The sequence below is a fragment of the Salmo salar genome, chromosome 23 (assembly GCF_965601325.2).
Source record: "Salmo salar chromosome 23, fSalSal1, whole genome shotgun sequence".
Classification (NCBI taxonomy): domain Eukaryota; kingdom Metazoa; phylum Chordata; class Actinopteri; order Salmoniformes; family Salmonidae; genus Salmo; species Salmo salar.
In genome coordinates this window covers 48,760,983-48,866,503 of record NC_138313.1, presented here as the reverse complement: position 1 = coordinate 48,866,503, position 105,521 = coordinate 48,760,983, and the positions used below count along the sequence as shown (strand labels likewise).

The 105,521-nt window shown below is 43.0% G+C and overlaps 2 protein-coding genes and 1 long non-coding RNA gene across 3 annotated transcripts; 1 reads left to right on the top strand and 2 right to left on the bottom strand.

Moving 5' to 3' along the window:
* Positions 1-14,214: 14,214 nt before the first annotated feature.
* Positions 14,215-34,138, bottom strand: LOC106561473 (tripartite motif-containing protein 16). The gene is made up of 6 exons (XM_082968300.1): positions 33,717-34,138; positions 32,512-32,607; positions 23,242-23,475; positions 16,246-16,405; positions 16,061-16,120; positions 14,215-15,829 (listed from the first exon to the last, which is right to left on the bottom strand). The coding sequence occupies exons 1-6, from the start codon at positions 34,098-34,100 to the stop codon at positions 15,315-15,317; spliced, it is 1,449 nt and encodes a 482-aa protein (XP_082824426.1). The 5' UTR covers positions 34,101-34,138; the 3' UTR covers positions 14,215-15,314.
* On the top strand, positions 16,102-32,171 carry LOC145863069 (uncharacterized). The gene is made up of 2 exons (XR_014382400.1): positions 16,102-16,362; positions 31,516-32,171. It is a non-coding gene; the product is annotated as an uncharacterized LOC145863069 (long non-coding RNA).
* A 26,016-nt stretch (positions 34,139-60,154) lies between the features above and the next one.
* Positions 60,155-67,214, bottom strand: LOC123732513 (tripartite motif-containing protein 16). Its single transcript, XM_082968296.1, has 6 exons — positions 66,582-67,214; positions 66,064-66,159; positions 61,810-62,043; positions 61,446-61,605; positions 61,261-61,320; positions 60,155-61,024 (listed from the first exon to the last, which is right to left on the bottom strand). Exons 1-6 carry the CDS (start codon positions 67,161-67,163, stop codon positions 60,513-60,515), a joined length of 1,644 nt encoding a protein of 547 aa, XP_082824422.1. The 5' UTR covers positions 67,164-67,214; the 3' UTR covers positions 60,155-60,512.
* Positions 67,215-105,521: the final 38,307 nt, after the last annotated feature.

The following is a 105,521-nucleotide window of genomic DNA, read 5'->3' as shown; positions in this document are numbered from 1 at the left end:
TGGCAGTAACTACAGGACTTATTTCTAAAATGGGGTTTGGTCTAAAACAATTACAGGTGTACCTTACTATCTAATACGCTCATCAACTCATCCGTGACCGCTGGCTACGTGCCTTCCGTCTTCAAGAGAGCGAGAGTTGCACCCCTTCTGAAAAAACCTACACTAGATCCCTCCGATGTCAACAACTACAGACCAGTATCCCTTCTTTCTTTTCTCTCCAAAACTCTTGAACGTGCCGTCCTTGGCCAGCTCTCTTGCTATCTCTCTCAGAATGACCTTCTTGATCCTAATCAGTCAGGTTTCAAGACTGGGCATTCAACTGAGACTGCTCTTCTCTGTGTCACGGAGGCTCTCCCCACTGCTAAAGCTAACTCTCTCTCCTCTGCTCTCATCCTTCTAGACCTATCTGCTGCCTTTGATACTGTGAACCATCAGATCCTCCTCTCCACCCTCTCCGAGCTGGGCATCTCCGGCGCGACCCACGCTTGGATTGCGTCCTACCTGACAGGTCGCTCCTACCAGGTGGCGTGGCGAGAATCTGTCTCCGCACCACGTGCTCTCACCACTGGTGTCCCCCAGGGCTCTGTTCTAGGCCCTCTCCTATTCTCGCTATACACCAAGTCTCTTGGCTCTGTCATATCCTCACATGGTCTCTCCTATCATTGCTTTTCAGACGACACACAATTAATCTTCTCCTTTCCCCCTTCTGACAACCAGGTGGGCGAATCGCATCTCTGCATGTCTGGCAGACATATCAGTGTGGATGACGGATCACCACCTCAAGCTGAACCTCGGCAAGACGGAGCTGCTCTTCCTCCCGGGGAAGGACTGCCCGTACCATGATCTCGCCATCACGGTTGACAACTCCCTTGTGTCCTCCTCCCAGAGTGCTAAGAACCTTGGAGTGACCCTGGACAACACCCTGTCGTTCTCAACTAACATCAAGGCGGTGACCCGATCCTGTAGGTTCATGCTCTACAACATTCGCAGAGTACGACCCTGCCTCACACAGGAAGCGGCGCAGGTCCTAATCCAGGCACTTGTCATCTCCCGCCTGGATTACTGCAACTCGCTGTTGGCTGGGCTCCCTGCCTGTGCCATTAAACCCCTACAACTCATCCAGAACGCCGCAGCCCGTCTGGTGTTCAACCTTCCCAAGTTCTCTCACGTCACCCCGCTCCTCCGCTCTCTCCACTGGCTTCCAGTTGAAGCTCGCATCCGCTACAAGACCATGGTGCTTGCCTACGGAGCTGTGAGGGGAACGGCACCTCCGTACCTTCAGGCTCTGATCAGGCCCTACACCCAAACAAGGGCACTGCGTTCATCCACCTCTGGCCTGCTCGCCTCCCTACCTCTGAGGAAGCACAGTTCCCGCTCAGCCCAGTCAAAACTGTTCGCTGCTCTGGCACCCCAATGGTGGAACAAGCTCCCTCACGACGCCAGGACAGCGGAGTCAATCACCACCTTCCGGAGACACCTGAAACCCCACCTCTTCAAGGAATACCTGGGATAGGATAAAGTTATCCTTCTAACCCCCCCCCCCCCCCACCCCCCCTTAAAAGATTTAGATGCACTATTGTAAGTGGTTGTTCCACTGGATATTATAAGGTGAATGCACCAATTTGTAAGTCGCTCTGGATAAGAGCGTCTGCTAAATGACTTAAATGTAAATGTTAAATGTAATACTATATCATTATAATGCATTCTCTAATGCATTCTCTAATATTTCTACAGTGCTTTTTTGGAGTCCACACAGGGTTTTTGACCCACACAGGGTTTTTGACCCACACAGGGTTTTTGCTTTAAAGTCTTAACTTGTCCACACAGGTTTGGAAGGTCATCCATCAACGAAGGATCTAGCTATACATCCGGTACACACAGATTTGGATGCTCCCATTCTTTTGATCATAACAAGTTCCCACAAGTTTAGATAACATAAGCCACTTTGGGTTCATCCTGTGGACATCTGCCTCTGGTGTTATTTCCCAGTTGCAAGGATGAGAACAAACAATTAAATGTTTATTATATTCTTTCAGGCTATCTCCCTCTCTCGAGTCACACACACACAATCTTATCTATGAATGCAGGCTCAGTCAGACCGGACACATATGTCTCACATGCACCATTAATCATAGAATGGAATGTGGCTGTTTGGTTTTTATCAGCAAGCCATCTCTTAAACAGTTGCCAGCCAAAACTGTAGAACCCAGTTCCTACATTTGAATATAAAAATGTATTTTATCAAACAAACTATGCTACATTTTATCTCCGGGACCCTCGGGATGAGAAATCAGAGCAAGATTACTGAACGTAAGAACATTATTTACCTTCTGAGGTGAATGTATCAAACCAGTTGCCGTGATAAAAGTGTTTTGTTATGTGCACTCTCATCAAACAATAGCATGGTATTATTCCACTGTAATAGCTACTGTTAATTGGACAGTCAAGTTAGATTAACAAGAATTTAAGCTTTCTGTCCATATAAGACATGTCTGTGTCCAGTAAAGTTTGCTGTTACTTACAATGTCATGCCAGTCACATTAGCAACAACCATCCCGGTATAGGGACACCGATCCTGTAGAGATCCTTAAGAGGATTTATTGATGTACTGTGTGTCTGTACTACAACCCACCTGAGACGTGGAAGCAGCAGAATGACTATAGGGTTACCACCACACAGTCCTGTATATATTAATGTACTGTGTGTCTGTACTACAACCCACCAGAGAGGTAGAGACAGCAGGATGACTACAGGGTTACCACCACACAGTCCTGTATATATTAATGTACTGTGTGTCTGTACTACAACCCACCAGAGACGTAGAGGCAGCAGGATGACTATTGTCTTGGAAATTGTAACCAAAAGGAAGAGAGACTGTAGATTCTTCAAACAGCAACTTTATTATCAGATTTGAACATCTGGATCAGTTGACAATCACTCAATAGTCCAGAGTCTAAAGCCAAACAAACAGGGTGGGGTCTCAGCTTTTATAGAAAAGTACAACCTCTTTGTCTATGTGTCTGTTAACAGCTGTGTGAAGACGTTGGTGGAGGCATAGAGTGCAGACAGTGATAACCACCAGTTTCATTACTCTTTTCTGCTGATATTTAGGTGCTGCTGCTCCAGCTAGTTTCTGTTCTCTGGTATGTCTCCACCCAGCTGTGTCCATTGCAGATACGAACAAACAGGATATGTCACTTACTGTGGTCTCACCCAAACTGCTCTTAGCCGCATTACTAAGTTACACAAAGACAGTTTGCATCAGTAGAAAAATACAAGTTCATAACAGTAGATAATTCTTTAAATAGAAAACAGATTGACAGAGGGGATGTACAGGTAGTGGGTGAGCCACACCGAAGACCATGAGTGACAAGGAGTTGGCATGATGACACAAATAGACTGTTACTCAGGCTAAGGTCTGCAGCAGTGAGGAATGTGCGTGAGAATGTGAAAGAGCATGTTGTGGTGAGAACAGAACAGTGGAAGACATCTCTCCTCTTATCTGTGTTACATACCTTCTTGCCCCTCAGGGGAAATATTTCAGGTAAATAATCTCTACTCCCCCTCAGTCACATCAGTGATTTATCTGACTAACCTAACCTCTACTATAAATCAGCCCACAAGGTGAAAAATCTGCCTGTGTGCCCTTGAACAAGGAACTTATCCCTAATTGCTCCTGTAAGTCTCTGGATAAGAGCGTCTGCTAAATGACTACAATGTAAATGTAAATCCCAGTCAGGATGGAAGGAAGAAGATATGACTGTCTTATGGTAGCTGTAGACTGATAGTCAACTTCAAACATGTTCTCAAAAGGGAGTCTGATCAAATACCTAAAATTTCATTTCCCATGGAGCCTTGCGTTAGTAAGTAAAGTATGTGTATGTATGTGTGTTTGGTTAGGGGTTGGTAATTTAAGCCTGCTTGTTGTAGTACAATACTGTACCACGTCTGTGTGTGTGTATCTCCCTGTGTGTCGTCTCCCCTCATCCATTCCTCACCTGTTTCTGGGTCTGTTGCCATTGCTGAGGCTGCCTCCTACCAGTGTCTCTAGGGAGGGCAGAGCAGAGCGGCTCAGCTGCTATCTACTCTGCCCTCTCCAGCCCCCAGGCATGGCCTGGCACGGGCACCACCTCCACTGCAGGCTCCTTCTGCCTCTGCCTCTCCAGCTATACCAGCACCCAGAGACCACCACCCCCTCCCTGCCCGGCCCAACACAGTCAGGACCCTGGGGGAAATAAGAGCAGAGGACAACATGGTCAATACAACAAGAACATCAACAGACCACTGGGGGGAATAAGAACAGAGGACAACATGGTCAATACAACAAGAACAACAACAGACCACTGGGGGAAATAAGAACAGGGGACAACATGGTCAATACAACAATAATAACAACAGGCCACTACATAGACGGACAGAGAAGAAGTCAATTAAGGACAGGGTCATGTTTAGAAGCACAACACAGAAGAAAACACAGTGAAACAGGAGCAAGAAACTATTTGCCCGTCTGTCTACAGGACTGAGAAAACTCTCTGAATTTGTGTAATATCAAATGCTTGTTAAGTTTTGCAACACATCTTGTTATGGTGTGTGCTCAAATGAACACAACCCAGCTTCAATAGAGAACATCAATAGAGGACAGCATCAACAGGGTTGAGTTCAGGTGGATGACAATGTAGACATTGAAGATAGTAGTAGGCCTAACGTAATGAGTAGAGATGATATGATTTATTGATAGACCTACTTGGCAGAGAGAAACATTAAGTGGATAGCAGAAAACATGCCTACTGTTTACCCCTACTTCTAGGACAGACCAGAAACTGTGATTGGTCTCCGCAGTTTTAGAAACTGTTCTTCATCCTGTAAGCATTTGCAGGAATTCTGATAGCACACAGGGCTGTAGGCCAAAAAGTTGAGGGTTGTCAGACCACCATGTACAAGAATAGGGGTGGAAATATCTTCTATATGATAAAAGCATTGCTTGAGTCGATCATTGTATTTGCATATCTGAGAAGGAATGGCCTTTTATGAGCATTTTATGGAATTGTATGTCATTTTACATGACTAGAGACCATAGCATATTATTTTTTAATACCACAGAAATTACCGAAATTCCAGGCAAAGAATGGACAGAGAGAAACAGTGGTTCTTCCTTTAAAAGTTGTGTCGTACTGCAACACAGCTTGCAGGCTGCCGCAGAATTCTATGGCACGTTATTTAAGTGTCAGCCATTGGTGCCATTAATGCTAGTTAGTGCTAGTTTGACCACCAGAGGGCATCTTTGAGAAGCATTTGACTGTTTTTAATATTGGCTGTACTTGAAAATATATTTTTTTAAATGTGTATGAACATAATATATGGGATTAATTTGAAGATATGTAGCTTAATTAATTTGATTAATATTATGGTGTTTCTATTCCAAGAAAAGCAAAAAACAAAACCCTCAGGTTTTCCGTTAGGAAAATATGGCGCTGTACAACATGACCGGTCAGGAGTAGGCTACTAAGTGACTGCGAGTGAAGAGCAAAATAATCCTAACATTTCCATATGCTAATTGTAGCCTAACCAATAACCAAACGGAGATTCAGTGAAAATAAAAATGTAATTTATTTATCAAGACCAGTCCCCATGCTTGTCTTACAGCAGCGTGAAACGATGCTGAAATAGTTGGCCACAGGCTTCAAATCCTATTATAACAATTGGTTGACTTTGGGTGTTCCTGTAAGTATTCTTAACCTGTTGGGGCTAGGGGGCAGTATTTCCACGGCTGGATAAAAAACGTACCGATTTAATCTGGTTACTACTCCTGCCCAGTAACTAGAATATGCATATAATTAGTAGATTTGGATAGAAAACACTCAAAAGTTTCTAGAAGATTCCATGCAGGAAGTGGAAATCTGTTTTGTGGAATCACCTTCAACACTTTGCCTATGAAACACACCGTGAGTTAGGATTAATTTAGCATTTCCTAAGGCTTCCACTAGATGTCAACAGTCTTTACAAAGTGGTTTGAGTATTCTCCGGTAAAAACTGACCGAACGAGAGGCCTGGAAAGTTGGTCATAGGGGGAGGGCCATTACTACTATGAAGCGAATGAGGGTACCCTCTCATTCCGAAACGTTTAGTAAGACAATGCAATCGTCCGCCTTGAATATTATTGAAGCTCTGATTGAAAAAGGTCCTAAAGATTTATGTTATATAACGATTGACATGTTTGAACGAACGTAAATATATATTTTTTGCACATTCGTGACGACAAGTCCCGCGCGCTTCAGTACATTATGAGTAGCTTTCGGAACGTGCTAACAAGAAGGAGCTATTGGGACATAAATTATTAACTTTTTCGAACAAAACTACATTTGTTGTGGACCTGGGATTCCTGGAAGTGCATTCTGATGAAGATAATCAAAGGTAAGGGAATATTTACAATAGTATATTTGATTTTAGATGGTTCCAAGATGGCGCTAACCTGTATCGCCTAGCCTATTTTTCTGAGCATAGCACCTCATTTATTGCAAACTGTGATTTCCCAGTAAAGTTATTTTTAAATCTGGCAATGCGGTTGCATTCACGAGATGTTAATCTATAATTCTTTGAATGACAATATTACATTTTAACCTCTATGGGCTAGGTTGGACGTTTGCGTCCCACCTACCTAACAGCCACTGGCAGCCTGTGGCGCGATTTTCAAAACTTTAAAATCCTATTACTTCAATTTCTCAAACATATGACTATTTTACAGCTATTTAAAGACAAGACTCTCGTTAACCTCTCTAGGCTAGGCGGGACGAATTCGTCCCACCTACGTAACAGCCACTGCTATCCTGTGGCGCGATTTTCAAAACCTTAAAAATCCTATTACTTCAATTTCTCAAACATATGACTATTTTACAGCCATTTAAAGACAAGACTCTCGTTAATCTAACCACACTGTCCGATTTCAAAAAGGCTTTACAACGAAAGCAAAACATTAGATTATGTCAGCAGAGTACCAAGCCAGAAATAATCAGACACCCATTTTTCAAGCCAGCATATAATGTCACCAAAACCCAGAAGACAGCTAAATGCAGCACTCACCTTTGATGATCTTCATCAGATGACAACCCTAGGACATTATGTTATACAATACATGCATGTTTTGTTCAATGAAGTTCATATTTATATCAAAAACCAGCTTTTTACATTAGCATGTGACGTTCAGAACTAGCATACCCCCCGCAAACTTCCGGGGAATTCGCTAACATTTTACTAAATTACTCACGATAAACGTTCACAAAAAGCATAACAATTATTTTAAGAATTATAGATACAGACCTCCTCTATGCACTCGATATGTCCGATTTTAAAATAGCTTTTTGGTGAAAGCACATTTTGCAATATTCTAAGTACATAGCCCAGGCATCACGGGCTCGCTATTTAGACACCCGGCAAGTTTAGCACTCACCATAATCATATTTACTATTATAAAAGTTTGATTACCTTTTGTTGTCTTCGTCAGAATGCACACCCAGGACTGCTACTTCAATAACAAATGTTGGTTTGGTCCAAAATAATCCATCGTTATATCCGAATAGCGGCGTTTTGTTCGTGCGTTCCAAACACTATCCGAAATAGTAAAGAAGTGTCGCGCGCATGGCGCAATTCGTGACAATAAAATTCTAAATATTCCATTACCGTACTTCGAAGCATGTCAACCGCTGTTTAAAATCAATTTTTACGCCATTTTTCTCGTAGAAAAGCGATAATATTCCGACAGGGAATCTCCTTTTCGGCAAACAGAGGAAAAAATCCCAAAGGCGGGGGCGGTCGGGTCACGTGCCTAAGCCCAGTGTCCCTTGATCGGCCACTTGAGAAAGGCGATAATGTGTTTCAGCCTGGGGCTGGAATGACGACGTTCTGTTTTTTCCCGGGCTCTGAGCGCCTATGGACGACGTGGGAAGTGTCACGTTAGAGCAGAGATCCTTTGTAAATGATAGAGATGGAAAAGAAGTTCAAGAAATGGTCAGACAGGCCACTTCCTGTAAAGGAATCTCTCAGGTTTTGACCTGCCATTTGAGTTCTGTTATACTCACAGACACCATTCAAACAGTTTTAGAAAATGTAGGGTGTTTTCTATCCATATGTAATAAGTATATGCATATTCTAGTTACTGGGTAGGAGTGGTAACCAGATTAAATCGGGTATGTTTTTTATCCAGCCGTGTCAATACTGCCCCCTAGCCCTAACAGGTTAATGACTCCAACCTAAGTGTATGTATACTTCCGACTTCAACTGTATGTACATGTAAACTCAGCAAAAAAAGAAACAGACCTTTTTTCAGGACCCTGTCTTTCAACGATCATTTGTAAAAATCAAAATAACTTCACAGATCTTCATTGTAAAGGGTTTAAACACTGTTTCCCATGCTGGTTCAATGAACCATAAACAATTAATGACCATGCACCTGTGGAACGGTTGTTAAGACACTAACAGCTTACAGACGGTAGGCAATTAAGGTCACAGTTATGAAAACTTAGGACACTAAGGAGGCCTTTCTACTGACTCTGAAACACACCAAAATAAAGATGCCCAGGGTCCCTGCTCATCTGCGTGAACTTGCCTTAGGCATGCTGCAAGGAGGCATGAGGACTGCAGATGTGGCCAGGGCAATACATTGCAATGTCCGTACTGTGAGATGCCTAAGACAGCGCTACAGGGAGACAGGACAGACAGCTGATCATCCTCGCAGTGGCAGACCACGTGTAACAACACCTGCACAGGATCAGTACATCTGAACATCACACCTGCAGGACAGGTACAGGATGGCAACAACAACTGCCCGAGTTACACCAGGAACGCACAATCCCTCCATCAGTGCTCAGACTGTCCGCAATAGGCTGAGATAAGCAGGACTGAGGCTTGTAAGCCTTTTGTAAGGCAGGTCCTCAACAGACATCACAGGCAACAATGTCGCCTATGGGCACAAACCCACCGTCGCTGGACCAGACAGGACTGGCAAAAAGTGCTCTTCACTGACGAGTCGTGGTTTTGTCTCACCAGGGGGGATGGTCGGATTCGCGTTTATCGTCGAAGGAATGAGCGTTACACCGAGGCCTGTACTCTGGAGCGGGATCGATTTGGAGGGTCCGTCATGGTCTGGGGCGGTGTGTCACAGCATCATCGGACTGAGCTTGTTGTCATTGCAGGTAATCTCAACGCTGTGCGTTACAGGGAAGACATTCTCCTCCCTCATGTGGTACCCTTCCTGCAGTCTCATCCTGACATGACCCTCCAGCCTGACAATGCCACCAGTCATACTGCTCGTTCTGTGCGTGATTTCCTGCAAGACAGGAATGTCAGTGTTCTGCCATGGCCAGCGAAAAGCCCGGATCTCAATCCAATTGAGCACGTCTGGGACCTGTTGGATCAGAGGGTGAGGGCTAAGGCCATTCCCCCCAGAAATGTCCAGGAACTTGCAGGTGCCTTGGTGGAAGAGTGGGTTAACATCTCACAGCAAGAACTGGCAAATCTGGTGCAGTCCATGAGGAGATGCACTGCAGTACTTAATGCAGTGGCCACACCAGATACTGACTGTTACTTTTGATTTTGACCCCCCCTTTGTTCAGGGACACATTATTCCATTTCTGTTAGTCTGTGGAACTTGTTCAGTTTATGTCTCAGTTGTTGAATCTTGTTATATTCATACAAATATTTACACATGTTACGTTTGCTGAAAAAAAACGCAGTTGACAGTGAGAGGACGTTTCATTTTTTGCTGAGTTTAGTTAGAAGACCAAAGCTACAGTAACGTGAAGTTGGGAGGAACACAAGTGATGCTTCATGATGATCATAGATAAATGTCATGTGACCATTTCTAATAAATAAACATTTGACTCTCATGAACACCTGGTTTTGTTGAGGCATTTTAGTTTGTTTGACAAAAAATATATAGTGAAAAATAATTCAACTCTGTTTCCAACTACAGCTCATAATTTACCAGATTAAACTCCACTCCATGGTGAAGGAGGTTTCTCATCAAAATCACATCAAATTGTATTGGTCACATACACATGGTTAACAGATGTTAATGCGAGTGTAGCGAAATGCTTGTGCTTCTAGTTCCGACAGTGCAGTAACATCTAACAAGTAATCTAACAAATTCACAATGACTACCTAATACAGACAAATCTAAAGGGATGAATTTGAATATGTACACATAAATATATGGACGAGCCATGGCCGTGCAGCATAGGCAAGATGCAGTAGATCGTATAGAATACAGTATATACATATGATTCCAACTACAACTCATAACTTACCAGATGAAACTCCACTCCATGGTGAAGAAGGTTTCTGATGCAGTTCATTAGAAAATGACTTCTCCATTGAGTGGAGTTTAATCCTCTACTCACAACTCTGTCTGAAAACACCCTAAGAGATCCAGATCAGTGATTCTGCACCTTGCCTTGCTCAATCTGACCCCCTTAAACAAACTGATGTCTGTTTCTCACTATAGAGCAGAGTCAAGCCAAGCAGGGCCAAACTGGCCTGGTTACACATCCACCATAGTTTCTGGAACTAAAATATAAAATATCAGAGCCAGTACAGTTGGGGCCCTATTGTGTGAATCAGGATTGATTGTTGTTGTCCCCTGCAGGTGATGAGAACAGCAGAACCCTGAGGTCTCTGTATTACCCCCCGGTGAGGAGTGACAGGGTGAAGGAGGGCAAGGAGAACACTGACTACAGCAGCATCACCCTGGTCTTTCAGAGCCAAGAGGGTGTCCTGCAGGTAAACAAGACACCACTGAATCCTCTGGTCTTCTAGAACCAAGAGGGTGGCCTGCAGGTAAACAAGACACCACTGAATCCTCTGGTCTTCTAGAACCAAGAGGGTTGCCTGCAGGTAAACAAGACACCACTGAATCCTCTGGTCTTCTAGAACCAAGAGGGTGGCCTGCAGGTAAACAAGACACCACTGAATCCTCTGGTCTTCTAGAACCAAGAGGGTGGCCTGCAGGTAAACAAGACACCACTGAATCCTCTGGTCTTCTAGAACCAAGAGGGTGGCCTGCAGGTAAACAAGACACCACTGAATCCTCTGGTCTTCTAGAACCAAGAGGGTGGCCTGCAGGTAAACAAGACACCACTGAATCCTCTGGTCTTCTAGAACCAAGAGGGTGGCCTGCAGGTAAACAAGACACCACTGAATCCTCTGGTCTTCTAGAACCAAGAGGGTGGCCTGCAGGTAAACAAGACACCACTGAATCCTCTGGTCTTCTAGAACCAAGAGGGTGTCCTGCAGGTAAACAAGACACCACTGAATCCTCTTGTCTTCTATTATGGCCAGGAGTTTTCCAGGCTACGTCTCCTGGCAGGAAAGACTTTGTCTCTAGTTATATTATTGTTCACAGTGAGTCCATGTAACGTATTATGTGACTTGTTAAGTACATTTTTTCTGGACTATGTATGTTAACAGGATGTGTTCACCCCAATAGCAAAGTTTGTCAACAAAGATCTCCATTTCTCTAAATACCATCTTATTAGATGGAGCCATTTCCCCCCATTAGTTTGGGATTCAGACCTGCAGTCATCTTGATTTCAGACCACTTTGGAGAAGTGTTCCACAGGCAGTAAATCTATTGTAGAATAAATGGGACCTGGATCCATTTCATTCTATTAACATGGTTTATGTGGGTTATGGCAGTAATGGGTTAAACTGATATTAAAATGACAACTCCATAGGTGGTACCAGGTCAGGGGAGTTCATCTCTGCTCCCAGCATCCCTGGGACAGTACTGATCAACATAGCTGACCTGATGCAGAGGTGGACCAGTGATGTTTTCCTCTCTATGGTGAGACTTGCCTTTCCATTTGAAACACCTTTAATTGATAAGATCATACAAGATGTTACAGGCTTATTGTATGTGGAAACAGACCTGTGTTCAAATACTATTTCAAATAATGTTGAATACTTAATTAGCAGTGATTGATTCAGTTTGTTGTAATGGTATCAATAGAAACATCCTAAAAGTACAAACATCAAAAGCATTTCTTGCTCAGTTAGTCCCTCCCTGTTTCAGTTAATTTTCTTCATTTTGGTGCCCAGTGAATATGACTCAGGTCTCCGTGGAAACATCAATGTAAATTCACCTTTGATTTTTACTCCTCACTTTCCCTTTCAGGTCCATAGGGTTTTACTGCCCCCTGCTGGAGACTGGAGCACACTGCAGTCCCTGGATTTCTTTGTGCAGCTGGAGGATGAGGCCCTCATCACCTGTTGTGATGGGTCCAACAAATATCCCCTGTGAAGGCAGGGTCCCATCTCATCCAACACTTCAATTACTCTTATAGGAGGGAGGGAGAATTTCCCATGTTAAGCTATGGAACTATACATTTTATGGTGAATTTTAATACAGATTTACTTTAATACAATAATAATTCCTTGAATGTAATTAGTATGTTTATTGTAATTATGTTGGTGAGACAGAATAAGTCAGTAATGAGAGAATAAATAAGTCCAGTCCAACCATTACCTCTCTCCTCTTTCACATCCCTCTATCATCTCTCCATGGGGGAGTACAACCATTACCTCTCTCCTCTTTCACATCCCTCTATCATCTCTCCATGGGGGAGTACAACCATTACCTCTCCTCTTTCACATCCCTCTATCATCTCTCCATGGGGGAGTACAACCATTATCTCTCTCCTCTTTCACATCCCTCTATCATCTCTCAATGGGGGAGTCCAACCATTACCTCTCTCCTCTTTCACGTCCCTCTATCATCTCTCCATGGGGGAGTACAACCATTACCTCTCTCCTCTTTCACATCCCTCTATCATCTCTCCATGGGGGAGTACAACCATTACCTCTCTCCTCTTTCACATCCCTCTATCATCTCTCCATGGGGGAATACAACTATTACCTCTCTCCTCTTTCACATCCCTCTATCATCTCTCCATGGGGGAGTACAACCATTACCTCTCTCCTCTTTCACATCCCTCTATCATCTCTCCATGGGGGAGTATAACCATTACCTCTCTCCTCTTTCACATCCCTCTATCATCTCTCCATGGGGGAGTACAACCATTCCCTCTCCTCTTTCACATCCCTCTATCATCTCTCCATGGGGGAGTACAACCATTACCTCTCTCCTCTTTCACATCCCTCTATCATCTCTCCATGGGGGAGTACAACCATTACCTCTCTCCTCTTTCACATCCCTCTATCATCTCTCCATGGGGGAGTACAACCATTACCTCTCTCCTCTTTCACATCCCTCTATCATCTCTCCATGGGGGCGTCCCAATAATCAATCCTTCCTCCTGAAGTGTAGCTTTCCTTCTCTACTTCTCACAAATGTAAAAGCATTGGATTGGTGTTGACATGGGGTAGAGGGAGTTTACATATACCAGTCATTTCCTTTTAAATCCATGAAGGGAAGTGGGAGAGAGAGAGAATCAGATAAAGTTGTTGGAGATAAAGGAATATGTGAGCAGAAACCCTCCAGGTACAGATACTGTATGTAGAACCATAGTAAAGCCCAGTATGGACTATCAATACAGATACTGTATGTAGAACCATAGTAAAGCCCAGTATGGACTATCAATACAGATACTGTATGTAGAACCATAGTAAAGTCCAGTATGGACTATCAATACAGATACTGTATGTAGAACCATAGTAAAGTCCAGTATGGACTATCAATAGAGATACTGTATGTAGAACCATAGTAAAGTCCAGTATGGACTATCAATACAGATACTGTATATAGAACCATAGTAAAGCCCAGTATGGACTATCAATACAAAGTGACCATTTAGAACGAGGCCCAGTTCAATGAGAGGAAGTCTTAACAGAACTGGGGGATGACAGACATGAAGTGGGAGGGTGGAGATCTAATATTTTTTGGTGCCAAACACTAAAGCATGATATTGTAATAAATCTACACCATATTCCCTATGTAGAACACTACTTTAGACCTGGTTAGAAGCACCGTAGTGCACTACGTAGGGAATAGGGAACCATTTGGAACAGAGACAGTAATTCCCCTGAACATCTTTCTCTTTCTCATCTGGTTTCTTGAAAAGCCCTTCACTCCTCCCCTCTTCCTCCCCTCCTCCCTTTTCATTCTATTCTATCAGCCACATCACTAGCTCACCTCCACACAATCCATTTACAAGTTAAAGACACACCTTGGAATAAATAACAAAGGAAAACTATTACTAGAAGAAGTTTAGTGTTGTATTTTTTTATTTCCCATCACCATAAATCATATTTAATCACTGAACAGTAGCAGACCTAACTTCATCTGTTCCTGACTCTGGATAGTGGATTAAAAAGACCATCAATCTCCAATGATATTAAAGTACTATTCTGAACATTACTGATATACTGAGGGGCAAGTCAAGATATCTGCTGGTTTTATTGTTTGGTCAATACCACCACCTGCTGGACAGGTTTAATGTTGCTGGACTGAGCAGTATTGGAGGATGAAAGATGACACATTTAGGGCCGGTTTCCTGGACATCTACATTGAACATGCTTTTTAGTCCAGGACTAGGATTAATCTGTGTCTGGGAAACCAGACCATATACTTTAGTAGAAAGTAAGAGATTCCAGCTTGTAGTGGGCTGACTTGTCCTGAATTCTCAATTGAGAAAACAAATCAATGGTTCTGAATGACAACCAATATACATCAACACCATACATCATGATTCATGGAAATGTACAATATTAAAACATTGCACTTAAATAAAAATGAATACATTGAATGTTTATTTTAATTCAGATCATCTGAAGATCAAATCAGTTGAATCATTGTACATAAAACAGAGTAGAATGAATCATCACATCTGGGGACCATCACCTCCAGCATGACTAGTGTCTATGTGGACCCTACTACAGTTTAACCAGCTCAGCTATAGACTACACCAGCATGACTAGTATCTATGTGGACCCTACTACAGTTTAACCAGCTCAGCTATAGACTACACCAGCATGACTAGTATCTATGTGGACCCTACTACAGTTTAACCAGCTCAGCTATAGACTACACCAGCATGACTAGTATCTATGTGGACCCTACTACAGTTTAACCAGCTCAGCTATAGACTACACCAGCATGACTAGTATCTATGTGGACCCTACTACAGTTTAACCAGCTCAGCTATAGACTACACCAGCATGACTAGTATCTATGTGGACCCTACTACAGTTTAACCAGCTCAGCTATAGATTACACCAGCATGACTAGTATCTATGTGGACCCTACTACAGTTAAACCAGCTCAGCTATAGACTACACCAGCATGACTAGTATCTATGTGGACCCAACTACAGTTTAACCAGCTTAGCAGTACTATAAAAGAGACTAAACCCAGGATAGAGGGGCTGAGTGAATGTGGTCTGGACTCTGTGGAGGAGGGTCATTGTGTCAGAGACACTGTAGAAGGACAGAGTACCTGCCTTGTGATCCAGGTACACTCCTACTCTGGAGGACTGAGGGCCTGATACTTTAGTCACAACATTATTGTGTATGAAACAATAACCATCACTACAGCACTGTAAACTCCAAGACTTGTTATTGTGTCCAAATATATTACCTCTCTCTGTTCTGCTGATGTCTTTATATGAGACTGCTGTAACAACCAACTCCCCACTCCACTCCACCTCCCAGTAACAGCGTCCAGACAGACCCTTTCTACACAGAACCTGGTAATGGTTAGTGAATCTGTCTGGATGGTCAGGATATGGTTGGACTTGGCTTGTATAGGTCACCTTTCTGTTCCCTTTAGACAAAGAGAGGAGTGTGTATGCTGTGTTTGGGTCCAGTCTGAGCTGACAGGAATCTGGGAGAAGAGCAGAGACCAATGAGGGGAGTCAGAACAATAAGTTAAGTCAGATACTGTGTCTACCCTGTCTTTGATTAGAGCACAGCAGAGATCAAATCAGAGAAATATGAGGAGTCAGATAGATACCCAGTCTTTGATTAGATCTACTATTGCTCTATATTTCTAGAGGGATTGTTAGGAGTGTCAGTAAAAAGAGACTGTTAGTTACTTCACAATAAAGAGACTCACATGGTAACAACTGTTCTCTGGTCTTGGGCTCTGGAGGCAGTACAACATCCACTAAATTCACTACAGACACACAAACACATTGACAGAGAGAGGGAATGTTATCATCATACCATATTCCACATGTATATGACTAGTAGGGAACTTTCAATGGTCTAAACTTGATGTTCTTATTGTTTTCAACACACCTGTAGTGGAGATCTTGGTCCATTCTCCTTTAAGGAAGTCTTCTAGTTTCTCTCTCAGTTCAGACACAGTCTTACTCACATCTCCAAAGTACTGAAGAGGACGGACAACAATTCTGGGTAAGTCTGAAGATACACTGATACTGGAGAGAGACTGATAACTCTGGAGAGAGAAAGAGAGAGAGAGAAAGAGAGAGAGAGAGACAGGGGGAAAGAGAGAGCGAGAGGGGCAGAGAGAGAGAGAGAGAGAGAGAAACAGAGAGGGAGAGGGACAGAGAGAGCGAGAGAGAGAGAGGGACAGAGAGAGAGAGGGGCAGAGAGAGAGAAACAGAGAGGGAGAGTGATAGAGAGAGAGAGACACAGAGAGAGAGAAAGGGGCAGAGAGAGAGAGAGAGGGACAGAGAGAGAGAGAGAGAGAGAGAGAGAGAGAGAGGGAGAAGGACAGAGAGAGATTAAGAGGGAGAGAGGGAGAGAGGGAGAGAGAGACAGAGAGAGAGGGACAGAGCGAGAGAGAGGGACAGAGAGAGATAGAGAGAGAGAGGGACAGAGAGAGAGAGAGAGGGACAGAGAGAGAGGGAGAGAGTCAGAGACAGAGAGAGAGAGAGAGGAGAGATTGAGATTGAGAGAGACAGACAGAGAGAAGTCATGCAGAAGAACAGCTCCTGACTTGTTATAACTTTTTGGTTGTTAAGAGCGAGATTAACACGACTAAATTAGCAAAAAATGTATAGGTAATCAAATTGTACAACTGAAGATCAACACAGGAGGAAAAGATTGACAGAGAGTGAGTTAAAAGACCAATCTTCATCGTGGTAGCTAGCCAAATTCAAATCTGTCAGCTAGCTTATCGTCTAGCTCTAACCGTTTACTGGTGGTAACCATAGCAACATGGCCACTGAGGCAGCGCTAGCAGCGACAGCAACGGCAGAGACTGAGAGATTTTCGCCGTTGTTTTTTGAATACCCAGCAGAAATCAAATCAGAGAAGGGAAGAATCAACTTTAAACACAGAATTCTGAGGGAGAACCCAGAAACTTTGTTCGCCGACTGCTCACAAAACGGGACTGTTACAAACCTGTTATTTTACACAGACCACACTACTGCCTGGCATACAGCTGTAACCAGGCATTTCAGCTATACCACGAAGAAAGGCATCTGCAAGGGAAGGCAAATCCACATTTTTGAGGACAGCGATAAGGACCAGGAAAACAGGTTTCTGACGGTAAACATGTATCAGAACGGCACTATCATGGTCCAGGGCAGTGAGGCTGCACTCAGCTCTGTTGTGCAGGACTTCCCCACTCTAAGGAAGATAGCAGAAAGCAAAAAAGAAAAGGACAGCACCCCGACCTCTCCCCTCACCTCAGGCACCCCAACAGCAGGACTATCCTCCCCCCTGCCTGCCTACAACCACCAGAGCCAAGACCACACTACTATCAGCCTGTTGAGAGACAGGCTGGCTGTGTTAGAGGTATGGGTTACTGAGCTGAAGGAGCAGCCCCCCAGCTACACCACCACCAGCCCAGACACAGAGCTTCTACAGGACCAGATCAACCAGTGCAGGACCCAGGTGAAGAACTCTGTCCAGGAGCTGAGAGAGAGCCTTACCACAGCTCTTGAGGAGGTAAAGGCCACCATGAGGAGAGAGCTAGTGCAGGTAAAGGAGGAGATGGCAAAGGAGTTGTCTGTCATCAAGAGGGTGCTACAGCACAGAGAACAGACTGTAGAGACTCCCAGAGAGAAGCTGCAGCCCCTCACCACCCCTAACAACCCCACTGACCCACCTTTACCCACAATCCCCCCCCATACCGACAACACTCTACCCACACCCCCAGTCAACAAAGAGGCCCAAATAGAGACCCCTACTACAGAGAGAAGCTCTCTGCCCCCCCCCTGACACACCCCCACACCCCCCTCCATGTACACAGGCCCTGTGTACTCCAGCCCCAGACCGTAAACACACTAATCTGGCAAAACCCTCTGAGGTGGCCATCCTCATTGACTCAAATGGGAAATTCATCCAAGAAGATAAACTCTTCCCCCAACACAAGGTGTGCAAAATATGGTGCCCAAAAACACAGGATGCACTCCACATCCTGTCCCAGCCTGACTTTGGCACACCAGGCCACATTATTATTCACACCGGCACCAACAACCTGCGAGAGGAACAGGAGAGAGTAGGCAGCCTGGTCAACAGAGTAGCAGAGAGGGCCTCTGAGTTGTTCCCCAACTCCCACATCACCATCTCCACTCTGCTGCCCCGCAAAGACTTTCATCCCCGTACTATTCAGAAAGTCAACGCTGACATCACCAGAGGGTGTGGCCTACTCCCGAACGTACACGTTGCTCACCACCCAACAATCACCCCAGAGCATCTACACGACCACTCCCACCTGAGGAAGCAGACAGTAGGGATGTTTGCCAAGTCTCTAAAGGACGTGGCACTTGGTAGACAAACACCCCATGCTGTACTGGACAGAGGAGCACCCAGAGACCCCTACCAGACCACTGCACCACCAAGGAGCCCCAGGCCCCTTCAACGCCACACCAGACCCAGTGCACCCCACAGGCCCCACCCACCCCCAGAGCATCACCACTTCCATCGGCTTAGCCAGACCAGACCGGGCCCAGCCTATTATCCCGCACCAGACCACCACCCCTACCCGACCAGAGAGGAAGTCCCACGGCCCAGACCTGGCCCCCCTCCACCTCACAGGGCCCAACAGCAGGACCAGCGCAGCTACGCGGAGGTCGTCAGAGGACAGGAGAACCCTGTAGGATTAAGTGAGATTAAACAGCTCCTCCAATACATCTGCACTAAACTGCACTAAACACACACGGACGCATACACACACACACACACACACCTATTGTACTAGAATTTACTTGTTCAATGAATAGGAATATTTAACAGAATAACAGAATAAATGTTAGCTGATATCCTGTTTATCTCACTCTTAACAACGTATTAGTTAATAGTTACTGTGTTTCTGACTGCTATTCTTTCTTTTTGCAACATGAAATCACTATCAGTTAGCATGTGGAACATCCAGGGCCTAAACTCATCAACCTTTGGTCTGAAGAGTTTAGCACTGGAGTTCAACAAAAATCTTAAAGATGTTGATGTCATCATTCTGCAGGAGACATGGTGTAAGGCTGACGTTGTCACTCACTGTCCCACAGGCTACAGAGAGGTCATTGTGCCGTCACAGAAACACAGCTCTGTCAATAGAGGCAGAGACTCTGGAGGATTGATCATTTGGTACAAATCCGAACTACAAAATCTAATTGATCCCCTCAAAATTGGCAAATACCACATTTGGTTAAAACTAAAAAAAGAACTTGTACTGACAGAAAAAGATGTGTTCCTTTGTGCAATATATATCCCCCCCTCAGAATCCCCATATTACTCAGAGGAGATCTTCCCCACCCTTGAGGAAGAGACGTGCCATTTCCAGGCCCAGGGAAATGTGCTCATCTGTGGGGACACAAATGCGCGCACAGGAACACTACCTGATCTAACGAGCACACGAGGGGACAGTTTTATTACAGGCCATACTGTTTCTAACTGTCTTAATCTCCCCCATAGAAACAACAGTGACAGCACCGTCAACAAAAACGGAAGGGATCTTTTGCAGCTCTGTAGAAGCCTGGGTCTGTACTTTGTCAATGGTAGGTTACGGGGGGACTCTTTGGGGAGATTCACCTACTGCTCACCTCTTGGCCACAGTACAGTAGACTATATGATCACAGACATGGACCCTTTCTCTCTCAGCTCATTCACTGTCAAGCCACTAACACCTCTGTCTGATCACAGCCAAATTACGTTGTTCCTCAAAAGAACAGACATGGAAACAACCACACATTCACAGCCCAGTAAGCTGTACAACATCAGAAATTCATACAGATGGGCCCAAAACAGCACAGAAGAATACCAGAAAGCAACCTGGAACCAAAATATCCAAACACTCTTAGATAACTTTCTGGATACCACATTCACTCACAGTAAAGAAGGCATCAATCTAGCAGTACGAAACATCAACTATATATTCAGGCAAACGGCAAAAGAAGCACAATTGAAATTGATAAAAAACAAAACTAAAAAAATCGCAGATGACAACTGGTTTGATGCAGATTGTAAAATTATAAGGAAAAACCTTAGAACACTATCCAACCAAAAGCACAGAGACCCAAATAATGGTGAACTACGCCTTCATTACTGTGAGACTTTAAAACTCTATAAACGTACACTCAGAACCAAAAAAGCACAGTACAACAGCAAGCAGCTGACACTAATTGAGGAGTCCATAAACACAAACAACTTTTGGCAAAATTGGAAAAAACTAAAAAAATCGAAACAAGAGGAATTAGCGATACAAAATGGTGACGTATGGACGACCCATTTCAAAACACTCTACAACACCGTTCAAATTGACACAAACGCAGAACAACGCCAAATCCATGAGAAGTTGAATGGATTAGAAAAAGCTATAAAGGACAATCAAAACCCATTGGACTCCCCAATTACTGACCAGGAGCTCTATAAGAAACTTCAGGCCCTCAGATTTAAAAAAGCATGCGGACCTGATGGCATCCTAAATGAGATGCTCAAACTCACTAGTGCAAAATTTCAATTGGCTATATTAAAACTGTTTAATTTGATCCTGAGTGTAGGTTATTTCCCTGACATCTGGAATCAAGGACTCATAACCCCAATCTTTAAGAACGGAGACAAATTTGACCCTAACAATTACAGAGGCATTTGTGTGAACAGTAACCTGGGGAAGGTTTTCTGTAGTATCATCAATGTAAGAGTTCTAAACTTCCTTAATAAGCACAATGTCTTGAGTAAAAGCCAAATTGGATTTATACCAAAACATCGCACAACTGATCATATTTACACCTTACACACCCTGATAGATAAACATGTCCACCAAAATAATACCAAAATATACGGTTGCTTTATCGACTTCCAAAAAGCATTTGATTCTATTTGGCATACAGGACTGTTCTACAAAGTTATTGAAAGTGGTGTAGGGGGAAAAACATATGACATAATTAAATCAATGTATACTGGCAATACGTGCAGCATTAAAATTGGTAAGAAAAGAACAGAATTCTTTAACCAGGGGCGGGGCCTTCGTCAGGGTTGCAATCTGAGCCCTGCACTATTCAATATTTACATTAACGAATTGGCCACTATTCTAGAAAAATCCTCAGCCCCTGGTGTTAGTCTCCACAATTCAGAAGTTAAATGCCTACTCTTCGCAGATGACCTATGCCTGATGTCACCCACAGCACCTGGCCTACAGCAGAGCCTGGACCTGCTAGAGCAGTACTGCCAGACCTGGGCCCTGGCAGTAAACCCCAAAAAGACTAAAATAATGATTTTCCAGAGAAGATCCAGATCTCAGGGAATTAGACCAAAGTTCTCAATTGGTACAAAATATATAGAGTACTGTACACACTACAATTACTTAGGTTTAAAAATAAGCTCAACTGGACACCTTAATGAGGCAGTGAATGAACTGAGAGAGAAAGCACGCAGGGCATTCTACGCCATTAAAAAGCAAATTCAAATTGAAATACCTATTAAAATTTGGCTAAAACTAATTGAATATGTCATTGAACCAATTGCACTTTATGGCAGCGAGGTGTGGGGTCCACTTGCAAAACAAGATTTCATCAAATGGGACAAACACCCCATTGAAACCCTACATGCAGAGTTCTGTAAGATTCTCCTACGTGTCCAGAGGAAAACTACAAACAATGCATGCAGGGCAGAATTAGGCCAATATCCACTAATAATAAAAACTCAAAAAAGAGCAATTAAGTTTTGGAAACATCTAAAATACAGTGACCCCCTCTCATATCATTACCAAGCCCTGCAATGCCAAGAGCTGAGCAAAGAAAAGAGTCCCCTCATCCAGCTGGTCCTGGGGCTGAGTTCACAAACCTGTTCTACTAACACACTGAAGCCTCAGGACCAGAACATCCAATCAATCAGAATAAACCAAATTACAACACAGTCAAAACAAAACTACATTGCTTATTGGGAAACACAAGCACAAACACAAAGCAAAATGCAGTGCTATCTGGCCCTAAATCGACAGTACACTATGGCTAAATATTTGACCATGGTTACTGATCAAAACCTTAGAAAAACCTTGACAAAGTACAGGCTCAGTGAGCACAGCCTTGCCATTGAAAAGGGTAGACACAGGAAAACCTGGCTCCCTGTAGAGGAAAGGCTGTGCAACCACTGCACCACAGCAGAACCTGAGACGGAGCTACATTTCCTGACAAAATGTCAAAAATATAAAACAATTAGAGAGTGTCATTTCCCCAAATTTGAAACCCTTATTCAAGGTTTCAAAGACCTCTCTGATGAGGATAGGCTACCCGTCCTGTTGGGGGAGGACGCAGAGAGCTGTGGGTTGGCAGCGCACTACATTGCTGCCTGTCATAAGTTGAGGGACAGTGTCTGACAGACCAATAAACCTGCACATGTCCTCTACTGTATGATTATTGTTATTGTTCAATGTGTTGGTTATTTTGACCCTTGGTTATTGTTGTTACTGTTGTCCCGTTGACAATATTTGATTCTCATTTTTATTTATTTTTATATTGTAAATATCCAAAATAAGCTTTGGCAATATGTATATTGTTACGTCATGCCAATAAAGCGAATTGAATTGAATTGAATTGAATTGATAGAGGGACAGAGAGAGAGAGAGAGACACAGAGAGAGAGAGACAGAGAGGGACAAAGAGAGAGAGAGAGAGAGAGAGAGATACAGAGAGAGAGACAGAGAGAGAGAGAGAGAGAGACAGAGACAGAGACAGGGAGAGAGACAGAGAGAGAGGGACGGACAGAGAGAGAGAGGGACGGACAGGGAGAGAGAGAGAGAGAGAGAGAGAGAGAGGACAACATAATGATTGAGATGAATATTTCACGTTAAGTTAATTTCATATCACATGTAACAAGGCAGTTTAGTTACCTGGAGGAAATGGATGTGATCCTCTGTGTGTGAGAGCTGCTCCAGCTCAGTGCTTCTCTTCCTCAGCTCAGCTATCTCCTTTTTCAGTTGCTCCAGGAGTCCTTCAGCTTGACTCACTTGAGCCTTCTCTTGGGCTCTGATCAGCTCCTTCACCTCGGAGCTCCTTCTCTCAATAGAGCGGATCAGCTCAGTAAAGATCTGATCACTGTCCTCCACTGCTGCCTGTGCAGAGCGCTGTTAAGAGAGAGAGAGAGACAGAGAGACAGAGAGAGAGAGAGACAGAGAGACAGAGAGAGAGACAGAGAGAGAGAGAGAGAGAGAGAGACAGAGAGAGAGACAGTAGGTACAGTAGCCTCTGCACCTCATTGAGTCAGAACGCTGCCACCTTGCTCTCCATGTCCACCAGGCCTTGTCCCCCCTCCTGGATAGGCAGGTACAGAACACCGCTTGGCCCTGCTCTACTCTCCCCCCTCCTGGTACCCCCTCCAGTAGCCTGCCCCGTAGCAGAGCTAGACCCAGCCTCTGCCCCCTGAGTCCTAGTAGGCTGGACAATAGAACGAGTCAAAACGGCCAAAGAACGTTGTCTGAGCTGGAACACTAGCGAGGTCATAGCAAATGAATTGAAACGAACCTTCACAGAGCCTCTTCTGACTGGAATGATCCTTAGAATTCCATTTCCCCAAAATGGCACCAAAAAATGTCTACCTTCTTATTTGACCACTAAAACCTGTTCTTAGGACCAAACTGAAAAATAACAACTGGTGTAGAAAGTAAACACCCGCACCTCGATTGTGCCAAGTGTGTTTATGTCTGCGTTACCAGGAAGTAGGAAAAAACGGGCAACTTCTGACTATTTCTGGTCTAGCGATCGATGACAGCAGAGGACGCTGCCCAACCTTATGTCATTAGAAAGAGGAGATTCTCCTGATTAAAATGGTGTCCGACATGAAAACATCTAAATTTACACATTGTGAGATATTTAGTGAAATAAACAGAAAAACCATAACTAAGCTACTCAAACTTACATCATTAGAAATAATAGGTTATCCTGATTAAAATGGTGTAGATCTTTAAACCATTAAAATAAATACATCTATTACAGATAATTGGAGAAATAGACATGTCCCTATTTCCCCAAAACAATGGCAGTCTGAAAGTTATAACAGCAGTCTTTTAATTAACCAGCTTACCATTTATCTACGACCATTTGACTTTGTGTTTAACATTTAGTGGTTTGTAATCTAGTGGTTAAGAACGTTGGGCAGTAACTGAAAGGTGGCTGGTTCCAATCCCCGAGCAGACTAGGTGAAAAATCTGTAAATCGCTTTTTTTTAGGCAGATTTGGGCTCTTAACCCTAGTGGCTCTGGATAAGAGTGTCTGCTAAATGACTCACATGTAAACGTGAACTAGACCTCTGTGAAAGGGCAACAGGTAGCCTAGTGGTTAGAGTGTTTGGCCAGGCAGCAGGAAGCCTAGTGGTTAGAGCATTGGGCCGGGCAGCAGGTAGTCTAGTGGTAAGAGCTTTAGACCGGGCAGCAGGTAGTCTAGTGGTTAGAGTGTTTGGCCAGTTACCGAAAGGTTTCTGGATTGAATCCCCGAGCTGACAAGGTAAAAATATGTCGTTCTGCCCCTGAACAAGGCAGTTAACCTACTGTTCCCTGGTAGGCCATCATTGTAAATAAGAATTTGTTCTTAACTGACTTGCCTAGTTAAATAAAGGTTACATTTAAAATATAAAAAGCGTGGCATTAACTTTTCATTATTCACAGACAGACTCTCCTGAAAACTGCTCAGCAAAGCAAAGGCTCTTTTGAGATCTACCAGATTTATATTAAAAAAGCTCATTTTCAGTGTCTGTGTCCAGTGTGTGTTTATATGTTAAGGGGGTTTTACTTTGGCAGATAATGTCACCCATTTAAATATATACATTTTAATATAATTAACTAAATGTATGATGTTTTTGGTTTATGTCAGTTTTATTATGCTATAGATGGATATTTTATGGTTGTTAGTGATAAAATGAACTATAACACTTTATATTTTGCAATTCTGAGTAATTACTACTTTAGTAAGAATATCCACTGTATTCAGTACTGCTGATAATGCTAAATAATTCCAATAGATGGCAGCATAAGACAGTACAGATTAGTTCAGGTCAAGTACAAGTATCCAACTCAACAAGCCCCTCCAACAGCTTGTTCCGTCTGCGAGCAGCGAGCACTCTGCCTTCTCCCACAAGAGAGGGGCATGTTGAGGTACATTTACTAACCGTGAGGGCTGCATGATGTAATTTATTGTCGGGCTGGAAGATGCATCGTCTTTTCTATTCCGAGGCTGTTTACTCCCAACATGACATATTAACATGATGTTATAATGCATGTTTACTAGGGTTGAGGTCAGCACATCTGACTAGTGGTTATTTGACCAGGGTTCAATACCTGCTATAGTTAATATTGTTTTGATCTCCCAAAAGCAACACAGGACTAACAAGAGATACTGTATATAGCTAACTAAAGTAATGATTGACCATTTTAGAAAATCATGGGACATATACAGTGAGGGAAAAAAGTATTTGATCCCCTGCTGATTTTGTACGTTTGCCCACTGACAAAGAAATGATCAGTCTATAATTGTAATGGTAGGTTTATTTGAACAGTGAGAGACAGAATAACAACAAAAAAATCCAGAAAAACACATGTCAAAAATGTTATAAAATGATTTGCATTTTAATGAGGGAAATAAGTATTTGACCCCTCTGCAAAACATGACTTAGTACTTGTTGGCAAAACCCTTGTTGGCAATCACAGAGGTCAGATGTTTCTTGTAGTTGGCCACCAGGTTTGCACACAACTCAGGAGGGATTTTGTCCCACTCCTCTTTGCAGATCTTCTCCAAGTCATTAAGGTTTCGAGGCTGACGTTTGGCAACTCGAACCTTCAGCTCCCTCCATTGATTTTCTATGGGATTAAGGTCTGGAGACTGGCTAGGTCACTCCAGGACCTTAATGTGCTTCTTCTTGAGCCACTCCTTTGTTGCCTTGGCCATATGTTTTTGGTCATTGTCATGCAGGAATACCCATCCACGACCCATTTTCATTGCCCTGGCTGAGGGAAGGAGGTTCTCACCCAAGATTTGACGGTACATGGCACCGTCCATCGTCCCTTTGATGCAGTGAAGTTGTCCTGTCCCCTTAGCAGAAAAACACCCCCAAAGCATAATGTTTCCACCTCCATGTTTGACGGTGTGGATGGTGTTCTTGGGGTCATAGGCAGCATTCCTCCTCCTCCAAACACGGCGAGTTGAGTTGATGCCAAAGACTGACCACAACACTTTCACCTGTTGTCCTCTGAATCATTCAGATGTTCATTGGCAAACTTCAGACCGGCATGTATATGTGCTAAATTGAGCAGGGGGACCTTGCGGGCGCTGCAGGATTTCAGTCCTTCACGGCGTAGTGTGTTACCAATTGTTTTCTTGGTGACTATGGTCCCAGCTGCCTTGAGATCATTGACAAGATCCTCCCGTGTAGTTCTGGGCTGATTCCTCACCGTTCTCATGATCATTGCAACTCCACGAGGTGTGATCTTGCATGGAGCCCCAGGCCGAGGGAGATTGACAGTTCTTTTGTGTTTCTTCCATTTGCGAATAATCGCACCAACTGTTGTCACCTTCTCAGCAAGCTGCTTGGCGATGGTCTTGTAGCCCATTCCAGCCTTGTGTAGGTCTACAATCTTGTCCCTGACATCCTTGGAGAGCTCTTTGGTCTTGGCCATGGTGGAGAGTTTGGAATGTGATTGATTGATTGCTTCTGTGGACAGGTGTCATTTTTACAGGTAACAAGCTGCGGTTAGGAGCACTCCCTTTAAGAGTGTGCTCCTAATCTCAGCTCTTTACCTGTATAAAAGACACCTGGGAGCCAGAAATCTTTCTGATTGAGAGGGGGTCAAATACTTATTTACCTCATTAAAATTCTAATTAATTTATAACATTTTTGACATGAGTTTTTCTGGATTGTTTTGTTGTTATTCTGTCTCTCACTATTCAAACAAACCTACCATTAAAATTATAGATGGATCATTTCTTTGTCAGTGGGCAAACGTACAAAATCAGCAGGGGATCAAATTCTTTTTTCCCTCACTGTAGTCTTTGGTTGCATGCTATTTTATGTCAATCTTATTGCTGCTTGTAGCCTATAACTGATGCTTCGTGGTCTTATGCTGCCATCTATTGGAAATATTTACCAATTAAAAGTTATTAATTCACTTAAAGACATTGGTGAGGCAGCTGAGAAATAAAGTGTATTTAATTCGAGAGATCAGTCTCAAACCTGCCCCACCTGTCCCACGCCAATTGCTGGACTTTCACATAGAGGTTACTATGTCACCCAGTTCAAACCACATTTAACATATAAAACAAATGAGTCTTGTTTATCAAGTGTTCTGCCTTGCAATAATAAATATAATAAAATAACTAATAAAAGGCAAATGCTTACATAGGTTTTATTTAAAAAATAATAAATGCTATTTAGTACTAAAATGGTATTTACTAAAATAATATTATTACTAAAATAGTTGTAGGCCACCCTACCTTAGAATTAGGGTTCAGGCTAAAATAGGTTATACGTACAGTTAGAGTTTCTGTACCGTACTTGTGACAGTGTTCAATATAACTAATAGGAGCTGGCAGGGTGAAACATGACCTAAAATAAGACCTGTTTTTTTCAATACAACTAATAGGAGCTGGCAGGGTGAAACATGACCTAAAATAAGACCTGTTTTTTCAATACAACTAATAGGAGCTGGCAGGGAGAAACATGACCTAAAATAAGACCTGTTTGTTCAATACAACTAATAGGAGCTGGAAGGGTGAAACATGACCTAAATAAGGCCTGTTTTTTCAATACAACTAATAGGAGCTGGAAGGGTGAAACATGACCTAAATAAGGCCTGTTTTTTCAATACAACTAATAGGAGCTGGCAGGGAGAAACATGACCTAAAATAAGACCTGTTTTTTCAATACAACTAATAGGAGCTGGAAGGGTGAAACATGAACTAAAATACGCCCCGCTTTTTCGAGTTTACTTCAAAACTACGCCAAACAGCTGGGACATATGGTAATATTATATAACTGGGCTCCTTGGTGGATGCAATGAACGAGTTTTATCAGTAAATGTGGTTAAAAATGTAGTGTCCAGCCTAGTCCTAGCCCCCGCTGCTGGCTGGTCACGCTTGTCTGCCCTAAACAAACCCTGTGTACCACCCCTCCCCTGTTTAACCTTGAATTTAGTTAAGAAACAAACACTCGTCTACGAAAAGAGACACCCAGCCGAGAGCCACAAAACGAAAACCACTTGTACATTGACCAAAACGAAACAACTCTTTACGGATCTGTTCGGTCGTAATAAATGGAGGCAGATTAGACACCACTACTCTTATCGAAATCAGCACCAACACCCCTCACATAAATCATACTGGTAACTAGCCGGACAACAAGACTCACCTTTTACATTACCACAACCACCGCCTTGTTCATTCTGGATACAGAGTGTATATGTTCCTCTCCCACCTGTTCACCGACCATGATCAATAATTCCTCCACACCATTCTCCAGAATGCACCTGAAGAGACAGTGTTTCTTCTCCACTCGGTTGAGGACATCACACCTCCCAAACAAACTACCCTACTCCCCCCTCAACTCTAACCGATAAACAGTGGAAACTAATATATAAACCCTTAACAACTACAAAATACATTTGGAAAATACGCAAAAAGAATAGTAGCCCTCCTCAGGAACCACAAAACCCTCACACAACACCTTCTTCTTCTATGATATAATGGCGGTCCTCAAACCAACGTTAAGGTGCATGGCGCCACCTACTGTGCTGGAGTGTGTTCAATCACGGTTTAAACCATTTCTAAATCCTCCTATCTAACTCAGTACTTCTGAGAAAATAAAAAAGAGTCCTACTAACTTCTAATAGACCCTCCTCCATCCCCCAAATCCCTTCCAACCCCCCCAACCCCATCCAACCTCAATGACCCTACCCTTCAATCTTTCCCTCTCTTCAACATCCTTACAACATTATAACAACACATGGTCCACCGTTTCATTGACAATACCCTCTAGACACAAACCATTCACATGCTGCCAACCAGATGTAAGGACCAGTTCAATGTACAATGTCCTAGGCACAATCGATTAAACACCACCTCTTCCTTCCTAATCTGACCTTTGAACCTTGGTCCACCGAGCTTTAGAGGACATATAAATGCCGTCCCTTGTGCCCAGAGTCCCCATCTCTTCTGCCACACATCTATCAAAATGTCTCTGATCTTACATTTGTCCTCACCTCTACCCAGTGGAACATTAATATATATTATATCTTGTAGTAAAGCTCTTTTAGATAACTGGTCTACAATTTCATTCCCTTCCACACCTGAATGTGCTGGGACCCAGCAGAATCTCACAACTACACCCATTCTCTCATTTCTCAATAATAACATTAATACCAACAACTGTCCAACCAAAACCACTGCCTTGTCTACTAGTATATTCCCAACAGTCATCTAGAACACTAGCAGTGGGATGCTCAACCTCACAGCTTTTCAACCCAATAAGATAATGACAATTTATTACGCCGTATACCCAAAGGCATCTCATCTGCCTCCACTAGTAAGACACATACAGATGTTGATTTAAATGCACCAATAAATATCATTAAAGCTATATACTGGATTCTGTCCAGCTTAAGTCTTTGCTGCTGTTCCATAAACTATACACCCGTGATCAATTGTCGTCCTGATCAGAGCTCTATAAATATCCATCAACGATTGTCTGTCAGCACCCCATTCATAACCAGAGACCCACACAACCAACTACCACGAAAGTGATGGAATGAGAGAGAGAGACATCGTTACAACACTGTAAATAGACATAATATAACGTTTCTTCTTCTTTGGAGTTTAACGGCGGTTGGCATCCTATATGTTGCATTACTGCCCCCAACTGGACAATAATATAAATCTATTTTACTTTGTGATACAAAATGGGAAAAGGAACATCTCATATTCATTCAAATAAAACAACACCCTTCCAACTAACCCTACACTCATTAAAAACCCACTACCCCATTCCACTACTTTGACCCTATCTGCTCCTGCACCATGCCAACTAACCCTACACTCATTAAAAACCCACTACCCCATTCCACTACTTTGACCCTATCTGCTCCTGCACCATGCCAACTAACCCTACACTCATTAAAAACCCACTACCCCATTCCACTACTTTGACCCTATCTGCTCCTGCACCATGCCAACTAACCCTACACTCATTAAAAACCCACTACCCCATTCCACTACTTTGACCCTATCTGCTCCTGCACCATGCCAACTAAAACCCTACACTCATTAAAAACCCACTACCCCATTCCACTACTTTGACCCTATCTGCTCCTGCACCATGCCAACTAACCCTACACTCATTAAAAACCCACTACCCCATTCCACTACTTTGACCCTATCTGCTCCTGCAACATGCCAACTAACCCTACATTCATTAAAAACCCACTACCCATTCCACTACTTTGACCCTATCTGCTCCTGCACCATGCCAACTAACCCTACACTCATTAAAAACCCACTACCCCATTCCACTACTTTGACCCTATCTGCTCCTGCACCATGCCAACTAACCCTACACTCATTAAAAAGCCCCTACCCCATTCCACTACTTTGACCCTTTCTGCTCCTGCACCATGCCAACTAACCCTACACTCATTAAAAACCCACTACCCCATTCCACTACTTTGACCCTATCTGCTCCTGCACCATGCCAACTAACCCTACACTCATTAAAAACCCACTACCCCATTCCACTACTTTGACCCTATCTGCTCCTGCACCATGCCAACGACCTGGGAGGACGGGACACCACCACTCAACACACCCTGGAACTCTTCTGAAGTCAAAACTCGTATGACCAAATACTTCTCTGCAGCTGCCACCACAACATCTATTGTCTGTGATTTACGTTCCATTTCTGCGGTACAGTTGATAACCATTGCTTTGAACTCTAAGAAGCCAACCTTACTGAAGCTTATATCACTCATTGGCCAATTCCTCTGTGCTGTCACAGATCTACTACTCACAGGGATCCTCTCAGGATCCCTCAGCCTTGACCCATCCTCCTCTACTTTCTTCACTGCCTCAGCATACGCCACCTTCTGCACTACTCTGACTCTAGCCACCTTAACCTGCCTCTCTCTCACCAGACACCACTTATCCCCAGCAACATGGACACCCCTACAGTTGACGCAACTTTATCCACTGAAACTTCACAATCCTCTATCCCATGACCTCCTGCACACTTCCCACATCTTGGAATCTCCCTCCTACAAACTGCTGCAACATGACCATAAACGTTTCACCTGAAACAGCTCAGTGGATTCAACACAAAGACTCTAACAGGATAACTGATATATCCCAACATGACTTTGTCGGGTAAAGACTCAAATGCTGACAGTGACTCCTCTGTTTCACCACGCTCACCACCTGGTCTGCTTCACACCAAACGGCGGGCATCACAAACACCAAGAGCCTTCAACTTCAATTGCTCCACCTCCACACTAACGCTACCCCAGAAATCACTCCTTTCAATGGTGCCCTGTTCCTAAGAGCAAAACAAGAATCAGATCTTGACCCAAGTTGCGTGACACGGAGCGACCACTCTCTCTGGTCAGAAGAAACACAAACAAATATCGATAGTCCCACCCACCGTGAAACCACAAAAAAACTCTGTTTTCCAATTGATTTATAACATTTGAAATGTCTCTATTCCATTGAAACTTTTGTGAGTGTAATGTTTACTGTTCATTTCTGTTCATTTGTAAACATATGATTCCCATGCCAATAAAGCCCTTTGAATTAATTTGAGAGAGAGAGAGTGCTCCATGTTAATGTATAGGGGACATGAGTCAGTCATGGTTACTCATGGTTATGTGATGAGGTAGCCCCGCCTGTGACTTCTAAATCAGTGTCGGCCCAATAGGGAATGTCCTCTTGGTGTAATGGTCAATATGTTGGTTTCTCCCGCGGTAGACCTGTGTTCATATCCTGTCAGTTACATTAAGCAGTCAATTCTCTGAAAGGAGTCCAGACAGCCTGTTCTCAACAGTGGGGTTAGTGGGATTGGAGAGGGGCCCCTCTCTCTCTCTCTGACTGGAGGAGAGAAGTGAAATGGTGTGTCTCCTCTGGTCAACAATACTCACCTTGAAAGACTCCACAGCCTGTTGGAGCTCCTTCAGCTCCTTCTTTCTCTCCTGGAATCTCTGCTGGACCTTCTGCTGACTCATCCCCAGCTGCCTCTGTGGAGAATCACTCTTCAATGAGCTATCAAGCTTTATTTGTCCAGTAGATCAATAGTATAGTAATGTGACATAGGACCCATAGAAGATAAGGATCAAAATATTGAGGAAGTGTCTGTCTGAAATTATATCATTATGTAGTCATGTGAATGATTATAGTTTTAACAGGGAGTTGATTGGGTGTTTGAAAACGAATGATAATGATGTTTGATAACTAATGATAATGATGTTTGACTTGTTGGATTCTAGCTAGAAATATACTTATTCATGTTACCATACTATAACGTATTGATGACTTTACATGTATAAGGAATGTATATGTTGGGGTCAATGAAGGGTGGATAGGAACTTGGTGTATGGAAAGTTACTGAGAGAGACAAGGGAAGTGCTGAAATATTCTGTTTAAATATGTTATTGTTGAATATCAATGTTCCTAATGAGGGAGGCAAAGGGCAACTAGTTTCAGTCTCTGATAAGGCAGGCCAGCTGCAGAACTAGGGAGGAGCCAGGAATTCAACAGTCTAGTTAGTCTCTGATAAGGTAGGACAGCTGCAGAACTAGGGAGGAGCCAGGAATTCGGCTCGAGTTCAAGTCAACAGACGAAGTGAGAAGAAACCTCTGGGAGGGGGGCCAGAGAGGCCCACCCCAACGACCCTCCTACTACAGTCTTATCTCACACACACTTCCACACCCACCAAGGTTCTAGCATCAGGCAGGGCCATGACTACACCAGTGAGAGGAACCAATTCAGTTCCTGCCTAGCAACAGAGATGTATTGGCTGTCTAGATGTGTAACAATTGACCCTGCCTAGTATGAGGTTATAAATATATGTTATTGTGTAATCATACATTGTCTTTGAGCTGTATGACCCAGTGGGTGAATAAACTTGGTTTGAGTTTTAACTCTGTCTGTTCAGAACCTAACAGACTTTAGAAAATGGTGATACATTTGAAGAATCTGGGTTAACATATCTATATAATCAAGGTTTGTGTTCATAGTTGTAGATCAATTTCATTTGAATGATCTCATATTCAAACAGCCTTAGTTCCTACTGTATCTTTAATTCTTAGTTTATCAGACAGTCACCAACAAGTTGTTCTGGTCTTACCTGTTTCTCAGTCCTCTCTGCTGCAGCTGACACTGTATCATGGCCTTTATGTTCATCCATCACACACTGATAACAGATACACTGCTGATCGGTACGACAGTAAACCTCCAGCAGTTTGTCATGATGAGAGCAGATCTTCTCCTGTAGTTGTGCGGTGGCTTTGACCAGCTTGTGCTTCTTCAAAGCAGGAGATTCATAGTGAGATTGGAGGTGAGTCTCACAGTAAGAGGCCAGACACGGCAGACAGGACATGAGGGCTTTCCGCTTTCTGGTCCCAGTGCAGACATCACACGCCACATCTCCAGGTCCAGCACAGCACAGAGCAGGAGGGGGAGCAGCCTGGAGTCCTGTCTTCTTCAGTTTCTCCACCATCTCAGCCAACATGTTATTTTTCCACAGAGACTCAGATCAGTTTAGTTTCCACAGAAGAGAGTCTGTGGGAGGGGGAGGGATTTCCTTGTTCTGACAGATGGCTGGGGTTAGAGGGAGGGAGGGGTTAAAGGGAAGGAGGGGTTAGAGGGAGGGAACAAGGGAAGGAGGGGTGCAGGGAGGGAGAGAGAGAGATCTGCATACAATGTCTAGAGGGAGACAAATATTTTAGTTCCTAGTTTAGGACCCTTAATATGGAATACATCTAACAAAATGTGAGTTGTTAGCATATATAAAGGTTAACAGTTTCTATGAAGTACATATTATAAATATTTTAATGACCTTTATAATGCCTTATAATACACTTATGTGTTCTAACATTACAATTGTGGTTATTATTGTTAGGCCTAGGATCAGGGTTAGAGGTACTACATTCAGCAGTAACCATAGACATATCTAGGACTAAAAAGAGAAGATGTTTTACAATCAGAGTTCTTTGTATCTCTTCTTAGTCATACAGATCCCCCCCCCCCCCCACATCTTATAGGTGGACGGGGTTATGAACATATCCTATACATTATTTCTGAAACCCGATGAAATGAAACTGTCTTATAGAGACAAGTCTCTATACCTCTCAGTCTCTAAACCACAAGGATACCTGTCACCTTGACAGTGTGTCTCTATACCTCTCAGTCTCTAAACCACTAGGACACCTGTCACCTTGACAGTGTGTCTCTATACCTCTCAGTCTCTAAACCACTAGGATACCTGTCACCTTGACAGTGTGTCTCTATACCTCTCAGTCTCTAGAGCAGCAGACTGAGGGTCCGTCTCAGCAGAGGGAGAGAGCAGCAGACTGAGGGTCAGTCTCAGCAGAGGGAAGAGCAGCAGACTGAGGGTCAGTCTCAGCAGAGGGAGAGAGCAGCAGACTGAGGGTCAGTCTCAGCAGAGGGAGAGAGCAGCAGACTGAGGGTCAGTCTCAGCAGAGGGAGAGAGCAGCAGACTGAGGGTCAGTCTCAGCAGAGGGAGAGAGCAGCAGACTGAGGGTCCGTCTCTCAACATCCCTCCACTCTCTCTTTCCTCCACTGACACTGACCAAAAAGGGACACAGTCTTCCAGCTGATGGCGAAACTCGAGTCGCACCACATTACTTCTGCCTCATGGACAAATTCATGTTGTTACTCCTATGAACAGAGGAAGTGAAATATTCCTTGATATTAAAAAAGACCCAAGCCGCTAATAATAATAACAACACAAACCTATGGAAACACTTTCCTCCTCATTCATTACTGCTGCACTGCTTGTTGTACATCACATACATAGTGTAGACAGCTAATAGCAGGCTTCCCCCTCCATACATACATAGTATAGACAGATAATAGCAGGCTTCCCCCTCCATACATACATAGTGTAGACAGATAATAGCAGGCTTCCCCCTCCATACATACATAGTGTAGACAGATAATAGCAGGCTTCCCCCTCCATACATACATAGTATAGACAGATAATAGCAGGCTTCCCCCTCCATACATACATAGTATAGACAGATAATAGCAGGCTTCCCCCTCCATACATACATAGTATAGACAGATAATAGCAGGCTTCCCCCTCCATACATACATAGTGTAGACAGATAATAGCAGGCTTCCCCCTCCATACATACATAGTATAGACAGATAATAGCAGGCTTCCCCCTCCATACATACATAGTATAGACAGATAATAGCAGGCTTCCCCCTCCATACATACATAGTATAGACAGATAATAGCAGGCTTTCCCTTCCATACATACATAGTTCCATTTACTGAGGAAGTAGGTTCAGCATACACACTGACATTCTGAAGTTTATAACGTATTCCCAGCTACATGTTAGGGTGGAATGTTCCATTTGTCAACAGTAAGATCAGAGTTATGTTATTGTAGACAGAGAGGTTATACTGACAAGCACTTTCCCCCAACTAGAGACCGGTTCCATTTGTCAACAGTAAGGTCAGAGATATGTTATTGTTGACAGAGAGGTTATACTGACAAGGAAGAGGGAACAAAATCAATAGATAACAGACAAAAGAAGCTATGGAAAGATAAAACATTGACATAATAGTGTGTTAAAGTAACCACTGTGAAATACACAGAACATAATAAAAAGTATTAAACAAAACACATATAGTATATACGGTGAGTGAAGTGAGAAGATAAAACATACGGATAAAGCACAAGCTGTGTAGAGAAAAACAGCCTCAGGCTACCCAGCCGTGAAATAGGAACTAGTGCTGAGGATAGAGTAAAATAGGACCAAAACAATCATTAACCAGAAGATAGGATATAGTGAGTAAATAAATAAACATAAGAAGGATAGACATCACAAAGAATTAAATCAAAAGGAAAAGAAGATAGCAAGGAGGATTTAATCAATTATAGCTAAGCTGTAGACAATCGATAAAATGAATACAACACCAGTAGAGATATTAGGGACTAGACACCCCCTAAGTAAAGAGGAGATAATAAAATCTCTATGAAATGGGAAAAACACACAAGAAAATTAAACACCAAATGGCCTGCAGTGGGAACATTGGATGTCTCTGTGTGTGAGGAAATGGAAACTCTGATAAAGAACTGTAAACCCAAGGACAAGAAACAAAAAAGGAAAAATAAATGAGAAAGAGAAAATGAAATACTGAAAATGTTTAATACATTTATTTGTTATACCACATTACCACCAGGTGGATACCACTGGAACGTCCTGCCCCAGAACTCACACGCGCCACATTCCAACCAAGGGCCCTGTTCGCAAACAGCCAGGTGGCCCCGTAATCAACTAACTATTTCTAAAAGTATTCTAAAACTATATAAATAACATATCTGTTGGTTAGGAACACTGTGTCTGGTGAGTGTGATAGTAGTATTCCTGACCTTCCTGTCACCCGGTGTGTTTGGAAATGTACCTTCCCGTCGCTCCCCCTTACTGTTGGTTTAATGTCCTGCTTTATCCAATGTAGGTAATAGTTGCTGCACCTCGCCCCAATGTTTATTGGGTTGTCTCTCGTACACACTGTCCTCCTATTCCCTGCCTAACTATCTCTGTGTCTATAATACATGCACCTGACTTAGGCTACAATATGCTATTCTGTCTCAGTGTCACAGAGTGCATTCGGGAGTTTTGCTTGCTAGGACTGACTAATTCACCATGTCTGTCAGGGGTATGTGCTACATTTCTCCCTCCCAATGTAAACACTAAGTTATACCTGCAATAGGGTTGGGAAAGTGATGCATAGTGCTACCACTCGTCTCTGTAAGTGCTGGGAGTGCATATTCCTATGTGGGATATGAAACACTGCGAGGTATGCCTTGCAAAGTAATGAGTGAAAGACAGGTGTAGGGGTAGAGATGAATAGTCAATGTAACAACATGGCACTGAACTGTGAGAACGGCTGTTGAGCTTTTTATTCATATTCTGTGTCATCACCATAGTGCATACATGCTGTACAGTGAATGTGTAATGCTTTGAAATGAACCTCAGGTCTTGGTAGCTAGCGGTGGAGTCCATGTCTTGAGGGCTGGCTGTGGTCCCTGGCCGCATAAGGCTATGGGGGGGACCAAGTCCAGGGTGGACCAGTGTCTTTCCACTTGTGGGTGTAGTGTGAATAGGATGGTAATATTCTCTTTTACCCTTATACTTTGCTTACTCTTCTCCTCTCCACGTTGACTTGACAGGGGATTGTGATGCGTGATGGAGCAGCTGCCCTGGTTCAATGTGAACATGTCTCACGGGCTAGTCGTACAAACTTTTCACTCTCGGGGAGACGTAGCACGCCATGATGGCTAATAGGGCGTCGAGATGGTGGTAGTGCGTTAACGGCACATACATGGGTCCGGTGAAGAGACTGTCCCTTGGGCCTATCGTCACATGGCCGCCTTCGGCGCTGCCGGCTCTCACGTTCACACGGTCCAGCTTTTCCTTCTCATAATCTGGCAGGGTCCTGTCCTTCAAGAGGGGGCAGTCGTACCAGCCTGCCATAGCCTTAGTGAAAGTGCAGTCTGTGGTATCCTGAGGTGTTCGATGGAGTTACGAGGATAGGGGCTAAGCTTAGGTTGTCCTAAGAGTTTGATTAGAGAGCAAAGAGAGTTGCTGTCAGAGAGCTTTTCAGAGGTTGGCAATGGCTCTGTTGAAACCTATCTAACCAACGTGGTGTTCTTTTTGTGTGTCAGGCTAATGGACTGATATTACCCCCTGAGTGTGTGAGGACTGGAGGCGCTAAGTGTATCTCAGCAAACTGCCTGTAGACTCGGGCCTCTCTGGGATCGGTTTATGTGGTATTGACAGATGTGTGCTTATGTACCGAGTGCCATTTGCATGTGTGCATATACACACTTCAGTGGACTGTGTAAATGGTGTCCTTCTTGTGCAACAGGGCAGGGTTCTCTATCTATACGTGCCTTTGATTACATCTAAGTCGCTACTATGGCAGATGGGGACCCTGGAAACCATTCTTTCTACACATCATATTCAACGGTCGACTCAGCCGAAAGCGCTGATACCATTTCAACTCAGGAGTCGTATCTACAGGACGGCGATGTGTGTGTGTGTGTGTGTGTGTGCTTTATCAAATGGTTTAAGCTTATTCATTGCTTTCAATGTGTCTGTTTACTGTTACCTGCTGGGAGTCTGGTGTTTGCTGCACTATTTATTCCCTTCCGGAGACACTGATGCCTCACACACACACACACACACACACACACACACACACACACACACACACACACACACACACACACACACACACACACACACACACACACACACACAGCAACTTATCTCCTGTACAGAAGATTGGCCTATGTGGGGAGAAGGCAAGGCGACTCAGGCCAGGTGTCTCATGAGGCTAAGAGGACATATGGCAACTGGCCTCAGACAGTGGTGGGGTTCCGTCTCTACACAGAGCAGCTACACATCATCACACTACACACAGACACACGACAGTCACTACAGACAGCTATCGCACATCACGGCACTACTCTGGCGAGACGCAGGGAGGCGGGCGGGCTCTCACACGCGCAGCTCACACACACAGGTCATAGCTTATAGCACATTGAAGTTATACAGGACCTAATAAAAGATGGAAGACGAACACCCCAAGCCAGCTGCAACGATCTGTTATATGGATGAAGAGGAATGTGGATACCTCTTTGAAATTGTAACAGCAAAAGGACAACCATACAAAGTCAAGTTTGATAATTCGGGGTTTGTGCTTGATACAGATATACACTTTAACTCAATGACAAGTTTGCTGGACCATATGACAACGGTTGTAAAAGTGTCCTTTGTACTAAGACCCTTTCCTACAGCACAGGACCTGTGCATGAGCACGATGGATGTAACAAGAGGGAGAAGGAGGAGACCAGTGGAGACAAGTGGCGATCAACCCAGTCTCAAACGGTCCATACAGACTAGCCCCTATGACCAACCCTCCAGTTAGTCACTTCTATTATAGGTTGCTCAATCTATGTCAATACAATACAAACCTGTTATGTTTAATAACATTAATGTATTCATAAGCTATGAACCACACCTAGTTTAATTAAATATATCCCAACAATCCCCCTTTTCGCTGGGTGTGGAACTTCGTGTTATCAACTCTGCCCTGCTCATTCAGAAAGTGATTATGGCTGGGCCTGCTCATTCAGCCGTGTCTGTATTATCTAACACGAGTCCCTTCATGGCACAATATCTTGGTTATTCATCTGTGGACTGTTACTCAACCGCTCGTGTGTATTCAACCTAGGGGTGCTTAGCAACCCATTTACCACTTAGCATAATGTGTGTCTCTCTCTCTCTCTCTCTCTTCCAGCTCTGGGGTATTGATCCAAGCAAGCCTTGGATAAACCCAACCCCCGGGTGTTTACCCAACCAACTATCACAGGAAAGCAGTTAAATAGCAAGGTCTGTTCCTGTATATGAACACACTTAGCCTGTCTCAGCACTGGGAAGAACAGCAAGTGTCTATTGGAAATGGCTGGAATGGAAGTGACATATGGAAACTGGCCTCTATTGGATAGATCATGGCTTTCATTTGTAGAGTCACTGGGTGACAACTGGTGGGGTTCTGTGTCTGAGCAACAAATGACCCGATGTGAATGCTGGAGCTTTTGCCATATCGGAATACTGTGGAGCGGTGCCCGGAGGAGTGTGTTCATGTATGATGAAGACAGATGATTATGTTATTATCTCATTCGCCATATATGTCATAGGAGGCCGTTACAAATGTACCGACTTCCTAAAATGAGAATACAGTCAACCTGCAAACATTATAGAGGACATGATTGCAAAATACCCAGGAGGGTACCTGATGGCTAGACCGAGATCCATACCTGGTGGTCAAAGTGAGTTCCCTTGCATACGTGTAGTGGAAGAGATGCATACCATGATACAGTCACTAAAGAGTGCATGGTGGGGACTGTCTTTTGGGCAGTCACCAAATGGAAGGTCCTCAGGGTCATGTGAGCACACTGCCTTGTTAAACAACCTAAAAAGTATGCAAATGGAAAAAGCAATCCTGCTGCAGCAATATGTTACATGGATGAACACTGCTCTGGATACCTCTTTGACATTGTAACAGGGAAAGGAAAGGGATACAAAGTGATGTTCGACAGGTCTGGGTTTTGATGTGGGGCCAATCTACACTTCTCCAATATACGAGAGTTGATGGACTACATGACAAGGGCTAAAAATGTACAGTCGAGGTCTTGGCCATCTCCTGAGTGACTCTGTGGAGAATCCCAAGGTCGTCAAGGCAGGCAGATCACAAAAGAGCTAGGACATTTCTGAGAGCATCATAGTCCTTGTCAGTGCTGAGGTGATGAGAAGGTATGCAGACGTAACTGTCTGCACACTGGGGAAAAGAAAAAGATGTGAAACGCCCTGGCCATAGAGAGGGGTTTTTGTTCTTTATTTTGGTTAGGCCAGGGTGTTACATTGGGTGGGCGTTCTATGTTCCTTTCTCTATGTTTTTGTATTTCTTTGTTTTGGGTCGTGTGTGGCTCCCAATCAGGCACAGCTGAAGCTCGTTGTTGCTGATTGGGAGTCACACATAAGGAGCATGTTTTTCCTTTGGGTTTTGTGGGTAATTGTTTCTGTTTAGTGTTTGCACCTGACAGGACTGTTTGGCTGTTCTTGTTTTTGTCTAACGTGTTCTTTCTTTAATAAATTCCTGAAGATCAACACATCCTCCGCTGCACCTTGGTCTCATTTGAACGACGGCCGTTACAGGATGATATTCCACTGGGTCCCATGATAACCCTGGCAAGACCTATTGTTGAACACAGGCCGCATGTGAATTGAAACTCCCCTCAGGCAGAAGCAACTAGAATGTCTAAAGCTCCTTTTGTGCTATCCGATGCCCAGAGACTGTTTGACATCATGAAGGCTAAGACATTGATGGGAGCCTGCCTGTTGTCGTCATCATACACAGATAGGGTTCGATTGAAAGGAACTGTGTCTGTGCCAGCTATCTTGATACAGGAGCCACCGTTAATGTCAACGTTCCACTGGGATGAAAGTTTAGATGGATCGTTAGTCAGGACCCTTGTCTTGTTGTCATTGAGGACAGTGAACTTGGCTGGTATTTTGTCGAAGGTGCCTTGCTTGTATGCGGTAACTGTCATGTTGTCAATGATGAACAGAGTGCTGCAGTCTCCAAAGGGTATGAGCCCTTGCAAGTCAATCTTGAACATGGTAGGCTGATGTGCTTCACTGACCTTGTTCATTGTGTGGGTGAACACATACTCCTTCTGACTGAAAGACATCTTTATCCGTGCTTGGGATGCTAAAGGTAAACTATCACTGGTCTGTACTCGATGCATGTATACGAAATGGTATATACGGTAATTTCTGTCTCAGTCTACGTTCAGGCAAATGTTGAATAGTTTCACCGTTGAGGAGAGCGATGAGCAATGCCAGGCCGGGTAAGGATCACGAGAGCCACCGTCTTTCATTGACACACCGTCCTATCCGTCTCTTCTTGTCTTCACGTAGACACGCTGGATAAGCCTGTGACCGGGGATATTGTTGGTGAACAGGTCCTTGTAGAAGTTTTTACAACCCGTGCAATGATATGTAACCACCCTGCTGCAGTCAGAGAGAGGATGGCTCCTCTTTCCGAGCTTAGCCCGGACAGGGGCGATCCACTTTTTCTCCCTAAATGTCTCTATCCAGGTTCTCATGACTTTTGTGTCGGCGCAACAGTACGGCATGATGCAAAGAACAGATTCTGGGTACATAACGGGCCCAGAGCTGAAAGCGTCAGGGGTCTGTATCTGCAACATGAGTACAGTCTGATACAGAAGGCCTGCCAGGTCAACTAGAGTCCTCTCGCACAGCTCGCTTCTCACTATGGAAATCCTACCGGTAGTAGAGTATGTGATCCCAGCGTCTCGCAACATGACAATCGGCAATGAAAGCAAGATGGAGGCGGCAGAGTAAGAGTCGTTGTCGACAAGGGACAGTATGCCTTCCGGTATGGCTTCCGTGAGCCTTTTCCCAAGTGAGGCACTTAGGTTCCTGTAGACATCGCTGGGCTGTAGGGATATGTCCTTGGTGATTACATTGCTGCAGACCTCGAGTTTCTCACCGGGCAGACGCACCACCATTTCCCTGTTTATCCTTAGGTGCTCCAACTCACTAGTACCGCAGACGGGTATCATGTTTTCGGGGCAGTTGTTCATAACCGAGTTGAAAGCCATGGTTGCCCTCTTCAACCTCTGTCTGACTGAGGTGATTGAGGTGAGCAAGTGCTCTTTGCAATCGTCCAGGCTGTGGGAGCCAAGGGCAGAACTGTACATGTAGCGGGGTAAGCAGTAGTCTATAATGCAGTGAGCTAAAAGCTTTCCAGATCGGTTCACCAAGGTACAGTCTGCATAGTGAGCTATGAGCACCCTGGATTTGGCGAAACATTTGTTGAAAGGCTGGTAGGGGTGTGAAATGATCTCTGTGTAAGACGAGGAATCGATTTGGGTTAGGGGGACCTGGTTGTGATGATCCTCCGTGTTGGCATCTCTAACGTGAGTGGAGCCATGTTCATTATCACCGTCAGACACCTTGCTTGTGTCAGAACGCTTGGCCTCGCATATGAGCGATCCACCGAACATGGCCGTGATACACCCTGTGTTAGCCTGGAGGTTCAAGGGGTATCTGTAGAAGGCTGCTTCGCAAGGGTTACACTTGTGATACTCGGGGCATTCGACTGGCTTGACAGAGAGTCCTGTAATGTGCTGTAGTCACGTCTTCACCGTTTCTAGGTAGGTCGTTTTAACACTGGAGTTGGCTACCTTCAAGCGATCCAGCGTTTGTTGACTAAAGTGCTTGTTCTTTGCTGATTTGATGAGACTGCTCCAAGGAAAGAACCCGGCTGCCATCTTGGACGAGATGAGTTGCGATGCTTTGCACGCTAACAGGTCTCTGAGGATGGCTTCCTTGCGCGAGAACATGTGGTTCATGCAGTATTTCCAGTCCTTGTACAGTGTTCTCACTGTGATGGTGTCGCTCGACGCAGACCCGTAGCCCTGTACGTGGACCAGTGTCGTAGAGACAGCAGAGAACCCAGAGTCCAGCTTCAAGGTTATAACATCGTCCACTCTGTAAGAGGTGAGGAAGGAGCTAGCTCGATGTAAGTCTAACCACTGCCCGACATCGTCCAGGATCGGTTCCCTCTCCAGGTATAAGATTACATCTCCGGCCTTGAGCTGGTGCCAGGGAGAGGTTGAAAAGCAGGATACCATGTCAGTCTCCAGTTTGACACAGTCTCCCCTCATCACGCAGGATATGAAGGTGTCCGTCACGGCAGAATCACAAGGGGAGCGCATACTTTTGAAGGCCGACAGCCCCCTGACCTTTACGTAAATCGAAGACAGAGCACCCTTGTCGTCTAGGTTGTGACTGGGAGCCACGTAGGTCTCCTTAGCTACGTGACAGTAGACCGAGCAACTGTTTTCATACTCCAACTTGACTCTCCTGTCTTTAACGAAGGGCCCTGTTATGTCCGCAACTTCTTCGGACCCAGGGACTCCTGCCACAAAGATGGGATATCCTTCCTTGGTGAATGTTCCTTTCGGGTCTCTGACTACATTTCTGTGTGTGTTACCTCTGCATATCATGTACATCCTCCCGAGAGTGTCCTCAACCAAGGCAGTGTGCAAGTAGTCCAGAGAGGCAGGCACCTGGGAGCCAGCCCTCTTAACCTGTTGGGGATAGGGGGCAGTATTGACACGGCTGGATAAAAAACGTACCCGATTTAATCTGGTTACTACACCTGCCCAGTAACTAGAATATGCATATAAGTATTGGCTTTGGATAGAAAACACCCTAAAGTTTCTAAAACTGTTTGAATGGTGTCTGTGAGTATAACAGAACTCATATGGCATGCAAAAACCTGAGAATATTTCATGCAGGAAGTGGCCTGTCTGACAAGGTGTCGTTCTTCTTGTCTCTGTTTATTGAAGAGTGAGGATCTTAGCTGTCCCGTGACACTTCCTACGGCTGCCATAGGGTCTCAGAAGGCGGCAAAAAGTTGAATCGTGGCTTTGCAGGCTCTGGCTGAAACAAAGTAGCGTGTTTGGGTAGTGGCAGGTTACAGTACTGTGAGACTCAGGCTCGTGCCCGCGTCGACCGAAAGCTTTGTTTACTTTCCTCTGTTTAGCTAAATGGACATTCCCGCTCAGAATATTATCGCTTTTTTACGAGAAAAATGGCATAAAAATGGATTTTAAACAGCGTTGGACATGCTTCGAAGTACGGTAATGGAATATTTAGAAATTTCTTGTCACAAAACGTGCCGGGCGCGTCACCCTTCTTTACCCTTTGGATAGTGTCTTGAACGCACAAACAAAACGCCGCTATTTGGATATAACTATGGATTATTTGGAACCAAACCAATATTTGTTATTGAAGTAGAAGTCCTGGGAGTGCATTCTGACGAAGAACAGCAAAGGTAATCCAATTTTTCTTAGAGTAAATCTGAGTTTGGTGAGTACCAAACTTGGTGGGTGTCAAAATAGCTGGCCTGTGATGGCCGGGCTATCTACTCAGAATATTGCAAAATATGCTTACACCGAAAAGCTATTTTAAAATCAGACACCGCGATTGCATAAAGGAGTTCTGTATCTATAATTCTTAAAATAATTATGTTTTTTTGTGAACGTTTATCGTGAGTAATTTAGTAAATTCACCGGAAGTGTTCGGTGGGAATGCTAGTCACATGCTAGTCACATGCTAATGTAAAAAGCTGGTTTTTGATATAAATATGAACTTGATTGAACAAAACATGCATGTATTGTATAACATAATGTCCTAGGATTGTCATCTGATGAAGATCATCAAAGGTTAGTGCTGCATTTAGCTGTGGTTTGGGTTTATGTGACATTATATGCTAGCTTGAAAAATGGGTGTCTGATTATTTCTGGCTGGGTACTCTGCTGACATAATCTAACGTTTTGCTTTCGTTGTAAAGCCTTTTTGAAATCGGACAGTGTGGTTAGATTAACGAGAGTCTTGTCTTTAAAATGGTGTAAAATAGTCATATGTTTGAGAAATTGAAGTAATAGCATTTCTAATGTATTTGAATATCGCGCCACGGGATTACACTGGCTGTTGAGCCCTGTTATCCCCTAGAGCAGGGGTGTCAAACTCAAATACCCAGTGGGCCAAAATGTAAAACCTGAACAAAGTCGCGGGCCAACATTGAACAAATGAACCTTTTAATATGGACCCAAACAAGTTTTGCTTTAACATTGAATATGGAACAAGCATCGCTTATTACCATACAATATATAATTTAATAGTGGAGACATGCAAAATCGAATTTCAAATGAAAAAACACATCAATGGCATTCATTTATTAAATAAATAAAATTTAAATAAAAATCCTATGCCTCTTTTCTATTTACAGCCTTCTGATTTAAATACCAAAATAAACTTTTTCCACTGGCTAATAATTTTACAAATAAAATGATAATACTCCACGGATGAAGACTGACAGCTGAGCAGTATCAGATGCGTCGCAGCTCTCATCCACAGCGAGGGACAACGCAACGAAATCTTTTCCCTTTTCCATCAGCTGGTCATACAGACTGGTGGCAAGATCACATGTGCGATCAGCTACTGTGTTCCTGCTCAGGCTCACGTTTGAAAATGCTTTTTCTCTGGGCATACGAGGTCACAAACTTTCATCATGCACTTTTTCACGAACTCTCCCTCATTAAAGGGCCGGGCTGATTTTGCGATCTCTGCTGCCACTATATAACTAGCCTTTACAGCAGCCTCACTTTGTGATGTGGCTTTTTTGAACATATTCTGTTGTGAAACCAAACTTCTTTTCATCTCCTCTACTTTCTGGCTCCTTTGAGTCATGTCCAGGTCCTTGTATTTGTCATGGTGTTTCGTTTCATAGTGTCGTCTAATGTTGTACTCCTTACTTACAGCCACGTTGACTCCACAAACAAGACAAACAGGTTTGTCTTTTACATATGTAAACAGATATTCTGCCTCCCACTTGTCCAGAAAGCTCCTGTTTTCTGCCTTTCTTTTCGCCATTTTTGGGAAGGGATAGCGCGCTGACAGTTGTAGCGTCTATGTTGCTATGACTACTGTCACAGAGGAGAGGGCGTTTCTGGGTCCTGTCCTGATTGGCGCGCGAAAACAACAGCAGAGCATTATGGGATTCGTAGTATTAGCGGTGAATGCGCTGTATAATACCGGCGGGCCAGCTCTAGTAGTAATTTGGTATTGTCTCGCGGGCCAAATATAATTACCCCAGAGTTTGACACCCATGGTCTAGAGGGAGACAAATATTTTAGTTCCTAGTTTAGGACCCTTAATATGGAATACATCTAACAAAATGTGAGTTGTTAGAATATATAAAGGTTAACAGTTTCTATGAAGTACATATTATAATTATTTTAATGACCTTTATAATGCCTTATAATACACACATGTGTTCTAACATTACAGTGTGGTTATTACTGTTAGGCCTAGGATCAGGGTTAGAGGTACTACATTCAGCATTAACCCTAGACATATCTAGGACTAAAAAGAGACGTTTTACAATCAGAGTTCTTGTATCTCTTCTTAGTCACACAGATCCCCCCACATCTTATAGGTGGACGGGGTTATGAACATATCCTATACATTATTTCTGAAACCAGATGAAATGAAACTGTCTTAGAGTGACAAGTCTCTATACCTCTCAGTCTCTAAACCACTAGGATACCTGTCACCTTGACAGTATGTCTCTATACCTCTCAGTCTCTAGAGCAGCAGACTTAGGGGTCCGTCTCAGCAGAGGGAGAGAGTAGCAGACTGAGGGTCAGTCTCAGCAGAGGGAGAGAGCAGCAGACTGAGGGTCAGTCTCAGCAGAGGGAGAGAGCAGCAGACTGAGGGTCCGTCTCAGCAGAGGGAGAGAGCAGCAGACTGAGGGTCAGTCTCAGCAGAGGGAGAGAGTAGCAGACTGAGGGTCAGTCTCAGCAGAGGGATAGAGCAGCAGACTGAGGGTCAGTCTCAGCAGAGGGAGAGAGCAGCAGACTGAGGGTCAGTCTCAGCAGAGGGAGAGAGCAGCAGACTGAGGGTCAGTCTCAGCAGAGGGAGAGAGCAGCAGACTGAGGGTCAGTCTCAGCAGAGGGAGAGAGCAGCAGACTGAGGGTCCGTCTCTCAACATCCCTCCACTCTCTCTTTCCTCCACTGACACTGACCAAAAAGGGACACAGTCTTCCAGCTGATGGCGAAACTCGAGTCGCACCACATTACTTCTGCCTCATGGACAAATTCATGTTGTTACTCCTATGAACAGAGGAAGTGAAATATTCCTTGATATTAAAAAAGACCCAAGCCGCTAATAATAATAACAACACAAACCTATGGAAACACTTTCCTCCTCATTCATTACTGCTGCACTGCTTGTTGTACATCACATACATAGTGTAGACAGCTAATAGCAGGCTTCCCCCTCCATACATACATAGTGTAGACAGATAATAGCAGGCTTCCCCCTCCATACATACATAGTGTAGACAGATAATAGCAGGCTTCCCCCTCCATACATACATAGTGTAGACAGATAATAGCAGGCTTCCCCCTCCATACATACATAGTGTAGACAGATAATAGCAGGCTTCCCCCTCCATACATACATAGTGTAGACAGATAATAGCAGGCTTCCCCCTCCATACATACATAGTGTAGACAGATAATAGCAGGCTTCCCCCTCCATACATACATAGTGTAGACAGATAATAGCAGGCTTCCCCCTCCATACATACATAGTATAGACAGATAATAGCAGGCTTCCCCCTCCATACATACATAGTGTAGACAGATAATAGCAGGCTTCCCCCTCCATACATACATAGTATAGACAGATAATAGCAGGCTTCCCCCTCCATACATACATAGTATAGACAGATAATAGCAGGCTTTCCCCTCCATACATACATAGTTCCATTTACTGAGGAAGTAGGTTCAGCATACACACTGACATTCTGAAGTTTATAACGTATTCCCAGCTACATGTTAGGGTGGAATGTTCCATTTGTCAACAGTAAGATCAGAGTTATGTTATTGTAGACAGAGAGGTTATACTGACAAGCACTTTCCCCCAACTAGAGACCGGTTCCATTTGTCAACAGTAAGGTCAGAGATATGTTATTGTAGACAGAGAGGTTATACTGACAAGCACTTTCCCCCAACTAGAGACCGGTTCCATTTGTCAACAGTAAGGTCAGAGATATGTTATTGTTGACAGAGAGGTTATACTGACAAGGAAGAGGGAACAAAATCAATAGATAACAGACAAAAGAAGCTATGGAAAGATAAAACATTGACATAATAGTGTGTTAAAGTAACCACTGTGAAATACACAGAACATAATAAAAAGTATTAAACAAAACACATATAGTATATACGGTGAGTGAAGTGAGAAGATAAAACATACGGATAAAGCACAAGCTGTGTAGAGAAAAACAGCCTCAGGCTACCCAGCCGTGAAATAGGAACTAGTGCTGAGGATAGAGTAAAATAGGACCAAAACAATCATTAACCAGAAGATAGGATATAGTGAGTAAATAAATAAACATAAGAAGGATAGACATCACAAAGAATTAAATCAAAAGGAAAAGAAGATAGCAAGGAGGATTTAATCAATTATAGCTAAGCTGTAGACAATCGATAAAATGAATACAACACCAGTAGAGATATTAGGGACTAGACACCCCCTAAGTAAAGAGGAGATAATAAAATCTCTATGAAATGGGAAAAACACACAAGAAAATTAAACACCAAATGGCCTGCAGTGGGAACATTGGATGTCTCTGTGTGTGAGGAAATGGAAACTCTGATAAAGAACTGTAAACCCAAGGACAAGAAACAAAAAAGGAAAAATAAATGAGAAAGAGAAAATGAAATACTGAAAATGTTTAATACATTTATTTGTTATACCACATTACCACCAGGTGGATACCACTGGAACGTCCTGCCCCAGAACTCACACGCGCCACATTCCAACCAAGGGCCCTGTTCGCAAACAGCCAGGTGGCCCCGTAATCAACTAACTATTTCTAAAAGTATTCTAAAACTATATAAATAACATATCTGTTGGTTAGGAACACTGTGTCTGGTGAGTGTGATAGTAGTATTCCTGACCTTCCTGTCACCCGGTGTGTTTGGAAATGTACCTTCCCGTCGCTCCCCCCTACTGTTGGTTTAATGTCCTGCTTTATCCAATGTAGGTAATAGTTGCTGCACCTCGCCCCAATGTTTATTGGGTTGTCTCTCGTACACACTGTCCTCCTATTCCCTGCCTAACTATCTCTGTGTCTATAATACATGCACCTGACTTAGGCTACAATATGCTATTCTGTCTCAGTGTCACAGAGTGCATTCGGGAGTTTTGCTTGCTAGGACTGACTAATTCACCATGTCTGTCAGGGGTATGTGCTACATTTCTCCCTCCCAATGTAAACACTAAGTTATACCTGCAATAGGGTTGGGAAAGTGATGCATAGTGCTACCACTCGTCTCTGTAATTGCTGGGAGTGCATATTCCTATGTGTGATATGAAACACTGCGAGGTATGCCTTGCAAAGTAATGAGTGAAAGACAGGTGTAGGGGTAGAGATGAATAGTCAATGTAACAACATGGCACTGAACTGTGAGAACGGCTGTTGAGCTTTTTATTCATATTCTGTGTCATCACCATAGTGCATACATGCTGTACAGTGAATGTGTAATGCTTTGAAATGAACCTCAGGTCTTGGTAGCTAGCGGTGGAGTCCATGTCTTGAGGGCTGGCTGTGGTCCCTGGCCGCATAAGGCTATGGGGGGGACCAAGTCCAGGGTGGACCAGTGTCTTTCCACTTGTGGGTGTAGTGTGAATAGGATGGTAATATTCTCTTTTACCCTTATACTTTGCTTACTCTTCTCCTCTCCACGTTGACTTGACAGGGGATTGTGATGCGTGATGGAGCAGCTGCCCTGGTTCAATGTGAACATGTCTCATGGGATAGTCGTACAAACTTTTCACTCTCGGGGAGACGTAGCATGCCATGATGGCTAATAGGGCGTCGAGATGGTGGTAGTGCGTTAACGGCACATACATGGGTCCGGTGAAGAGATTGTCCCTTGGGCCTATCGTCACATGGCCGCCTTCGGCGCTGCCGGCTCTCACGTTCACACGGTCCAGCTTTTCCTTCTCGTAATCTGTCAGGGTCCTGTCCTTCAAGAGGAGGCAGTCGTACCAGCCTGCCATAGCCTTAGTGAAAGTGCAAGTCTGTGGTATCCTGAGGTGTTCGATGGAGTTACTGAGGATAGGGGCTAAGCTTAGGTTGTCCTAAGAGTTTGATTAGAGAGCAAAGAGAGTTGCTGTCAGAGAGCTTTTCAGAGGTTGGCAATGGCTCTGTTGAAACCTATCTAACCAACGTGGTGTTCTTTTTGTGTGTCAGGCTAATGGACTGATATTACCCCCTGAGTGTGTGAGGACTGGAGGCGCTAAGTGTATCTCAGCAAATTGCCTGTAGACTCGGGCCTCTCTGGGATCGGTTTATGTGGTATCGACAGATGTGTGCTTATGTACCGAGTGCCATTTGCATGTGTGCATATACACACTTCAGTGGACTGTGTAAATGGTGTCCTTCTTGTGCAACAGGGCAGGGTTCTCTATCTATACGTGCCTTTGATTACATCTCAGTCGCTACTATGGCAGATGGGGACCCTGGAAACCATTCTTTCTACACATCATATTCAACGGTTGACTCAGCCGAAAGCGCTGATACCATTTCAACTCAGGAGTCGTATCTACAGGACGGCGATGTGTGTGTGTGTGTGTGTGTGTGTGTGCTTTATCAAATGGTTTAAGCTTATTCATTGCTTTCAATGTGTCTGTTTACTGTTACCTGCTGGGAGTCTGGTGCTTTGCTGCACTATTTATTCCCTTCCGGAGACACTGATGCCTCACACACACACACACACACACACACACACACACACACACACACACACACACACACACACACACACACACACACACACACACACACACACACACACACACACACACACACACACACACACACACACACACATATAGCGAACTAGGTTACTGATAAGAAGGTGGCCTATGTGGGGAGAAGACAATTCGACTCACTCCGTGTCTCTAAGTAAAGGAAATATGGCAACTGGCCTCAGAAGTGGTGGGGTTCCGTCTCTAAAGAGCAGCTAATATCATCCCTAAATAGACCCGAAGTCACTGTAGGAGCTATTGCCATCACGGCCTACTCTGGTGAGATGCAGGGAGGTGGGGGGGCTTTCAACGGGCAGTTCCCCAAGGTCATCAAAGCACATTGAAGTTATACAGGACCTAATAAAGATGGAAGACGAACACCCCAAGCCAGCTGCAACGATCTGTTATATGGATGAAGAGGAATGTGGATACCTCTTCGAAATTGTAACAGCAAAAGGACAACCATACAAAGTCAAGTTTGATAATTCGGGGTTTGTGCTTGATACAGATATACACTTTAACTCAATGACAAGTTTGCTGGACCATATGACAACGGTTGTAAAAGTGTCCTTTGTACCAAGACCCTTTCCTACAGCACAGGACCTGTGCATGAGCACAATGGATGTAACAAGAGGGAGAAGGAGGAGACCAGTGGAGACAAGTGGCGATCAACCCAGTCTCAAACGGTCCATACAGACTAGCCCCTATGACCAACCCTCCATTTAGTCACTTCTATTATAGGTTGCTCAATCTATGTCAATACAATACAAACCTGTTATGTTTAATAACATATTCATAAGCTATGCACCACACCTAGTTTAACCTCTTGACGTTACCCTAGGATAGGGGGCGCCACAGCGCATTTTGGAAAAAATCCGTGCCCATTTTCAACGGCCTACTAATCAGACTCAGAAGCTAAGATATGCATATAATTAATACCTGTGGATAGAAAACACCCTAAAGTTTCTAAAACTGTTTGAATGGTGTCTGTGAGTATAACAGAACTCATATGGCAGTCAAAACCCCGAGACAGATGGAAACAGGAAGTGGAATTCTGAATTGCGAACTCAACTTCATCACGTTGCCTATTAATCACACCGTGAGATATCGTTTATTGAGCACTTCCTATTGCTTCCACAAGATGTCGCCAGTCTTTACAAAGTGTTTTGAGCCTTCTACAGTCGAAACTCAGTGAATGAGACGCGTTGGAAATTGGTCACAGCGTGAGGGCCATCACCATTATGAAGCCGGCGGCCCTGTCTACCCCCACCTTTGGAAACATTTTGAAACACATTGAAATCGTCCCCCTCGAATCTTATTGGCTCTCTTGTTGAAACAGGCCCCGAAGATTTATGTTATACAACGTTTGACATGTTTGAACGAACCTAAATGGGAAAAAATTGCTTTTTTCCGACACGGCTGTCCCGCGGCCGGCAGAGCTTTGGAATACTGCCTTCAGAAGCGCTAACAACAGCAAGCTAATGGAACATAAAGGATGGACTTTTTCGACCGAAAATACATCTGTTGTGGACCTGGGATTCCTGGAAGTGCTTTCCGATGAAGACAACTAAAGGTAAGGGATTATTGACAATATTATACAACATTAGATGTGATTTGCGATTGTTCCAAGATGGCGCCGAGCTGTATTTACCAGCTCATTTTCTGAGTATCGCATCCCCTTTTATCGCTAAGTGTGATTACCCAGTAAAGTTATTTTTAAATCTGGTATGACAGGTGCTTTCAAGAGATATTCATCTATAAATCTTAGAATGACAATATTACATTTTAAACATGTTTTCGAATAGTAATTCATTAAATTGTAGCACTGTTTCATCGGATGCTTTTGACGGGAAAATAGTTAGTCAACGTCAGACGCCGATGTAAAATGCTGTTTTCATATATAAATATGAACTTTATTGAACAAAAGAATGCATGCATTGTGTAACATGATGTCCTAGGTGTGTCATCTGATGAAGTTTGTAAAAGGTTAGTGCTGCATTTAGCTGTTTTTTGGTTATTTGTGATGCTTGTGGTTGGTCGGAAAATGGCTAAGTTGCTGCTTTTTACGATGGACTCCTCTAACATAATCTAATGATTTGCTCTTCCTGTAAAACCTTTTTGAAATCGGACGACGTGGGTTGATTCAGGAGAGGTGTATCTATAAAAGAAAAAAAAAAATGTTTTTTTTATTTTATTTTATTTTTTCAAATTATTAAATTTTGTTATGCTAATGGCGATATGATTTTTCGCTGGATTTTGATCCCGCTGACGGGATGAAACGCTGTTAATTAAATATATCCCAACCATCCCCCTTTTCTCTGGGTGTGGAACTTCAAACCCACACATAAGGAAAGCCAAATACTTCACACGAGATAAAAAGATAGAAAAAACAAAGCAAGCGTTTTTCTTCTCCCCCCTGTTCCTTTTCCGAGGTCGTGTTATCAACTCTGCCCTGCTCATTCAGAAAGTGATTATGGCTGGGCCTGCTCATTCAGCCGTGTCTGTATTATCTAACACGAGTCCCTTCATGGCACAATATCTTGGTTATTCATCTGTGGACTGTTACTCAACCGCTCGTGTGTATTCAACCTAGGGGTGCTTAGCAACCCATTTACCACTTAGCATAATGTGGCTCTCTCTCTCTCTTCCAGCTCTGGGGTATTGATCCAAGCAAGCCTTGGATAAACCCAACCCCCGGGTGTTTACCCAACAAACTATCACAGGAAAGCAGTTAAATAGCAAGGTCTGTTCCTGTATATGAACACACTTAGCCTGTCTCAGCACTGGGAAGAACAGCAAGTGTCTATTGGAAATGGCCGGAATGGAAGTGACATATGGAAACTGGCCTCTATTGGATAGATCACGACTTTCATTTGTAGAGTCACTGGGTGACAACTGGTGGGGTTCTGTGTCTGAGCAAAAAATGACATCTTTCCTGAATAGACCCGATGTGAATGCTGGAGCTTTTGCCATATCAGAATACTGTGGAGCGGTGCCCGGAGGAGTGTGTTCATGTATGATGAAGACAGATGATTATGTTATTATTTCATTCGCCATATATGTCATAGGAGGCCGTTACAAATGTACCGACTTCCTAAAATGGGAATACAGTCAACCTGCAAACATTATAGAGGACATGATTGTAAAATACCCAGGAGGGTACCTGATGGCTAGACCGAGATCCATACCTGGTGGTCAAAGTGAGTTCCCTTGCATACGTGTAGTGGAAGAGATGCATACCATGATACAGTCACTAAAGAGTGCATGGTGGGGACTGTCTTTTGGGCAGTCACCGAATGGAAGGTCCTCAGGGTCATGTGAGCACACTGCCTTGTTAAACAACCTAAAAAGTATGCAAATGGTAAAAGCAATCCTGCTGCAGCAATATGTTACATGGATGAACACTGCTCTGGATACCTCTTTGACATTGGGAAAGGAAAGGGATACAAAGTGATGTTCGACAGGTCTGGGTTTTGATGTGGGGCCAATCTACACTTCTCCAATATACGAGAGTTGATGGACTACATGACAAGGGCTAAAAATGTACAGTCGAGGTCTTGGCCATCTCCTGAGTGACTCTGTGGAGAATCCCAAGGTCGTCAAGGCAGGCAGATCACAAAAGAGCTAGGACATTTCTGAGAGCATCATAGTCCTTGTCAGTGCTGAGGTGATGAGAAGGTATGCAGACGTAACTGTCTGCACACTGGGGAAAAGAAAAAGATGTGAAACGCCCTGGCCATAGAGAGGGGTTTTTGTTCTTTATTTTGGTTAGGCCAGGGTGTTACATTGGGTGGGCGTTCTATGTTCCTTTCTCTATGTTTTTGTATTTCTTTGTTTTGGGTCGTGTGTGGCTCCCAATCAGGCACAGCTGAAGCTCGTTGTTGCTGATTGGGAGTCACACATAAGGAGCATGTTTTTCCTTTGGGTTTTGTGGGTAATTGTTTCTGTTTAGTGTTTGCACCTGACAGGACTGTTTGGCTGTTCTTGTTTTTGTCTAACGTGTTCTTTCTTTAATAAATTCCTGAAGATCAACACATCCTCCGCTGCACCTTGGTCTCATTTGAACGACGGCCGTTACAGGATGATATTTCACTGGGTCCCATGATAACCCTGGCAAGACCTATTGTTGAACACAGGCCGCATGTGAATTGAAACTCCCCTCAGGCAGAAGCAACTAGAATGTCTAAAGCTCCTTTTGCGCTATCCAATGCCCAGAGACTGTTTGACATCATGAAGGCTAAGACATTGATGGGAGCCTGCCTGTTGTCGTCATCATACACAGATAGGGTTCGATTGAAAGGAACTGTGTCTGTGCCAGCTATCTTGATACAGGAGCCACCGTTAATGTCAACGTTCCACTGGGATGAAAGTTTAGATGGATCGTTAGTCAGGACCCTTGTCTTGTTGTCATTGAGGACAGTGAACTTGGCTGGTATTTTGTCGAAGGTGCCTTGCTTGTATGCGGTAACTGTCATGTTGTCAATGATGAACAGAGTGCTGCAGTCTCCAAAGGGTATGAGCCCTTGCAAGTCAATCTTGAACATGGTAGGCTGATGTGCTTCACTGACCTTGTTCATTGTGTGGGTGAACACATACTCCTTCTGACTGAAAGACATCTTTATCCGTGCTTGGGATGCTAAAGGTAAACTATCACTGGTCTGTACTCGATGCATGTATACGAAATGGTATATACGGTAATTTCTGTCTCAGTCTACGTTCAGGCAAATGTTGAATAGTGTCACCGTTGAGGAGAGCGATGAGCAATGCCAGGCCGGGTAAGGATCACGAGAGCCACCGTCTTTCATTGACACACCGTCCTATCCGTCTCTTCTTGTCTTCACGTAGACACGCTGGATAAGCCTGTGACCGGGGATATTGTTGGTGAACAGGTCCTTGTAGAAGTTTTTACAACCCGTGCAATGATACGTAACCACCCTGCTGCAGTCAGAGAGAGGACGGCTCCTCTTTCCGAGCTTAGCCCGGACAGGGGCGATCCACTTTTTCTCCCTAAATGTCTCGATCCAGGTTCTCATGACTTTTGTGTCGGCGCAACAGTACGGCATGATGCAAAGAACAGATTCTGGGTACATAACGGGCCCAGAGCTGAAAGCGTCAGGGGTCTGTATCTGCAACATGAGTACAGTCTGATACAGAAGGCCTGCCAGGTCAACTAGAGTCCTCTCGCACAGCTCGCTTCTCACTATGGAAATCCTACCGGTAGTAGAGTATGTGATCCCAGCGTCTCGCAACATGACAATCGGCAATGAAAGCAAGATGGAGGCGGCAGAGCAAGAGTCGTTGTCGACAAGGGACAGTATGCCTTCCGGTATGGCTTCCGTGAGCCTTTTCCCAAGTGAGGCACTTAGGTTCCTGTAGACATCGCTGGGCTGTAGGGACATGTCCTTGGTGATTACATTGCTGCAGACCTCGAGTTTCTCACCGGGCAGACGCGCCACCTTTTCCCTGTTTATCCTTAGGTGCTCCAACTCACTAGTACCGCAGACGGGTATCATGTGTTCGGGGCAGTTGTTCATTACCGAGTTGAAAGCCATGGTTGCCCTCTTCAACCTCTGTCTGACTGAGGTGATTGAGGTGAGCAAGTGCTCTTTGCAATCGTCCAGGCTGTGGGAGCCAAGGGCAGAACTGTACATGTAGCGGGGTAAGCAGTAGTCTATAATGCAGTGAGCTAAAAGCTTTCCAGATCGGTTCACCAAGGTACAGTCTGCATATTGAGCTATGAGCACCCTGGAGTTGGCGAAACATTTGTTGAAAGGCTGGTAGGGGTGTGAAATGATCTCTGTGTAAGACGAGGAATCGATTTGGGTTAGGGGGACCTGGTTGTGATGATCCTCCGTGTTGGCATCTCTAACGTGAGTGGAGCCATGTTCATTATCACCGTCAGACGCCTTGCTTGTGTCAGAACGCTTGGCCTCGCATATGAGCGATCCACCGAACATGGCCATGATACACCCTGTGTTAGCCTGGAGGTTCAAGGGGTATCTGTAGAAGGCTGCTTCGCAAGGGTTACACTTGTGATACTCGGGGCATTCGACTGGCTTGACAGAGAGTCCTGTAATGTGCTGTAGTCACGTCTTCACCGTTTCTAGGTAGGTCGTTTTAACACTGGAGTTGGCTACCTTCAAGCGATCCAGCGTTTGTTGACTAAAGTGCTTGTTCTTTGCTGATTTGATGAGACTGCTCCAAGGAAATAACCCGGCTGCCATCTTGGACGAGATGAGTTGCGATGCTTTGCACGCTAACAGGTCTCTGAGGATGGCTTCCTTGCGCGAGAACATGTGGTTCATGCAGTATTTCCAGTCCTTGTACAGTGTTCTCACTGTGATGGTGTCGCTCGACGCAGACCCGTAGCCCTGTACGTGGACCAGTGTCGTAGAGACAGCAGAGAACCCAGAGTCCAGCTTCAAGGTTATAACATCGTCCACTCTGTAAGAGGTGAGGAAGGAGCTAGCTCGATGTAAGTCTAACCACTGCCCGACATCGTCCAGGATCGGTTCACTCTCCAGGTATAAGATTACATCTCCGGCCTTGAGCTGGTGCCAGGGAGAGGTTGAAAAGCAGGATACCATGTCAGTCTCCAGTTTGACACAGTCTCCCCTCATCCTGCAGGATATGAAGGTGTCCGTCACGGCAGAATCACAAGGGGAGTGCATACTTTTGAAGGCCGACAGCCCCCTGACCTTTACGTAAATCGAAGACAGAGCACCCTTGTCGTCTAGGTTATGACTGGGAGCCACGTAGGTCTCCTTAGCTACGTGACAGTAGACCGAGCAACTGTTTTCATACTCCAACTTGACTCTCCTGTCTTTAACGAAGGGCCCTGTTATGTCCGCAACTTCTTCGGACCCAGGGACTCCTGCCACAAAGATGGGATATCCTTCCTTGGTGAATGTTCCTTTCAGGTCTCTGACTACATTTCTGTGTGTGCTATCTACTCAGAATATTGCAAAATATGCTTACACCGAAAAGCTATTTTAAAATCGGACACCGCGATTGCATAAAGGAGTTCTGTATCTATTATTCTTAAAATAATTATGTTTTTTTGTGAACGTTTATCGTGAGTAATTTAGTAAATTCACCGGAAGTGTTCGGTGGGAATGCTAGTCACATGCTAGTCACATGCTAATGTAAAAAGCTGGTTTTTGATATAAATATGAACTTGATTGAACAAAACATGCAGGTATTGTATAACATAATGTCCTAGGATTGTCATCTGATGAAAATCATCAAAGGTTAGTGCAGCATTTAGCTGTGGTTTGGGTTTATGTGACATTATATGCTAGCTTGAAAAATGGGTGTCTGATTATTTCTGGCTGGGTACTCTGCTGACATAATCTAATGTTTTGCTTTCGTTGTAAAGCCTTTTTGAAATCGGACAGTGTAGTTAGATTAACGAGAGTCTTGTCTTTAGAATGGTGTAAAATAGTCATATGTTTGAGAAATTGAAGTAATAGCATTTCTAAGGTATTTGAATATCGCGCCACGGGATTACACTGGCTGTTGAGCCCTGCTGTCCCCTAGACCATAGAGGATAACTACAGGAATGAAACCATATTGAGGTTGCCTGCTTTTTTTTATAGATATAGAGATAGAGATAGATAGACAGAGAGAGCGAGAGAGAGAGAGAGAGAGAGAGATAAAGTTGTGGACATGAGGGAATATGTGATCAGAACCCCTCCAGTCTGGTTAACCACAGTTAGGTCCAGTATGGACTATCAATACAAGTCACCATTTAGAATGTAACCCAGTTCAATGGGTCTGAACAGAACTGGGGGATGTCAGACATGAAGATGCCTAAACACAACTGGAATATTCACCCACACCACTAGCTCACCTCCACACAATCCATTTACAAGTTAAAGACACACCTTGAATAAATAACAAAGGAAAACTATTACTAGATGAAGTTTAGGGTTGTATTTTTTATTTCCCATCACCATAAATCATATTTAATCACTGAACAGTAGCAGACCTAACTTCATCTGTTCCTGACTCTGGATAGTGGATTAACAAGACCATCAATGTCCAATGATATTAAAGTACTATTCTGAACATTACTGATATACTGAGTGGCAAGTCAAGATATCTGCTGGTTTTATTGTTTGGTCAATACCACCACCTGCTGGACAGGTTTAATGTCGCTGGACTGAGCAGTATGGGAGGATGAAAGATGACACATTTAGGGACGCTTTCCTGGACATCTACATTGAACATGCTTTTTAGTCCAGGACTAGGATTAATCTGTGTCTGGGAAACCAGACCATATACTTTAGTAGAAAGTAAGTGATTCCAGCTTGTAGTGGGCTGACTAGTCCTGAATTGTCCTTTTGTTCCTGGACCATTTTCCATGCAGCTCCAGGTGACAGAGAACATATCAATTAGGGCCGAACCTACAAGCTGATCAATGATACTAAGGAGAATTACATAGAGACAGAGAACCAACTGAGAAAACATATCAATGGTTCTGAATGACAACCAATACACATCAACACCATACATCATGATTCATGGAAATGTACACGATTAAAACATTGTATTTAAATAGATATGAATACATTGAATGTTTATTTTAATTCAGAACATCTGAAGATCAAATCAGTTAAATCATTGTAGATGAAACAGAGTAGAATGAATCATCACATCTGGGGACCATCACCACCAGCATGACTAGTATTTATGTGGACCCTACTACAGTTTAACCAGCTCAGCTATAGACTACACCAGCATGACTAGTATCTATGTGGACCCTACTACAGTTTAACCAGCTCAGCTATAGACTACACCAGCATGACTAGTATCTATGTGGACCCTACTACAGTTTAACCAGCTCAGCTATAGACTACACCAGCATGACTAGTATCTATGTGGACCCTACTACAGTTTAACCAGCTCAACAGTACCAGTAAGCCAAACCCCAGGATAGAGGGGCTGAGTGAATGTGGTCTGGACTCTGTGGAGGAGGGTCATTGTGTCAGAGACACTGTAGAAGGACAGAGTACCTGCCATGTGATCCAGGTACACTCCTACTCTGGAGGACTGAGGGCCTGATACTTCAGTCTCAACGTTATTGTGTCTGAAACAATAACCACCTCTATAGTACAGTAAACTCCAAGACTTGTTATTGTATCCAAATCCACCATCTGACCCTGTTCTGCTGATGTCTTTATATGAGACTGCTGTATAAACCCACTCCCCACTCCACTCCACCTCCCAGTAACAGCGTCCAGACAGACCCTCTCTACACATAACCTGCCAGTAGTTGGTGAATCTGTCTGAATGGTCAGGATATGGTTGGACTTGGTCTGTATAGGTCACCTTTCTGTTCCCTTCAGACAGAGAGAGGTATGTGCATGCTGTGTTTGGGTCCAGTGTGAGTTGACAGGAATCTGGGAGAAGAGCAGAGCAGAGACCAATGAGGGGAGTCAGAACAATAATTTAAGTCAGATACTGTATCTACCCTGTCTTTGATTAGAGCACAGCAGAGATCAAATCAGAGAAATATGAGGAGTCAGATAGATACCCAGTCTTTGATTAGATCTACTATTGCTATATATTTCTAGAGGGATTGTTAGGAGTGTCAGTAAAAAGAGACTGTTAGTTACTTCACAATAAAGAGACTCACATTGTAACAACTGTTCTCTGGTCTTGGGCTTTGGAGGCAGTACAACATCCACTATATTCACTACAGACACACAAACACATTGACAGAGAGAGGTAATGTTATCATCATACCATATTCCACATGTATATGACTAGTAGGGAACTTTCAATGGTCTAAAGTTGATGTTCTTATTGTTTTCAACACACCTGTAGTTGAGATCTTGGTCCATTCTCCTTTAAGGAAGTCTTCTAGTTTCTCTCTCAGTTCAGACAGAGTCTTACTCACATCTCCAAAGTACTGAAGAGGACGGACAACGATGCTGGGTAAGTCTGAAGATACACTGATACTGGAGAGAGACTGATAACTCTGGAGAGAGAGAGAGAGAGAGAGAGAGAGAGAGAGAGAGAGAGAGAGAGAGAGAGAGAGAGAGGGACGGACAGAGAGAGAGAGGGACGGACAGAGAGAGGGAGAGACAAGGACAGAGAGACAGACAGGACAACATAATGATTGAGACGAATAGTTTCACATTAAGTTAATTTCATATCACATGTAACAAGGCAGTTTAGTTACATGGAGGAATTGGATGTGATCCTCTGTGTGTGAGAGCTGCTCCAGCTCAGTGCTTCTCTTCCTCAGCTCAGCTATCTCCTGCTTCAGTTGCTCCAGGAGTCCTTCAGCTTGACTCACTTGAGCCTTCTCTTGGGCTCTGATCAGCTCCTTCACCTCAGAGCTCCTTCTCTCAATGGAGCAGATCAGCTCAGTAAAGATCTGATCACTGTCCTCCACTGCTGCCTGTGCAGAGCGCTGTTGAGAGAGAGAGAGAGACAGAGACAGAGAGAGAGCGGGAGAGAGACAGAGACCGACAGAGAGAGAGAGAGAGAGAGAGAGAGAGAGAGAGAAAGAGACAGTAGGTACAGTAGCCTCTGCACCTCATTGAGTCAGAACGCTGCCACCCTGCTCTCCAGGTCCACCAGGCCTTGTACCCCCTCCTGGACAGGCAGGTACAGAACACCGCTTGGCCCTGCTCTACTCTCCTCCCTCCTGGTCCCCCCTCCAGTAGCCTGCCCCAGAGCAGAGCTAGACCCAGCTGTTAGTTATAAGATGAACTATAAAACTTTATATTTTGCAATTCTGAGTAATTACTACTTTAGTAAGGATATACACTTTATTCAGTACTGATAATTCCAATAGATGGCAGCACATTTCTAAATCCTCCTACCTAACTCAGTACTTCTGAGAAAATAAAAAAGAGCCCTACTAACTTCTAATAGACCCTCCCCCATCCCCCACATCCCTTCCAACCCCCCCAACCCCATCCAACCTCAATGACCCTACACTTCAATCTTTCCCTCTCTTCAACATCCTTACAACAATATAACAACACATGCTCCACCGTTTCATTGACAATACCCTCCAGACACGAACCATTCACATGCTGCCAACCAGATGTAAGGACCAGTTCAATGTACAATGTCCTAAGCGCAATCGAGTAAACACCACCTCTTCCTTCCTAATCTGACCTTTGAACCTTGGTCCACCGATCTTTAGAGGACATATAAATGCCGTCCCTTGTGCTCAGAGTCCCATCTCTTCTGCCACACATCTATCAAAATGTCTCTGATCTTACATTTGTCCTCACCTCTACCCAGTGGAACATTAATATATATTATATCTGGTTTTAAAGCTCTTTTAGATAACTGGTCTACAATTTCATTCCCTTCCACACCTGAATGTGCTGGGACCCAGCAGAATCTCACTACTACCCCCATTCTCTCATTTCTCCATAATAACATTGATACCTACAACTGTCCAACCAAAACCACTGCCTTGTCTACTAGTATATTCCCAACAGTCATCTAGAACAGTAGCAGTGGGATGCTCAACCTCACAGCCTTGCAACCCAATAAGATAATGACAATTTATTACGCCGTATACCCAAAGGCATCTCACCTGCCTCCACTAGTAAGACACATACAGATGTTGATTTAAATGCACCAATACATATCCTTAAAGCTATATACTGGATTCTGTCCAGCTTAAGTCTTTGCTGCTGTTCCATAAACTATACACCCGTAATCAATTGTCGTCCTGATCAGAGCTCTATAAATATCCATCAACGATTGTCTGTCAGCACCCCATTAATAACCAGAGACCCACACAAGCAACTACTGTGAAAGTGATGGAATGAGAGAGAGAGACATCGTTACAACACTGTAAATAGACAAAATATAACGTTTCTTCTTCTTTGTAGTTTATCGGCGGTTTTCATCCAATATGTTGTATTACTGCCCCCAACTGGACAATAATATAAATCTATTTTACTTTGTGATACAAAATGGGAAAAGGAACATTTCATATTTTTTCAAATAAATCAACACCCTTCCAACTAACCCTACACTCATTAAAAACCCACTACCCCATTCCACTACTTTGACCCTATCTGCTCCTGCACCATGCCAACTAACCCTACACTCATTAAAAACCCACTACCCCATTCCACTACTTTGACCCTATCTGCTACTGCACCATGCCAACTAACCCTGCACTCATTAAAAACCCACTAACCCATTCCACTACTTTGACCCTATCTGCTCCTGCACCATGCCAACTAACCCTACACTCATTAAAAACCCACTACCCCATTCCACTACTTTCACCCTATCTGCTCCTGCACCATGCCAACGACCTGGGAGGACGGGACACCACCACTCAACACATCCTGGAAGTCTTCTGAAGTCAAATCTCATATGACCAAATACTTCTCTGGTTCTGAGCTCTTCTCCACACCTTCTACCTCACTTAACTCTCCCTCATTCATTTCCATTTCACCTCCAGAACTCAGTCTGGTGCACGGTTCTCTCTGTTTGCACTTGAATTATAACATTTGAAATGTCTCTGTTCTTTTGAAAATAGATGTTGTGTAATGTTTACTGTTCATTCATGATTGTTTATTATCTACTTCACTTGCTTTGGCATAGTAAAGATATGTTTCCCATGTCAATAAAGATCTTTGAATTGAATTGAGAGAGAGAGCTCCATGTTAATGTATAGGGGACATGAGTCAGTCATGGTTACTCATGGTTATGTGATGAGGTTAACCTCTCTAGGGTAGGGGGCAGTATTTGCACGGCCGGATAAAAAACGTACTCGATTTAATCTGGTTATTACTACTGCCCAGAAACTAGAATGTGCATATAATTGTTTGATTTGGATAGAAAACACCCTAAAGTTTCTAAAACTGTTTGAATGGTGTCTGTGAGTATAACAGAACTCATATGGCAGGCAAAAACCTGAGAAGATTCCTTACAGGAAGTGCCCTCTCTGACCATTTCTTGGCCTTCTACACTCTCTTTATTGAAAACTGAGGATCTCTGCTGTAACGTGACACTTCCTACGGCTCCCATAGGCTCTCAGAAGGCGGCAGAACGTTGAATGATGACTTTGCAGGCCATGGCTGAAAAACAGTAGCGCATTTGGATAGCGGTCGATCAGAGAACAATGAGACTGGGGCGCGCGTGCACAAGAAGAGTCCATTTTAGATTTTTAGTCTTTGAATGAAAACAGGGTTTCCCGGTCTGAATATTGTCGCTTTTTTACGAGAAAAATCGCATAAAAATTGATTTTAAACAGCGGTTGACATGCTTCGAAGTACGGTAATGGAATATTTAGATATTTTTGGTCACGAAACGCGTCGTGCGCGTCACCCTTCGTCACCCTTCGTCACCCTTCGGATAGTGTCTTGAATGCACGAACAAAACAGAGGATATTTGAACATAACTATGGATTATTTTGAACCAAACCAACATTTGTTATTGAAGTAGAAGTCCTGGGAGTGCATTCTAACGAAGAACAGCAAAGGTAATCCAATTTTTCTTATAGTAAATCTGAGTTTGGTGAGGGCCAAACTTGGTGGGTGTCAAAATAGCTAGCCCGTGATGGCGAGCTATCTACTCAGAATATTGCAAAATGTGCTTTTGCCGAAAAGCTATTTTAAATTCTGACATAGCGATTGCATAAAGGGGTTCTGTATCTATAATTCTTAAAATAATTGTTATGTTTTTTTGTGAACGTTTATCGTGAGTAATTTAGTAAATTCACCGGAAGTTTGCGGTGGGTATGCTAGTTCTGAACGTCACATGCTAATGTAAAAAGCTGTTTTTTGATATAAATATGAACTTGATTGAACAAAACATGCATGTATTGTATAACATAATGTCCTAGGAGTGTCATCTGATGAAGATCATCAAAGGTTAGTGCTGCATTTAGCTGTCTTCTGGGTTTTTGTGACATTATATGCTAGCTTGAAAAATGGGTGTCTGATTATTTCTGGCTGGGTACTCTGCTGACATAATCTAATGTTTTGCTTTCGTTGTAAAGCCTTTTTGAAATCGGACAGTGTGGTTAGATTAACGAGAGTCTTGTCTTTAAAATGGTGTAAAATAGTCATATGTTTGAGAAATTGAAGTAATAGCATTTCTAAGGTATTTGAATATCGCGCCACGGGATTCCACTGGCTGTTGAGTAGGTGGGACGATTTCGTCCCACATACCCAAGAGAGGTTAACACGCCTGCGACTTCTAAATAAGTGTCGGCCCAATAGGGAATGTCCTCTTGATGTAATGGTCAAGATGTTCGTTTATCCCACGGCAGACCTGGGTTCATATCCCGTCGGTTACATTAAGCAGTCAATTCTCTGAAAGGGGTCAAGACAGCCTGTTCCCAAAAGTGGGGTCAGTGGTATTGGATAGGGGCCCCTCTATCTCTCTCTATCTCTGACTGGAGGAGAGAAGTGAATTGATATCTCCTCTGGTCAACAATACTCACCTTGAATGACTTCACAGCTTTTTGGAGATTCTTCAGCTCCTTCTCTCTCTCCTGGAATCTCTGCTGGACCTTCTGCTGACTCATCCCCAGCTGCCTCTGTGGAGAATCACTCTTCAATGAGCTATCAAGCTTGATTTGTCCAGTAGATCAATGGTATAGTAATGTGACATAGGACCCATAGAGAGGAAGGTCTACAATCCTGAGGAAGTCCCTTTACAATATTATATTATGTTGCTATGTGAATGATTATAGTTTTTATGGTAGGCCTAGATGTTTCAAGGGTTTGGGAGTGAACATTGGACTCATAAAAGGCCATTCAGAATGATAATAGTGTTTGACTTTAAAAATGGTGATACATTTGGAGAATATGGGTTAACATATCTATACACTCAAGGTTTGTGTTCATATTTGTGGATCCATTTCATTTGAATGATCTCATATTCAACAGACTGTAGTTCCTACTGTATCTTTAATTCTTTGTTTATCAGACAGTCACCAACAAGTTGTTCTGGTCTTACCTGTTTCTCAGTCCTCTCTGCTGCAGCTGACACTGTATGATGGCCTTTATGTTCATCCATTGTACACAGATAACAGATACACTGCTGATCGGTACGACAGTAAACCTCCAGCAGTTTGTCATGATGAGAGCAGATCTTCTCCTGTAGTTGTGCGGTGGCTTTGACCAGCTTGTGCTTCTTCAAAGCAGGAGATTCATGGTGAGATTGGAGGTGAGTCTCACAGTAAGAGGCCAGACATGCCAGACAGGACATGAGGGCTTTCTGCTTTCTGGTCCCAGTGCAGAAATCACACGCCACATCTCCAGGTCCAGCATAGCACAGAGCAGGAGGGGGAGCAGCCTGGAGTCCTGTCTTCTTCAGTTTCTCCACCACTTCAGCCAGAACGGTGTTTCTCTTCAGAACAGGCCTTGGGATAAATGTCTCTCTGCACTGAGGACAGCTGTAGACACCTTTCAGAACATCCTGATCCCAGCTTTCTTTAATGCAACCCATACAGTAACTGTGTCCACAGGCAGTAGTCACCGGATCCTTCAGTAGATCCAGACAGATGGAGCAACAGAACAGTTCCTGATTCTCTGCCATTGTGGTGCTCTCTCCTGTAGGTTAAGCAATGGCAGTGTGAAAGATGACTTTCTGTTTCATGTAACTCTACACCAGAGGACAGGGAGTGGCTTTCTACTGGACTGTGTAATCTGTATGTAGAGGGGGTGTGGTTTCTTTGATAAGGAGGTATGACTTTCTTTGATAAGGAAGTATGTTGATAAATACTTTGTTGAGGGAAAATGTACTTGATACGTTAATAATATATTGTTTTGTCACCTAGCTGTCTTATGATGACTGCACTAATTGAAAGTCTCTCTGGATAAGAGCGTCTGCTAAATGATTAAAATGTAAATGTGAAATTAATAATATGCAAAGCATGTTGAGTATTATTCTAATGAGCTCTGTCCCGAAACAAGACCAATAATAATATCCAGTGTGCTTTGCAGTTTATTTGGTTTGTTAATTATCACATATACATTCATATTTTAGTAATTTATCTTCTCCAGAGTGACTTGCTCAACTAAGGTAGATAACAACATACAGTATCACTGTCAATAAGCAAGAAAAAAGGTTTTGTAACCGTTACTGAGAATCTTGTTGCTGTTCGGGCCGGACACTTCCAAATATATTTTGTATATAAAAATAAATACATTACATGTAATTATATACATTACAAAATGCAAGTATTTAGTAGTTTAATTTGATACATTGATCTTTATGGTATTTTGTATCTGAATTTTGTATTTGTATGTAGTAATTTCTGCCCATCCCTGGTAGTAGAATACTCTTGTCTGTAGGGTGTTTTCAGGACCAGGACACTGGAGGTAAAGGACTGGTTTAAACAGGAAAATGTCATGGAGTTTTATTTTAAAACATTTTTTACAAATCACTTTCAAAAGGATTTCAAAATACTAAATAAAATACCTAGCTCTCATCAGAGCATAATCACTGGCGATCTCTTAAAAACTGCACGCAGAGACATAAAAATGTGTTGTAGAAATTCTAACCAGAAAGGGGAGAGACTGAAGAATCTTTCAACAACAGCTGTATTAAGATGTGGAGACATGAGGTCAACCATCACTCAGGGTGCATGGTAGAGAGACCAATGATTCAGGAACAACAGCTCTCTTATATAGACACTCTTTTACATGAGATTCAAGTGTCACCATCTTACACAAGCAGTTTGCAAAAGGCTCATTTCAGGGGTTAAGCTGAATCATGCTGCTCAGCTATTAGGTGAAACTCTCGGTGTGGTCAGGGTGTGGTTTGAGTTCTAGGAACATGTTTCTGAGAACTGACACATCTCAGTGGTCAACCCTAATGCTGAGCTGTTATCGTGACTTCTATCTCAACAACAGGATTCTGCCCCTACCCAGAAGCTCTTTTGGCACTCTGCCTTCAACATTTGGTTTAGACAGAGGACCAGAAAGAGGAACTTGTACGACACGCTATTCTAATTCAGATTTACTGGCACAATGTTTTCTTCATTGTATCTTCTTCACACAATCACTCAGTTTAGTACCTTGAAGACTAACTATACGTCATCTTACTTAATTACCTTGAACCTCAGTTAATTTCTGTCACCACAAATGTTTCCCACAAGTTCATCTGACTGGGCCAGTAGATGAAGGGCTTCATCTGACTCTGGGTCAGTAGATAAAGGGCTTCATCTGACTCTGGGTCAGTAGATGAAGGGCTTCATCTGACTCTGGGTCAGTAGATAAAGGGCTTCATCTGACTCTGGGTCAGTAGATAAAGGGCTTCATCTGACTCTGGGTCAGTAGATAAAGGGCTTCATTGCCAAAATCCTGAAGTTTCTCTTTAAGTCAAAACTATAACTGAAATGTCTTTGGCCACCATACCAATTAAAACTATAACTGAAATGTCTTTGGCCACCATACCAATTAAAACTATAACTGAAATGTCTTTGGACACCATACCAATTAAAACTGTAACTGAAATGTCTTTGGCCACCATACCGATTAAAACTATAACTGAAATGTCTTTGGCCACCATACCAATTAAAACTATAACTGAAATGTCTTTGGCCACCATACCAATTAAAACTATAACTGAAATGTCTTTGGCCACCATACCAATTAAAACTATAACTGAAATGTCTTTGGCCACCATACCAATTAAAACTATAACTGAAATGTCTTTGGCCACCATACCAATTAAAACTATAACTGAAATGTCTTTGGCCACCATACCAATTAAAACTATAACTGAAATGTCTTTGGCCACCATACCAATCAAAACTATAACTGAAATGTCTTTGGCCACCATACCAATTAAAACTATAACTGAAATGTTTTTGGCCACCATACCAATTAAAACTACATCAAAAGAGTTCATCAAGAGGTCCATAGTCTTGAGATAGTGGCTGGGTTGGAGACCCACCAGCTGCATGGTGGCTCACCAAACGAGCATGGAGAGCTGACTGCAGCAAGGTGTACTGCTTAACTAGGATGTGGCCCTAGTTGGAGAGTGGCTTTAGGGTGGAGTACACTTCCAACATATATAATGTAATAGAAATGCATATGTAAAAATGTTGATAAATACTTTGTTGAGGGAAAATGTACTTGATACAATTGTAATATGTTGTTGTCTCACCTAGCTGTCAGGGAGAATATAGTAGACAGTTGCTGTCAAAAAATGATTGATGAGTTTTTCCTGTGCTCTGTGTTTATGACCTTTTAAGGACATCCTGTCCGGATGTTCTCACACTATTGTTTTACCTTTTATTTAACTCGGCATGTCAGTTAAGTACAACATCTTATTTACAATGACAGCCTACCCAGCCAAACCCGGACGCTGGGCAAATTGTGCGCCGCCCTGTGAGACTTTAGTGTGTGTATTATAGTGGGTATTGTAGTGTGTAGTGTGTATTTAGTGTGTATTGTAGTGTGTAGTATAGTGTGTATTGTAGTGTGTAGAGTAGTGTTTATTGTAGTGTGTAGTGTAGTGTGTATTGTAGTGTGTATTTAGTGTGTATTGTAGTGTGTAGTGTAGGGTGTATTGTAGTGTGTAGTGTAGTGTGTAGTGTAGGGTGTATTGTAGTGTGTAGCGTGGTGTGTAGTGTAGTGTGTAGTGCAGTGTGTATGTAGTGTGTATTGTAGTGTGTAGTGTAGTGTGTATTGTAGTCTGTATTTAGTGTAATGTAACTTTATAGTGCAGCTGTTTCTTTGAAGTAAAACACATGTTTGAAATAAAAAGTAATGGCCTGGTGATTGATGTGTGTAATATAGAGTAATGGCCTGGTGATTGATGTGTGTAATATAGAGTAATGGCCTGGTGATTGATGTGTGTAATATAGAGTAATGGCCTGGTGATTGATGTGTGTAATATAGAGTAATGGCCTGGTGGTTGATGTGTGGTGTCGTGACCTTGTTGAACTTAAAGAAAATGTGTTTTAAAATTTGAAACAGTTGGGAGTTGTTTTATTTAACCTGTTATGGCTAGGGGGCAGTATTTTCACGGCTGGATAAAAAACGTACCCGATTTAATCTGATTATTAGTCCTGCCCAGAAACTAGAATATGCATATAATTATTAGCTTTGGATAGAAAACACTCCAAGTTTCTAAAACTGTTTGAATGGTGTCTGTGAGTACAACAGAACTCATTTGGCAGGCCAAAACGTGAGAAGATTCTGTACAGGAAGTACCCTGTCTGACCATTTCTTGGCCTTCTTTCCCATCTCTATCCATTACAAAGGATCTCTGCTCTAACGTGACACTTCCTACGTCTTCCATGGGCGCTCAGAGCCCGGGAAAAAGCTGAATGACGTAATTCAAAGCCCTGGCTGAAACACACGAGCGCTTTTGCTAAGTGGTCTATCAGAGGACAAAGGTCTTAGGCTCGTGCACTGGCCGCCCCCGTCTTTGTTTTTTCCCCTCTATTTGCCGAAACACAGATTCCCGGTCGGAATATTATCGCTTTTTTACGAGAAAAATGGCATAAAAATTGATTTTAAACAGCGGTGGACATGCTTCAAAGTACGGTAATGAAATATTTAGAAATCTTTTGTCACGAAATGCGCCATGCGCACGACCCTTATTTACCATTCGGATAGTGTCTAGAACGCACAAACAAAACGCCGCTATTTGGATATAACGATGGATTATTTTGGACCAAACCAACATTTGTTATTGAAGTAGAAGTCCTGGGAGTGCATTCTGACGAAGAACAGGAAAGGTAATCAAACTTTTCTAATAGTAAATCTGATATTGGTGAGTGCTAAACTTGGTGGGTGTCTAAATAGCTACCCCTGTGATGCCGGGCTACTACTGAGAATATTGTAAAATGTGCTTTCACCGAAAATGCTATTTTAAAATCGGACATATCGAGTGCATAGAGGAGTTCTGTATCTATAATTCTTTAAATAATTGTTCTGTTTTTTGTGAACGTTTATCGTGAGTAATTTAGTAAATTCACCGGAGGTTTGCGGGGGGTATGCTAGTTCTGAACATCACATGCTAATGTAAAAAAGCTGGTTTTTGATATAAATATGAACTTGATTGAACAAAACATGCATGTATTGTATAACATAATGTCCTAGGGTTGTCATCTGATGAAGATCAAAGGTTAGTGCTGCATTTAGCTGTGGTTTTGTTTTTTGTGACATTATATGCTAGCTTGAAAAATGGGTAGTCTGATTATTTCTGGCTGGGTACTCTGCTGACATAATCTAATGTTTTGCTTTCGCTGTAAAGCCTTTTTGAAATCGGACAGTGTGGTTAGATTAACGAGAGTCTTGTCTTTAAAATGCTGTAAAATAGTCATATGTTTGAAAAATGGAAGTTTTCGGATTTTAGAGGAATTTGTATTTCGCGCCACACCCATCATTGGATATTGGAGCAGGTGTTCCGCTAGCGGAACATCTAGATGTAAGAGGTTAATTTATGGAGCTGCTGTGTAGTGAGCTTGTGACCCCTTGTAGAATGAAAAGTAATTTCCAGGGTAGTTCTGCCTGAGTATAAGTAAGTGTTAGACCTGTGAACACTACGAGTGACAAGAAACCTCAAGAGAGATAAACCACAGAAAACTACAGAAAACATGTATCTTAGACCAATTCTAGGTGTATTGTGTACTTCATGTCTGGGCCACAATGACAAAACCATCGACCCCATTCTTTGTGATGCACCTGATTGTTTTAATGGTGTGATTGATGTGACTGAAGGCCCTATGGGTTACATTTCCAACCAGACGATTCAACAGTGAAGATTTTCACAAACAGCTGCCTCAACACCCTTTTTCAGCCAAAAACTTGGAGTTTTTCTCCTGCGTTGCGTATGAGAGAATGGCTTAAGATAAGACTTACTCTATGTCAGATCGAACTGGCCCTGAGTGGGACAACCCTGCCGGGATACGCATTGGAAGAGGAAGTCTGCGGGCAAGATGATTTGAAACCTATAAGAATCTCTTCAGTGCATATAGTCCAGACTGCAAAGTGACAATTTAAGGTTGTTCTGAATTCAATAGTGCAAATGCCACCAAATCTGTTAGCTGGTATGTAGTTTCAAAAGGTTGCACGGAGGTCATCTATTTTGTGCCTGTCTTTAGCTTCAAGTGGTGAGATTGGTTTAAGGTCCTTGATATGATGAAACAAGTACAGCAGTTTTTCCACCATTGTGAACATTTACATAGATGGTCCCTTCTGTCCTTAATAGTAGTCTACTACTGCGGTTGGAACCAAAAATCTCACATTTGGGCTCATCAGACCAAAGGACAGATTTTCACTATTCTAATGTCCATTCCTCATGTTTCTTGACCCAAGCAAGTCTCTTCTTCTTATTGGTGTCCTTTAGTAGTGGTTTCTTTGCAGAAATTTGACCATGAAGGCCTGATTCACGCAGTCTCCTCTGAACAGTTGATGTTGAGATGTGTCTGTTACTTGAACTCTGTGAAGCATTTATTTGGGCTACAATCTGAGGTGCAGTTATCTCTAATGAACTTATCCTCTGCAGCAGAGGTAATTCTGGGTCCTTAGTTCCTGTGGCAGTCCTCGTGAGAGCCAGTTTCATCGTAGCGCTTGATGGTTTTTGCACTTGAAGGAACTTTCAAACTTCTTGAAATTTTCCAGATTGACTGACCTTCATGTCTTAAAATAATGATGGACTGTCGTTTCTCTTTGCTTATTTGAGCTGTTCTTGCCATAATATGGACTTGGTATTTTGCCAAATAGGGCTATCTTCTGTATACCACCCATACCTTGTCACAACACAAGCTCAAATTCATCAAGAAGTAAAGAAATTCCACAAATTGACCTATAACAAGGCACACCTGTTAATTGAAATGCATTCCAGGTGATTACCTCGTGAAGCTGGTTGAGAGAATGCCAAGAGTGTGTCTCTCCGATCTGTTTATCTCTCTCTCTCTGTCAAGTGTCAGTGTGCAGCGGGTAGGACAGAGTCAGGCGCAGGACACAGAACTGAGTAAAAAATGTACTTTACTTGAATAAATCACAAACTAATTCCATACAGGGAAAACAATCCAGCTCGACACAAAAGATCGACCACTTAACAAAGTACAAACACGCACAAAACCATGTGGGATCCAGAGGGTTAAATAGGGAATAAATTATAACGTATTGGAAACCAGGTGTGTACAATCAAGACAAAACAAATGGACAAAGAAAAGTAGATTGGTTGGCAGCTAGAAAGCCGGTGACGTCGACCGCTGACGAACGAACAAGCAGAGTGTCATGACGTTGGCCTGTGGGTAAGGTTTATGACCCCCCCCCATAAATACCTTTCTCCCTTCCCCTCTCTTACTGACCCTACTGAAGGACTGCTGTCCTGTTAAATATAGAGAGTCTGGGAACATCAAACAAATGGGGAAAGGAACCATATTTTGGTAATAAAACCAGTTGGAAATATGCTTGATAACGTAATGAGTATGGATGTCAGTTCGTTGTTATCTGGGACATTATGATTGATGACAGGACAACATAAACTGTACCTGAGAAAGTATACACCCTCTAGTTATCAGAGTCACATGGAATTGTTATGCAATTGAAATGTTTGATATTGGAATTGTTTGTTAGGAGATTAAATGTAATTTTAGCTTCCAAATGAGAGAATTGGGTATTCATAAGGAAAGTGCCCTGCTTGATCAGTGGCCCACCCCTGTGAAGAGACAGGGGTTATAAACGATGAAACACATCCCTCCCCCTCTCCACTATATAAGCCTTTGACGAAAAGATAACCACGTTGTTCCAGTACGTAAGGTCTGCAGCCTCTACGTTAGAAGGACACACATGTCAAGGACAGAACTAAGCCAACCTCGGCGTGAGCTATGGTATGAACTTTGAGCTTATTCACTACAGAAGTGATACTTCCTAGCCGTTGAGTTAGCAGCGGCCGCTGTAGACGTGGGCTAGGAAAGGACGGACGACGGATCCAGTCTAACAGACAGACGAAGATACCACCACGTATCCAATTTACCACCAGAGACATTCTTCCAAAGTACAGGAAGATCTGTTGGCCAACCCGGCCAGCATCTACGACCAATCTACCGAAGCGCAGCTCAGAGTCAATATTTATTGCATTTTCCTTTTCCAAATGGGCGGTAATTTAGAATGCATAAGATAATGTATTTACGATAGCATAGCTGCTGTTTCTTCGTTCCTAAATCTTCCCGCTCTTTCATTCAAGCCCAACCCCCTTTCCTTTATGTAACCAGCTTTCATACAGGTTTCGTCCACCAGGACGTTTTCTGTATGACATCATTTGTATTCGGTGTATTTGTAATTCTGTGTGATTAGTTTAGGTATTTAGTAAATAAATAATTAAACCCAATTTTGTATTGCTGATTCAACTTGTTAGCCAGGGTTCGTGAAGATAACCAAGAATTTACAACTTTCATTATGAGACTGAAAATAAGACAAGGGTTAATATTGACTGCTATCGATGTAAAATATTACAAAGTATTTTAAGAGTTTATTCGGAAGATAACGGCTCTATAAACGTTCTTCCGTGGTGCCCCGACTTTCTAGTTAACCTCTATGGGCTAGGTGGGACGCTAGCGTGCCACCCGTGGTGCACTCCATCAACAGCAGGTGCATTTCAAGAGCGGCAAATTTGAATCCAAATAAATGTCAAAATTCAAATTTTTCAAACATACAACTATTTTACACCCTTTGAAAGATAAACATCTCCTTAATCTAACCACGTTTTACGATTTCAAAAAGGTTTTACGGCGAAAGAATAAATTTAGAGTATGTTAGGACAGTACATTTACAAGAGTTGTGTGTAATGTTTTGTCAATTCAAAGACAGGGTCACCAAAACCATAAAACCAGCTAAAATGATGCACTAACCTTTTACAATCTCCATCAGATGACACTCCTAGGACATTATGTTAGACAATGCATGCATTTTTAGTTCTATCAAGTTCATATTTATATCCAAAAACAGCGTTTTACTATGGCATTGATGTTGAGGAAATCGTTTCCCTCCAATAACCGGCAGTCAAGTCAGCACCACTAATTAAATAATTAAAATTAGAAAACATTGGTAAAATATTATATTGTCATTTAAAGAATTATAGATTTACATCTCTTGAACGCAATCAACTTGCCAGATTTAAAAATAACCTTACTGGGAAATCACACTTTGCAATAATCTGAGCACTGCGCCCAGAAAAATACGCATTGCGATACAGACTAGACGTCATGTTGGGGAGATCTAAAATCGAAAATACTATGTAAATAATCCATTACCTTTGATTCTCTTCATCAGATGTCACTTCCAGGTATCACAGGTCCATAACGAATGTAGTTTTGTTCAAAAAAGCTCATCATTTATGTCCAAAAATCTCCGTCTTGTTAGCACATGATCTAAGCCAGCCGGACTTCTCGTCATGAACGAGGGGAAAAAATATATTTACGTTTGTTCAAACATGTCAAACGTTGTATAGCATAAATCATTAGGGCCTTTTTTAACCAGAACATGAATAATATTCAAGGTGGACGAATGCATACTCTTTTATAACGTATTGGAACGAGGGTACAGTTTTAGAAAATTAGAAAATTTTGGGTGTTTTCTATCCATATGTAATAAGTATATGCATATTCTAGTTACTGGGTAGGAGTGGTAACCAGATTAAATCAGCAAAAAAATGTATGAAATTGTATGAAATGTATGCATTCACTACTGTAAGTCGCTCTGGATAAGAGCGTCTGCTAAATGACTAAAATGTAAAATGTAAATCGGGTATGTTTTTTTTATCCAGCCGTGTCAATACTGCCCCCTAGCCCTAACAGGTTAATTACATTTACATGATTAGCTTAATCAGGTAATATTAATTACAGAGAAATCATTTTATAGGTTAGCATGTCATATCACTTAATCCGGCATAGCCAAAGACACGACAAGAGGCTGTCACGTCCGTCGTATGAATTGGACCAAAATGCAGCGGGTACGTGAATGCTCATTTTATTCACCAAAACAAACACGAAAAAACTATAAACTGACGGACGATAAACAGTCTTGCAGGCAACACACAGCTATGCTAAGAACAATCTCCCACAATCCCCCAAAACAAACAAACTCCTAATTATAGGACCTTCAATCAGAGGCAACGATAACCAGCTGCCTCCAATTGAAGTTCCAACCCCAATTAACTAAACATAGAACTACAATAGAGTAGACAGAACATAGAAATACACTAACATAGAACATAGACTAACAAACCCCGGACCACATAAACCAAACACCCCTCTACCTAAATACATAGCCCGAACCACATAAAACAAATACCCCCCTGCCACGTCCTGACCAAGCTATAATAACAAATAACCCTTTTACTGGTCAGAACGTGACAGAGGCACCAACTTCTGCGGAAGTCGTGACAATCAGTGACTCCTTGATTCACCAAAGGTTCTTGTTCTCTACAGTTTAACATAAACAATATATCCCTCCCCTCTAAAAACATACTTTTGTATTATAAACATGTAAATTAAAAAGGAATACTAAAATAGCCAATGTATCGTCATGTTGTATACATCATAACTCGAAGGGGGGGTCGAAGTTGTTCAAATGTTGCATATACATTTTTTAGTATCTGGATATTATGTTATATGTTAGAATGTCTAATACACAGCAATATTGTAAACATGAATAATATTGTTTGTCAGAAATACCTGCAGATATGCAGACGGTACAGTTGTGTACTCCATTACCCTGCTGATCAGGATCTATCTGAACTACAGTATGTTTTTGTTATTTGCAGAAAACCTTTATTGACCTTAAATTATTATTGAATAAAAAAGTATTTGTTGTTTTCTAGAGTTCACAAAAATGATTCTACTGATTGAAGTGTACATACCTAGTATGGTGTATCTGTATAGACGTTAAGCTGCCTTTAAAAATATATTTATATATTGATGAGTTAATTAAGTACAGCTGTTCCTGATTGAGAGCCATACCAGCCAACACAAGGAAATACACAACATAGAAAACATAGACAGAGCATAGAACTAAAATACATAGAACATAACCAAAAACCCCGGAATACTCTAAACAAACACCCCTCTACATAAACACACATCCCAACAAACTCCGAACCACATAAAACAAACACCCCCCTGCCACGTCCTGACCAAACTACAATAACAAATAACCCCTTTACTGGTCAGGACGTGACAAAATATTAGATCTCCACCCTCCCACTTCGTGTCTGTCATCCCCCAGTTCTGCTAAGCCTTCCTCTCATTGAACTGGGCCTCATTCTAAATGGTCACTTTGTATTCATAGTCCATACTGGGCTTGACTATGGTTCTACATACAGTACCTGTATTGATAGTCCATACTGGGCTTTACTATGGTTCTACATACAGTATCTGTATTGATAGTCCATACTGGGCTTTACTGTGGTCCTGTAACTGTATTTATAGTCCATACTGGGCTTTACTTTGGTTCTACATACAGTATCTGTATTGATAGTCCATACTGGACTTTACTATGGTTCTACATACAGTATCTGTATTGATAGTCCATACTGGGCTTTACTATGGTTCTACATACAGTATCTGTATTGATAGTCCATACTGGGCTTTACTATGGTTCTACATACAGTACCTGTATTGATAGTCCATACTGGGCTTTACTATGGTTCTACATACAGTATCTGTATTGATAGTCCATACTGGACTTTACTATGGTTCTACATACAGTATCTGTATTGATAGTCCATACTGGGCTTTACTATGGTTCTACATACAGTATCTGTATTGATAGTCCATACTGGGCTTTACTATGGTTCTACATACAGTATCTGTACCTGGAGGGTTTCTGCTCACATATTCCTTTATCTCCACAACTTTATCTGATTCTCTCTCTCTCCCACTTCCCTTCATGGATTTAAAAGGAAATGACTGGTATATGTAAACTCCCTCTACCCCATGCCAACACCAATCCAATGATTTTACACTTGTGAGGAGTAGAGAAGGAAAGCTACACTTCAGGAGGAAGGAGATATTATTGGGACGCCCCCATGGAGAGATGATAGAGGGATGTGAAAGAGGAGAGAGGATATGGTTGTACTCCCCCATGGAGAGATGATAGAGGGATGTGAAAGAGGAGAGGGGTAATGGTTGTACTCCCCCATGGAGAGATGATAGAGGGATGTGAAAGAGGAGAGAGGTAATGGTTGTACTCCCCCATGGAGAGATGATAGAGGGATGTGAAAGAGGAGAGACTTGTTTACGCTGCTGTGCGTTTTTGTTGCCGATCTTACTTTGATACCTGACGGTTTTTTACTTTTTCATTACCGTATATTTTTACTTTTTCCCTCACTCAACTTTTTTCATTCAACTTTTTCACCCCGGAGGTTTTATCTGGACATGGTTCGTCAGGACTTCAAACAGCCGAAGCTAAGTAACATTAACATGATGCCTTCTAATTGCAGTCGTTGTACTTATAATATACAGGAGAACGATCGCCTTACGGCAAGGATAGCTGTGCTGCAAGCCCAGCTTCAGACGCGATCGTTAGGCGAGGGTAATTTCAGTGTAGGAAAGGATGAAACAGCGTCTGTGCCACCAGTAAGTACAGATAGTAACGTTAGTATAAACCCCCTCGCACGGTCCCCGCAGCCGGACATCTTTCTCATGGCTTCTAGAGGGAAACGCTGTAGGAATGCTCAACCGGTGTCGCTTATTCAGCCGACAGAAACTTTCAACCGGTTCTCCCCATTAAGCGAGTCGGAGTCGGAGGCCGAGACTTCTCTGGTCTCTACTCCTCCCGTTGTGGGGTCTGAGACGCCGACGGCTCCCACCATTAGCTCTGACAAATTGAAAACCCTAGTCATTGGCGACTCCATTACCCGCAGTATTAGACTTAAAACTAATCATCCAGCGATCATACACTGTTTACCAGGGGGCAGGGCTACCGACGTTAAGGCTAATCTAAAGACGGTGCTGGCTAAAGCTAAAACTGGCGAGTGTAGAGAGTATAGAGATATTGTTATCCACGTCGGCACCAACGATGTTAGGATGAAACAGTCAGAGGTCACCAAGCGCAACATAGCTTCAGCGTGTAAATCAGCTAGAAAGATGTGTCGGCATCGATTAATTGTCTCTGGCCCCCTCCCAGTTAGGGGGAGTGATGAGCTCTACAGCAGAGTCTCACAACTCAATCGCTGGTTGAAAACTGTTTTCTGCCCCTCCCAAAAGATAGAATTTGTAGATAATTGGCCCTCTTTCTGGGACTCACCCACAAACAGGACCAAGCCTGGCCTGTTGAGGAGTGACGGACTCCATCCTAGCTGGAGGGGTGCTCTCATCTTATCTACGAACATAGACAGGGCTCTAACTCCTCTAGCTCCACAATGAAATAGGGTGCAGGCCAGGCAGCAGGCTGTTAGCCAGCCTGCCAGCTTAGTGGAGTCTGCCACTAGCACAGTCAGTGTAGTCAGCTCAGCTTTCCCCATTGAGACCGTGTCTGTGCCTCGATCTAGGTTGGGCAAAATTAAAAATGGCGGTGTTCGCTTTAGCAATCTCACTAGTATAAAGACCTCCTCCATTCCTGCCATTATTGAAAGAGATTGTGATACCTCACATCTCAAAATTGGGTTACTTAATGTTAGATCCCTCACTTCCAAGGCAGTTATAGTCAATGAACTAATCACTGATAATAATCTTGATGTGATTGGCCTGACTGAAACATGGCTTAAGCCTGATGAATTTACTGTGTTAAATGAGGCCTCACCCCCAGGTTACATTAGTGACCATACCCCCCGTGCATCCGGCAAAGGCGGAGGTGTTGCTAACATTTACGATAGCAAATTTCAATTTACAAAAAAAAAAACAACAATGACGTTTTCGTCTTTTGAGCTTCTAGTCATGAAATCTATGCAGCCTACTCACTCACTTTTTATAGCTACTGTTTATAGGCCTCCTGGGCCATATGCAGTGTTCCTCACTGAGTTCCCTGAATTCCTATCGGATCTTGTAGTCATAGCAGATAATATTCTAATTTTTGGTGACTTTAACATTCACATGGAAAAGTCCACAGACCCACTCCAAAAGGCTTTCGGAGCCATCATCGACTCAGTGGGTTTTGTCCAACATGTCTCTGGACCTACTCACTGCCACAGTCATACTCTGGACCTAGTTTTGTCCCATGGAATAAATGTTGTGGATCTAAATGTTTTTCCTCATAATCCTGGACTATCGGACCACCATTTTATTACGTTTGCAATTGCAACAAATAATCTGCTCAGACCCCAACCAAGGAGCATTAAAAGTCGTGCTATAAATTCTCAGACAACCCAAAGATTCCTTGATGCCCTTCCAGACTGCCTCTGCCTACCCAAGGACGTCAGAGGACAAAAATCAGTTAACCACCTAACCGAGGAACTCAATTTAACCTTGCGCAATACCCTAGATGCAGTTGCACCCCTAAAAACTAAAAACATCTGTCATAAGAAACTAGCTCCCTGGTATACAGAAAATACACGAGCTCTGATGCAAGCTTCCAGAAAATTGGAACGGAAATGGCGCCACACCAAACTGGAAGTCTTCCGACTAGCTTGGAAAGACAGTACCGTGCAGTATCGAAGAGCCCTTACTGCTGCTCGATCATCCTATTTTTCCAACTTAATTGAGGAAAATAAGAACAATCCGAAATTTCTTTTTGATACTGTCGCAAAGCTAACTAAAAAGCAGCCTTCGCAAATGGAGGATGGCTTTCACTTCAGCAGTAATACATTTATGAACTTCTTTGAGGAAAAGATCATGATCATTAGAAAGCAAATTACAGACTCCTCTTTAAATCTGGGTATTCCTCCAAAGCTCCATTGTCCTGAGTCTGCACAACTCTGCCAGGACCTAGGATCAAGGGAGATACTAAAGTGTTTTAGTACTATATCTCTTGACGCAATGATGAAAATAATCATGGCCTCCAAACCCTCAAGCTGCATACTGGACCCTATTCCAACTAAACTACTGAAAGAGCTGCTTCCTGTGCTTGGCCCTCCTATGTTGAACATAATAAACGGCTCTCTATCCACCGGATGTGTACCAAGCTCACTAAAAGTGGCAGTAATAAAGCCTCTCTTGAAAAAGCCGAATCTTGATCCAGAAATTATAAAAAACTATCGGCCTATATCGAATCTTCCATTCCTCTCCAAAATTTTAGAAAAAGCTGTTGCACAGCAACTGACTGCCTTCCTGAAGACAAACAATGTATACGAAACGCTTCAGTCTGGTTTTAGACCCCATCATAGCACTGAGACTGCACTTGTGAAGGTGGTAAATGACCTTTTAATGACGTCAGACCGAGGCTCTGCATCTGTCCTCGTGCTCCTAGATCTTAGTGCCGCTTTTGATACCATCGATCACCACATTCTTTTGGAGAGATTGGAAACCCAAATTGGTCTACATGGACAAGTTCTGGCCTGGTTTAGATCTTATCTGTCGGAAAGATATCAGTTTGTCTCTGTGAATGGTTTGTCCTCTGACAAATCAATTGTAAATTTCGGTGTTCCTCAAGGTTCCGTTTTAGGACCACTATTGTTTTCACTATATATTTTACCTCTTGGGGATGTCATTCGAAAACATAATGTTAAATTTCACTGCTATGCAGACGACACACAGCTGTACATTTCAATGAAACATGGTGAAGCCCCAAAATTGCCCTCGCTAGAAGCCTGTGTTTCAGACATAAAGAAGTGGATGGCTGCAAACTTTCTACTTTTAAACTCGGACAAAACAGAGATGCTTGTTCTAGGTCCCAAGAAACAAAGAGATCTTCTGTTGAATCTGACAATTAATCTGGATGGTTGTACAGTCGTCTCAAATAAAACTGTGAAGGACCTCGGCGTTACTCTGGACCCTGATCTCTCTTTTGAAGAACATATCAAGAATGTTTCAAGGACAGCTTTTTTCCATCTACGTAACATTGCAAAAATCAGAAATTTTCTGTCCAAAAATGACGCAGAAAAATTAATCCATGCTTTTGTTACTCCTAGGCTGGACTACTGCAATGCTCTACTTTCCGGCTACCCGGATAAAGCACTAAATAAACTTCAGTTAGTGCTAAATACGGCTGCTAGAATCCTGACTAGAACCAAAAAATTTGATCATATTACTCCAGTGTTAGCCTCCCTACACTGGCTTCCTGTTAAGGCAAGGGCTGATTTCAAGGTTTTACTGCTAACCTACAAAGCATTACATGGGCTTGCTCCTACCTATCTTTCCGATTTGGTCCTGCCGTACATACCTACACGTACGCTACGGTCACAAGACGCAGGCCTCCTAATTGTCCCTAGAATTTCTAAGCAAACGGCTGGAGGTAGGGCTTTCTCCTATAGAGCTCCATTTTTATGGAATGGTCTGCCTACCAATGTGAGAGACGCAGACTCAGTCTCAACCTTTAAGTCTTTACTGAAGACTTATCTCTTCAGTAGGTCCTATGATTAAGTATAGTCTGGCCCAGGAGTGTGAAGGTGAACGGAAAGGCTGGAGCAACGAACCGCCCTTGCTGTCTCTGCCTTGCCGGTTCCCCTCTTTCCACTGGGATTCTCTGCCTCTAACCCTTTTACAGAGGCTGAGTCACTGGCCTACTGGTGTTCTTCCATGCCGTCCATGGGAGGGGTGCGTCACTTGAGTGGGTTGAGTCACTGACGTGGTCTTCCTGTCTGGGTTGGCGCCCCCCCCCCCCCCCCCCCTCTAGTGGTGTGGGGGCTGTGCTTTGGCAAAGTGGGTGGGGTTATATCCTGCCTGTTTGGCCCTGTCCGGGGGTATCATCGGATGGGGCCACAGTGTCTTCTGATCCCTCCTGTCTCAGCCTCCAGTATTTATGCTGCAGTAGTTTATGTGTCGGGGGGCTAGGGTCAGTCTGTTACATCTGGAGTATTTCTCTTGTCTTATCCGGTGTCCTGTGTGTATTTAAATATGCTCTCTCTAATTCTCTCTTTCTCTCTTTCTGTCTTTCTCTCGGAGGACCTGAGCCCTAGGACCATGCCTCAGGACTACCTGGTATGATGACTCCTTGCTGTCCCCAGTCCACCTGGCCGTGCTGCTGCTCCAGTTTCAACTGTTCTGCCTGCGGCTATGGAACCCTGACCTGTTCACCGGACGTGCTTGTTGCACCCTCGACAACTACTATGATTATTATTATTTGACCATGCTGGTCATTTATGAACATTTTAACATTTTAACATTTTGACCATGTTCTGTTTTAATATCCACCCTGCACAGCCAGAAGAGGACTGGCCACCCCTCATAGCCTGGTTCCTCTCTAGGTTTCTTCCTAGGTTTTTGGCCTTTCTAGGGAGTTTTTCCTAGGGAGTTTTTCCTAGCCACCGTGCTTCTTTCACATGCTTTGCTTGCTGTTTGGGGTTTTAGGCTGGGTTTCTGTACAGCACTTTGAGAATATCAGCTGATGTACGAAGGGCTATATAAAAATAAATTTGATTTGAATTTGAGAGAGGTAATGGTTGTACTCCCCCATGGAGAGATGATAGAGGGATGTGAAAGAGGAGAGAGGTAATGGTTGTACTCCCCCATGGAGAGATGATAGAGGGATGTGAAAGAGGAGAGAGGTAATGGTTGGACTTGAATACTTTGAGCATTTCCTTTAGTCTTCCAGGTGGGCGGGGTTTGTTTGTACTTTTAGGACTTTTCTATTGGTTCCATTACAACAAACTAAATCAACCACTGCTCATTAAGTATTCAACATTATTTTAAATAATATTTGACCACATCTGTTTCCACATGCAATAAGCCTGTAACGTCTTGTACGATCTCAGGTAAAGGTGTTTCAAATGGAAGGGCAAGTCTCACCACTGAGAGGAAAACATCACTGGTCCACCTCTGCATCAGGTCAGCTATGTTGATCAGTACTGTCCCAGGGATCCTGGGAGCAGAGATGAACTCCCCTGACCTGGTACCATCTATGGAGTTGTCATTTTAATATCAGTTTAACCCCATTACTGTTATAACACACATCAACCATGTTAATAGAATGAAATGGATCCAGGTTCCATTTATTCTACAATAGATTTCATCACAGGTCACTTGGTAAGTTTGTTAATATCATCATCATCATCAAATGTATTTATAAAGCCCTTTTTACATCAGCCGATGTCACCAAGTGCTGTACAGAAACAGTCTATGTTATGGAAAGAGCAGGTGTCCTTAATGTTTTGTACACTCAGTATATGTACTGCCTGTGGAACACTTCTCCAAAGTGGTCTGAAATCAAGATGACTGCAGGTCAATCTCCTGGCCCTGATGAACTAGACCCCCGCTTCCTACATCTAGCTGCTGACATCATTGCTCCCCCCTATATTTTTAACCTCACGCTTGACGTTAAGGAAATCCCCAAGTTGAAACCTGTTTGGGAAAGGCATTCCGCTAGTGGCACACCTGGCCAACATCCGATGAAATTGCAGCGCGCCAAATTCAAAAACAGAAATACTCATAATAAAAATTCATAAAACATACAAGTGTTATACATCAGCTTCAAGATTAACTTCTTGTTAATCCAGCCGCTGTGTCAGATTTCAAAAAGGCTTTACGGCAAAAGCATACCATGCGATTATCTGAGGACAGCGCCCAGCACACAAAAACATACATACATTTTCCAGCCAAGTAGAAGTAGTCACAAAAGTCAGAAATAGCGATAAAATTAATCACTTACCTTTGACGATCTTCATATGTTTGCACTCACAAGTCTTCCAGTTACACAATAAATGTTTGTTTTGTTCAATAAAGTCCCTCTTTATTGTTCAGTAATCCATTGGCTCAAAGGCGGTCACAACAGGCAGACGAAAAATCCAAGTAGTACCAATAAAGTTTGTCGAAACCTGTCAAATGATGTTTATAATTAATCCTCAGGTTGTCTTTTGTCCAAATAATCTATAATATTTCAACCGGACAATAGCGTCCACTGTCCACTCATTCAATGTGGTCATTCTTCCTCATTCTTCAGAATACAAGCCTGAAACAATTTCTAAAGACTGTTGACATCTAGTGGAAGCCATAGGAATTGCAATCTGAGTCCTAAGCCATTGGATACTGTGTAGACATTCATTTGAAAACTACAAACATAAAAAAATCTCACTTCCTGGATGGATTTTTCTCAGGTTTTTGCCTGCCATATCAGTTAAATGCTCATTGCTATTTTAACAACAGATCCTACAATAGATCATGATAGGTTTCTCACAGCCTTTTACAGGGCTCTAAAATCCAGAGAGGTTCAGCTACACAAACGTATGGTTGCTTTACTAAAGCGTCAATACAGTCAAGATCTATCCTTCTGGCATAGAACAATGCCCCGCTTGTTAAAAACAAGCGCTAAAAAACTATCTAACATGGATCCTTCCAGAATACCACAAGAACACATATCCTTAATTAATCAAATGAATGAGACAGGGCCGACATCTCCGCCAATAATTCAGACGCTTGAAAATCTGTTATCACAGATACCTGCAGAACTCATATCCTTAATTAACCAAATGAATGAGACAGGGGCAACATCTCCATCAATAATTCAGACAGATGAAAACCTGTTATTGCAGATACCTGCAGAACTCATATCCTTAATTAACCAAATGAATGAGACAGGGGCAACATCTCCATCAATAATTCAGACAGATGAAAACCTGTTATTGCAGATACCTGCAGAACTCATATCCTTAATTAACCAAATGAATGAGAGCACAACATCTTCAACACCCTCCCACACCCACACACCTCCTTTAACTCCCATGTCCGAGGAGTCTGAGCAACCAAACAATGTTTTTGAGGAATTGGAAAATTGTGTAATAAATCAGAGTGGCGATGGTATTGATAGAATTGTTTGTGTTGTGTGCTGAAATAAATACAGCAATACAGAGATTCAGCAGTTTTTTAATTTCACAGGGATGAATCAGAACCTTGATTATGCAGTTTTTTATGTTGTAATATTGGACACTCTGAGCAAACTTTTAGAAAGGGCTACAGATTTTGCCGAACCTCGTGATGTCTTACAACTTGAAATGTGTGGAGATAGTATGCAAAACACCGTATCTCCTGTTTTACCCAATGGCCAAGCAGATCTTGAACAATTTATAGCCCTGCTCAACCCCTAGGTGGAGGGGGTCAGAGAAGGAAACTTGATAGTCTCATGCAATCAGAAATCATAAACAATAAAATGGCATATCTTATAAATTTTCACAATCCTGGTAATCAGTTATGCTTTGCAATAGGCCTATCACATTTACTCAACCCTGGATGTACTGATCTAGAAGCTTTACAAAAAGCTAGGGAGCTCCAAAATGCAGTCGGTCTAGGTATACAGGAGGCTGTGGCTTTCTCTGACATAGTCAAATTTGAAAACTTTCTGAACATAAAGATTGTGGTTTTGTACCACAGTAGAGCTAATTCAGCTTTCTTGAAATTCCAGAACAGCCCACAACCTCATCCTCAGATTCTGTACTTTTATGTGCAAAACGCCCATTATTATGCTATTACCAACATCACAGCTGTTTTTAGGAGCGCCTTGTGTGTGTCCATCATGTCATACAGGCTACACCCGAAAGGGGGGGCACTCTTGTCGTTATAACTGTTCAGTATGTCTGGATGAAACATGTCCGATGCAACCCTTAAACCTGACACCCTGTGCGGATTGTCAACGCACATGTCGTTCGGCCTACTTCTACGAAACTGCTAAGAAATGTCCAAAATGCCATTGCAATTACTAACCTTAAAATAGACAGCCCTAAACCTCACATGTGTGGGATCATACATTGCCCAATCTGTAAAGGGCCTTTGAGCAGAGACGCTGAAGTGGTTCAAGAAGTGCCACACGAGTGTTATATTCAGCCCTTGGCTGAAGATGAACATTCAGAGAAATATGTGTTTTATGATTTTGAGACTAATCAGCAATCAGGGGTTTATTTGCCTGTTTTTGTATCTACCATGACTTTCAAGGGTGAAAAGTGTTCGGCAGAGGGACCCAATTGTGCACTACTCTTTTTAAAACACTTTAGAAAACCCCAGTACAGAAACTTCACGTTTATAGCTCACAATTCTAGAGCCTATGATTCCTATCTTCTTTTGAACCCCTTGATACAACAAGGCGTTGCACCCAGTGTCATAGCTCAAGGTAGTAAAATCTTGTGTTTTGTAAACCCCGCCTTCAACCAGAGATACATTGACAGTTTAAGTTTCTTACCCATGAGATTGGATCAAATGCCTGAGGCCTTGGGCTTTGAAAACTCTGTGAAAGGTTGGTTTCCTCATTTCTTCACTTCTGAGGAGAATCTACATCATATTGGATCTTATCCCAGCCCCGAAATGTGATCAGATGTCTCCCAAAGAGCGAGAGGGATTCATGACATAGTATGAGACAGTACGTCATAGAACTTTTGATTTCCATAAAGAGATGGAGTCATACTGTGACAATGATGTGGTTATACTTCGTGACGGATGCCTCAGATTCAGAGAAGAGGTAAACAAAGATGACGGTATTGACCCCTGGAGTTGTAAAACTATTGCATCGGCATGCATGAAAACCTATTGTACACACTTTTTACCTCCAGCATCTATAGCTATTCCATCGCCTGACTACTACCGACCACAATTCAAGTCATACTCTAGCGGCTCCATTCAATGGTTGGAGTACTTGGCCCAGGATAAAAACATTTTTATTCAACATGCTTTGAATAGCGGGGAGAAGGCTGTTGGGCCGTATCACGTAGATGGATACATACAGATTGACGGTGTTGAGGCAGTGTTTGAGTACAACGGTTGTTTCTTCCATGATTGTAAATCATGCTTTGTGCCCCAGGCCATGTGTGTCCTAACCCAAAAGACTTTTGGGGAAATGTACCAGGAGTTCCAAGACAAATTGGAATCTTTACAGGCTACTTATGGGTTGAAAGTGAATGTGATGTGGGAGCATGGGTGGACCAAACTCAAACAGTCTGATCCTCATGTTCGAGCTTTCCTTTCCAGCTTTGACACACCAGAACCCTTTGAACCCTGACAGGCGTTGTATGGAGGTCGTACCAATGCTTTGACGTTACGGTATGTAGTGCAACCTGACGAGACAATAGGATATGTAGATTTTACATCCCTTTATCCTCATGTAATAAGTTCCTCTTGCTGTCCTATGGGTCATCCTGAAATTATTTACCGTGACTTTGACTTACCACAAAACTATTTTGGTCGGATTAAAGCAACTGTTTACCCTCCCCGGGGTTTGTTTCTGCCAGTGTTGCCTTACAAGGAACCTCAAGGAAAATCTTTCTTTCCCTTTTGTCGCACCTGCAGTGAAAACAACAACCAGGAAAAGCCTTGTGATCATTCAGATCAAGAAAGAGCCCTGACAGGTGTATGGGTCACAGTTGAATTCTCTAAGGCTCTAGAGAAGGGATATCGTGTGGCCAAAATCTTTGAATTGTGGAACTTTTCCAGGAAATCAGACAGTCTTTTTAAAGAGTACATCAAGACCTTTTTGAGATGCAAGCAAATGGCTTCAGGCTATCCTGCATCGGCCACAGATCAGGAGAGCAAAGACAAATACATTCAGGACTATCACGACAGAGAAGGTATGCGTCTTGACCCTGACAGAATAGAGGTCAACAAAACCAAAAGAAATCTGTCGAAATTGTATTTAAACTCACTTTGTGGCAAACTTTCCCAGAGAAGCAATATGCTAACAACATCGGTCATTAACCTCTATGGGCTAGGCGGGACGAATTCGTCCCACCTACGTAACAGCCACTTGAAGCCTGTGGCGCGATTTTCAAAACCTTAAAAATCCTATTACTTCAATTTCTCAAACATATGACTATTTTACAGCTATTTAAAGACAAGACTCTCGTTAATCTAACCACACTGTCCGATTTCAAAAAGGCTTTACAACGAAAGCAAAACATTAGATTATGTCAGCAGAGTACCAAGCCAGAAATAATCAGACACCCATTTTTCAAGCTAGCATATAATGTCACAAAAACCCAGAAGACAGCTAAATGCAGCACTAACCTTTGATGATCTTCATCAGATGACAACCCTAGGACATTATGTTATACAATACATGCATGTTTTGTTCAATCAAGTTCATATTTATATCAAAAACCAGCTTTTTACATTAGCATGTGACGTTCAGAACTAGCATATCCCCCGCAAACTTCCGGGGAATTCGCTAACATTTTACTAAATTACTCACGATAAACGTTCACAAAAAGCATAACAATTATTTTAAGAATTATAGATACAGAACTCCTCTATGCACTCGATATGTCCGATTTTAAAATAGCTTTTTGGTGAAAGCACATTTTGCAATATTCTAAGTACATAGCCCAGGCATCACGGCTAGCTATTTAGACACCCGGCAAGTTTAGCCTTCACCAAAATCAGATTTACTATAACAAAAATGTTATTACCTTTGTTGTCTTCGTCAGAATGCACTCCCAGGACTTCTACTTCAATAACAAATGTTGGTTTGTTCCCAAATAATCCATCGTTATATCCAAATAGCGGCGTTTTGTTCGTGCGTTCCAGACACTTTCCGAAATGGTAAATCAGGGTCGTGCGCATGGCGCATTTCGTGACAAAAAATGTCTAAATATTCCATTACCGTACTTCGAAGCATGTCAACCGCTGTTTAAAATCAATTTTTATGCAATTTATCTCGTAAAAAAGTGATAATATTCCGACCGGGAATCTCCTTTTCGGTAAACAGAGGAAAAAACAGAAAGACGGGGGCGGCCAGTGCACGCGCCTAAGCCCACTGTCCCTTGATCGGCCACTTGAGAAAGGCGATAATGTGTTTCAGCCTGGGGCTGGAATGACGACATTCAGGTTTTTCCCGGGCTCTGAGAGCCTGTTGGAGCCGTGGGAAGTGTCACGTTACCGCAGAGATCCTAAGTTTTGGAATGAGATGTCAAAGAAAGACAATAAATGGTCAGACAGGCCACTTCCTGTAAAGGAATCTCTCAGGTTTTGACCTGCCATTTGAGTTCTGTTATACTCACAGACACCATTCAAACAGTTTTAGAAACTTTGGAGTGTTTTCTATCCAAAGCCAATAATTATATGCATATTCTAGTTACTGGGCAGGAGTAGTAACCAGATTAAATCGGGTACGTTTTTTATCCAGCCGTGTCAATACTGCCCCCTATCCCTAACAGGTTAACGAGAGTCCTATCTTTAAAATGGTGTAAAATAGTTGATTGTTTGAGAAATTGAAATTATTAGATTTTAGCTTTTTTGAATTTCTTACCATGCTATCTTGTCAAGCAATCCCGGTAACGGGATGAGAACGGGAAGGGGTCCCATAGAGGCTAATTCATTCAGCTGCAACTAGGCCAGCCTTCTCTGAATGTCTTTTCCTTGTTCAATCTGTCTCTGTTCGTCCTTATGTTTTTCCACAGCATGAATCACATAGTCACAGAACTCTTTGTAAGGTTTTGAAGTAAGTCCCACCACATCCTCCATTCGACTCCTTACCGGCTGGGGCATGGCTTCCATCACAGAAGTTCGGAACATTGCTGTCATTAGTTCATTTCCTTCTGGATCTTGTTCTGTTTCCATTCTCCATCTTTTCAATTGTCCATGTAAGTATGTGGCCGGGTCTTCTGTAGCTCCAATAGCTTCACCTCTCAGAGCTTTGGGGTCAACCATTGTTGGGTATGTTGCCCATAACCTGTTAGGGCTAGGGGGCTGTATTTACACGGCCGGATAAAAAACGTACCCGAATTAATCTGGTTACTGCTCCTGCCCAGTAACTAGAATATGCATATAATTATTGGCTTTGGATAGAAAACACCCTAAAGTTTCTAAAACTGTTTGAATGGTGTCTGTGAGTATAACAGAACTCATATGGCAGGCAAAAACCTGAGAAGATTCTGACCAGGAAGTGGCCTGTCTGACAAGTTGTTGTTCATCTTGGCTCTTTTTATTGAAGACTGAGGATTTTTGCTGTAACGTGACACTTCCTACGGCTCCCATAGGCTCTCAGAACCTGGCAAAAAGCTGAATGACGTAATTCAAGGCCCAGGCTGAAACACACTAGCACGTTTGGCAAGTGCTCTATCAGAGGAGGGCCTTTAGACTGAGGCTCGTGCATGAGGGATAGCATGCTTTTACTTTCTCTCTCGTTGAATGTAAACAGGCTTTGCCGGTCGGAATATTATCGCTTTTTTTTCGAGAAAAGTGGCATAAAAATTAATTTTAAACAGCGGTTGACATGCTTCGAAGTACGATAATGCAATAATTCGATTTTTTTTGTCACAAAATGCGCCATGCTCGTAACCCTTATTTACCCTTCGGATAGTGTCTTGAACGCACAAACAAAATGCCGCTGTTTGAACATAACTATGGATTATTTGGGACCAAACCAACATTTGTTATTGAAGTAGAAGTCCTGGGAGTGCATTCTGACGAAGACAGCAAAGGTAATAACATTTTTCTTATAGTAAATCTGACTTTGGTGAAAGCCAAAAACTTGCTGGGTGTCTAAATAGCTAGCACAGTGATGCCGGGCTATCTACTTAGAATATTGCAAAATGTGCTTTCACCGAAAAGCTATTTTAAAATCGGACATATCGAGTGCATAGAGGAGTTCTGTATCTATAATTCTTAAAATAATTGTTATGTTTTTGTGAACGTTTATCGTGAGTAATTTAGTAAATTCACCGGAAGTGTTCGTTGGGAATGCTAGTCACATGCTTGTCACCTGCTAATGTAAAAAGCGGGTTTTTGATATACATATGAACTTGATTGAACAGACATGCATGTATTGTATAACATAATGTCCTAAGATTGTCATCTGATGAAGAACATCAAAGGTTAGTGCTGCATTTAGCTGTGGTTTGGGTTTATGTGACATTATATGCTAGCTTGAAAAATGGGTGTCTGATTATTTCTGGCTGGGTACTCTGCTGACATAATCTAATGTTTTGCTTTCGTTGTAAAGCCTTTTTGAAATCGGACCCTTCTGACCAGAGAGAGTGGTCACTCCGTGTCACGCAACTTGGGTGAAGATCTGTTTCTTGTTTTGCTCTTAGGAACAGGAGAACATTGAAAGTAGTGATTTCTGGGGTAGCGTTAGTGTGGAGGTGGAGCAATTGAAGTTGAAAGCTCTTGGTGTTTGTGATGCCTGCCGTTTGGTGTGAAGCAGACCAGGTGGTGAGCGTGGTGAAACAGAGGAGTCACTGTCAGCATTTGAGTCTTTACCTGACAAAGTCATGTTGGGATATATCAGTTATCCTGTTAGAGTCTTTGTGTTGAATCCACTGAGCTGCTTCAGGTGCAATGTTAATGGCCATGTTGCAGCAGTTTGTAGGAGGGAGATTCCACGATGTGGGAAGTGTGCAGGAGGTCATGGGATAGAGGACTGTGTAATTTCGGTGGATAAAGTTGTGTGTGTCAACTGTAGGGGTGCCCATGTTGCTGGGGATCAGAGGTGTCCGGTGAGAGAGAGGCAGGTTAAGGTGGCTAGAGTCAGAGTAGTGCAGAAGGTGTCGTATGCTGAGGCAGTGAAGAAAGTAGAGGAGGATGGGTCAAGGTTGAGGGATCCTGAGAGGATCCCTGTGAGTAGTAGATCTGTGCCAGCACAGAGGAATTGGCCAACGAGTGATATAAGCTTCAGTAAGGTTGGCTTCTTAGAGTTCAAAGCAATGGTTATCAACTGTACTGTAGAAATGGAACGTAAATCACAGACAATAGATGTTGTGGTGGCAGCTGCAGAGAAGTATTTGGTCATATGAGATTTCACTTCAGAAGAGTTCCAGGGTGTGTTGAGTGGTGGTGTCCCGTCCTCCCAGGTCGTTGGCAGGGTACCGGAGCAGATAGGGTCAAAGTAGTGGAATGGGGTAGTGGGTTTTTAATGAGTGTAGGGTTAGTTGGCATGGTGCAGGAGCAGATAGGGTCAAAGTAGTGGAATGGGGTAGTGGGTTTTTAATGAGTGTAGGGTTAGTTGTCATGGTGCAGGAGCAGATAGGGTCAAAGTAGTGGAATGGGGTAGTGGGTATTTAATGAGTGTAGGGTTAGTTGGAAGGGTGTTGTTTTAGAAATGTTCCTTTTCCCATTTTGTATCACAAAGTAAAATAGATTTATATTATTGTCCAGTTGGGGGCGGTAATGCAACATATTGGATGCCAACCGCCGTTAAACTCCAAAGAAGAAGAAACGTTATATTATGTCTATGTACAGTGTTGTAACGATGTCTCTCTCCGTCATTCCATCCCTTTCCTGGTAGTTGGTTGTGTGGGTCTCTGGTTATGAATGGGGTACTGACAGACAATCGTTGATGGATATTTATAGAGCTCTGATCAGGACGACAATTTGTTACTGGTGAATAGTTTATGGAACAGCGGCAAAGACTTAAGCTGTACAGAATTCAGTATATAGCTTTAAGGATATGTATTGGTGCATTTAAATCAACATCTGTATGTGTCTTACTAGTGGAGGCAGGTGAGATGCCTTTGGGTATACGGCGTAATAAATTATTGGGTTGCAAGGCTGTGAGGTTGAGCATCCCACTGCTACTGTTCTAGATGACCGTTGGGAATATACTAGTAGACAAGGCAGTGGTTTTGGTTGGACAGTTGTAGGTATCAATGTTATTATGGAGAAATTAGAGAATGGGTGTAGTAGTGAGATTCTGCTGGGTCCCAGCACATTCAGGTGTGGAAGGGAATGAAATTGTAGACCAGTTATCTAAAAGAGCTTTAAAACAAGATATAATATATATTAATGTTCCACTGGGTAGAGGTGAGGACAAATGTAAGATCAGAGACATTTTGATAGATGTGTGGCAGCTGAGATGGGACTCTGGGCACAAGGGACGGCATTTATATGTCCTCTAAAGGTCGGTGGACCAAGGTTCAAAGTTCAGATTAGGAAGGAAGAGGTGGTTTTTACTCCATTGTTCTTAGGACATTGTACATTGAACTGGTCCTTACATCTGGTTGGCAGCATGTGAATGGTTTGTGTCTAGAGGGTATTGTCAATGAAACGGTGGCGCATGTGTTGTTATATTGTTGTAAGGATGTTGAAGAGAGGGAAAGATTGAAGTGTAGGGTCATTGAGGTTGGATGGGGTTGGGGGGAGTTGGAAGGGATTTGGGGGAATGGGGAGGGTCTATTAGAAGTTAGGAGGACTCTTTTTTATTTTCTCAGAAGTACTGAGTTAGGTAGGAGGATTTAGAAATGGTGTAAACCGTGATTGAACACACTCCAGCACAGTAGGTGGCGCCATGCACCTTTAACGTTGGTTTGCGGACCGCCATTATATCATAGAAGAAGAAGGTGTTATGTGAGGATTTTGTGGTTCCTGAGGAGGGCTACTATACTTTTAGCGTATTTTCCAAATGTATTTTGTAGTTGTTAAGGGTTTATTTCTTAGTTTCCACTGTTTATCGGTTAGAGTTGAGGGGGGAGTAGGGTAGTTTGTTTGGGAGGTGTGATGTCCTCAACCGAGTGGAGAAGAAACGCTGATTTCGACAAGAGTAGTGGTGTCTAATCTCACTCCGTTTATTACGGACGAACAGATCCGTAAAGAGTTGGTTCGTTTTGGTCAATTAACAAGTGGTTTTCGTTTCGTGGCTCTCGGCTGGGTGTCTCTTTTCGTAGACAAGTGTTTGTTTCTTAACTAAATTCAAGGTTAAACAGGGGAGGGGTGGTACACAGGGTTTGTTTAGGGCAGACAAGCGCGACCAGCCGGCAGCGGGGGCTAGGGCTAGGCTGGACACTACATTTTAAAACACATTTACTGATAAAACTAGTTCATTGCATCCGCCAAGGAGCCCAGTTATATAATAAATATACTTTGAAGTAAACGCGAAAAAACAGGTCTTATTTTAGGTCATGTTTCACCCTGCCAGCTCCTATTAGTTGTATTGAAAAAACAGGTCTTATTTTAGGTCATGTTTCACCCTGCCAACATCATTTTTTTTTTTTATGAAGAAATATATATTTTTTTTATATGCTGTTTCTAAATTGCTTCTGGGTAATTTGATATCCGTTGAAATATGTTGGTTCGTAGACCTCAAATAGAGAGAATGCTGCGCAGGTTCACTGAGTTGTAAACCAAATGGACAGGTGGAGCTCATTGATTTGTAGCTCTGACTCAGTTGCTACCTCAGATTATGAGCCTATCAAGTGTGGTGAATGAGGTATGTAGTACCCACAGAAGACCACAGGGAGGAGCAAGAGAGATATAAACCCATACAGTTTTTCTCTTTAAATACCCTGAACCTAACAATCAATCAAATGTATTTATGAAGCCCTTTTTACATCAGCAGATGTCACAAAGTGCTGTACAGAATCTCTAACCCTACGTATAACCTATTTTAGCCTGAACCCTAATTCTAGGGTAGGGTAGCCTACAACTATTTTAGTAATAATATTATGTTAGTAAATACCATTTTCGTACTAAATAGCATTTGTTATTTTTTAAATAAACCTATTTAAGCATTTGCTTTTTATTAGTTATTTTATTATATTTATTATTGCAAGGCAGAACACTTGATAAACAAGACTAATTTGTTTTATATGTTAAATGTGGTTTGAACTGGGTGACATAGTAACTATGTGAAAGTCCAGCAATTGGCGTGGGACAGGTGGGGCAGGTTTGAGACTGATCTCTCTAATTAAATACACTTTATTTCTCAGCTGCCTCACCAATGTCTTTACGTGAATTAATAACTTTTAATTGGTAAATATTTCCAATAGATGGCAGCATAAGACCACGAAGCATCAGTTATAGGCTACAAGCAGCAATATGATTGACATAAAATAGCATGCAACCAAAGACTATATGTCCCATGATTTTCTAAAATGGTCACTACCTACTGTCTCTCTCTCTCTCTCTGTGTCCCTCGCTCTGTCTGTGTCCCTCGCTCTGTCTGTGTCCCTCGCTCTGTCTGTGTCCCTCGCTCTGTCTGTGTCCCTCGCTCTGTCTGTGTCCCTCGCTCTGTCTGTGTCCCTCTCTCTGTCTCTGTCCCTCTCTCTCTCTGTCCCTTTCTGTCCCTCTCTCTCTGTCCCTCTGTCCCTCTTTGTCCCTCTTTGTCCGTCTCTCTCTTTGTCGCTCTTTGTCCCTCTCTCTCTCTGTCCCTCTCTCTCTGTCCCCCTCTCTCTCTGTCCCTCTCTCTCTTTCTCTCTGTGTCCCCCTCTCTCTCTCTGTGTCCCCCTCTCTCTCTCTGTGTCCCCCTCTCTCTCTCTCTGTGTCCCCCTCTCTCTCTCTGTGTCCCCCTCTCTCTCTCTGTGTCCCCCTCTCTCTCTCTGTGTCCCCCTCTCTCTCTCTGTGTCCCCCTCTCTCTCTCTGTGTCCCCCCTCTCTCTCTCTGTGTCCCCCCTCTCTCTTTGTGTCCCCCCTCTCTCTCTGTGTCCCCCCTCTCTCTCTCTGTGTCCCCCCTCTCTCTGTCCCTCTCTCTCTCTGTCCCTCTTTGTCCCTCCCTCTCTTTGTCCCTCTCTCTCTCTCTGTCCCTCTTTGTCCCTCCCTCTCTCTGTCCCTCTCTCTCTGTCCCTCTCTCTATGTCCCTCTCTCTCTGTCCCTCTCTCTCTCTTTGTCCCTCTTTGTCCCTCTCTGCCTCTGTCCCTCTCTGTCTCTGTCCCGCTCTGTCTCGGTCCCTCTGTCTCTGTCCCTCTCTCTCTCTTTGTCCCTCTCTCTCTTTGTCCCTTTTTTGTCCCTCTTTGTCCCTCTCTCTCTTTGTCCCTCTTTGTCCCTCCCTCTCTTTGTCCGTCTTTGTCCCTCTCTCTCTCTGTCCCTCTCTCTCTCTGTCCCTCTCTCTCTCTGTCCCTCTCTCTCTCTGTCCCTCTCTCTCTGTCCCTCTCTCTCTGGCTCTCTCTCTCTGTCCCGCTCTCTCTGTCCCTCTCTGTCTCTGTCCCGCTCTGTCTCTGTCCCTCTGTCTCTGTCCCTCTCTCTCTCTTTGTCCTTCTTTGTCTCTCTCTCTCTCTTTGTCCCTCTTTGTCCCTCTCTCTCTTTGTCCCTCTTTGTCCCTCTTTGTCCCTCTCTCTCTTTGTCCCTCTTTGTCCCTCTCTCTCTTTGTCCCTCTCTCTCTTTGTCCCTCTCTCTGTCCCTCTCTCTCTGTCCCTCTCTCTCTGTCCCTCTTTGTCCCTCTCTCTCTTTGTCCCTCTTTGTCCCTCCCTCTCTTTGTCCGTCTTTGTCCCTCTCTCTCTCTGTCCCTCTCACTCTCTGTCCCTCTCTCTCTCTGTCCCTCTCACTCTCTGTCCCTCTCTCTCTCTGTCCCTCTCTCTCTCTGTCCCTCTCTCTCTGTCCCTCTCTCTCTGGCTCTCTCTCTCTGTCCCGCTCTGTCTCTGTCCCGCTCTGTCTCTGTCCCGCTCTGTCTCTGTCCCTCTGTCTCTGTCCCTCTCTCTCTCTCTCTCTCTCTCTCTCTTTGTCCCTCTTTGTCCCTCTCTCTCTTTGTCCCGCTTTGTCCCTCTCTCTCTTTGTCCCTCTTTGTCCCTCTCTCTCTTTGTCCCTCTTTGTCCCTCTCTCTCTTTGTCCCTCTCTCTCTTTGTCCCTCTCTCTCTGTCCCTCTCTCTCTGTCCCTCTCTCTCTGTCCCTCTCTCTCTGTCCCTCTCTCTCTGTGTCCCCCCTCTCTCTCTGTGTCCCCCCCTCTCTCTCTGTCCCCTTCACTCTCTCTCTGTCCCCTTCACTCTCTCTCTTTGTCCCTCTCTCTCTGTGTCCCTTTCTCTCTCTGTCTCTCTCTCTCCCTCTCTCTGTCCCCCTCTCTTTCTGTCCCTCTCTCTCTCTGTCCCCCTCTGTCTGTCTATGTCTCTCTCTCTCTCTATCTGTCCTTCTCTGTCCCTCTCTCTGTGTCTCTGTCCCCCTCTCTCCCTGGCCCCTCTCTCTCTCTCTCTCTCTGTCCCTCTGTCTCTCTATGTCCCTCTGTCTCTCTCTGTCCCTGTCTCTCTCTCTCTGTCCCTCTATGTCCCTCTGTCTCTCTCTGTCCCTGTCTCTCTCTCTGTCCCCTCTCTCTCTCTCTATTTGTCCCTCTCTCTCTCTCTCTCTCTCTCTCTCTCTCTCTCTTTCTCTCTCCAGAGTTATCAGTCTCTCTCCAGTATCAGTGTATCTTCAGACTTACCCAGCATCGTTGTCCGTCCTCTTCAGTACTTTGGAGATGTGAGTAAGACTGTGTCTGAACTGAGAGAGAAACTAGAAGACTTCCTTAAAGGAGAATGGACCAAGATCTCCACTACAGGTGTGTTGAAGACAATAAGAACATCAACTTTAGACCATTGAAAGTTCCCTACTAGTCATATACATGTGGAATATGGTATGATGATAACATTCCCTCTCTCTGTCAATGTGTTTGTGTGTCTGTAGTGAATATAGTGGAGGTTGTACTGCCTCCAGAGCCCAAGACCAGAGAGCAGTTGTTACAATGTGAGTCTCTTTATTGTGAAGTAACTAACAGTCTCTTTTTACTGACACTCCTAACAATCCCTCTAGAAATATATAGCAATATTAGATCTAATCAAAGACTGGGTATCTATCTGACTCCTCATATTTCTCTGATTTGATCTCTACTGTGCTCTAATCAAAGACAGGGTAGATACAGTATTTGACTTAACTTATTGTTCTGACTCCCCTCATTGGTCTCTGCTCTGCTCTTCTCCCAGATTCCTGTCAGCTCACACTGGACCCAAACACAGCATGTACACGCCTCTCTCTGTCTAAAGGGAACAGAAAGGTGACCTGTACAGACCAAGACCAACCATATCCTGACCATCCAGACAGATTCACCAACTGGTTGCAGGTTCTGTGTAGAGAGGGTCTGTCTGGGCGCTGTTACTGGGAGGTGGAGTGGAGTGGGGAGTGGGTTGAAACAGCAGTCTCATATGAAGACATCAGCAGAACAGATTCAGATGGTGCATTTGGAAACAATAACAAGTCCTGGAGTTTACAGTACTATAGAGGTGATTATTGTTTCAGACACAATAATGTTGAGACTAAAGTATCAGGCCCTCAGTCCTCCAGAGTAGGAGTGTACCTGGATCACAAGGCAGGTACTCTGTCCTTCTACAGTGTCTCTGACACAATGACCCTCCTCCACAGAGTCCAGACCACATTCACTCAGCCCCTCTATCCTGGGTTTTGTCTTGATGGTACTTCTGAGCTGGTTAAACTGTAGTAGGGTCCACATAGATACTAGTCATGCTGGTGTAGTCTATAGCTGAGCTGGTTAAACTGTAGTAGGGTCCACATAGATACTAGTCATGCTGGTGTAGTCTATAGCTCAGCTGGTTAAACTGTAGTAGGGTCCACATAGATACTAGTCATGCTGGTGTAGTCTATAGCTGAGCTGGTTAAACTGTAGTACGGTCCACATAGATACTAGTCATGCTGGTGTAGTCTATAGCTGAGCTGGTTAAACTGTAGTAGGGTCCACATAGATACTAGTCATGCTGGTGGTGATGGTCCCCAGATGTGATGATTCATTCTACTCTGTTTTATCTACAATGATTTAACTGATTTGATCTTCAGAAGATGTTATGAATAAACATTCAATGTATTCATATTTTTGTCATTGTAATGTTTTAATCTTGTACATTTCCATGAATTGTGATGTATGGTGTTGATGTATATTGGTTGTCATTCAGAACCATTGATATGTTTTCTCAATTGGTCAAGTTTTCCGTAGTGGCGTTGAACACATAGTAACTAAACTATGTAGACTGGTTTCCTGGACATGGAACAGATAGTAACTAAACTATAAGGACTGGTTTCCTGGACATGGAACAGATAGTAACTAAACTATATGGACTGGTTTCCTGGACATGGAACAGATAGTAACTAAACTATATGGACTGGTTTCCTGGACATGGAACAGATAGTAACTAAACTATATGGACTGGTTTCCTGGACATGGAACAGATAGTAACTAAACTATAAGGACTGGTTTCCTGGACATGGAACAGATAGTAACTAAACTATATGGACTGGTTTCCTGGACATGGAACAGATAGTAACTAAACGATATGGACTGGTTTCCTGGACATGGAACAGATTAAGTGTGAAAAAAGTATGTTCAATGTAGATGTCCAGGAAACCAGCCCTAAATGTGTCATCTTTCATCCTCCCATACTGCTCAGTCCAGCAACATTAAACCTGTCCAGCAGGTGGTGCTATTGACCAAACAATAAAACCAGCAGATGTCTTGACTTGCCACTCAGTATATCAGTAATGTTCAGAATAGTACTTTAATGTCATTGGAGATTGATGGTCTTTTTAATCCACTATCCAGAGTCAGGAACAGATGAAGTTAGGTCTGCTACTGTTCAGTGATTAAATATGATATATGGTGATGGGAAATAAAAAATACAACACTAAACTTCATCTAGTAATAGTTTTCCTTTGTATTTATTCCAAGGTGTGTCTTTAACTTGTAAATGGATTGTGTGGAGGTGAGCTAGTGGTGTGGGTGAATATTCCAGTTGTGTTTAGGCATCTTCATGTCTGACATCCCCCAGTTCTGTTCAGACCCATTGAACTGGGTCACATTCTAAATGGTGACTTGTATTGATAGTCCATACTGGACCTAACTGTGGTTAACCAGACTGGAGGGGTTCTGATCACATATTCCCTCATCTCCACAACTTTACCCGATGTTCTCTCTCTCTCTCTCTCTCTCTCTCTCTCTCTCTCTCTCTCTCAGATAGCAGACAACCTCAATATGGTTTCATTCCTGTAGTTATCAGAACACATGGGGTGTGTCCCAATTATCTCCTTTCTTTCTAAGTGTGAACTTGTCCACTTCCCTATCATGGATTTAAAAGGAAATGACTGGTATATGTAAACTCCCTCTACCCCATGTCAACACCAATCCAATGCTTTTACATTTGTGAGGAGTAGAGAAGGAAAGCTACACTTCAGGAGGAAGGAGAGATTATTGGGACGCCCCCATGGAGAGATGATAGAGGGATGTGAAAGAGGAGAGAGGTAATGGTTGTACTCCCCCATGGAGAGATGATAGAGGGATGTGAAAGAGGAGAGAGGTAATGGTTGTACTCCCCCATGGAGAGATGATAGAGGGATGTGAAAGAGGAGAGAGGTAATGGTTGTACTCCCCCATGGAGAGATGATAGAGGGATGTGAAAGAGGAGAGAGGTAATGGTTGGACTCCCCCATGGAGAGATGATAGAGGGATGTGAAAGAGGAGAGAGGTAATGGTTGTACTCCCCCATGGAGAGATGATAGAGGGATGTGAAAGAGGAGAGAGATAATGGTTGTTCTCCCCCATGGAGAGATGATAGAGGGATGTGAAAGAGGAGAGGGGTAATGGTTGGACTGGACTTTTTTATTCTCTCATTACTGACTTATTCTGTTTCAATAACATAATTACAATACATAAACTAATTACATTCAAGGAATTATTGTACAGTTCATAAAATGTACAGTTCATTCCATAGCTTAACATTGGAAATGCTCCCTCCCTCCTATAAAAGTCATTGACGTGTTGGATGAGATAGGACCCTCCCTTCACCTGGGGATATTTGTTGGACCCATCACAACAGGTGATGAGCACATCATCCTCCAGCTGCACAAAGAAAGCCAGGGACTGCAGTGTGCTCCAGTCTCCAGCAGGGGGCGGTAAAACCCTATGGACCTGAAAGGAAAGTGAGGATTCAAAATCAAAGGTGAATTTACATTGATGTTTCCACGGAGACCTGAGTCATTTTCACTAGGCACCAAACTGAAGAAAATCAACTGAAACAGGGAGGGACTAACTGAGCAAGAAATGTTTTCGATGTTTGTACTTTTAGGACTTTTCTATTGATTCCATTTCAACAATCTCAATCAACCACTGCTTATTAAGTATTCCAAATTATTTTAAATAGTAATTGAATGCAGGTCTGTTTCCACATGCAATAAGCCTGTAACGTCTTGTACGATCTCAGGTAAAGGTGTTTCAAATGGAAGGGCAAGTCTCACCACTGAGAGGAAAACATCACTGGTCCACCTCTGCATCAGGTCAGCTATGTTGATCAGTACTGTCCCAGGGATGCTGGGAGCAGAGATGAACTCCCCTGACCTGGTACCACCTATGGAGTTGTCATTTTAATATCAGTTTAACCCCATTACTGCTATAACACACATCAACCATGTTAATAGAATGAAATGGATCCAGGTTCCATTTATTCTACAATAGATTTAATCACAGGTCACTTGGTAAGTTTGTTAATATCTCCAAAGTGGTCTGAAATCAAGATGACTGCAGGTCTGAATCCCAAACTAATGGTGGGAAATGTCTCCATCTAATAAGATGGTATTTAGAGGTATGGAGAAAAACTAGTTGGACAAACTTTACTATAAGGGAGAACAAATTCTATTAACATACATACAGTGCATTCAGAAAGTATTCAGACCCCTTCCCTTTTTCCACATTTTGTTACGTTACAGCCTTATTCTAAAATGGATTAAATAAATCATTTTCCTCATCAATCTACACACACTACCCCATAATGACGTCACGCTACCCCATAATGACGTCACACTACCCCATAATGAGGTCACACTACCCCATAATGACGTCACACTACCCCATAATGACGTCACACTACCCCATAATGACGTCACACTACCCCATAATGACGTCACACTACCCCATAATGACGTCACACTACCCCATAATGAGGTCACACTACCCCATAATGAGGTCACACTACCCCATAATGACGTCACACTACCCCATAATGACGTCACACTACCCCATAATGACGTCACACTACCCCATAATGACAAAGCAAAAACAGGTTTTTAGAATTTTTTGCAAATGTATGAAACTAAAGAACAGAAATACCTTATTTTCAGACCCTTTGCTATGAGACTTGAATTTGAGCTCAGGTGCATCCTGTTCCCATTGACCATCCTTGACAACTTGATTTGAGTCCACCTTTGGTACATTCAATTGATTGGACATGATTTTGTAAAGGCTGTCGTAGAGAGGGGACCAAAGCGCAGCGTGTTGATTGCTCATGATGAATATTTATTTGAACTCAGAACACTAAAGAAAAATAAACAAAGAGAAAACGAAAGTGCACAGTTCTGTCAGGTACAGAAAACTAAACAGAAAACAACTACCCACAAACACAGGTGTCAGGAATCCCGCTTCCTGAGTCTGTTTCTGCCTGAGCTGACTGTTTTTTGTTTGGAGTCTAAGGTTCCTGAACGCACCCTGTCTGGTTGCTAGGCAACGAAGTTAGGCGGGAGATCTAGTGATTACCCGCACCTGCATCTCATCAACCTTCTGCACACCTGGTCCTGATCATCACCTCTTCTTAAGCCCTGAGCTGACATCCATTCCCTGCCGGATCGTTAGCAACGAACAGTATGTTGTGCCAGCGTATCAGCCTCATGTTTCCTGAGCTTGTTTTGTACTTGTTGCTGGTTACTCACTCCCGTTTACTCTGTCTACAGTCATTCTCCTGGAACATTCAACTCCCTTGCCTGGCTGTCGGTGGATACAGTGACTTCATTGGATCAACCCATTTACTCTCATCAACTAACCTCCGCTGCCGCTCCGTCTCCTGGATTACTCAATATACACATCAAGACTACCAATAAATACTCACTTTCATTTTACTCACCTTGTCCTGGTCTGCTTCTGGGTTCTGTCTTAGAGAATCATGACACTTTGTTTATGTACATTTCTGTAGTAAAGATTTAGAAGAAAATACAAATATAACTATCTCTGAAACTATACATTTCCCAGTTATGAGGTTTGCATCTACAGTAATTGTTGTATAAAATGAATGAAGAAGTATAATAATACTTTTGTGAAGATAACAATGTGTTTTTTGCATTCTAGATGGATGATTGTTTTCCATACTCACACTGTCAGCCCAGGTGAGCACAAACATGAGGAAACACCCCTTTTTCCACCCAAGTATAAAACCCCCGTGAAGAAATTCACATCAGACCTACATACGGTGTAAGCCTGGTGTTGCAAATGGTTGAATTTACATTAGGCCAGCCAAAGGACAGTGTGAGCAAATGGTTTAAAACTACCAGACCAGAAAATGGTAATACCCTCTGAAACTCTATACACAAGAAGAAGAAACTCACTAGACCCCAGGCTGCAGCTGGTACATGTAACATAGTCAAGGAAACTCGACCGAAGACAAGAGGAGAACGAATTCCTCCCACCATGTGACACTTTGATGTATCCATTTTAATGAACACTCCAGAACAAAAGCCTACCACAACTACAAAGGACGTTGCGATCTCTGGTGGACAACCAGAGACGTACATCAAAGGAGTTTCAACAGAGGGACAGACAAAGACATCCAGGTGTAAATAAATGGGTTGCATTTCTAAATCTGAATGAGTGGTTGTTAGGGTGTTCAGTACAGCACAGCTTACAAACGTCCCCATAGTTGAATTCCTTTGTCTCTCTCTTTCCCTCTCTTTTGAATCTGCCATTTTGTGTAACAAGCTGTCATATCGGTTTAGTCCAATAGGGACCTTTCATTGCATTGTGTTAGTAACCAATAACGATACCGCGTGTGTGTGTTTATGCATTTCTGTGTGACTATTTAGTTCGTTTGTAAATAAATAATTTAGCCAATTTGTATATCTCTGATTCATCATTTAGGCTAGGGTTCGTGCAGATTTGAAGTTAACGACGTTCAGAATGAGACTGATATGAGGTAAACAATAACTTATGATTGATTGACTGGTATGATATCGATATTCTGATATTCTTGAGTTAATTCGGGAAATGGTAACTCGTTAAATGAACTTTTCCCGTGGTGCCAAGGTTACTAATGAGTTAATTGTTGCATGATTCATTTAATTACCTAATAATTAAACCTTAGGTAATCGATTTGATAAATAGCATGTCATCACATTAATAGTAGTCTACTACTGCGGTTGGAACCAAAAATCTCACATTTGGGCTGATCAGACCAAAGGACAGATTTTCACTATTCTAATTTCCATTCCTCA

Excerpts from the sequence above, each read along its gene's own strand:
- LOC106561473 (XM_082968300.1), bottom strand. The coding sequence starts at position 34,100 with ATGTTGGCTGAGATGGTGGAGAAACTGAAGAAGACAGGACTCCAGGCT. Across the intron at positions 32,608-33,716 it reads CAGAGAGGACTGAGAAACAG|AGGCAGCTGGGGATGAGTCA; the intron begins GTAAGACCAGAA and ends GATTCTCCACAG. Across the intron at positions 23,476-32,511 it reads AGGCTGTGGAGTCTTTCAAG|CGCTCTGCACAGGCAGCAGT; the intron begins GTGAGTATTGTT and ends CTCTCTTAACAG.
- LOC123732513 (XM_082968296.1), bottom strand. The coding sequence starts at position 67,163 with ATGGCAGAGAATCAGGAACTGTTCTGTTGCTCCATCTGTCTGGATCTA. Across the intron at positions 62,044-66,063 it reads AAGCTGTGAAGTCATTCAAG|CGCTCTGCACAGGCAGCAGT; the intron begins GTGAGTATTGTT and ends CTCTCTCAACAG. Across the intron at positions 61,321-61,445 it reads GACCAAGATCTCAACTACAG|TGAATATAGTGGATGTTGTA; the intron begins GTGTGTTGAAAA and ends GTGTGTCTGTAG.